This window comes from Euleptes europaea, chromosome 7 (assembly GCF_029931775.1).
Source record: "Euleptes europaea isolate rEulEur1 chromosome 7, rEulEur1.hap1, whole genome shotgun sequence".
Lineage (NCBI taxonomy): Eukaryota > Metazoa > Chordata > Lepidosauria > Squamata > Sphaerodactylidae > Euleptes > Euleptes europaea.
In genome coordinates, this window is record NC_079318.1 from 62155009 (window position 1) to 62299187 (window position 144179).

The 144179-nt window shown below is 43.6% G+C and overlaps 1 protein-coding gene and 1 pseudogene across 1 annotated transcript; one reads left to right on the forward strand and one right to left on the reverse strand.

Moving 5' to 3' along the window:
* Positions 1–9020: 9020 nt before the first annotated feature.
* MRPS5 (mitochondrial ribosomal protein S5) lies at positions 9021–70634 on the reverse strand. Its single transcript, XM_056852803.1, has 11 exons — positions 70571–70634; positions 57047–57184; positions 53711–53836; positions 51935–52168; positions 48318–48352; positions 19966–20056; positions 18499–18545; positions 17099–17156; positions 15509–15571; positions 11641–11777; positions 9021–9245 (listed from the first exon to the last, which is right to left on the reverse strand). The coding sequence occupies exons 1-11, from the start codon at positions 70632–70634 to the stop codon at positions 9021–9023; spliced, it is 1218 nt and encodes a 405-aa protein (XP_056708781.1).
* A 75-nt stretch (positions 70635–70709) lies between these two features.
* Positions 70710–80544, forward strand: LOC130480771 (xylulose kinase-like; annotated as a pseudogene).
* The last annotated feature ends 63635 nt before the right edge of the window (positions 80545–144179 follow it).

Sequence of the window (144179 nt, forward strand, 5' to 3'; positions counted from 1 at the left end):
TTTTTGTATACTTCCACTTTGTCTATATTTGAAAAGTTTTCTCCTACTGGTGAAGTACTATTATGGATCCTGGTTCAGCTGCACCATTTGCAGTTTTGCACCATATGGTCCATGGTAAATCTGGCAATGGAAAATTTCTGTGGTGCCCCCCCTTCCCTTGATGCCCTAAGCATGTGCTTATTTTGCTTAATGGTTAATCCAGTCCTGATGCCAACCCCTCACACAATGCATAGTTAAATTGTGGAACTCCCTGCCCCAGGATGTGGTGACGGCTGCCAACCTGGAAGGCTTTAAGAGGGGAGTGGACATGTTCATGGAGGAGAGGGCTATTCATGGCTTTCATGAGTCGCAGCTCACTTCTTCAGATACAATGCATTTCGGTTCCTTATCTTTTCCTACAGTCCTGTTATCCAGGGGTTGAGTGTGAAAACCCAATCCTACATCTTCCCTGTTTGTCACCTGAGTACACCAGAAAGGCAGTAGAGATGGCTATGTATATGTATGGGGGGGGCGCTTGCCCCCATTTCCCTACTCCCTTCTTGCTGTGTGGGGTAGTACCACCACTCAAGCTCTGTCCTTTCTTTCGCTATCCATGGCTTGTCATGCTGATAGAGACTATGCATGTGAGTGTTTTGCTTCATGCCCTCTCCTCTCCGGCTGGCTAACTGGCTGTTGCCCAGTGAGAAGTTTCTAGTCAATGTCGGACAAGCAGCCAGCCAGGCACAAGCAGCCAGGCACCTTTAAACACAGGAAAAACACCTTTATTTACTAAAATATAATCTTGATTCACTAGAGCACTGGAAACCCTGTATCAAAACACTACAGGGCATTACAGAACTAAGAAAAGAAACAAAAACATGAGGCTAACGAAAAGTCACTGGTGTTACATTTAGGGATTTGCATCAATTTTTTTCAGTACTTTTTTGGTTCAGGTTTATTAGACCCAAATTTTTTCAACCCCCCGCCCCAAAGCCGAATAAATTCAGCTTTTCCCAGATTTTTAGAAAAATTCGGGTTAATAAACCTGAACACGAAAAAAATAGTGCAGAGATGAAGGCTGGGGTCGGAGTGAGCCCAGTCTTCAGTTCTGCATCCTGCCACAGTACAACTCCACGTGGAGTTCAGCTGCGGCAGTGAACTGGAGGGGGCTCGAACTCTGGTGTTGCACCGAAGCAAACTGGGGGTGGGGTTGACTGAGCTCCCAGCCAGCCCCACATCCAGTCCTTCAGCGCGGTAGCAAACTGTGGGTAAGAAAGCACACCGGGGGGGGGGAGGCTAAAAAAAATGGTGGCAGGGTCATAGCAGCCCCAAATAATGCTGAATACATTTGGCATTATTTGGGATCTACTTTTCCTGCCCCCTATTTATTGCCGCCATTTTTTGCCGGTAAAAAAAACACACCCCAAAATACTGAAAAGGTATTTTTTGGGTTTTTTTTAAATTTAGCATAGCGATATGCACACCCCTAGTTACCTTATAGAAGCCTGCTGGAACTTTGAAACAGAGGCTGGTCATAGCAGACTTCACTCGATTCCTCCCTGGTCCCTTGGTTCCTGGCTTGTGCCCTTTCTCTGCAGTGTATCAGACCTTTTAATTCTTCCTCTCCCAACTGGGAGGTTTTCACTTTGACCTATCTTGAAGTTGGATTTCAGTCTCTACATGTGCTGCCTTGCATCCTTCTCCAATTGTCTCCAGCCACACTTCTATGGCCCAGTTCAGGTTATCCAAATAGCCACTTCCAGGCAGGTGGGCAAATGGTAATCTCTATGCTATTTGTCTCCATCTCCTCACAGTCTGAAATTTGAAGTTTATTGCTCTGTTCCAAGAAATGAATATTTTCTCTGAGATTAGGCCTCCCTGAGTTTCATGTATTCCTTACAGAGCCCACTTTACCAATCCCATGCTCAATAACTTCTAATGTGCTATGAACAACTGGATCACATACATTAAACCTGGCCACTGAAGCAAAATATTTGCCAAGAGGACTTTGTTAAACTTCATTCTTAACTTGGATAACCCCATCTAAGTGCAAGCAAAAAGTTGCTAAAGATGCAAAAGATCAACCCCCTCCCCCACCAAATGACCAGTCTTCTGCATATGGATGACTTGAATTTATTTGCAGGACCAAACAAAATGCTGAAAGGACTTGTCAGAAATACTGAGCTGTTTAGTGAAAACATGCACATGACGCCTAGAATCCAAACACTAGCAACTCTATATGTAATCAGGGGTCAGAAGAATGTCATGATGGAACTATATATGGTGGGTTTTTTTGTTTTTTTTACAAAACAACTAGAACTAGAACAAATGTTTATAGCTATTAAAACTGTTAGAACTATCCAAAATGGCACTGAAAATTCTGAATTTGCTATACAAATGACGGATGTGAAATTTCAAATTTTATCTCAGTCTGACCGACCATAGGAAGTTCTCCTAGATTTGGTCTATACAGTTTACCACATTCCAAGCTGACAGAATAATTTTTAAAAAGTTTTCCATTGTGTTGTTTCTCCTCTCTTAGAGCTACGAAAGTTTTTCCCCTCCCTAATTCATTACTAATTTTCCATTGTAGACGTCAGTACTTTGGAGAACCACAGACACGCAGACAGCAAGTCCATCTCCATTCTTTCAGATGGTTTGAAATCAAAACTCTATAGCTGGCAGTTACTATAAGCCTTGTTCCCTTGGTGGCATATAAATGATCACAACGCCTTCCCCAATCCCATGAAATCATCACAGAATTCTTAAGTGGATACCCATCTCAACTAACTCATTAGATCTCTTATAACTTTTCTAAATGAACAAGTGTGTCATGTGAAAACAGAAATCTCCCTGTGGATATCGTATCATCTAGACTAGACCTTCCTCCAGGTTAGATTATTGTTCCATTTAGACCAGGGTCTCAAGCATCAAAATCTTTTAAAATTGATTTAAAATGCTAGCTTTCAGCAGACGCTACCCCAGATCCTTTAAAATGGAGATGCCAGTGTTTGAATGTGACCTTCTGCATGCAAAGTAGGTGTTCAGTCACTGTTCTAGAGAGCGACTAATCCTCGACACCTCCCCTGGCTTTCTGCACCACGTGGCACCATGACAAGCACATTCCTTCTAACCCGGCTCCGATGCCAGATGGAAGAGAAATGAAAGAGAGCCTAGTAGAGCAACAATGCTTTTGAATGGTTGGCATCCCTTGATTGTTTCAGTTTTGGCAGGCATACAAGATGAAACTTCATAAGCTATCACATTATTTGAAGCAAAGTAATATCAAAGTCTAAACACTTGACTATTACATGTCAATTGTCTAGAATATTCAAATATTGAGGGCTATTGCTTACCGGATCAAAGACTTGTCAAATATCAATTGCAAATATCAAATCATGAAATCAGTTCTCAACACAGAAATTAAATATCTGGCAAATGTCCAGCATTCAGAGTACACTGAGAATACTCAGCATCAAAATGTATGTAAATTTTAAAAAGAATGTTGTTGGATTACTTAGTTTCTGAGCCAGGGGAAAAAAAACACACACTCCCCTGTTGTAACTAAACACCATTTAAAAATTTATTCTTGTATGGAAACAGATCAGATATAACATGACAAAAGGTGTGGGATATTGAAGCCTGCTTGCAGGGCATGTGCTCTATGGATCTTCCTAACCTCCCCCATTTTAAATGTCAATGTGCAGACCCATAAACATCTATGGCCACCCCCACCAGGCCTTGTGGGCCCTAAGAGCAACCTGTGCTCTAAGCCAGGGATGTCAATCATACGGCCAGTGGGCTGGATCTGGCCCCTTGTTATCCAGCCTGTGAGGCAGCCACCCCCCCCCACTCTCGATCTGGGCTGGGGAGCCCACTGCAGGCTGACCAGTCTAGGCAGCCACCCCTCCACTCTCAATTATAGAATCATAGAGTTGGAAGGGACCACCAGGGTCACAGAGTTGGGTCACCAGGGTCAGCCACTCAGTGGGCTCATCAGCTGAGGCAGCCACCCCCTGCTCCTGATCTGAGCTGGCAAGGCATGGCCCAGCCCAACCAAGTGACATTTTTGTTATATCTGGCCCTCGTAACAAATGAGTTTGGCATCCCTGATCTAAACTGAAGGTTCACAGAAATGAAGTGATTCTCTTTTTAACTGTACCAATTCACAGTGTGGTTGAGGGTGGAGGCACATCCTTGAATGTTCCCCCGCAGCATTTAATCAGAATCTCAAATCATTGTGCTATACAGAGCCATGGTTACAGCTTAGCTCTTGCTTATGTGACCTGGAAGGAAGATCCTTTTCCATTCATGTCAAGAGAAATTCTGTCTGGGAGGCAAATGAGCAAGGAAAACATTGCCACCTGGTGGTCATTGTGGGCTCTATGGGGGCCATTCTGCTAACTTTGAGTTTTCTTGGGGAGGAGACAAAACGTTCCTTTCTCAATAGTGCTGCTATCCAGACTACTAGTTCAGCTTCTTCTTCTCATATATTACCAGGTCGGTGACTGTAACATATGACATGTAAAAGGAAGAACATGAACTCCTCAATTACCATTAACTTATCCAGGCTGGGCAGCAAACAGATGCTGGTTAGAATAATAATCTACATATTTAAACATGGAAATCATATACATCATGAAAAAGTTTGTTAATTGAAATATTTGGCAACAATTTCATATTGTAAATGAATGAAAAATGGTTGATATTCTCTCTCTTGTGGGAGAGACCAAGATGTGAAATACGCGTCAATTCCATCGAGTTGGAATTTGAACCCAAATCTCCCTGCTCCTACTCTAATGTTCTAACCACTATGCTACAATACATTGAAATGAACGGGGTTACCTTTCAGGGGGCTAGAATTCCTGCTCAGAGCTGCCAAGGGGTGGGGGGGTTGGGACTAGGGAGACAAGATTACAGGAGGACCAATCACTGTGGGGATATACAGAGCCAGAAAATCATGTGATTTGTTTTCAGATCATTTTGGGGATGGGTCTGGGTAGTACGAAGAAGACAGAGAAAATCTTTGTCTGCAGGTCCCTTGGCAGCCCTGCTATTGCCAAGTCCACAAGACTTTGCTAGGTCGGGATGAAAGCATTTTGAAACCATTAATTACAATTTCATGCCAGCCTCCATACGAGTTCAATATTCTTCATGAACACAAGCTGGCCTCCCTTCCCTTCTCCTCCTCTTCTCTTTCCTACCTGTCCCCTTAGATCTATTAGTAGTCATGCCTATTCCTAACCTGATCCCTCCCCTGTTAAGATTGTTTTCTTATCTCTACTTGACTGGCACCCGCCACTGGAATGATTAAGGGCGCCATTAGAATTTTGAAGATGTTGAAGAATTTTAACTGGAATTGTATGTTTTTAAATTGTGTAATATGTTGTGAGCCACCCGAACTTGGGCTATAAATCAATCAATCAATCAATCAATCAATCAATCAATCAAATAAAATGTTTCCTATCTCCTCCTTTCTTTATATGGGTACTACAGGTTGGGTAGTAATTTTCTTGGCTCCTAGGTATTTTCCCCCTCCACTAAAACTGGATTTATGTGTGTGTACACAGTATTTGGAGTCAGAACCTGATTAGTGAGCCATATGTCACAATCTGAATTCAGAGAACTAAGAAAATTCTCTGTCTGAATTCAGAGAACTAAGAAAATTACAATGCACTAGCAAAATGCCCAGCACAACAGCAGTGTGGTGTGGTTATATGTTGGCAAGAACATTCAGCCCTTCTGAGCATAAAGGCACCCTGAACCCACATATATCAGCTGATGTGACCACCATGTTTGCCCCTCCCCAGCCCCCATAGGAGTGGAGAAAAAATTGCTTTTGACTCTCATAGTCTATGAATATTATGGCTGGCTCCTGTCCAACCCTGAGTGAAGCATCTGCACCAAGCACTGCCGTTCCCTCTGCAGCTTTCGTTGTGCTAGATCAGCCATGCTCTGCCAGCCTTCTGCCTCAGCAACCGCTGAGTCCGGCTGCCTTCTTTTATGGGGTGTAAAAAGAAAGGAGGTTCTCAAACACCAAGTGATACTCCTTTATAGAGGGTCAGATCATTGGTCCATCTGCACACCCAGGAGTAACCCCGGAACCTTATGCTAGTAGTCTCTATAGCTCCTGGCCACTATTATTCACTTACACAGGTACAGGCAAGGAATTCACTCAGGGACACCAAAAGCATGGGGTGGTTGTGGCTAAATGCGCCTTCTGCCCGTTGCTTGCAGCTGCTGAGAATCAAAACCTTCCCCTCCATCCGCACAGACTCTCTCCTGGGTTCTTTATCGTGCTGCTGTGATGGATTGTTGAGCACATATAGATTAGGTTATGCAAAGAGATTTTTCAAGTCATGAGCCCTTTCTTTCAGCATGTTAAATGACTGAAATAGTAGACACTGAATTATTACTCATTTATCTGCTGTGCGTGCTCTCAATATTTCTTCTTGAATCAGAAAATGACTTTATTGCAGGTTTTTTTCTTTTTAAAAATTGATACTCCAGTGACCACCCACAGGAAGCCACAATCCTGTTCTACTGAAAAGCTAACCAAGTATTTGAAGTGCCTTCAAGGGAACAATATGAGTCTGTTAAATGCCACGGTTGTCTTCTGCGTCAAAGGACTGAACACAGAGAGACTGTGCAGAAAATCAGATTGAAATTGTTCCGCACAGCTAGGTGCCGTTCATGAATCTCAGCTGGAAGTTAGCTTTACCCCAGAAAAAAGTTCAGGAACTCAAGTTATACACTAAACATAAAGTAGTAACGTAAGCTTGGTGATGGGTAAGCTTGGTGATGGGTATCAGAAACACGATCTATAGACAGGGAGAAATAATTTCTTAAGGAAACCCAAAAGATTAGAATACTGATCAGCACTTCTGAACAGATTTCTTTTTTGCTGTCAAGTCACAGCTGATTTATGGCAACCCCATAGGGTTTTCAAGGCAAGAGACCTTTGGAGGAGGTTTGCCATTGCCTTGCCTCTGCATCACACCCCTGGTATTCCTTGGAGATCTTCCCTCCAAATACTAGCTAGGATCAGGGCTGAGTGTGTGTGACTGGCCCAAGGTCACTCAGCAAGCTTCCATAGCGCGAGTGGGGATTCAAATCAGGGTTTCCCAGGTCCTAGTCCAACATCTTAGCCACAACACCATGCTGGCTCTCATCAGAAGGAGAGAATCAATTACTGAAAGGTATCAACTTTTGTTGGGACACAGATCTGGTGCTCTGAGTAACAACTTTCTTCTAAAAAGGCACGCTAGTTTTCCAACTCCCCTTTAAACTGTCTGTGCCTCTCCCAGATCTGGCCCAACCATCTAAGAATTCCAAGGCAGCATAATGTTTGGGACAATTATTGTTTAATAATCTGTCCTTTTTCCATGGAGATCAAAGCAACATCCTCCCCTCCCAATCCTCAAAATAACCCTGCTTAAGCTGAAATATAGCGAGGGCTGCTGCCATGTAGTTGTTAAGAGCATAGGACTAGCATATGGGAAACCCATTTCAAATTTCCATTCAGCCATGGAGGTTGCTGGGTGACTTTGAGCCACTCATCATCTCTCAGCCTAGCTTACCTTACAGGGCTGTTGTGTGGAGAAAAGGAATCGTGAATGCTGAGCTCCTTGGGGGAAGACCAGGATAAAAACGCTCTAACATAGATCTACAAACTGACTGGACTCACAAGGTCACCGAATGAGCTTCCTGGCAGGATGGGGATCTGATGGGGGTCTGCTCAGCCCTAGTCTGAAACACTAACCACACTAATGTAGTCTGACACTGGCTAGGAAATGTGTGTGTGTGTAAAGTGCCGTCAAGTCGCAGCCGACTTATGGCGACCCCGTTTTTTTTGGGGGGGGGGGTTTCATGGCAAGAGACTAACAGAGGTGGTTTGCCAGTGCCTTCCTCTGCATAGCAACCCTGGTATTCCTTGGTGGTCTCCCATCCAAATACTAACCAGGGCTGACCCTGCTTAGCTTCTGAGATCTGACGAGATCAGGCTAGCCTGGGCCATTCAGGTCAGGGCAGCTAGGAAATAGGGCAAGATAAAAACTTACTAGGATGCGGCCAAGAAGAAGAGTTGTTTTTTATACCCTGCTTTTCTCTACTTTTAAGGAGTCTCAAAGCGGCTTACAATCTCCTCCCCTTCCTCTCCCCACAACAGACACCTCGTGAGGTAGGCAGGGCTGAGAGAGTTCGGAGAGGACTGTGACTACCCCAAGGTCACCCAGCAGGCTTCATGTGGAGGAGTGGGGAAACCACCCAATTCACCAGATTAGAGTCTGGCTGCTCTTAAACACTACACCAAGGGAAGCATACGCAACTGGCACAATTTGAGAGGGATAGCTCAGATCACCTTTGTTGCACCACTTGAATCAAACATTGCTTAGGCAAACACAGAGGTGCAATTCATGATCCCAGGTGGTGTAGCAAAGGGGTGGTGGGACACAGCTTGCAGGTCACATTCTATGTTGTCTTGTGGGAATCTATTCCTCACTCTTCCACTTGTATTTTTCTCCCTCCTGCATTGGCAACAGACTTGCCCCATTGGTTGCAATATTTCACGATTGCTCAGTTGTTACCTGAGCGTAGAGAAGCAAAAAATCCCTTGCTAGGAAATCACAAGCAGCAGTTTAAAACGGTTAATAAGGAAAACTGGGCAGAACAGCATTTGATGACATATTTATTTCTGCCATGTTGTTGGATAGTCTCCTGAAATTATTTGTGAAAAAGACTGCTGATTACAGACTCCCCCACCCCCAGGATGGGAGCAGCAGAGTAGATACATTTCTGACACAAAACACTGTCCCCTGCGCCTCTGGGCATGTCAGCCCCCTGCATTCAACAAAGGTGTCTCAAATGCAGAGAGACGGTTACATCATTCAGAGACTCCATGTTAACAGTGGCTGCAAAGTATCATGAGGACTACGCAGCTGGAAGATTTGGCCAGTGCTCATTTTGCAAAAGGTACATGTTTCCATGTAATGGGGTGACTGTAGATGTCCCCTAAGTTTTGTGCCTCTAAAGAGGGCCCCCATCTACCACACTGTTCTTCTGACATTTGCCCAGGGAGTCTTCTTCATGCCTTGGGCTGCCTTCACGTCGTCCCACTCCAGTTTGATATCAGGAACTTCATCCTCAGGCTCAGGGTCTTCCCTGAGGACCCCTTGGGGAGCAGCAACCATGATGGGCAGGGGGCCACATTCGTCACGAAATTCTACTACGTAGAGGCTTTTTTTATTGGCCAGGGCTTGGTGAGTTTCCTGTATGGATACAAGCAGAAAGTTCTAAACTAAAAGGAATGCCCGTTATCCAATTCCAAAGCTAGCCCACCTACCAATCCTGATATTTGTATACCTAGTTCCAGGTTTTAATACAAGTGACAAAAACAGATATGTTCGCTTTTCCCTAAACAAACAGATGATACTTTTAAGATCTACGGGAACAGCACATGACCCACAAACTACTTTTGTAAAACAGGCACCTGATGAAGGCAAAAGACCTGTTTACAACCCCCTTCTTTTAAAGTTATGCTTAAAAATGGCCTCCTTTCCCTTCCATCTCTTTATCTAAGTAGTTTCCCTGTCAATATGTCGATAAGCCCACTAAAAGGAGGAGATTTGCAAAGACCCACGTAAGTGCCTAAGGCCCTTTTCCATCTTAAGAAACCCTCTTCTAGCCTGCATGCTACAAATGAACAACAAACAGCCCCTTCAATACTAATTAGACTTTCCTGTTTGGGCAGGAAAAGATAACGGCGCTGCTCCAGTCTTTGTAAATCTTCCCTGAGTAACAAGGTCAGACAGAAAACAACCTACTTCTTTGGCAGTGGAGATATAGTAACAATCGAACTCAAACTGCTCGTTCAGAACACCAGTTATGGAGGGAAAGGAGGTAATATAATGTAGCGAAGCTTGACCTACTTTATTATTTTCTTCAGAGGTCCCTGGATTAAAATAATCCCCCCATGTCTCATGAACACATGAAGCTGCCTTATACTGAATCAGACCATTGGTCCATCAAAGTATTGTCTACTCAGACTGGCAGCGGTTCTCCAGGGTCTCAGGCTGAGGTCTTTCACATCACCTACCTGCCTAGTCCCTTTAACTGGAGATGCCGGGGATTGAACCTGGGACCTTCTGCGTGCCAAGCAGAGGATCTACCACTGAGCCACAGCCCCTCCCCTTCAGATTTCTGGCAGCAGGTGTCCCACGCCTGCTGTCTCACTGCCTCTAGAGAGACTCTCCAAGGGAAAGGCATCATCAACACTCTTCCTTTTCCTCCTGAGTATCACATCGCAGCCCACCTCTGCCACAGAGCTTAGAGGAGATGGGAGTGATACACAGCCTTCAGTTCTGGGGGCAGGATTGAGACGCACAGAAGGGAACAGAGTTTTCCCCTGTGGCTCTAGGGGGTAAAGCGCTGTATGTCTGGCACTGACTGCCAAACAGTCTTGCCTGTTTCCCAATAGCGCCTCAGCCACTTGTTCACGGCTGGCTGTGTTGAGTCCCAGACTGGCCTTGGGCTTCTCCTAGTTCCATTAAGCCCAGGCTCTTTCATGAAGTGATGTAATGGTGGGGCTGAGGTTTATAGCCAGAGTATGCACGAGAAAGCAGTTCCTGCGGTGGGCCCTCTTGCACGAAAACAATAAGTGTGAACATGTGTAACTGCAGCAAGCTTCCACACTAGACTCAGAGCTGCAGAAGTGTATTTAATTTAATATGTATATGGCTCAAATCTCTAAAGTTTTCCCAAAATCCCAGCACTCCTCAATTTTTCTCTTCTAAAGGCTGGCACAGATGCCTTGCTTCCAATGTCTTAAGAAGAAGATTTGGTTTTTATATGCCGACTTTCTCTACCTCTTAAGGGAGAATCAAACCGGCTTACAATCACCTTCCCTTCTCCCTCCACAACAGACACTCTGTGAGGTAGGTGGGGCTGAGAGAGCTGTGACTAGCCCAAGGTCACCCAGATGGCTTCATGAGTAGGAGTGGGGAAACAAATCCAGTTCACCAGATTAGCCTCCACTACTTATGTGGAGGAGTGAGGAATCAAACCCAGTTCTCCAGATCAGAGTCCACTGCTCCAAACCACCGCTCTTAATCACTACACCACACTGGCTCTCTCCATTGTTAAGAGATCGAGGATGTCTACAGGCTCTTGTGCTCCCTCCCCACTCATCTTTCCCCTCCCGTCCTGGTTGACATCAGTCATGGTTAACATCAGTCTTAATCATGACTAGGATACATTCCAACCCTGGTTTCAGAACCTTGGAGAGCGTTATTTGTGGCTGTTAGTCACTGCCATTTTAACCCTGGTTAAAGCTGGCAGAATGCCAGTGAGAGAAATCTATCCAGGAGTGAGAAGGGAATGTACGATAACCCCCTCCCATCCCTGCTCCTTTAACTGTGGTTAAGAAGGTGGGAGCACCACACACACATTAGGCAGCCTTCTGGTCCCCCTGTAAGAAAACAGCAACTTTAGAGCCATTTCTGACTTTGATTGTCAAACATTTGAACCCCCCACCCCAGTGTTGGCACAGGGAGTGGTGACAAACCACCAGATCTCTAGACTGTGTCTGACTATGGACCTCTGCCCATAAATCCAACTCTTGCAGTTCAATCAACACAGCCTTCGGCCGGCCACTCTGTAATTTACCTGTCTCGACAATCCCTTGAAGAGAGCTCTGGTGAGGTTCAATAGATTTCTGGATCCATAAAGTTTGGCATACATGTCTTTAATCCCAATCAGTTTGCACATTGTAATGATAGCTCTGTGACAGTGAAGTCCATATCCTGGGGAGGGGGGGAAAAAAGGTAGTTGCCAATTAATTATCATTAGCATTTACCATCAACAAGGAATCAATACTGCAAAGCTTAGGTTTCATAATTCTGAGCTGTTTAGCACAATCTACAGCTATCAGGCCCCAAGACTCTTGCATGTCTTGTTGGCTCCTAGCTACATGTGGCAAGAGTCAATGTGCTGTAGGTGTAGTGGTTAGAGCGCATAAATGTAAATGATGTTTCATTTTCATCATGCCCATTGACACTTGATCCCTGCCACACCAACCTTCTGCCAAACTTAAGATATTAGTCCTTCCGACTAATCTAACAGACACCAACTGGATATGTATGTATGTGAAGGGCTTGGGCAGAACTACCCTCCTTCTAGAAACGGAGATCCTAGTTACTTTCCTTTAGAGCTAATTTTAATTCATGCCTCTTGAATGTATTTCTTGTCCTGCATAAGCCTCTGGCATGGTGCGCCTTGATGTTGTCTTCTCTGTGTTTGTGGAAGATCACCACTAAGGGATTGGGGGATGGGTCTATGCTGGAAACCCCCCTCCTCAAATTCTATGAATTTCCAAGTGGAAAAGCCAACCCCAATATTGCGAAGACTGAATGAATGCAAACAATCTCTCCACAAGACTTACACTGAGTGTAGAATTAGAGATTTTCAATGGTTTTCTGATTGAAAGTACTACTTAAAGCCTTTCTGGTCTTGTATGGGACACACGATCAGTCACAGATGATCTTAAAAAGGTGTTCGCTTTGTAGAAGAAATGAACCCTTTAAGCCAGCCTCCATAGGAACCTGAACACTGAAGAAGAACTCAGAGTCGAGACTTCTGATTGAGAAGGTTCGAGTTTTCAGGGATGTGAAAGGAGTGTTTGCTGTGGGACTACTGCACAAGTGACAGGACTTGAGTATCATTCATTTCTGGTGTTTGATGGCGGGGAGGGGAGGAGTACGTGCTTAGCCTTGAAAAGCGGTGGTTGCTGCTTGGTTGCTAAGCAAACCTTTGCAATTATTTCTTTTCCGTTTCAATCTCCCACTTGCTGAAAGATTTTTTTCTTCTGCAAAAATTGGCCTACATGGCACATATAAAGAGTAGGCTGGATTGATTGATATCAACCCCACATTTTCTGGCCACTCACTTCCATCTTTGCAGGGCAGGAAGATTAAAGCTTCTCAATCACAGAATGATAAAATGGACAGCATTTCATGCATCGGTGTTACTTTTTAATGGTTATGTAGTGCCATGTGTGGTGGGAACCATCATATTGGTAACATGAACATTCGTCTCAGAAGCGAAGATTCAATTATGGGCCAGAGGAATGGAAATTCATAGTCATGCAAAGGGAACAGCCTGGCAACAACTGGTAATGTAGGCTAGTGAAAGCTAAAAAGGCACAGATCTGATCAGTCCTGGATGGGAGACCACTGAGAGCTGCATATGAGATTACTCAAGGAGAGAGGTACAAAATATAAGCGTAATAAAACTCTATACTAACATGGCTACATTTTTCTTGTTCATCAAAATTCTGTTCTTTAAAAAAAAACATTTATGACAGCTTCTTGGACCTCTGAAATCTAGTGAAAATGATTTTATTCTGGGGAGTATTTGGTGTTTTTACTACCTGAAGCTGCAGACTGATCAGATGGATCTGATTATTCCTTTTTACAAAATCTTTTCATTCCTGCTGCTCTTATTATGTCTTCAGGTTTTGCTAGATTTATTATTGCTTTCTTTTGCTGCTGGCTTTAGGGTTTTTTTAAACACTGTCTCGTGTTACAAACTGCCTTGCTCGTCATTCTGATGGCAGAAAGGCATGAGATAAACTCCTTACATGACCAAACACATGATATTCCAGACCAAGTGATGACAGTATATGAGAGGTGCAATCCGAATGAAGCCCCATGTGGCTTCAGGATGGACACACCAAGCAACTCTGGAGCATGGATACCACCATTTGGGAAGACTCTGGCATAAAACAGGAAACCCCAGATTCATGTACAGAGCAGACTCCAACGCACAGAAGCCTCTTGCTTGTAAAGAGCTATGCACAAGCTGCCTCTAACTGTGGAAAACAATCTCCCTCGGTTCGTCTAACCATACTTTTGTTTCTGGACCAATGAGACATTTTACGTCCCAAATGTATCTGGGGCAGCAGCTGATGGTTTCCAATGCAAACGGAGCAATTTCTATCCAGTCTGAAATAACCTACAGAAATTCAGTCTTGAGCTGGGCAGAAAAAGTGACACATGCCCAAAAGAGAATATTCGGGGCAGCTGACAAAGGGATCTCTAGCTAAATAGCTTCTCAAAGATCACTCAGACATAATTATGTGAAAAACCTGATTATGCCTCCAAGCATGAAATCGATACTTTCTCAAAATGGCAGAACAAATGGCTCTAGATGGTTGCGACACGTTTTTCAATTACAAGGGGAAAAGAAAATGGGGGAAATACTAGCGCAGTGAAGCCTGTGGCTTGCTAATAGATTTCTTTTCCTCCATTTGCCTTGCAGACTGAAAGAATCTTGAAGAGCCGTCTTAATGGCTTATTAATAAAATGCATTAGATCACACTTGGGTTTTTAAAATATTTATAGCCCCGAGCCATGTGACGCAAGTCTTTGTTGGACCGCTTAAGAGGATTGTTTCATTTTAAGTAAAAGCCATGGTAAAATATTTTGGTTTAATGATAATGGATTGCAACACTGTGGCAAAATCAATGTAATATTCTGGGAAGAAAGGAGAGTTCAGCTTATTCCCTAGCCACCCGAGCACATTAGTTCTGTTTGCATTTAACTTTCTTTAAATATGGTCAAGGGCTGAAAATTCTGCATGGGTTCTGCACCAAGAAGAAATGAATTCTTCAACTGCATAGACTTTTATTCTGCATAATTTATTCTGGTTTCACTATTCGTGGGGAAGAGCATGAAATTGAAACCCGGTCGCTGGAAATCATATTCAACCATCCCTCTGGCTGTAAAGACAAAGGCGGAAAAGACACGAGTTCAAGGGCATCTTCACAGCCACAAGGGCTAAAAACTGGCCTAAGAATACCCCCCTTCCCCGTGGGGGGAAAAACCACGTTGACCTCCCCATCAGGCCTAGATGTGATCACTATCACAGATCATCATTAGTCTGTAAAAAGCAAACTGCCAGTGCATGCAGTGTGGTGTAGCTGTTAAGACTGTTGGACTAGGATTAGGGACAACCAGATCTGAATCCCCACTTTGCCATGGAAGCTTGCTGGGTGCCCTTGAGCCAGTCCCACACACTCAGCCTGACCTACCCCACAGGGCCGTTGTAAGGGTACAATGGAGGAAAGGAGAACAGTGTGAGTTTCTTGCCCTCTAGGGAGAAAGGCGGGGTATAAATTAAGTAAATAAAAAGTACATAAATGCAGCCCTAATTTGGATCAGGGCCACAGATGGAAGTGAGAGGAGTATTACACTTTAATTTGATTTCACCAATCAAGTCATAACCTCCCCCCCCCCCCCGGTTATTAGCATTTTAAAAGGGGAAAAGTAGCAGGGTTCAGTTTATAGAGCAAAACCTGTGATATTATTAATTATAAGCAATGATACATCCACCTCCCTCTTCCCAAATACTTCCATTTGTCAGCTGAACTACAGTCTAAGCTCAGTTCAGCGCATTCTGTGTGGACATCTGCCTGTTGGACTTAATTTCAAAGACAACTGCTTCCAAATTTCACACCGACAACACTGGTACTCACCCCTGTTTTTCTTTTTCATCCGGATGGTTGTTTTTTTAAATGAAACTGCAATATCATGATAAACTAGAACCAGAAAGGAAAGCGTTATGGAATAATACTTGCTAAACATGATGATTCTCCAGCTAAGATAAATCAGGCTAAGAGAAAAGCAGGCTACAAATGCTTTAAATAAGTAATTATGGAGAATGGTTTTGCATGCTGAAACCTCACTAATTTCAATAAAACCTAAGCATGACCCAGGAATTTTTTTAAAAAAACATATTATATATTTTCTGCAGGGAGGATTCTGAGGTAAGATAGAGCTGGCACACCAACTTCTCAATGGTGAAACATGAGCAGGCGTTATTGCCACACATGTGACCCACCGGGGTTCATGATCATCCTTTCATGGAAGTACTTTTCATGCTGGAAATGTGTCAGGTGCAAAACAGCTTTTAGTTTTTTCTGGTTTGTGGTAACCACTTTCCTTCATGGGCCAATGCAAAAACATTTATAATAAAATACGCACACCCTCACACAAACACGCTTGTTTTCAGGCTGATCCAAACATGCATGGACAGCTCTTGATTTCCCATCCCTTGATTCCATCAAGGCCTGACAGTTGGATGTGTGAAATGACCTAACTACATTGATGGGCATTAGGTTTCATTTGGGATGTTTTATCTATGTGCTCAAGTGCATACTTGCAACAGTCAATTAAGTGGTCAGGAGTTCCAATGTCTCAAGTTGGACAAGACCTTTGGAGCCAACATATTGAAATATACACTCTGAAGTAATAAGAAGTTTTACATACACATCTAGAGAAGCACAGCAGCTAGCAGGCATTTGAAATTTTCAACTGACAAACAACAGAAAGACCCTTACAAGTCTAATACCGTATATACTTGCATATAAGCCGAGTTTTTCAGCCCAAAAAAAGGGCTGAAAAAGCCGAACTCGGCTTATACGCGGGTCAATACGGTAGGGTAGGGGAGGGGGGAGGAGAAAGGAGGGAACTTACCGCCATCACCGCCGCCACGCCTGGGAGCCTTCCTCCGCCACGCCTGGGGGCCGCGCCGCAGGGACCTTCCTTGGCCGGCAGGATGTCCCTGCCGGCCGCGCCGCCGGCTCTCAGGCGCTCGGGCGCCTTCCTCCTGCCGGCAGGGACCTTCCTGGGCTGGCAGGAGGCCCCTGCCGGCCGCGCCGCCGCCACCCACGCGCCCAGACGCCTTCCTCTGGCCGGCAGGAGCCTGGAGGGGCCTCCTGCTGGCCCAGGAAGGCCGCGCCGCCGCCGCCAATTCGCCGTGTCTCCCGGTTAAGTAGGGGGTTCAGGGGCTCTTCCCCCTCCCCCCCTTGGATGGCACTGGGGTCGGGGTGGGTTGGGGTGGGTCAGGAGGGCCGGGAAGGCCGGCGGGAGGGCGACCTGGGGCAGGGGCCCTGCGCTCTAAAATGGCGGCCGCCATTTTAGAGCGCAGCATTGCCGGTAAAGGGAATTTCTTATTGACCCTCGGCTTATACGTGGGTCAATAAGAAATTCCCTTTTCTGGCCTCAAATTTGGGGGGTCGGCTTATACTTGGGTTGGCTTATACCCGAGTATATACGGTACTTACTTGTGTGCTCTTCATATCTTTCAATATAGTGTAAATAGTGAATCGCTCTGTTCTTTGCCTAGAAGAAAAATCCAAGAACAGACATTTTTTATTTTAAAAAGTTAAACAGATTTACTATTTCAATCTCACAGTTAATCAAATTAAAAATAAAGAGGAGGAAGTCTTAAAATAAAGCTATTTCTGCCAATGATTTGCTGTACTGAAAACTAATTAGCTTAATAAATTAAATGGGATTCCAAATGAAGTTATAAAGTGCCACCTGTGTGCTCAATCCAATCTAAAACAATTAATCCACATAAATTACCAGCATACTTTCCCACTCAATTACTTGTGGCTAAAAGAATGAAATTTTTCAAGGCTTTCCTGATTGTTCATCTGGAGGGGACAAGTTTGTGCCAGAATCAACCTACTAGCTCCTGAACTGCCCCAGGTACCTGGTATGCCATAGGGGCGTATAGGAGCAAGGCTAACATGAAAAGCAGGGCACTGCTCCACAAAGGTGAACCACACTTTCAGGGGACCCTGGAATCCATCTTTGTGATAGATTGTCTATTTGCGGCCCTTGGCCAGATAAAACAAGATACATGGACTATGTAAAACCTTGAAGCTGACAGGCAGTAATGGGTTGCTTTACATTTACATGCTCCAGGCAACACTATACTGTGTCCTGTGTGCAAGGCCTAGACAGAAGACAAACATCCAGAGCTGAGACAGTGGCTCTGTCTTGGAGGGTACAGAATGGGCCTGGGCCTGGCAACCGCCCAAACACACTGACTTCTCAGGCTGAGCAGAGTTGGCCCCTTTTCCTGCTGTGCCAGCAACAGCCATGGAAACAGCTGCATCTGTGCCAGGGACCCTTACAGAAAGGGGCAGCCACATGCAGACATGAACAGTCCTTCCCTTGAGAGCCGTGAAAGGGGCATTTCACAAGTGGTTTGTAATATGGCATGGGGAGGGGGGAATTCAGCTGTTCAAAGAAAATAAATAATATATATTTTTTAAAAAATCCGTTGAGGAAACCTTTGCATGAACCTAAACAGCTCCTTGGATATCCACCCACAAGAAGCAGCTGGGGACAGGACTGTGTGCAAATGACGCTGTCAGCAAGGGGACTCATGGGGAGACACACAGAAATGCTTTCCTAAGCCAGGAAGAGGAGCCACAGGGGAGCTTCAGTGGTCACAGCGAGATCCATCGTGGGCATACCCACAGCCAATGGGTCCTGGGACTCCATGAACTGTGGAAGTGGCAGAGTCAGCAGCAGGGAAGAGGGACAGGAGTTTCTGGATGGGAGGAGGCATCGCACGCGGGAACTCTGAACAATATCCAAAGCTAGCAGTGAATAAAATGAGCAAAATTTACTTACCGTGGACTAAAGTTTATATTGTTAAGTGACTTACTTTTCTTAACGCCACCATCCTGTCGGTTGCTTTTCCCACTGCGAAACCTGAGGGACAAGAGTCAGTTGGTTAGTAGGCAGGAGCACTGTGACCGGGAGCTGGAAAAAAATTGCTGATGTCTCCATGCTTCATCCCCATCAGTAAAACCAGCAAACGTGCCCCAAGGTGCTCTTTCATATTTTGCTTTGTTTGCTTGGTTTCTCAAAGGTCGTTTATGCATGGGAGTTTTACCTGAGGTTTGTTGCTTGCTGGATCTACACTTTCCTGCTGGGAATCAAGTCCCGCCCCTTTAAATGCAGCTTTGCAATTGGCTTACTTGTAGTGCTTACTATGAGAGAAAATCCCCCCCCAAACCCAATTGCCACATAAAAAAGCATTTTAAGAACAACAATAACAACAACAAAATGGAGCAATCTGAAAGAGGGGGGGGGAGAAATCAAGCCATAGCTTTAAAAAGCTTTTCTTCTGCTCAAAGGAAGCAGGAAACAGGAAGTATTTAAATCCCTGCCTCTTTAAACGCTAGTTTGTAATTGGCTGTGAGCGAAACCAAGCTTGCTTGTCCTGGACTTTGCCTTATGCACGGGGATTTCACCCGGGCTTTGCTCAGGGAAGATGGAAGAGTCGGGTTAACAGAGGAATGGGAAGACCTGAACATTTTGAGGGCTGGGCACAAGGTCATCTCTAATGGATGGAAAACTCATCCATACGCTCAGTTGTCATTTTCAAAAAGTCTAAACATGTGCCCATGCAAGCTAACAAAACCAAATGACGGATTTAAAAACCCTGCACGCACAATGCATAGCGACAGTTCCAATCCACTCCTCTTCCCCTCGCTTCATAGGTGTGTTGCTCACTGGCAGGAGTTTTCTGCTACTGTCAATATGTGAAGAGCTGCACTCATGGGGCAGCTGCATGCGCCTAAAAGCTCATATCCGCTTGGGAGCTCAGCACAAGCAGGAACGGTGGTAACAGTGTGGCCAGGCCAAATAGTAACACAGTAGTCATGAACTTTTTTAAAACTTTATTATCAAATGTTTAAAATGTTCAATGTACTTAGATATATTGTCCCAATCTTTCTTACAACAGCCTGTTAAGAGGTCAGCAGTATTATTCTCATACTGCAGAAGGGGGCTTTCAACAGGGAATTCCCAGCTCACCTTCTTAGCTGTCATGCTCTTTCTTAGCTCTCTGGCATTTTCAAAGAGTGGCAAATTGTCACAGGGAGAGGCCGTAGCTCAGTGGCAAAGTATCTGTTTTGCATGCAGAATGTCCCAAGTTCAATTCCCAGCATCTCCACTTAAAAGGATCAGCTAGTAGGTGATCATGAAGGCTTTCCCCTGAGATCCTGAAAAGTTGCTGCCAGTCTGAGTAGATAATATGGACCCTGATCAACCATTGGCCTGACAGCATAAGGCAGCTGCATGTGTTCAAAATCTGGCTCCCCCTAGGAATGAAACGTCCACTTACCAGCAGCTCCTTTTCCATTCCCCACGGCCACCAGGGCACTAACAGATTTTTTTCTTCCTTCTTTTGCTGTCATATTAAATACATTCTTCATCTGAAAAAAGAGAATTTTTTTTTTACAAAAAGACTGAGATTTGCTACTTATTTTGTAAAGAACATCTAAAGAAGTGACAATTTCTTTGGTTCTTGTAGGTTATTTGGGCTGTGTAACCGTGGTCTTGGTATTTTGTTTCCTGACGTTTCGCCAGCAGCTGTGGCAGGCATCTTCAGAGGAGTAACACTGAAGGACAGTTTCTCTCAGTGTCAAGTGTGTAGGAAGAGTAATATATAGTCAGAAAGGGGTTGGGTTGAGCTGAATCATTGTCCTGCAAAAAGTATCAAAGGTAATGTGCTAATCATTGTCCTGTAAGTATCAAGATAATGTGCTAATGAGGGTGTGGTATGTTTAAGAATGAATAAGGCTTGGCTTCCTGTCCTGAAAACCTCCAGACTAACAAAGACTACAGTCCACAATAGCCATGCAGATTAGCTTTGGATTTCACACATTAATAGATCACTTCAGGATACAATGGTTCCATACCTACACGCTTGACACTGAGAGACACTGTCCTTCAGTGTTACTCCTCTGAAGATGCCTGCCACAGCTGCTGGCGAATCGTCAGGAAAGAAAATACCAAGACCACGGTTACACAGCCCGGATAACCTACAAGAACCAATGAACTCTGACCGTGAAAGCCTTCGACAATATTTTGACCATTTCTTTCTTCCTAGATTATTGAACTTTTGTGATAAGGGAACTCTTTTGTATTTGGGCTCAACATGGTGCAGAGTTTTACTTTATTTTATTAAATGCAGAGTATACAAAGTCCTGAGCAGATGGGTAGGCTGATAAATGAAGTGGTCTCATGATAACCTTGCCTGTTAAAAGGCTGGAACAAAGAAAAGAATTGCTGTGTTTTTTCCTTTGAAGCTATGCCTGCTGTAATACTTGACGCTTCACACTTCATTGCAGTTACCAGGCTGAAGAAATATCACTGCACATTAAAAAAAATGCAGCGAGACATCAAATCCTTGCTTTATTTCATTGTATATGTTGACATGTTTGTTGAGGTGGCGGGTTAACCTCCTGTGCCATTTGAAGGCGGAGATTGGAAATTTCTTTTCAGCTGGCAGAGCACGGGCAGTATTGAGACAGCTATGGGTATAGATGTACTAAAATACAGGATATAGGGAGAAGGGAACGGCAGCAGATTTGAAGAACTGCAAAGACAACAAGTGTTGCGACAGCAGGAAGGAATCCATCCCTCAAGCAAGGTTCAAATCCCTGGCATTTTCAGTTAGAGGATCTGTCAGGTGTTGTGGAATACCTTTCTCTGCCCAAGACCCTGCAGAGCCAAAGAGAGTCAGAGCAGACAACTCTGCACTCTGAGGTGTGGTAAAATTCTACTGCCGAAAAGAAAGGGCTTGCTTCAAAACCCAAATCTGGAAGGAGGAAGAGGACAGATGCCTCCCAAGTACATAAGAACATAAGAAAGGGCACCAAGGCCCATCCAGTCCAGCAGTCTGTTCACGCAGTGGCCAACCAGGTGCCTCTAGGAAGACCACAAACAAGATGACTGCTGCAGCACCATCCTGCCTGTGTTCCAAAGTATTGAATATAATAGGCACGCTCACCTGATCCTGGAGAGAATAGGTATGCATCATGACTAATATCCATTTTGACTAGTAGCTATGAATAGCTCCCTCCTCCTTGAACATGTCCATTCCCCTCTTAAAGCCTTCCAAGTTGGCAGCCTTCACCACATCCTGAGGCAGGGAGTTCCACAATTTAACTATGTGTTGTGTAAAGAAACTGCCAGGTCCAAAGTTTTGTATCTCAGGTAGCTCAAGAGAGCTAATGACAGGCAGTTACATGGGCTTTTATGCATTGGGCTATTCATATATTTAGAATAGGCACGTGGGATTTAATCGAGGGGAAATATCACTCAAACTGCTGCATGTATGTGTGAGGTTTAAACCTAGAAAACACAACACTTCCCACTGCTGATGTGCTTGCTATGTGGAATGTGGCTATGTGGAATGTGGCAATGTGAACATCATGGGTAAGTGCTGGCTAGTATCTGCGACTTCACATCTTCTGCAGACCATGTCTGAACTATCTGGGTAACTTTATCAGTAGTAGAGCATCTGCTCTGCATGCCAAAGATCTCAGGTTCAATCCCCTGCATCTCCAGATCAGGCGGTAGGTGATGTGAAAGACCTCTTCCTGAGACTCTGAAGAACTGCTGCCAGTTAGAGTAGACAATACTGACTTTGATGGACTCAGTAAAAGGCAGCTTCATGGTTTTCTTTATTCTTTTACATGTCCTCTACACAACCTTGGGGATTAAACCATTCCCCCCCCCAATCTCCTACTGCCATTAGGAAATGGAAACGGAGGACACTCTGTTAAGAAGCAAAAAAATCTTTTTAAAATTCCATTATGCAATTTAATGCATCATTTATTCATTAGCAAAATATGAAGGCAGAAACTGTTGAATTGAGAAAAATATCATCCAGCAGAATTAAAATCTGATTGTAAAGAATGAATGGAATACATTTCGATTCAAGGCCATTTATCCATTTAAAAGTCAGAATTTTCGGCATCAGAATTTAGTAGCAGAAGGGAAAAAAATTAATGAAATCTTAATTTTAGTGTACCTCAGTTTTAGTGGTTCCATTCTAAAGCCATGTGATTTAAAAATTTAAATGGCTGAACCCCACACTTTTCATAAATATCCTACAATGCTTTTTGCCTCTAGTTATGAGGCTGCTCTATGAAGCACTCTCTATAAGAATATAATCCTGATGGTACCTGCATAAAGGTAAACACAGCATTGCATAGTAAGTGGCTCAATGAATGGGATAATGTGGAACAGGCTGCAGGTGGACTTTCTAAAAAGGGAGAGAGGTGTTTTTTAAGAAAAAGAACAGCAACACGAGATATTATTTCAGCAGATATGATCAGCTAACCTTTCCCTGTAAGAGCAGCTGTTGTTTCAACAGGAGCCCAGCTGAGTCAACTAATCCTCTGCTACCGGACAGCTTGCATTCATCTGTCTTGACAAGGTATCTGTACAGCCTAAGCATGCATCCATGGGAAATCTGGGTTTTCATAGTACTAAAATCACACACACTTTTGTCAGAGTTTACCAGTTGCTATATGAAGTTCATCAAATGATTTATATGGGGGTCAAATTCCCCTTTGCTGGCATGCAGTCGTGCACATAGATACCAAGGCCAGTACAAACACGATGCTCTCAACTGCTAACTATGGCAAAGAGGTTGGGAGTTGCCCTGAGCATCACATACTCTCCCCCCACACTTCTCCTCAATCAAGTTCAAGTGTTATATCAACATTAAAGCTAGCTAGTGATCCCTCTTAACCATGACTGGAAGCTGGTTAACAAATACTAAAATCCAGTCAGTGGATTGGATAATATGAAGACAAACTGGACCCTTATGCATAGTGAGGTGGGGGGGTATGCCCCTCCCGCCTAGGGGTCTGGCTCCACCTCTAGATATCCACAAGGGGCCTTACTGTCTGATTTGGGCAGGTGCATGTATAGACTACATGGTTTATTTCCCAATAAAATCTAGGAATGAAAAGCACAATCAGTATGCTTGGGTGCCTGATCTGGATGTTAGGTCCTGGTGAAGATGTCTCTAAGTAGAGCAGGTACATTGAGTGGAAGGGTGTCCTCTCTCCCATATGTAGGGGTCCAATCACCTTTCTACTGATCTAGCCCAGATTTAATCAATGTTAAACCATGGAAATGGGATCTGAAGTTCTTCCACTTTGTTCCAGAAGATGGCAACATCAATACATGGAAATTAGTTAGCTGAGCCACGGGGGTGGGGGAGAATTCCAAATCCCCCTTTCAGCTGTTTCTAAAAGGAAATGTGCCCAGTCACCCCTTCCAATCCAAGCTATCACATCTCTCTTAAAACTCTGTAAAGACCTTTCAGGCTTGACAGTATGCACATGCAGCTGTGAGCTGTTACTACATCAGGTGTCCTGACTCAAACCATGCATATTCTCTTTTCCCCCTACTGAATAATGGCAACATTTTCCTCTCACACACATTCTAGAGAAGCATACAGCTGAAATGTACAATTGTCTTACAAAGTAACCTCAAACTTACAGTTCTTACAGATATGAAAAACATTTCAAGATCATATGCTTAATTTTGCCTTCCCTCATGATTTAGTGCTAGCCATTCAATATCACATCTGAGAATGTGATATTCCTGTCTGAACATTATTCAGAAGCAAGCTGTACAGAGTTCAAAGGAACTTCCTACTAAGTAAATTAGCATAGGTTTATAGTGAGGGATAGGGGAAGAACATCAGAAAATGCAGAGCAAAACAATCCTAAGCCAAAGGGTGCTTAGAACAACCGGCACATTTCTGAACACTGTACACAAACACACATACATTCTAGGTACAGTGCACAAAACTGAAAACATGCAGGCTACATTTGCACAGTGTTCCAGTGTGACGTACTTGAGCTTCTGTGCATGAATTCCATGGCCTTTTATCTGTTTCCTCATTTAATTATTTATTATATTTATTGATGTTTTGAATTTGTTGTATTGTTTTTATTCGGTGAGCTGCTTCAGGCAGGTCTTTGCAGAAGTGGCCCAGATAGGTGCATGCTAATTTTCATGTTGTCAGGATCATAGAATCATAGAGTTGGAAGGGACCACTAGGGTCATCTAGTCCAACCCCCTGCACAGTGCAGGAATTTCACAACTATCTCTCCCACAAACCCCCAGCGACCCCTACTCCACGCCCAAAAGATGGCCAAGATGCCCTCTCTCTCATGAACTGCCTAAAGTCATAGAATCAGCCCATGGCAAAAAATTTTTTAATTCTTCATTAAGTATTTGAGTCCTATGAATCCAGAACCAAGCTTAAACAAATCTTTGTGGAACATGACTGCCTCCTCCATATTCACACATACTATGAGATCCTGATGAAATGTGTGTTGATTTGTCCACCACATAAGACCTCAGAATTACCAGTCAAGGAGGATGAACTCCTAGATGGCACGCCAGCTAAAATTAGCTGCCATCTTCCTACTGAAAACAATGGCACTATCTGCCATTGGGTTCCCCTCTCTCACTGCTCCCATTGGGTTCCCCTCTCTCACTGCTCACCCTTCTGACTTGCTACTTCAGTGGGACAGCAGACAGGCCTTCTCCTTTGGCTTGCCTGGGACCAACTACCTTTTGGCCTCCTTCCTCCTCCGAACTGTTTCTTGCAGTGGCCATTCCTTACTAGTTATTACGGGAAAGGCCTATGAATTGTAAAGAGTTAGTGCCTGAATTTGCTGGTTTTCTTCTTCCCTGGGTATTATATTGTAAGAGTTATTTTTGAATTGCAACTCTCCTTGAATGCAGTGGTAGAAAGGTGAAATGTAAATATATGAAATTGTCATGGCTATTGTGTTCCATTGGTTTTAATGGGGCTTAGTCATTATTAATATTCTTTTCATTTATAGTCTGCCTCTCTCACTGGGATTCAAGGTAGATTACAAGTGTGATTAAAAAAAACCTTTCAGTCAATCTGTACGCGGGTTACAAAATGCGATAACATCAGGCAATCAGTAGGCAGATTACAACATCTGATAATATTTGAGTCTAACAGCAACAATTCCTAATAAGACAAAATAACGCAGTTGGGCTGGGATTGTAGAAAGGGGGGAAAAACAGAACAACACATACAAATATCTGTTAAAGGCAACAAGTAAGCAATTAAGTAATATTTTATTTATATTCTGCCCTCCCCCTTCAAGATGGGCTCAGGGTGCATCACAACATGGATACTTCACTATTTATAAACAACAAAATAAATGTAATATTAAATAAAACATTGACTATTGCTTTAAAATAGCGGCACCCACTCCCCAATACTAGCAATTTATATTAAAAAGGGGAGATAAAAACAACATACTCAACCTGCTAATGGGGGGGGGGGCTGGGAAAACACCTGGAGAGGAAAGGGAGTAGGAGACAAGACAATCAGTGTAGGAAAGACATTATCCCTAACAAAGGTCATCTCCTTAGTGAACCACTATACCGCAGGTTTACTCCTTCTACAAGAATAAGCTCCTGAATAATTCTGTTTTGCGCATTTAGTAATAGAAGCATGGGAGGGGGGCTTCCTAGTAGCCTCAGGTAGACCATTCTATACAAGGTGGGTACCGTGCATGTGCACATGCACATACACACAAACAGGCACAAAATGAATTAAATAAGCACCTACGTTCATGCACATACACATAACCAGGCAGCATGCCTATATACCGCCAGTACAATATAAGGATTTGTAGCTGCCCACAAAATAGTCAGGTTTAACATATCACAGCAGCTGCAGATATATATGTATGTACGTGTAAATTATGTTGGGGGGGGGGTGAAATCATGTACACCAGTCACATCAAAACCAGCCTAGAGTCTGGCAAATGAAGAAACACCCTATTTCCTTCCAGGTGACTTTCATTTAGTGAAAGCTACAAACAGCTGCAAAAACATATTAATACTGATGCTTAATCATTCTGCAGCTGCAAACCTGTCAACCAAGAAGGAAAGAGAGAAATTATTTTATTTTGACACTGACAGGGAAATTGCAGCAGGATGCAGGCTATACACTATTTTGCATTGAAGTTTTCTAGGCTCCGTCTCAGTAGCAGAACTGTCTAAACTAACAGCATATAGTGCTGGTTAGCAGCTATTTTAAAACCAAAACAGGAACAATACTCTGAATTGACCAAAGGTCTCTTTAACCCTCTTTGGGCCCCAGCACAACACCCAGCCCCCACCCTGCTCTGCCACCAGTGGGGGTGGGTGCGGGGGCACCCTTGGCAGTGTGGGCATCCTTTCAGAAGGTACGGGCTTCAGTGAGTGGAGGGCATCCACATCTGCACAGACTGCCCATGACATCTCCCCCTTTCGATGTATGGGTGCCCGCTGCTCCATGTGGGCAGGTGGCTAGCTTGAGGTGCTCCTGGGGGCGGGGAATACTAGAGCCCATGATAACACTGGCAGGTGCCCAGGGACTTCTGGCAGGACTTGTACCCATTAGGGGGGCGTCCCACTGACAGCGAGCCAGCATCCCTGGCTATGCCCTTTTTCCACTCCTGGGCTCTGACAGATGCTTGCCTCGGCTTCTGTGCCGGGCAGCCCCTGGTTGGTTCTGGCTGCCCTGTCCTTGACAGCCCCACCGCCTTGCTGCAACACCTCCAAGGAATGCTGTGGCATGTGTGCTAGGGATGCTGATGCAGTTGCAGCTACTGAAGGCCAGCTGATGCTTATTTCCTGTTGGCCAACGTGTGAAAAACCCCTACAGGGAATTTACTAGTGGCGCCATAGTGACACTATGGCCAGCCACGGTGGTGAAGGCGTGGCTCAGGATTGATCTGTATACCTCCTAACAATTTCACATGAGGTTTTATAAACGTTAACAACTCAATGAATAACTTTGGGGGGGGGGGGCTTTTATCCTGCAGTATCAGGGTCAGATTATTTATAATAGTTTAAAAAGGAAGAGATTAATATAGAAGTAAAGCTGCTACTGACAAGAACATTCTTGACTTCCGGTTCGGAGCCCGGGAGCAATCATGTGGGCTTGTGAAGCTCCGCTGTGAGTTCATGTTTTTAGCTGTTTTATCGCCAGTTGGTTATCGAATTTTAACTTTAATTTTTAACTTAATTGCCACTACAGCACTGGGAGTGCAGGAGGAGCTGCTATTATTTTTAACAAGCGTAATTGTGGCTGACTACAAAAGTGTTATAGCTGACAGCTGACTGATAAGCTGCCGAGGTCGGGTTTGCTTAGAAGAAACTGCTGACTCCTTATCTGGCCGTTAAGTCAAGCCTATTATTCTCCCGAAATCTAGAGAAACAACTGCTGCAGCCTAACTGAGATTTGTTGTTACCGACAGAGTGACATCGGTAAACAGAGCCATAAATAAATTGCAGCAGTCAAACAGTAAGGCGAACTAATCTTATCATGGCTGGAGGGTCTCATAAACGCAGGATACAGTCCGAGGACAACAGTCCTTTTGCATCTAAGCAGAAAAAAATTGATGATTGTTACATCTACAAATTCCTACCTCGAATCAGTTTGCAGCCCTGGCAGACTCTCAGGTGGGCCAGGAGGAGTCAAACTTCACAGAACTTACTAATGAGACCGGTAAGGACCAAGAAGGAGTCGGAGGAATGTGGAGTGGTTTGGAAACACCGAATCATGACACAATCAGAAAAGCAGAAGAGGAGACCAGGATTTTCTTGGATTTACTCCAGCTCACAGCAAAAACAGTAGACTATATCTGCAAAATGCTTGGATTGCTGGACACCAAAATTAATAACTTAACCACCCTGCTCTCAGAACCAGCGGGGAGAGATGTGGGGCTGAGGAGTTGTAGAGTATCTAAGGGACTCTCACCAAGCAAACCTACAGCTGCAGCTTCTGCCTCTCCAGCCTTGAAATTATCAACAAAAGCAGAATCAACCCGGCCTTATGCTAAAGAACAGGAGACCTACCATTTAGTACTTGAACCAAACAAGGTCAGCTTATTAGTGTGCAAATATAAGGGGTCTTATATACCTTAGAACTCTAAACCCTCTGTAAAAAGGCACCTAAGAGCTCTGTTAGGTGTTCAGATGAAATACACTGATTTATATACAGAGGAAATCCTAAATAATAATAATCAGACACAGAGAATAGTGCTGGCTTTTAGCAGCTCTAAAATACCATCGCTTATACTCCAAAAAAAGAGCTTACTGGCATCAAAGGGAATTTTTCCTGTCAGGGTCTTCAGAAATAAAATTTTATCACCCTTAATTCCAAAATTGATACGCTCAAGATTAAATGATCACCTAAAGAGTTCAGAGGAAGATCTTAAAGTGGTTTCAAATGATAACAGCCAAATGGATCTAATTAGCCGGTCAGACTCTCCAAACAATCTTAGAACTATACTGGACTCAGCAATGGATTCGGAAGATATGGAGGACAATCTCAGAGAGGACTTCTTGGCACTGTCAGATCAGGAACAGCAATGGGTCATGGATAGATTGGAGACTATGAGAAATAGTCTTATAGCAAGTACAACAACTGCAATGCCCTCAACAGCGCCTCCACTGTACCTGCCTGAGCAGAGGCCAAAAGTGGGAGATAATACAGTCCCTGAAAAGCAATGGATCACTGACAGACCGGAGTCCATGAGGAATAGTCTCATCAGAAGTGCATCAACTACCCTGTCCTCAACAGCATTAGTGCATCGGCTAGAGAAACAGGTGGAGGACACTGCAACTATCCATATAGCCGATGACAGAGGCCCATCGGATGAAACAACAATCGAGCCAGGTATGCAGACATCCCTAAACCTAGATGAAATAAGCCCCCCAATAAGAGAGAACAAGGAAGGGACTGATGATCTTCCACATAGCAAAGGAAACAAACTGGAATCTGGGGCTGCCTGCTGGAGCGGGAGAAATGGCAAGTGTGTTCCAGGACACTCATAAAAAATCTAGAACAGCTAATTGAGTTGGATTGACGCTCAAAGGGCCATATTGGCCCATCCCTCAAGATCTTATCATGGAACATCGCTGGTTGGAAGAATAAGGCCTCTGACCCCGATTGTATTAGTTATATCAGTTAGTTTGATCTGATATTGTTACAGAAAACGTGGGTACCCCATGATATCTATTTAAAGGGATTTGAGGTGTTTTCTCTCCCGGCCCTTAGGTTAAATCCAAAGTGGCGTTTCCAAGCAGGGTTATCTTTCTTATGCTCATATAAAAATGGGTTTAAAGTGACTTATCTGCAAACATGTAAATCATTTGCCCAGGCTTTATTGCTGGAATTTATGAACTGAGCCCTAATAATTGTCAACATTTATATCCCCCCATGTCCAGATCGACAAAAAGTCCACTCTTATTAAGAACTCCTAACAATGTTCATTGAGGACCTGGAGCTGAAGTTTCCAGCCACGGAATTGTTGGTGGCGGGCGACTTCAACGCCAGGATCAATGTCAATGGGTTGGCTCTGGCAAGTAGGCTAGGGTTTGATCAGGATGACCCTTTGCCCATATGTTGCTCCAGCCCAAGAGCCTCCAAGAATTCCATCATAAATGAGGCAGGCATTTGTTTAGCCCAATTCTGTATCCGTTTTGATATGTTGGTCCTGAATGGGTCTGCCCCTTACGATTTTCCTGGAGAATATACCTTTGTATCTAGGAGGGGTAACAGTGTAATAGACTACTTTTTGATCCCTGCACGCCTAATTGATATTGTTGAAGCATTCGCCGTAAGTGAGCGCTCTGATAGTGATCACCTACCTCTGTCCTTGATTCTTAGACTCCCGATCAGCCCGGGGTCACTAGGGCAGACCTTACACTCGAGACCTACTGCAAACAGTTTGCCCAATGTGCGCTGGTCCTTAAGAGTAAAGGAAAAAATTGACTACTGCTTAAAAGCTGTGTCTCCACTAATACTTAAGAGACTTAATGGAGAATCCGAGGGAGGTAACAGTTCTAGTTAAACAATACGATAACACTACAGCTAATATTTCTGCAGTACTTAGAATACAACCAGGAACACAAAACAACATGAGGATAAACGCTGAGTGTGGCTGGTTTGATAGAGAATGCCAACAAATGAAATCACAATTGCGTGCTATTTACCATCAATATAAGGAGTCTAGGGCTTTGACTCTCCCAGAAGAATATTTTAACTTAAAAACTCAAGTGCAGCAACTATATAAATGTAAACAAAAAGCCTTCCTGGGAAAACAGTGGGAGAGGTTTATCCAGGCCACAAACTCAAGAGATTCTAGAAAGTTTTGGGCTTTAGTGTCAGATGACACTAGGGGGAGATGCCTCCCTAATGTGGTCATTACAGCACAGTCTTGGCAAGAATAATTTTTTTTTTTTTTTTTTATAATTTTTTTATTAAATTTTACAATATAAAAAAAAGAAAAGAAAAAAGAAACAAGAAAAAAAAATACATATATAGATATAAAAGGGTATTCACATAACATATTGAATACATTTCATTTTTTAATACATTCATCAAAAGAAAAGAAAATACCCTTTCCCCCCACCCACCAAAAGTGACCCATCACCATGACTTCCATAGAAGTGTCCGGTAGCTTTATTTATTTATCTAAATTCTAATATTGCTTAAAGAATAATTTTCTATAGCTCACTAAATAACAAAGTAAAATCCATTTTTGCCAACTTATCCCAATATGAGGTAGCCTTAAACCATGTTAACTTAAATTCTTCCAAATCATTTCCATGCAGAATTTCTGTTAATCTAGCCATCCTCATATATAACCACACTTTCTCTCTCCATTCTGTAATTGAGGGTTTACTTGTTTGTTTCCATACTCTCGCTATCACAATCCTTGCAGCAGCAAAACTATATTGACAAATAATCCTATCCCGATCATGAATATCGTTTGTGGGTATTCCCAATAAACAAAATAATGGTTTTCTTTTCACTTTACTATTAATCAAATTATTTGTTTCTTTTATTATTTTTTTCCAAAATTTTTTGATTTTTTTACAAGTCCACCAGACATGCATATAAGTTCCTCTTTCTTTTCCACATTTCCAACAGATTCCTTTATCTTGACTGTTCATTTTAGATATCATGAATGGGGTTATATGCCATCTATAAAACATTTTATAGAGATTTTCTCTAATTTCATTAGTTATTGTAAATTTAAACTCCCTCTTCCATAAATTTTCCCATTTATCCAAGTCTATATTGAATCCTAAATCCTGCATCCATTTGATCATGACTGGTTTAATTCTTTCTTGTTCTAAATTAATAGTCATCAATAATTTATACATCCTACCAATCAATCCTTTATTTCCTTTATCTAATATCTTTTCTAACTCGGATTTATTTTTACTGAATCCAAGTTTACTATCTTTATTAAAAATATCTTGTAGTTTATAATATAAAAACCAGTCTTTTATATTTAATTCTTCCCTGCTTTTTAAAGCCCATTTACTCTCCTTCCATTCAATAATACCCCTATATATCTCTATATCTAAGTTTAATTGTTTTCCCCTCTTCATATAAGCTTCTATTGGATTAATCCACCCCGGGGTCGTATTTTCTAAAGTCTTCTTATATTTTGTCCAAATTTGAAATAACCCAGCTCTAATAATATGAATTTTAAAATCTCTGTTTACCTTTTCCTTTTCATACCACAGATATGCATGCCAGCCATATCGAAGATTATACCCTTCTAACTCTAATAATCGATAATTTTCTAATTTAATCCAGGTTTTTAACCAGAGAAAGCAGGAAGCCTCATAATATTGTTGCAAGTCAGGTAAACCTAATCCTCCTGTTTCTCTTAATTGAATCAAATTTTTATACGCTATTCTATGTTTTCCTTTTCCCCACAAAAATTTTTGAATATCCTTCTTCCAAATTTTAAAAACTTTGAACCCCTTAATAATCGGTAAATTTTGAAATAAAAAAAGCATCCTGGGTAATACCATCATTTTAATCACCGATACTCTACCCCACAATGATAAGGGTATTTTTTCCCAATTTGTCAAATCGGTATTTATTTGTTGCCATGTTTTTTCATAATTATTTTTAAATAGGTTAAAATTGTTAGGAGTTAACCATATTCCCAGATATTTTACTTTATGTTCTATACCAAAACCTGTTACTCTCGCTAATTCCTGCTGCTGCAAGAGTGTAATATTTTTAACCAATATTTTAGTTTTATTTTTGTTTATTTTAAAGCCTGCAAGTTTTCCGTAAACCTCAATCATTTTGCTCCATTCAGCTATCTGAGTAATAGGATCAGTTAAAAAACACACTAAATCATCTGCATATGCCTTAACTTTATAATGATTTCTCCCTATTTTATAACCTACAATCTCTGCATTCATTCTAATTTTTCTCATCAATACCTCTAAAATAATAATAAACAACAGTGGTGAAACAGTAAAATCTGAAGTTGTCTCAATGAAGCAAGATATGGACTATGTAAAGCAAGGTCTTAACCAGAATACTGCAGCTATCTCAACATTTGCTTGAAAAAAAAAAATCTGTTGATTAAAAACCAGTAATCAAACCTGACCTAAGGTTCAATTTTCTGGTGCAGTAAAAATATGAAGGGGCAGAGGGGGATATAATGACATATGTGGACAGCGAACTGTTATTTTAAGGTCATTGCATAACCTATTTTATTAAATTTTCTACAGTGCACAGGGAAAATCTATATTTAATTAGGGGATGCAAGCATGGATGATTATAAAAATGCAGGCTGCAGGTTTTGCTGGCACTAATACATTGGGTTAGGGGGACCTTGAGCACGGCTTCGTGTTACTGCTTTCAAGAAACTTTTTGCATCCACGCAATGTTCAGACTTCCATTTCAAACTACTGGAAAGGCAACATAGGCCTTGTGTTTAAAAAGTTAAGATGAATCTTGTCAGGAATCCATGGCCTGAACTAGGAACGTTTACATCATAAAAATGGAACCCAGTGTAGGCAGCTAACGTGACCAGTGTGCATTCCGGATCAAAGTCCTCTTCAGCTGAGGAAGGAAATAATGTTGTGCCAGGTAGTAAGCAATCACTTGATTGGCCAGGCCAGGCATAAATCCTCCAAACAGCCTTCTGTCCCTGCCTGGTCACCTGATCAGTTCCTTCTGCTTGCTGAACTTCAGACTCCAAAGTCTGGCTCAAGCTCTTCAGCTCTAGCAACTGACCCCAGGGATTTAGGATTGCCAAGGGTGTAGTCTAGGAAAAAAATGGTCAAGGTCAGTGTTTGCCCAAAACCACAGAGCAGGACTGCTCAGCCTCCAGTTCCTTTAGGTCAGCCTATTTAATCCATATAAGCGAAGGGCAGGTGGAACAGGGAAAACAAAAAAGGATCTACAGATCCAGTTGACTGTTGTCGTATGTTAGAAAGCGTTGCAGCTCTACAGGCGAGTAAGCACAGAAGACTCAGCACGTAGTACAAAAGTGCTCTTTTATTCACAGTGACAGAATGCTCCGCTTGGTCATCAACTCTCCACAACCCACAACCCAATACATATATAACACACCTATATACATATCTGGCATAGTCTCTCAGCCAATCACCTGTTGGCTGCCTTGTCTCCAGGACTATCTAGCTCAGTCCAGTACAAGCCAGTTTTTCTGCTCAGTCATTGAGCTGTCATGTGACACCACCAATCACCTGGCTGTCACATAGATCTTTTACATCTGCTTGCCATCTGCTTGCCATGTGCAGTCTCATATTCCAACACTCCTCCTAGACTGACATTGCAAGCCCCAATTTGCTTCTAAATAGTTCAAACTTTTCAGTAGGCAAACACTTGGTAAAAACGTCAGCAATATTTACATTTGAAGCACAATGTTTCAAAACCATTAAACCATTGTTTACCGCTTCCCTGACATTCTGGTATCTTATTGTGATGTGTTTACTTCTTGTTCTTATACCTTGATATCCAGCCAATTGCTGTGCTGCAGTATTATCACAGTAAACACTTACAGGCATTTCACATTCAAGATTTAGGTCTTTAGCCAGTTGACACAGCCATTCCAGCTGAATCTCACTGTCGCTTAATGCAGAATATTCTGCCTCACATGTGCTGGTAGCTACATGAGTCTGTTTTAAAGACTTCCACATAACCAGTGCCCCATGTAGAAATAACACGTACCCAGTGGTAGACTTTCCTTCTTCTCTTTCCCCCCAACTGGAGTCACTATACACTGTGATTGTTTCCTCTGCATCAGCCTTTAAACACAACCTGGCTGAAGCTGAGCCTTTTAAGTATCGCAGCACCCTTTTTGCTGCATTCCAGTCTTTCATGTATGGACATGCACATTTCTGGCAAAGCAAATGTACTGCCATACAGATGTCTGGTCTTGTCCAACATGACAGATATAACAATGAACCCACCAACGATTGGTATTGATTTTTATCATGGAATACCTTATCATCCACCTCTTTCACATACCCTGTTGTCATGGGAGTCTCAGTGCTTTTTGCCTCTGTCATTTTAAATTTTTCTAGGAGCTGTTCAATCTTTTTCTCCTGGCACAATTCAAAATATCCTTCTGGGTTCCTGGTAATTTCTACCCCCAGATAATTTTGAATGTCACCAAGATGCTTCATTTTAAACAGTTTTCCAGTTGCCTCCTTAAACCAGTTTAGTTGTTCTTTTGTATGACACAACAAACAAAGATCATCAACATATAAAAATACAACACAGTCAGAGCCCTTTACACATTTGGTAAACATACAAGGATCAGCAACACCTTGCTTAAACCCAAGATTTGCCAATGCTTCACTAATGCATTGGGACCATGCACGTGCACTCTGCTTTAATCCATACAGAGCCTTATGCAATTTTAATACTCCTTGTTTACCCTTGCATTCAAACCCAGGGATCTGCTCCATATATATTTCTTCACTTATTGTTGCATTCAGATATGCAGTGGTGAAATCAAAATGGTGCACTAACATGTTATCTCTGACAGCTTTACACAATGCAGCTCTTATAGTATCAGCCTTCACAGTGGGAGCAAATAATTCATCAAAGTCTTGCCCTTCAACTTGGGAATAACCCTTAGCCACAAGCCTGGCCTTACGGAGTATCTTCCCTTCTGGACACTGTTTGACTTTGTAAAGCCATCTGCACCCTATGGCTTTTCTCTGAGCTGGCAGTTTTGTTACAGAGAATACCTTATTCTCTTTCAGGGAATCAAACTCAGTTTGCATGGCTTCTAGCCAGGCCTCTTTTTCCCTGCTTTCCAAAGCCATTACCTCCTGAAAGCTCTTTGGTTCTTTGACTTGTACATGATTTACATCAGTGGTCTCAAAACCATACCTCTCTGGGGGAATTCCTTTAGTGCTCCTGCTTGACACCCTAGGAATCTGCCTCCCCTCTTCAGCCCTTGGCGATGAAGCCCTTTGAGGAGACCCCTCCTGCTTCACCCCATCTGCATCCTGTGAGAGATCTGTCAATGGTAGCCCAATTTCTTTTGGCTCCTCCTGTCCATGAATTCTGGCCCAGTTATTACTCTCACAAAAATTCGCAGCTCTGCTGTAGCTGAGAGAATTATGTTCATCAGCAAACCTGTATGATTTCATGCCAGACTGATACCCAAGGAAGGTTAGTTTTTTAGCTCTCGCTCCTCCTTTCCTTCTCTTGGATATTGGCACATCAACCCAGGCTTTTGTACCAAACACTCTGAGGTAACCTAAGCTAGGATCCCTCTGGTACAAAACCCTATAAGGTATGTCTTGTATGGACCTGGTCCAGATCCTGTTGGAAACATAGGAGGCGGCCTTTATTGCTTCTGCCCAGTATGTCATTGGCAACCCTGCATCCTGCAACATGGAATACATTTTTGTTTGTAGCATTCCCCCATGTCGCTCAGCAACACCATTTTCTGCTGGCACCGCCACGTTGGCAACTCTGTGCCTCACACCTTGCACCTGTAACCATTTCTTAAACTCATTTGACATGAATTCTCCCCCAAAATCTGTTTGGAGAGAATCCAAGGTACATTTAAGTTGTTTCTGCACTCTTTTGGCCCAATACTTAAATGTTTCAAACACCTGTGACTTCTTTTTCAAAGGATACACCCAGGAGAATCTGGTGCAATCATCCACCAGAATCAACGCGTAATGGTTACCTGAGTGACTCTCCCTGTAGGGGCCTATGACATCTGCATGCACTACCTTTAATGCAGTGTCTGAGAGTCTCTCACTATGCTTAGCCACTGGGTAAGCCTTAGATTTGGAACTTTTGCATACCTCACAATCCAGGTAGTTCCCACACTCTTTAACTTTTTCCTTCCCCAGTAAGGCTAGCGTTTTCTTTATGGTCTCATAATTTGCATGAGCCAACCTTCTATGTAGCAGATGTATGCAATTGTCATGGGGGCTCTTATTAGTTATCATCTTTGCCTCCACATGCCTATTTTCTACCACATACACATTATTACACATTTTCCCTGTAAGAAGCACTTTCCCACCTTTGGATATCTTACACGCCTTGTCTGTAAATGTTACAGTATATCCAGCCCTGTCAAGGGCACTTACACTTAACAGATTGTTCTCTAGTTCAGGGACACATAGCACCTTTTTAAATGTATAGTTCAAAGCTGGGAACCACACACTCCCCTCACGTGTCACCTCAGAATTCCTTCCATCAGCGAGGCTTACGTGCGGCAAACTTGAGTCCCGTGTGTCTTTTAAAAGTTCCTGATGCCGGCAAATGGTCTGTGACGCACCAGAGTCTAAAATCCAGACACCGGCTGTGTCACTGTGCTCAGTTAGCACCAATGATGCCTTCTGACCGCTCACAAACTCACGTGACGACTGGTCCCTTCGGCTTTTCTTCCTTGCTTCTGGGCAGTCACGCTTTAAGTGATTTGTAGCCTTGCAGATGTAGCAACGTCTGACCCTCAGAGCCACGTGCTGCTGTAAATCACCCGGCTTTCTCTGCTCCGCATTCCTTTCTCCGCCGGCAAACCTCCGCGTCTCCTGGCTTGGCAGGTTTCCCTCCGGCTTGGCAGGCTTCTCAGGATTTCTTGCAAGCTTTTCATGTTCCAAAATTCTTCCAATAACATACTGTAAAGTTAGTTTATCAATTTCAACCGACTCCAGAGCTGTAATTAGCATGTTATACTGCTCAGACAGAGAGCTCAGGAGTATATAAACTTTATCATCCTCCGGTAGAGTCTTCCCCCTCTGCTCCAGCATTTGGAAACATTCAGTCAGTTCATTTATATGGTTTCTCACAGGAACTGACGGCAAAAGAAAAGTTCTGTACAAACGCCTCGTTATGGCTATCAAAGAGCCAGCTGTTTTTTGGACGTAGACCTGAGATAATGAGTTCCAGGCTGCTTTCGCTTTCAAAGCTCCCGTCACATGGACAAGCTGGTCGTCAGCCACGCTCAGCACTATGCTTGCCAGTGCCTTCTCATCTTTCACCACGTCCTGCGGCGTCTCAGGATCCGGTGGGTTGGAGACATAAATCCACAGTGCCTCTCTTTTAAGGTAGTGTTGCATTCGTAACGCCCACACATTGTAGTTGGTAGAAGTGAGCTTCTCCACAAGCAAGGACATTGCAGCTTGAGCCATAATTTCTCCCGCTCCCTGCTGCTCCTGCTCCGTGTCGCTCTCCTCCTCCGCCTCAGACGCACTGCTGCTGACAGACCTGCTGGGCACCTCCTCTGCTCCGTCTGACTCAACCTCAGACATCCACTCGCCTTCTGCTCACTACAGCCCTTGTTCCACAGATAGTACCTCTGCTCAGAACCTCCAGGATGTAGCGCAGTTGAGCTGAACTGGGCCCATAACCCTGTTGTCGTATGTTAGAAAGCGTTGCAGCTCTACAGGCGAGTAAGCACAGAAGACTCAGCACGTAGTACAAAAGTGCTCTTTTATTCACAGTGACAGAATGCTCCGCTTGGTCATCAACTCTCCACAACCCACAACCCAATACATATATAACACACCTATATACATATCTGGCATAGTCTCTCAGCCAATCACCTGTTGGCTGCCTTGTCTCCAGGACTATCTAGCTCAGTCCAGTACAAGCCAGTTTTTCTGCTCAGTCATTGAGCTGTCATGTGACACCACCAATCACCTGGCTGTCACATAGATCTTTTACATCTGCTTGCCATCTGCTTGCCATGTGCAGTCTCATATTCCAACATTGACTTGTGCACGTGAGCGAAGCCATACAGTTCGAAGTAATCCCAGGGCTACTCCCAGTCAGGCCTTGGGGGACTTTCTTTTCTGATGTCAAAGGTGCTGATCAAGTCTTAACTACAAGAAAGCTCACGGTCAGAGCCTCCTGCATTGCTATTAAACTACTGTTCTTTTACCACTGGCTGAACCTGAAGGAGCAAAACGTAATACCAAGTATGCTGTCTCTGGTAACAAAGGTCCCAAGTGCTCCAGCAGAAAAACAGGGTGGTGTGGGTATGGCTACAAACATTTCTTGAAATGGTACACTGTTGCCCAGCACAGGCATTCACAGTGCAACCAGAGCAGATTGCATTTTATTTTCATGAACTGAATGTTGTTTCCTAGGGCAAAATGATATGTTACAATTGACACAAAGCTGCCACTGAAATGGCATCCCTGTGCCAAGCTCCTCCCCTCTCTCACTCAACATAAAGTGTCACTTATCCTGTGCAGTGACAACATAATGTCAGGGATATCCCTGTCCCTGCCAGTTAAAATCAATTATCTTGGGCAGATTCAGGGAAACATACAACACCATGAAGGACAACATGAAATATGCAATGCTATACTTCAGACTCTAAAGAGCCAGTGTGGTGTAGGGGTTAAGGGAGGTGGACTCTAATCTGGAGAACCGGTTTTGCTTCCCTACTCCTCCTTTCCTTTCCTTTCCTTTATCCCTTAAAAGCTCCTTGATCTATTGATCTTGAGCAGCATATATCTAGTGTTTGAGGGATCCCTACTCCTCCACATGAGCAGCGCACTCCAATATGGAGAACTGGGTTTGTTTCCCCACTCCTCCACATGAAGCCTGCTGGGTGACCTTGGGCTAGTCACAGTTATTTCTGAACTCTCTCAGCTCCACCTGCCTCACAAGGTGTCTGTTGTGGGGAGGGGAGGGGAAGGCGATTGTAAGCTGCTTTGAGACCCCTTAAAGGCAGAGAAGAGAGGGGTATAAAAACCAACTCTTCCATACATTAGAGGCAAGAGGAGTGAACCCACCAGTGGGGTTCCATTTCCAGTGACAGGCCCACACAGGCCAATCCCTAAAATGCCATCAACACTGAGGCTTGACAGTGTGGCAGAATAAGCAAAAAAAAAGTACATAAAGAAGCATACAAGATGCTCAAAATCAACACACTTTTTGTCAGAAGGAAGACCTGCAATTGCAAAACAAGGCTTTGAGTGCTGCATTACCATGAGTCATTCCACGGTTTTATGAAATGTCAGAGGCAGCTTTGCTACCAGGAATGTCAACTGCAGGTTTGCCATTGGTAAGAGGGCACTAGTCTTTAGGAAACTCTCCCTTTCATTTGCCTTTGCCCGAAGTCCTGGGGGCTTGTTCCAAGTTCCCATTCCATATTGGTTCACTTAGTGTTCATTAAGTCATTGTTTCTCATTTGGCTTATGTTTATACCGCCAGCTCTGCAATTCTGCCCACTGCCATTAAGCATGGCTTTTATGACACGGGCACTTGGGTCAGAAGAACACCAGCTTTTGACAGCTGTGATTTAGGACTCAAGGACAGGACAACTATTCTTTGCCAGAAGATATATATAGAAAAGTCTGATATGATGGTATGATTAGAGGAAAGTTAGTATGTTTTTATAAAACCCTATACCCAGATATTAATTTCTTATGGCAGCACCAAGACACGTTAATCAGTATTTACAGAAGGTTAGCATTAGGGTTCATTGTTCATAAAACACTTACAATGCTGCTTTGGAATCTTTGTTCTCAAAGGGTTTCTTCTACAGTATAATTAATTGTCAAGGGAATGCTGATTAGTATAGGCCAAAATTCAAGCATCCTTACACCACCATTTTCTCCATTAGCAGAAACGGAAACAAATAAGTGAAAAGAAAAAGCCCAAATAAACATATGCAAAACCATTAAACAGATCATAGATTTAAGCAAGCATATATTTCAGAAGCCTTACTTGTTGCCGTGTAAATCGCCAGGAAACCTAATTATCAGAGGAAGCTTCTAGCTAGCTAAACTTTTGATGCCATCAACTCTTGCTACTAACCAGGACTTTTAAACAAAGATTCCCCCCTTTTTTGTCCTTCAATACTGCAGAAACTTAAAAAACAAACGAACACTGACATGCCTCCCACTGTTCTTAAAAGCACAGTGTTATTTAAATCTAATGAAATTTGCCATATAGCAGCAGGTTGGGGGGTCATGGCGCAGCACAATGTAGATGCTATTTGTTAGTGCTTAACACAATAGCTTTCTCTTTGGTGCCCCAAAATGTAAACCTCTGTGCTGCATATGAAAGCCCTCTCACAGCTGTGTCAGCACTCCACAATTGTCCAAGTAACTGCGAAGCAACTTCCTTGATATGCCTCAAGGTTTTTATACTGACCGTTTATTTGTTCCTCAGTGATGGAGGCCCAGCAGGAAGTGCTTGAGCCTACTGCTCTATCTTATCCTTCACATTTCTGTTTAGGGCATCACTGTAATGCACATTTAAATGACAATGTCAGCCACTTTGGCTCCCCTTTGGGGAGAAAGGTGGGGTATAAATGGAGAAGTAAATAATAAATAAATCAGTGGCAGATCTTTTTAGTGACTCTTAACAAAGAAACCCCAAGTCTGGGGTCCTATTCCTTGCTCCCACACTAGTCTATACCAATGGTTCCCAAAGTGGGCAGTACCACCCCTTGGGGGGTGGGATTACCTAGGGGGGCACTAAAAGGCAAGAGGGCAGCAGGGGGGCACTAGAGGTGGGGCCCTTCAACTGTGTTGTTCACTAATTTACAATAGATCAAGCTATGGCACCATGCTGGCAAATTTGGTGGAAACGATCAGAATTTTTTTCCAGACTTTGAAGAGCTGGTACCACTTGATCAAGTTCATCAGTTTTGTTGAATACATTTCAACTAAAAAGTTTTAATTTGATTTTGAATAGAAGTGCAATTAATTGTTATTGTTTTGCAATTTTATTGTTATTATGTTCTTTAGTGAATCATGCAAACCCCTATTTTGAATAATGCTTTTTATAGGCTAGGGTAGGGAGAGCTGGGGTTGAGTTTGTGGAACCAAGGGGGCAGTGACCGAAAAATTTGGGAACCACTGGTCTATACGGTTCTTTGGAGGAATGCATGGATATGAAACCAGCTTTGTATTCCTTAAAATGCCGGCCGGAGGAAGGCGCCCAGGCGCGTGGCCGGCAGCGGCGCGGCCGGCGGGGGCCTCCTGCCTGCGCAGGAAGGCCCCTCCCGGCCAGAGGAAGGCGGCCAGGCGCGCAGCCAGCGGCGCCGCGGCCGGCGGGGGCCTCCTGCCTGCGCAGGCAGGCCCCTCCCGGCCAGAGGAAGGCAGCCAGGCGCGCGGCCAGCGGCGCCGCGGCCGGCGGGGGCCTTCGCAAGGCCCCTCCCAGCCAGAGGGAGGCGGCCAGGCGCGCGGCTGGCGGCGCCGCGGCCGGCGGGGGCCTTTGCAAGGCCCCTCCCGGCCAGAGGGAGGCGGCCAGGCGTGCGGCCGGCGGCGCCGCGGCCGGCGGGGGCCTCCTGCCTGCGCAGGCAGGCCCCTCCCGGCCAGAGGGAGGCGGCCAGGCGCGCGGCCAGCGGCGACGTGGCCGGCGGGGGCCTTCGCAAGGCCCCTCCCGGCCAGAGGGAGGCGGCCAGGGGCGCGGCCGGTGGCGCCGCGGCCGGAGGGGGCCTTCGCAAGGCCCCTCCCGGCCAGAGGGAGGCGGCCAGGCGCGCGGCCGGTGGCGCCGCGGCCGGCGGGGGCCTCCTGCCTGCGCAGGCAGGCCCCTCCCGGCCAGAGGGAGGCGGCCAGGCGCGCGGCCAGCGGCGACGTGGCCGGCGGGGGCCTCCTGCCTGCGCAGGCAGGCCTCTCCCAGCCAGAGGAAGGCGCCTGGGCCCGGCGGCGGCGGTGATGGAGGTAAGTTCCCCCCTCCCTCCTCCCCCCTCTACCGTATTGACCCGCGTATAAGCCGAGTTCGGCTTTTTCAGCCCTTTTTTTGGGCTGAAAAACTCGGCTTATACGCGAGTATATACGGTAATAAGACAAGAGTCACTAGAAAAGACAATAATGCTAGGAAAAGGCAGCAGGAAAAGAGAAGAACCCAGCATGAGATGGACTGACTCTATAAAGGAAGCCACAGCCCTCAATTTGCAAGACCTGAGCAAGGCTGTTTGGGAGGACATTGATTCATAGGGTCACTGTGAGTTGGAAGTGACTTGACGGCACTTAACACACACACACACAAATTCTACCAAGGATCACTGTCGTTCAGTCTGAAAATCTCTGCCACTGAAAATCTCTACCATTTCAATCCTTGCTGCCCATTAGCCAACTATTGTTAATCGCAAAATCTACATACAGGGATAAACTGGTATCTAGATAAAGAGGCTAATTCTCAAACTGTTGTTTTGTGATTTGTTCTGCAGTATAAGTTTAAGGATTTTAATAAAAATTATGTTCTTTTTAATTGGGGGGGTATACATTTGTTGGGAAAACGTGGGATTAAAATGCAATCTATAAACACAGAAGAACATTTCAAGACACTTGATGTTCAGGGCAGGATAAACTGGACACTGAGATCTGAGCAATCAAGAAACTCACATTCATGTTCCTTCAGTTATTCACACATCACACTCCCAAATAAAGGATAGGTTGATTTTCTTGTTGGAGTTTCATAGTCAGAGGCCCCAGTCAAGAGCAAGTTAATTATGCCTAAATCCTGCTGAAATCAACACACCATTAATTTCACTATGACTGAAGTGCAACCGACTGTCACTGGATGGCAAGCAGAGTCTACAGCTAATGTGCTACAAAAATTACCTCGTCTTATTCAATTAAGATAGAGTCAAGCTGAAACCTTTTAAAAGATGGAAAATAAAAGCCCATTTTAAAAGTTGCAATAAAATTGTAACTCTCTTCAAGCACACACTTAAAAAAAAAGGAAATCTCATTGTCCATCACAGGTAATTAGATCTGAAAGTACTTCAAAGGGAATATGTGAAAACAGATCTGCCATCAAGCATCCTTGGGTATTTCTTCTTGAGTAGCTGGGTCAGCAGCACTGCTGGGAGGTTTTAGCTGCTCTAAAACCTTTGAAAAAAAATTAGCAGCTTGCTTAGTTGCCTGCGGCATTATGGACTTAACACAAAGTTCTCAGCCTTGCCTCTTCTTATCTTTCTGTTGAAGCCCCCTCTCCTAAAGAGCAGCACCTCTAAAGAGCAGCATCTCTGAACCTCTGCTTTCAATGTTTGGCTGGAGGGTTTCCCAAAACTATGAGCTGTAAGGCTGTGTAGGAATAGCTCAGCAGAAACTCTCTTAGAGGCTCTCAGCTTTCATCTCTGAAGTTTTCTAGGCCTCATGGTCGCTGACGGAGTCTTCCACATTCTATAAAAATCTGCCGTTTGATTTCACTACGGCAGGAGGTCCCCAACCTTTTTTGAGCCTGCTGGCAGATTTGGAATTCAGACATGGCATGGTGGGCGCAGCAACAAAATCACTGCCACAAAATGGCTGACGCAGGTGGCAGAGCCAGCCACAACATGGCTGCCACAGCTCAACTTCAGTAACATAGTACAGATCCTTGTGCTGTGGTGGCAGCTGCTGCCAAAGCAAAATTAAAAAAAAATCTGCACAGCCAATCAAATCTCCAATAGTCAATCAGAAGCCTTGCTGGGCAAAAGCCCCACCTGGCCCTGCCTACTTCTTAAAAATACTTGGGTGCCAGGAAAGGTGTCTGTGCGTCTTCTCTAGGTATGGTCCACGTAGCCCATCTTCCAGTTTTCCCCCCAGATGTGCAGAGCGCAACGTTCAGTATGGTTTCAAACTATCTCCAGCACCCAGCAATAAAGCTATGGTGATTCTTGAGTCAACTTTCCCCACAAATAGTTAAAAATGCTTTGGGGAAATACTGATGCTATTTTAAAATTCAAATTTGAGCCTTCACAGAATTTTGATCTGGTGCATTATCAAGCAAATTCAGTGAGCATCTCTACCTTCTCCCAGTAACAATAAAACCAAGCTGACATTAGCAGCGGAAATGCTCTAACATTGGAATCAGCAATTTATTCACTTCAGTACATAGTTCATTATGGTTAGCATACAATTCCAAACAGGCAGACAGATAACATACCAATATGCATTTCAAAGAAGCAACTAAAAAGAAAGCAGAAAGGCTGAAGGTATTTTACGAAATGTGGTCAGAGAGAATTATCACTACCTCAAAAAAAGTCAGCTACAGGTAACAGAGGGCCACAGACTGCATGCTCAGAGTACGCCTGAGATGTTTATGTCTACATCTACAATACAATGTATGAACACAGCAAACAGATTTGCATACAGCATACACTAGACAGACAGCTGCGACCAACATCCCAAGAAAAACCTCGGATTGCTTCTGCATCATGTACAAGCTGGCCCAGCGTGATACACTTTGGCTTGCAGAACAGAGGAGATAAGCAGAGACGATGACTGATCGCTTAAGTTTTTCATTGTCCACCTGACCTAAGGAAGTTCTTAACAGCATCAGCAGAGGGCCCGCCAATTATTTTGCAAGAGGCCAAAGAACAGTCAAGACAACCCTGGGGCTTCCTAAAATACAAAACAGGCAAAGGGAAGCTGGGGGTGGGGAGTTTAGCTCCTGACAGCTGTAGCCCCAAAAGACTCTGGATGAACATAAAAGTCATGCAAGGAGGGAAGGTGTGAGTGTTGGAATATGAGACTGCACATGGCAAGCAGATGGCAAGCAGATGTAAACGATCTATGTGACAGCCAGGTGATTGGTGGTGTCACATGACAGCTCAATGACTGAGCAGAAAAACTGGCTTGTACTGGACTGAGCTAGATAGTCCTGGAGACAAGGCAGCCAACAGGTGATTGGCTGAGAGACTATGCCAGATATGTATATAGGTGTGTTATATATGTATTGGGTTGTGGGTTGTGGAGAGTTGATGACCAAGCGGAGCATTCTGTCACTGTGAATAAAAGAGCACTTTTGTACTACGTGCTGAGTCTTCTGTGCTTACTCGCCTGTAGAGCTGCAACGCTTTCTAACATACGCCAACAGTGAGGGGCAGAGATTTGGAGGCCTGGCTAGAAACTGGAATGCAGTAAACGTTTTGGTACCCGCACACAGTTAACCAGACAGCTTGATTAACCAGCAAGCCTGCTCAACTGTGTGCCGCCTCCTTGGCACAGCTGCCCTCGTGTTGCCAGCTACAAGCTTTGTTAACTGGCATGTTTGATTAACCAGCTACTTCTGTTCCCGGCAAAGCTTGTACTTCAGTTGCCGGAGAGGCAGCAGCTTCCTCCTCTTCCGTTCTTACCCGTGGGCTTATTTTTAATGGACGAATGGTCGATGTCTCTTCTGAAATGTTTTCTCCTTTAAAATGCGTCGACATGCTTTTTAAGACAAGGTTTTACAATATCGTTTAAGAACAAAGGAAGGCAAGAACATAAGAACCTGTTTTCGTTGCTGGGCTCTCCTTCCCAAATGTTCTGAAGTAAGCGTGGAAGACAATATGTAATAGTGTAAGGTAATAACGCAACAAACAAATGTGTGCACACCACAGGGGCCCATGCGTCCCTCAAAGCCTTTTCAACTTTGTTGACAACTATTGTCTTAGTTACAGGGTTTTAAAAAAAGAAAATTCTGTGCTCACAATATGAGTTTCTTCTGTTTCTGAATAACGTAGAGCATATGGAGAGGAGGTTGTTGTTAAGACCAGAAAATAAACACTTCTTTTTGTTTAATACAGTGTTGATGGATTCTATTTTCAACTTGGTTCTCAACAGCCGACAAGAACTGTGACATGCTTAGGGTACTGGAGCATGCTGTCCCAACAATGGCTTGGTTCAGATGTGATGCAAAACCAGTTTATTTTAACTATGGTTAATTTGTGAAACCAGGATTCAAGCTCACAATCACTCAACTCCTGGCTTGCTTTGTTTTCTTCTCTGTGTTGCCTGGAAGGGCACCACCAAAGAACAATCATACTAACTATAATTAAGTTCATTAACCATGGTTTTGCGCGATGTCTGAAATGAGCCACAGAATATATTTGCAACTGCTGTTTGAAGGGGTTTTTATACTTTAAAAAAACGATTAACTATATAAAAAAGTGGGAACCTGCAAGGACTTGTGAGAGGTATCTTATTTCCCCCTCCCCCACTATTTCCTCTTTCTCTTTCCTGAAAGCCCCCATAGCTTCTCTTTTCCTGCTCCTTCTCGGGTTGCCAACCTCCAGGATGGGCCCAGAGATCTCCTGAAATGTTGTCCTGAAATGACAACAGATCTCCCAACTACAGAGATTAGTTTCCCCCTTAGGGATACCAGATCTAGGTTGGGAAATTCCTGGAGATTTTGGAGTGGAGCCTTGTGAGGGCGATGCTTGGGGAGGAAATCAACCTCAGTGAGCATAATGCCATATACTCCACCCTCCAAAGCAGCCATTTTCTTCAGGGGAAGTGATCTTTGTCATTTGGAGAGCAGCTGTAATTCCAGGTGATCTCCAGTCCCCACCTGGAGGTTGGCAATCTTAGTTTCCTTGGAGGAAATGGCTGCTTTAGAGGGTGGAGTCAGTGGCCTTGTAACCCTCTGAGGACCTCCATCTTTGTAAAGTTGCTAGTTTAAAACAGCTGCAGCCTACAAAGTGGAATTTTGTGTTATGAAGAAGGATGACAGGATGACAAGCTCAAAAGCGGCGGCAAGCTCAGGGGACGCAGAAGAAGCGCGCAAAGAGAAACGTGAGAGGGATCAAGGAGAGACCTGGAATGCCAAAATATAAGCTCTTCTGGGCAAACTCAAACTAGAGATTACACAAATGTGTCAAACGGAAGAAGAGACTGTATTCCCATCTTTCAGGCCTCCAGAACAAAAACTGCGATGAGCAGATAAGACAGATGAAGCTATTTTTACCTTCAGACTACTGGTCCATCTAGTTCAGCCTTCCCTCTATTGCCTAGCAGCATCCTCTAGGGTGACCGACTGAAAAAGGGCCTTTCTCATCATCTGTTACCTGGGATCCTTGAACAACTGGAAATGCCAGGGCTTAAGCCTGGAACCTTAAGCATGTGAAGCAAGTGCCATGCCACTGAGACGTGACACCTGCCACAGAGGTGTTGAGATGAAAAATGGTGTAACCACCTGCTGACAGACTTTTGCAGAGCAGGGAGAGGGACAAAACTGTTCAGAAGCAGGGCTTTTTTACTGAGATAGACTTAATTGGCAAACACATTTAAGAAATTACTCTTAATGCTTATTCTTTTCTCTATCCCTTTTGAAAGGGTAAAACCAATAAAATAATTCATGCCTTTGGCTACAGGAACATGCATGTTTTCAAAAGTAAATCTTTAACTTAAAAAAACAAAACACTGGGGATGAATTTTGTTTTTCAACCTCATCCACAGTTCCATCTGAACCAAATACTCCTACACAGCAGGAAAAAGAAGGTATCAACGCCTTTTTCACTTCACAGTCATAATGCAAGCTCTTTCAGATTTCCCTTGGTCCCCTAAAGCTATTACTAAGGAGCGGGAGCTGAGCATTGCCTTTGACACTTGACATCCCGGGAGAATTTTCGCTGCACTCACCTCAATCACTCTCGAGTCGAAGTCTTCATATGTTTCTGTGGGATAAAAAGACAATGCATCAAGGAGACACAACTCAGGTACATACATTCTCTCCTGAAAGGACTCTAGGTGCATCCAACACTTCCCTTTGCCCAGGCTTTTCATTGAGCCTCTCCCTCCTTTTAATGGGCCATTTCAGTATCCTACTATGGACTTTATAGCTTATAATTTAACAGTAACTGCCTGGACCATCTACGACAATTTCAGTCCAGCTTTTATGTACTGAACTTCTGCAGTCAACCCTTTGTACTGTTTTGAAGTTGGTCACTACTTCTCTTCTGTGTTTTTTCATTGCTGACTGGGCCTATTACTGGTTATTGTTTTAGCACATTTTTTTGGTAATATTGCTGTGAGCTGCTTTAAGGAGCTCTCTTTGAGAGTTGGCACCTAGGTCCTCTAAACAAACAAAAACTTTGCCTCACCGAAGCCCAGTAACCAGGAAGTCGGTCTTTGAAACCCAAAGAGAAGTATAGAGGTCAGCTCCAAATGCAGATGCCTGTCTTTTGCTCCTTTCTTTTCCCCCAAAAGGTTTGAAATGCTTTAAAATGGCAAAGGTTAGGTTGCACCAGATTATGTATGTTTTTGGCTAAGTTTTGAGCTGACTTCTTGCACACCCACAGGCTAAAGGAATACTGTGAGCCGGCTGAGCAGTTATGCATAGATCAGAGAATCTTTCAGCACTAACAGGAGCAGCCAGGCTATAAATGGCTCACTTGTCTAGACAATAATAGAGTATATTTTAGAACGGAATCATTTGAATGACAAAATACCTGACTGTTTGGTTCTTTGTTTGATTCACTGCAAACGAGCATGAGACTTATTTAATGCTACATGCTTCTGTGCAGCAACAGGATGTAACAGAACATAAGAATGTTACAAACCGGTCAAAGCATCTCAGCATCACAGCCCTCCCCACTTTGCTTCTCACTTTAATGGGCTGCCAGGAAAGAAAAAAACATCTCGTCAGTCAAAGCCATCTATTGCAGCCCTTCTCAGGGTTTAAGGAAATAATGCATATTGTATGAAACCAAAACGTCACGAACATTCAGTATTTGGCTACTCCATCACTGCAAAGTGGTTGTGAGGCACAGTTGTGGGGGCACTAGGTGCTCCCCAATTCAGGAACTGTGAACTTTAACACCTTCACCCCCAACTAAGGTGGATTTATGAAGCATTTATTGCAGCTGCAAGATTGCTGCTTTTGGCAAATGCTGGGATGCTGAAAGCCATGTTAAAATTTTGTGGCAGGAAGGCAGAGGATCAGGGATCTGCCTTGGAGGAAGACAGAGCAAAGGCCAGCCATGGAGTCTTCCCTTCTGAAAGTACCAAACTCTGAACCTCTTGTCACACTCTCTGACATAATTATGGTATTTTGTGTACATGTGCAGAATTAATTCCATGTAGAGCTTGAACACAACATATAAAACTGAACCACAAACTGTAGAGGTTTGTGTAATGAAAAGCCTGGCAACAGCTTGCAAAATGCAAATGTCCTTAGGACAGGCTGACTGAATTCTCTCCAGGTCTGAATTCTTTCAAGAGCTAACTAACTTGCCCTGGTCTTGTCCTTGAAGGGAGAAGAACAAAGTTATTCTTCACTATCTGCCAGAAAGGTGTATCTAAAATTACCCTTTCTGATTCAGCTGTCAGCTGCTCATATCTCAAGAGCAGAAAAGTCCTGCTATTCTTGAGAAGGTCTACTAAAAAACCTCAAGGCTATAAGTGCAGTAAGATTCTTGCTTTCTATAATCTTGCTGAGGGCTATGTTTCCTACTATGGTTAAATGTTACAATGTAAGCAATAATTGTGTTTTATGATTTATATAGTTATATATTGTATTGTAGATTTCTAAATAGTCTCATTTAATGCGTATTGTACTGACGATGAGAATGGTATGAAAATTGAGTATATGGCGTGATCATGGAGCTCAGAAATGATTGTTTATACATTAAGCAAAATAGACTGAGAGAAAAGGAAGCCCATATTTGGTCATGGGGAGAATATAATAACCTGAACAGCTGCAACTAAGACATTATTGCACTGCTCATGTTATCTGAAAGTGGGGAGAAAGATATCCTGATGGTAAAATCAACACTCTTAATGAGTCTGAAACAGTATAAATACAGCCACAGTAAGCCCAGAGAATCAGAACCTTCCAAAGTCTCTCAAGAAAAGGCTGACTGGTATGTATGGCTTAAATACATTACTCTAGACTTTATGAATTAGATACTTTGAACTGAATCAGAATAATTTGACTGTTATATTTTAGAAGTTGGATTTTGAAACTGAATAGTAAGACTTGCTTGCTTTTACTTCATACATTGTAAATACATACAATGTACTTTGACAAGAGTTTTTATAGAAGTGTTAAAGACTTGATAATCTGCATTTACACATATTTTACTAGAAGTATATCAATAAAAAGACTTGCTTTTAAAAAGTAGGTAAAGTTGTTGAGTCCTGCTTACTCGATGACTGGCTGAATAAGATAACTTCACTTCTCAGTAAGTGATACATTCTAAGAGCCTGTCATTTGAACAGCACGACCCGCTTCACTCTAAGTTAATATAGTAGATACAGTACCCGTGAGACCACTCTGTCCTTTCAGAAAATGCTGTGAGGGTCAACTAGCCTTTCATCTCCCTCCCCTGGAACTGCAGAACAGGCCAGGGCTATGCATGCATAGCAGCCACAAGAACAGCCTTTAGCACAAAGGCAGGCAGCTTCTTCCGGGCAGTCATTTTCACAGGGTTCTGGATGTTGGGAAAGGAGCACTCCTGTTCACATAATTTATACTCCAATGGGGGGAATTGCAAACCCAGCATGGTGTAGTGGTTAAGAGTGCTGGTTTGGAGCGGTGGACTCTGATCTGGAGAACCGGGTTTGATTCCCCACTCCTCCACATGAGGGGCGGACGCTAATCTGGTGACCTGGATTGGTTTCCCCACTCCTCCACATGAAGCCAGCTGGGTGACCTTGGGCCAGTCAAGCTCTCTCAGCCCCACTTACCTCACAGGGTGTCTGTTGTGGGGAGGGGAAGGTGATTGTAAGCTGGTTTGATTCTTCCTTAAGTGGTAGAGAAAGTCGGCATATAAAAACCAACTCTTCTTCTTTTTCTTTTTCTGAAGAGGGTGAAATTTTGCTCCCTCAAGCAGCTGGGATTACAACAGATGGGGCAAGTGCTGCCAAGAAAAGCATTCTGGGGGCAGATGTGATACAATGGCAAACTGTCACAGACAGGTGTAAAACACCTCAGCAGCCTGCCAGGTTACGCACACTGCTCTTAGAACACTGGGAATGCCTTCTGTGCACCAAGAGGATTGTAGCTTAGTGGTAGAGCCCATTTTTGCAGGCAGACAATTCCCAGGGGCCAGTTGCCAACATTTGCAGGTAAAGGATTTCTGATAACCATGCTGAGTAAGACCCCTGCTCCTTGGAGAGTCACGGCCAGCCTGAGAAGATAACACTCAGCTAAATGGATCAACCATCCAACTTATTATACAACATGCTCATATTAACCCTACATTTACAAATCTTTACTACATGAAACCAAGGACTCCTTTTTCTAGTTATCTTACCTCCATTAGGACCTGGGTCAGGAGGCCCTAGGCTGACACCTCCCCAGGAACGTCCAGTCCATCCCCTCTCCCTCTTCACCTTCGTTTTTCTCTTCTTATCCCACTCATCCCGCCGACGGATTATTTCCGACTGCATCTTCTCCCACTCTTCTTTATCTCGCTGTCCAATTGTCTGGACCGCTCCATTTTTTAGCACAGGAGCATTGAGGCCCGGCCAAAGGAAACCGTAACGTCCTGAAGACATGAGAACACAAGAAGACCTGTCAGGTATGATGTACCTCCAATTTAGAGTACAGTTCAAATGGTGAGGCGGCTGAAGCAGTACAAGGAACATTCTGAGGTTAAATCTCAAACTGTGTACCACAAAAAAAATATTAGGTGAATCATAAAGTTGGAAGGGTATTTTTTTCAGGTCTCTCCTACATTGGCACAATTTTTCTTAGTGGTAATAGATATATCGTTATAGCATTGTAACAGTCTAATGCAAGAATGTATTAGTTCTTATTTTTCATTTTAATGGAAGTATTTAGCCCTTTTGGTTGTGGAGTTATAAGGCAAAAAGTACTGGCTATACATTTCTTCTAACCAAAAGGTTAAAGACTCACTTTTTAAAAAATAATAAATAAAGGTGGCAACTAGTATACTGCTGCAACAGATTGTTATAATGCCATAATGATATAACCGTAACAATTTTTCTAAGTCTGGGGAAAAGCCCTCTGGTGGCAAAGGGGAACATCAGTCACAGAGGGCTAAGGCAAGGAAAGCATGATGAAAACTTCCATCTGGGCACTCCACTGCCACTGTGAATGCTCCTGCATTTGCAGCAGCAATGAGAACTATGTGGATAATGGTCCTTGTGTGAAAGCAGCCCTGGGTTATACCTCTGTGTGTGTGTGTTTAAAGTGTCATCAAGTCGCAGCTGTCTTATGGTGATCCCTTATGGGGTTTTCCAGGCAAGAGACTAACAGAGGTGGTTTGCCAGTGCCTTCCTCTGCACGACAATCTTGGCATTCCTTGGTGGTCTCCCATCCAAATACTAACCAGGGCTGACCCTGCTTAGCTTCCAAGATCTGCCGAGATTGGGCTAGCCTGGCCATGCATGTCAGGCTGTGTTACATCTAACCGCAGTTAATACTGATATCTGAATCAGGCACATTAACACACTGAGGACTGTTTCTTGCATACAAACCAGATTTCTAAACTATGATCTAATACCTGCTTAGAGTCATGATTTATAGGCAAGAAACATGACAATTCATTAAAGTGCTCAATAAATTGCAATTCGTTCTAAATCAAGTCATTTTCAATCTCCATGCCATGTGCAAGGTGGGAACGAAGGCAGCACAGGTACCTGAAGACTTCTGAGGCTTGTTCTCATCATGAACGAGAGAAAAATAAGGCCGCACCAGTGGCCAGGAGAAGACAAAGGAGAACAAGGTGCAAGGTTGAGAGTTTATCTAGCTCTTCTAGATCTCTCTGCGTTTCACCATTTGCTTCTTCAGGGGACCTTCTATAGAAATTTGTCAGCTCCCACCTTGAACAAACTCTCAACCTTGCACCTTGTTCACCTTTGCCCTCTAATGAACAAGCCATGGTTTGTTCATAACTTGTAGACAGAAAGTACAAGATAACACTTGTGTTTGTAACAAACTGACTTAGGAATGATGTAATGTTTTCAAAAGACAGTAAGCAAGACTGCTAGCAGTAAGTGAGATCATCACTATGAATTCTATAAAGAAAGCAATTCCTGAACTTTCACTTGTATTGTTCATTTACCTTCACCAATTATCTGGCCTCTGTTAAGATCCTTTTTCAGCTTCTTCTTGGTCCTCTTCCCTCTTCCTTTCCTTCCACTCGCACCAGTCTCTGCCAAAACTCCTTTCCAGAGTTCATCGGCTGTCACTGCAATAAAACAGATTTCATGCATAATTCATGCTAAATGATAATACATATTAACAGCAGTTCAAGAAGGGGGAAAATAACATGTTCAGATGTCATTTAATCTGAGGTTTGTCAACTCAACTGCGTCTCGAGAAGGTGTCAAAGTGTCACCAAGGCAAGTTTGCATTTCATTTGTTTTACAATGGTGATGCTTCCTGGATTAAAGCCAGGTCCATGTGCTTATTTGTACGGCCTGACCTATTCCTAAGGCCCTTGATAGATAGCATAGTGTGTATGTGTGTGTGAGAGAGAATGTGAACATGCAATCTCATTCATCTCTGCAATAACTCCAAGTAGTGATCATCATCTTCACTAGCAGAATGTCTGGTAACTATTCTCAAAATGTGCAAGGCAACATGTTCAGAAAAATGGGCTGCTGCAGAGTTGGTGACTGACTGCCAAGCACCAATACCCCTTCCCGGCAGCTGTAATCCACCTTTCTCTCCTTTATTCTTCACTCCCCTCTTCATCCCCTGGGATCCTCACTTTGACTGCTGGACTGAAGCCCCTGTATTTCCAGGGAGTAGTTGCACAGGTTCTTCTGGATCACCTTTCTTGCCCCTTTCCCGCTGGGCCTGCTTAAGCATGCCGGTCTTGGCCCCTTTCCCTACCGAGAAGGTACCAGGCATCCCTTTCTGTGGCCTTTTCCACAGACAGAAGGTATTTCTGAACTGAAACGACAGGTATGTTTTGCAGTACTGCCAACATCAAGGCCACATTAAAAACAAAAAGACTGCTCCAAAGGCACTTGTGTACTTCTGGCTCCCACAAGGCCTTCTCCAAGCGATCGTGGCAAAAAAATGAATGTTGTGAATTGGCCCACAGATCTCCTCTAGCTGCTCAAACCGTCATTTCTCAGCTTCTTCTTCACCAACAGGCATAGATTTCTTGTTCCCTTCTCCATCATCATTCATTTCCCCCAGGAGCTCAAAGTTTCCTCTCATCTCCCCTGGCATCCCGTATTCAGCTTCCTTCCTTTGTTTCTCATCAACTACAGAAATCATGTCTAAAAAAGCAGCAGTTCCTCTCTTTCTCCTCCTTCTATAGTGAAGATGGAACATGAATCAATTCACCGTCTGCAGTGACAATACTGCTAAGTGCTACTTCCAGTCTCCTGTAGCACTTCATACAGAAGCAGTACAAGCCAGTACCAAAGAGCATCGATCGCTCCATTTGTTTCCCCCAAATCTGAGCCCTTAACTAGCTACAGACACAGCAGAGAGCTCTCGGGTTTTTTATAGCAGTGAAACCAACACATCCATGATGCGTTGTGACTCCTGACAGTTCATACAAGCTTTGTACACTTTTACTTATTTTGTAACAAAGACGGAAGGCTTGGCTCCAACCTATTTTAACTTAGAAGCAAGTCCCACTGATTCCCATTGGGCTTACATTTCAAACAGGAGTGCAACAAAGTGCGCTCACTTATTTCATGCATCAGGGATTTTTAAATGGGTGGTGAGATTCCCTCCATTCCCACACAGCTCCCAGGCCTCAAAGCATATGATGCCACCCTCATCACTTGCCAGTGGAGTCCTATAATCAAATCAGGGCAAAAAGAGCAGCACCCACAGTTTTGTACAATTATTTTATTTATTGAGCGCATGAAGATGCCTTATACTTAACCAGACCATTGGTCTATCAAGGTTGGCACTATGGCCATGGCTCTCCAGGGTCTCAGACAGGGATCTTTCCTATCACCTACCATCTGAACCTTCCAACTGGAGTTGCTAGGGACTGGACCTGAGACCTTCTGCATGCAAAGCAGGTGCTCTATGACTGTGTCACAGCCGCTGCCTGATAATATTTACATGTACGTCTCACCATCTTTCCATTACAGAAGAAGAAGAGTTGGTTTTCATATGCCAACTTTTTCTGCCACGGAGAATCAAATCTGCTTACAATCGCCTTCCCTTCCCCTCCGCACAAAAGACACCCTGTGAGGTAGGTGAGGCTGAGATAGTGTGACTAGCTCAAGGTCACCCAGCTGGCTTCATGTGTAGGAGTGGGGAAACAAATCCAGTTCACCAGATTAGCCTCCGCTGCTCATGTGGAGGAGTGGGGAATCAAACCCAGTTCTCCAGATTAGAGTCCACTGCTCCAAACCACCGCTCTTGACCACTACACCATGCTGGCTCTCTCCATTGTTAAGAGATCGAGGATATCTGAAGCTGTAGGATGTCTGCAGGCTCTTGTGCTCCCTCCCCACTCATTTCCCCCCTCCCTTCCTGGTTGACATCAGTCATGGTTAACCAGCTTACAATCACCTTCCCCTCCCCACAACAGACACCCTGTGAAGCAGTTGGGGCTGAGAGAGCTCTTAAGAGAACTGTGACTAGTCCAAGGTCACCCAGCTGGCTTCATGTGTAGGAGTTGGGAAGCCAACCTAGTTCACCAGATTAGCATCCGCCGTTCATGTGGAAAAGTGGGGAATCGAACCTGGTTCTCCAGATCAGAGTCCACCGCTCCAATCCACCGCTCTTAACCACTACACCATGCTGGCTCTCATAGAACTCTAAGTGGCATACCCAGGAGGTCTCTGATTCAGGCAATGGCCAGACCGGCTTAGCTTTGACAAGTTGGCTGCACTGATGCATCGTTAGACTATTCCCATAAGCCTTGAAACTTAATTAAAATACTGATATTCTATACTCTCAATAAAATATTTTCAAAATGGCTTACATCATCCATTAAAAACAATCTTAACAAATAAAATTAGCAGCACCAACAGTGCAATCCTGAGCTGAGTTATGTCCTTCTAAGCCACCTAACTGCAATGGTCTTAAAAGGGTGTAATTCAGCCTAGGATAGCACTGAAAAAAACAGCAGCATAAAAGCAATTAATAAGAGCAGCAACCAAAATCCTTGAAATCATCAGGGTACACAAATCCACAAGCAGTATAAAATCCAGCATTACAACAGCAACATCCAGTATAAACCCTCAATAAAAAAAATCAGCCAGCAGATATAAATCAAAACAGCTGTAAAACATACAAAACATCCATAGAAACGGTTATGCATGTTAAACACTGCTAAATGTTAAATGGGTTGCAAGCAATCTAAGATGGAAAAGGCTCACAAATGTTGCTTCTCATTTTCTCTTAATAATTTCTCTTTACAAAAAATGTTGCGTTATGCAATAAGTTGGTGTTTATTGTAAGCAAGACTCACACTTGTTGAAAAAACTGCCCTGCCGGCGCTGTTCCACTCTCACATCATGAGGGCCAGAAATATAGCAATGTGTCTGCAAAGCATACGCCAATGTAGAATACTGGCCATGAATTCCGGGCCCTGGAACCAAGGTATAGCCTGTGGGCAAGAACACAGCGTTGTCATCACACAGCTGTCACCAGAGGAAAGAAATCTTAGTTGGTTAAATCATACCGGCTTCAGTAACTGATTAAATCTGCACAAGTCTGTCTACCAATAAAACAAAACATCTGAAAATGTTCCTTGTACTGCAGGGGATGCCCACACAAATCATGCCATGTTAGAAAAAGCAACCCTCACGTGCGTGAAAACGTCTCCACAGTCTCTGTAGGGGATTCCTGTATTAAAAATAATTAACTATTTCTTTTAAATCTGCTGTGCTCCCTGATCAGGGACACTTGATCAACCAAAAGATGCAATCATTTAATTGAATGAATTACTCAGCTACATACTGAAAACCTAACATTAAATTATCCCTGTGTTGTGTAAGACATTCACAGCCAGGAAAGCACAGTGTGTGTGTGTGTGTTAAGCCTTGGTTAATGTATGGGGTATTAAAAGGCGAGCATCTGGGTCTACAGTGATCAGCCTATTTTTCTGGTCTCCAAAGAGCACGCTTCTGCAATCCCCTTAATGCTGTGCTCACTGCCTTCCTTCTCCTGGGGAAATAGAGGCTTACCTTAAGAAAGCAAGACTACAGCTACAGGAGTTACCAACCTGCTTCTTATTGCTGCTAATGAGTCCCGTCCCCCCCAACTCAAGTGAAAAAGCAGTTTGGGGAGGGCAATTTGAGCAGAAAAAAAATGACAACTGGGGTTAAGGACTCCCTTCCTCCAATTCCTCTGCTTCAATGGTATAATTTTACTTTGGCCCTGAGAAAGTATGAAAACTAGGAGTATATACTCTCCCGTTCCCTCCTCACTTTAACTCCTCTCTTTGTGAGAACAACAGCAGGAGCTAAATGGGAATAGGGTTGCCAGTCTCCAAGTGGGGTCTGGGTATCTCCCAGAATTACAAATCATCTCCAGTTTACCAAGATTAGTTCCCCTGGAGAAAATGGCTTCTTTGGATGGTGGACTCTATGGTGTTATACCCCACCAAGGTCCCTCCCAAAATTCTTCCTTCCCCAGGCTCTGTCCCCAAATCTCCAGAAATTTCCCAACTCAGAGTTGGTTATTTCCAAAATGGAAATAACCATTCATACAAATATGACTATCGCATTTACAACTGCGGGCCACTGCCCAGCCTACTTCTGACTCCCAGTGACTACCTCCCTTTCTAGTCCAATATTTGGAACCCCTGGTCCATGATAGGAAAGAGACTTTGGGCTTTTCCAAGTTTCACAATCAGTGCCTCCCCTCCACCCTCCAAAACACCACTTTTAATTTAAGGCCACTCATCACTGCTAGTCATACCCTGAGCAAAACACACACACATTCAAATTCCACTGCCATTATCTTTTCTGTAGTTCTTTTTAGCACATGAGGTGTTCTTCTATACCTCTATCAGTTAGCTGCTGCTTGTAAGAACCTGTGATGTAGTTGCCTAGCAATTCTAGGCAAGCCTGACAATAATGAAGGTAAAATGTTAAGTGGGTTCCAAACACCTTGATGCTGAACCAATTATAGGAATCTGAAATACCTATAACTTTTTAAAATAACAGTTTGGAGAAATATAATAAGGACCCTGCTGGATCAAAACAATGGTCCATCTAGTCCAGCATCCTGTTTCACACAACGGCCAATCAGGTGCCCTGGAAAGCCAACAAACAGGGCCCAGAGGCCAGGGCCTTCTCCTAGCACTGGTATCCAAGGGGTTTCTGGCTCAGAAAATGGGGACTCCCTTTAGTCCCCATGGCTAGTAGCCACTGACTGACTTGTTCTCTGTGAATCTGTTTATAACAGAAGGCTTTAACACACATAGACACAGAATGTCCTGAAGGAAGGATCTTTTGTGTATGGTGCTTTAATAAAACTAAAGATCATGTGTTCTTATAGGGTTTTTACTGCCATTACACAAAGGCTCAAAAGTTCTGTAAGTATTCCTACAAGTATTTATTGGTAAACTAGTGGGTTTCATTAAGGCCAAAGAAGTGTGTTATTTCCTCGCAGATCTACAGGTGGTTTTGTAATCTACAAGACATTACTATTTATTGAACCAGATGACAAAATTACTGGTTGCTGAAAGACCTTGCCTTTCTGCAAACTAGTGGTGAACTAATGTAATTATTTTAATGAACTTTCATGTACTGTTCTTAAACTGCTTTTCTTTTCCTTTAAACGTTTTTGCATTGACCTACAGCTGATGCAAACAAAAGAAACTGATGTTTTTGCCAACTTGGGGACTCTCCTGGAAGACAAGCTAGGTCACACCCCAAATCTGCTGAAGGACCTGCCTTCAGACATGGTTTATACAATATGAGGTTTTTTTTTGGGGGGGGGGGGAAACAGTTACTTGAGTGACATCTGAATGAAGATGATCCAACCCAACAGTGCTTGTTAGTTGGCATCTATCCAGGATTTCAAATTAGGGTTTGTACGTGCTTTGTTAACCTGAGTTTGCACCAGCTGTGGTTGTTGTGAATTCATAAAGTACACTCTGTTGAGTAGCACCAGCCCATGTGTGGATGCCAGGACAGAGACAGTAGCATTGGGAAACTGTCCTCTCTATTCAAGAGGTGGAAGCAAGGCAAGAAGGCAAACCAAGTTTTACAGGAAAAAACAGGATTTGCTACTTATATCTGATAGGCTAACCAGATCTCATTGGCCAAACCTGCTTTAACCAACCATGTTGATTGTGACATTTGAATGTAGTCTCAAGCTATATCCTCCAGCTCAGCATGACTAGATGGGGTGGACACTTACGGCCTTTATTATCAGGGTACACTTGTAATACATAAGGAAGCACTGAATCTCAAACCACTGTTTTACTTCTCTTTACTTAAAAAAAACCTATTTAGTTTAGCTCAATGCACAAGCTACATTTTCCCAAGCAGCTGTGACTCAGGAAATCAGAAATTGCAAGATTAGGGAGATAAATTATTATTTGGGGAAAAAATTATGTTGAGAGTTATCATTCACTATAGAGAAGAAGAAGCTGGTTCCAGTGAAAGTTTAATAGCAAAATAGCAAACAGGAGACAGAGACAATGGCACAACCAGCTGTTCAATACAGAGACTGATTTCAATTGGATGAGAATGGACAAATGCATAGGAAGAGAATTAGAGGCAGAAACAGCTGCCAGATGGTAAACACAAGACTTACAAGTATTAGTGGTTGTAAACTAATTTCAGGACTGCTCACACAACCAAGCATACAATACCATTTTTAGTCCTCACTTTGGTTGTCAACCAGAGATAGAATTTAGTTAATCAATCACATGCCTTATTATCAGTCAATCTGATTTAAGTACATTTTCATATGAACATCACCTACATATAGATGCCCTTCTGAGATCTCTGAAAGCAGCAGTACACTGTTTAATCAAAGAAAGCCACAAAGAAAGGCCATTTTTTTAAAGTATCATCCTCTTTTACAGCAACATTATCAGAACAAAAATTGCCTTAAAATCCTTTAACTCACAGTCTCAGATTTAAACTGGCCCTCACAATGTAATCATCTAAAGTTACAGTTGATTAAAGTTTGTGAATTAAGACTTGACACTTGAGATATGTGTGACATTCTCTTTGTGACAAATGGGTGTGTGTTACATACAATAAAGTAGTGAGGGATTATAGGACACATGAAAAGTGGTTTTCTACCATCTTGGTTTATTCTTGCACCGGAGAACACCTTTGACCCATGCCTCAGAACGCTATTAAGTGTCAGAGGAGTCGGCAAACTTGAATGAATGACAATATTATGGCCTTCACTTGTGGAGAGTCTGAAGTCTCATGCTGGGAAATGGGAGACAGAATCTGAGATCTTTGGTGGCTGAGATCTACACCAGACCTTGCCCAGCCCATCAAATTGTGCCGGGGGATCTCCAAGTTAAACTGTACACCTTGGACATTCCCCCTCTTACTCCTCCAATTGCCTTGAACCACGAAGAAAGGCGGGGTGTAAATGTTTTAACAAATATTTATTTAAATAAATAAACAAACCCAAATCTTATTTCTGAGCTTTTACATGCCACGCATGGACTTAGTACCCCAACAACTTAGCTGCTTCAGAAAGGGGGCTTGCATACCATGAGTGACAGTTGCTTCCTCGGGCCAGAATTTAAGGCCTGGGAATCTCTGTCTCAACCAAACAGCTGTGGAGAAACGAGATGGAGATCTGCAGCAGAGGAGGTGGTGTTTAGGTTTGACCCTTCCTTTGCCAGGGATCCAGATGCATGTTTGCAAAATTATGGTAAATTCCTGTCATCTTTCTTTAACTCTCCCTTCAAGGGACCTTGAATTTACAATCCTTCTCTCCACACCAACTCTCCCCACAACAATGAAAAATATTATTACTAGTTTCTTACAATATTGCTTTTGTCTACTTAGATCTCCTACCCACCAAACTGCAAACAATAAGGAAGAGTTAGATTGCACTATATTTTTATTTCATTTCATCCTTATCTGTGTGATGTGTTAGTAGTTTGATCTAAGAAGTATGCATTTTGTCTGAAAGGCGGCACTGCCTCTTGGGCAAAATTCTGGCATTTATAGTATACACTGGATATTTTGAAATTTTATGGATTGTCAGCCATTCTGAGTTTCTTTCTTAAAGGCAGGGTAAAAAATGTTAATTAAAAAGAAACAAAATGATATATAAGCTCCCACAATTTTTTCATCATAGTCTTAAACTATTTCACTGCTCACTCATTTGTATCAGTATGGAATGTTCAGCCTTAATTTTTGCAATCAGATAGAGTTTCATAACATTCCTAGCTACAATCATTTTGTCTCGTTCAATACAGAAAGCCATTAACTCTGTTTAAAGAAAACACTTTATGAGGTCTCTTTAAGAGCCACAAACCATACTAGCAAAACTTTGGAAGCCACTGATATGTTTATGGCTTACTTTAAATTAAATTCCTGTTCAAGTTAGCAAACTGTAACATGAGGACAGGAGCTCCATTTTGGATTTCAGAGGGAGGTGGATATATTCATAGCGAACTTCTAAAAGCCATTCTTAGATATATTCAAGGTTGCATAGCAAAAGAGAATGTGCTTTAGAACACTTATTATAGTTGTTTGTATGCCTTATGGAAATAAGCAGGGTCTGCCACATGGGCCTGTCCCACACATCCCTTTTTTAACAGAAAAGGATGTTGTGCCTTGGTCATACATAGCTACTTCCCCAACCCATTTCATTGTTTAAATTGGTGGCTTTCAGTTTTTGTACTGTCTGGGAACCCTTTCCACAGTAACACATCTGCTGAGCATCCCCCGTACATCAGAAGCATTGCACAGAATTCTGGAGCATGTTTCAAGGCATACAGTTGAGTTGCAAGGTGCTCCGGCCAGACCTTGTGTGGCTCATCACAACCCTCCATGAACTGCGAGCAGGTCCTAGAACACGGTCCAAGCCCCCCTGTGGCTTCACATAGCAGCAGGCAGACTTTCATGGAGGAAAGCTTGCCTGCAATTACTAACCTTTGTACTGTGGACCCCCCGAATAAGCTTTCAAGGAACACCAAGGCTCCCTACAGCAGGGCTTCTTAAGTTTTTTCCACTCGCAATCCCTCTTTGCCCGAGAAATTTTTACGCAACCCCAGGTATATAGGTATATAAAATAAGTATACAAACCAAACATTTACTGATAATAAATCATAAAGAAACCTTTTACTGTTGCCAAATTTTTCACGAACCCCACATTCAGTTACGTGACCCCATAAGCAGTCGCAACCCACAGTTTAAGAAGCTTTGCCCTAGAGCACTGGTGAAAAGTTCCAGTTTACAGCAGTAGCCACTTAGTGTGCTAGCTAGCTGGCTGCAACTATAGTTATAGTTGCACTTGATTAATAATCTCACGGCATCTGAACTGTGATGGGAGAGCAAATCCCCTCGCCTCTGCATTCCGAACTGCCACTCTCTCACCATAATTTTGAATGGAAAACCCTGGGCTGAAATAGCTGCAATGTTCTCAGAAAGTTAATATATGCAGAAACCTGATTAAGTCACAAGATTGCAGTTCTAAAAACATCCACTCCTATTAACTTTATCTTCTAGCAGAACAAACTCCTTCACCTTATGTCTTCTGTATCTATTATCTGAGCAGAAACCAAGAGGCCAAATGTAAATTGTATTCTGAACAAAATGAATACATTAAATAAGAACCCTGAAGCTAACGTACGGTCTGGTTAATCACAATTCAACATATAAAGTTTTACCTCATCTCAGGACACAAACATTCAGAAGTCCCTGGCTTCAAAATAATGACAGCATCTTACAACATAATGAGCATCCTTTTTTGTACAGAATCTTAGCCCAGGGGTATGTCTGACTCTGTTATAGCTGGTCTCCTATAGTGAAGATAACCAACAGACAACCTTTTCCTTAGAGGTAAAGAGCAGAGGGATGTGGGATGATATGGTATAGCCCAATCTCATCAGGGTCAGTACTTGGATGAGGGTCCCTCAAGGCAGATTCTGTAGAGGAAGGCAATGGAAAACCACCTCTGCTGCTCACCTGCTTTGAAAGCCTCTTGCTGGGGTCACTGTAAGTCAGTTGTGACTTGATGGCAAGTACATAAGAAGCAGGCCTCAGGAACTTACTATGAGCTTTAATATTCTTAGGCTAGGGTTGCTAGCCAAAGCAAAGCAGCTGAACTATTTTACTTATTATGTGCTCTTTTCCAACAGCCCTGACCTGGATAGCCCAGGATAGCCCTATCTCATCCGATTTCATAATCTAAGCAGAGTCGGCCCTGGTCAATTTTTGGATGGGAGACCAACAATGAACACCAGGGTCACTACGCAGTCACAGGCAACAGCAAACCACTTCTGAATGTCCCTTGCCTCGAAAACCCTACGTAGTCGCCATGAGTCAGCTGAGACTTGACAGCAAAAGAAAAGATTCTAACACCAATTTCACAAATGTCATAATATCTTCTGCTGTTGATTTTTGCTGCATGTGTGAATGCAGAAACACAGTTTTAAATATGCAGATTAATGCCCATGCAGGAAGGAGAATTTTTTATTGTCAACCTTTCTCAGTTTGCAGCATCACCTGTCAACAGAGGATGACACTTTTAACCCTCCACTCATCATTCTTCCTATAGAGCTATCCTTACTTGGAGTACCCCCCAATAGGGCTGTTGATTCGGTTCGGCCCGAACTGAAAAACAGCCGAATTTCCCCTGATTCGGTGGTTTTTAGTTCGGGACGAACCGAACTCAAAAATGGCGGGCAACCGGGGAGCAGAATTAAGCGAGTTTGGGAGTTCACGAATAAATCCGGCCAATTCGGGGCAGCAGTAAGCAGCATAACCGTCAGTAAGCAGCATTCTCCTCCCCCGGCCAATCGGTGGCCAAGCTGGGTCTTCTTCTGGCCAATCAGTCAGGATTGAGTACTGGAGGAATCGGGGAGGGAGGGAGAGGGAGAGGGAGAGGGAGAGAGAGAGAGAGAGAGGGAGAGAGAGAGGGAGAGAGAGGGAGCGAGAGAGAGAGAGAGAGAGAGAGAGAGAGGGGGAGAGAGAGGGAGAGAGAGAGAGAGAGAGAGAGAGGGGGGGGAAATCCTCGTGTGTGGGGGTGGGGGTGCTTGTGCACATTCACTCCTTTCTGTGGCTGCAGGGGGCGTATTTTTTGGGGTACAGACCCCAAACTTTCAGCAGAGATTCAGACAAGCCTTCTTAAGAGACCACCCAAGTTTTGTAAACATTGGGTCAGGGGGTCCCGAGATATGGGCTCCCCCCTTTTTCTTTCCATGGCTGCAGGGGGCGCATTTTTGGGAGTACAGACCCCAAACTTTCAGTGGAGCTTCAGATGAGCCTTCTTAAGATACCCCCCAGGTTTTGTAAACATTGGGTCAGGGGGTCTCAAGATATGGGCTCCACCCCTTTTCCCTCCCCCCTTTTCCATTTCCGTGGCTGCAGGGGGCGCTTTTTTGGGGATACAGCCCCCAAACTTTCAGCATAGCTTCAGACAATCATTCTTAAGATACCACCCAAATTTTGTAAAGATGGGTTCGGTGGGGGCAGAAATATCGGCTCCCCCCTTTTCTCTTTCCGTGGCTGCAGGGGGCGCATTTTTGGGGGTGCAGATCCCAAACTTTGAGCGGAGCTTCAGACAAGCCTTCTTAAGAGACCACCCAAGTTTTGTAAACATTGGGTCAGGGGGTCCCGAGATATGGGCTTTCCCCTTTCCCCTATTGGGATGAATGGGATCCTGTATGCATCTCTAGAGCAAAACGTCCCGTGCCTAAATGGAATCGTCTTGGATTACCTAGTCCTCCCCAGCCCCTCCTGATGGAACAGAAGACAGCCAAAGTAAGACTCCTTTGGGGGCTTTAATCTATAATTTTTTCTCCTGTGTGTGTGTGTGTGGGGGGGGGGAAGCAGAGTCTGTGTGTGTGTGGGGAGGGAGCAGTTTCTGTGGGTGGGTGGGGGGAAGCCAAAGGGGGCTTTTGCCGGTTCTGCCTGGGGTGTGTGTTCCCCGTCGAGTCTCTCTCTCTGTGGTTTGAGGGGGGGTTTCAGTTGTGTGTCTTCAGGTTTTCCCTCATTCATAAGAGCGGTTAGGTCTATTTGGATGCTTGCTCAAAACTGGTTTTCAAATGGTGACTTAAAGAATGCATTTGGAGTCCCATGCAAAAGGGGAAATTCCACCCCTCCTGCTCATTATGCATAGCTAGCTGCCTCTGTCCCTTTCCATGGTTTGTAAACTCCCAGGTGTCAGGTGTTGCTTTGCACAGTTGCAAAGGTGTTGCTTACAAGGTTGTGTTGCTTTGAAGTCGTGTTGCAATGCTTTGCAAACTTCTCAGCTGTTTGTCGGGGCTGGTAGCTTTGTGCGTGGGTGGCAAGCTCTGCTCAGAGATGCACATTAAGGGTGGGGGGGACCCCTTTCGGGGCCCATATCTCAGCCCCCCCTGACCCAATCTTTACAAAACTTGGGGGCCTTTGAAGCTCTGCTGAAAGTTTGGGACCTCTACCCCCAAAAATGCCCCCCCAGAGCTGCGGAAAGTAGCAGTTGTGTTTTTAATGGCTTTATTAGGCCTAATTTTTTCCCCGAACTTTGAATTTCCGCTGAATTGCACGGACCCGAAGTGGGGGAGTTGGGACTTCGGCATATCCCGAATCTAAACGGGCCGAATTCAGCCGAATCCGAACTATACCGAATTTTTTTTTAATTCATCAGCCCTACCCCCCAACACATATTTTAACTTCTCCTCCCTGTAAAGAAGGGCAATTCTGGCTCAGACTTCCTTCACTGTCCCTTGGATACTCTCTGGTAAAACAAACTGTCACAAAAAAGCCTTGTTAATTGCACTAATGGCGTGTAGCCCCGTGGCCCTCTCCCAAAGACGGGTCCACCGCGCCCTACAGCCCAGCGGGCGTCAGCTTCCCAGGCTTCAGACTTGGAGTTCTGAAGTGAGAACGCTCTTCCCACCGCCTTCTCCCGGCAAAAGGGTGTTTTGGCTGCTGCCTAGCACGCCCAACATGCCTCCACTTCCTCCTCAGCCTCCGCTGCAGCCGCCGCTTTTATGGGCGTCCCTCCCCTGAAAATCCTACCTCGAGTCCCGCCCTCTGCTGGCCGCTGGCTCACTCCCCCTTGCCTCCCATGGTCGCGCTGGTGCGCACGGCCGGCCCAACATTCCCAGGGCCGATCATTCCCGTCCCCACCCCCCTTTTCCTCCCCGCTTCCCTCTGCCGTCCCCTTTGTGCCGTCCCCAATCACGCCTGGCTCCCGTCCTCCTGCCGGAACACGGGATTGGGCCTTGGCGGCTGCCGGCGCTCTCGGCCTCGGGGCCCCCGGTTCCTGGGGAGGAGTCGTCCCCGCTTCTTCCCCAGGGCCCGCGTCGGCCGCCACTGGCTGGCCCGCTTCCCCCCGCGCTGGGAGGTCGGGTCCCGACCTCTTCCCGTCTCTCCTGTCTGCCCCGCCTTTTGCTGAGCCGCCGTCGCGCTCGGTTGCTCTCGCCTCCTCCTCCCTCTGACCCAGTAAGTGGGATTGTTCCCCCGGGGGTCGGGGGTCTCCTGGCGCGTCGGGGGAGGCTGTGGGGCCGCTGCGCAGTCCCGAGGGCGCGTCCCAGAATATCATAACTTTTTGAATACTGGTAATACACATTAACTGAAATGGAGAAGATTCCAGGATGATTAAAGCGCTATAAAATGCAGGTGTTGTTTCAGCCCTTCATATTCTGCACACTTCTTTAATTGAATTATGCAGGTACATAAAAGCACCATGCAGCTATCCATCCATGTGTTCACTCACCATTCGGGGCCCCCAAGTGCACTGACACCCCCCCTCCCCATAATCACCAAGTAATCTGCATGAGGCAAACACACTGAGGACATGCCTGCACATACGTTCCTCCCTGGGATCAGCAATGCTGGTTTTGGAACATTGCTGATCGTGGGGAGAGAGTGCACGCGGGCACTTCCTCTGCATGCTGGCCCCTGCAGACTACTCAGTGATCACGTGGAGCTGGGAGAGGGGGGCAGGAACAGGGTGATCAAGCCCGCTCTCTCTCCAAGCGGTCAGCAAACACGTGGGCAGGACGTTTGCATAGGAGAAGGGTTAATCCTCTACTGCTGTTCATAACTGGGAAGGGAGAGAGACTGAAGAACACTTTGCCTTATGTTGGCTAACATGGGATTTAATTGCTGGGCAAAAGCCAATATTGCCTGCTTTTTATCTTTTGTTCAAATGAAAATGTGGCTCCTGTTAAATGTCAGATGGCTCCTGTTAAATGTCAGATTCAAGTCCAGTAGCAAAGTAGAGACCAACAAGATTTTTGGGGTAGAAGCTTTCGAGAGTCAAAGCTCCCTTTGTCAGATACCTGCCTCTCAAAAGCTTATGCTCTGAGAATCTTGTTGGTCTCTACAGTGCTACTGGACTGGAATCTAGTTGTTCTACTGCAGACCAACATGGCTACCCTCTGAAACTGTTAAAAAGGTGCCAGAGGACTACTGACTCATTTCCAACATCGAACATGTGTGCACAGCGGTCTGTAAGTTGCTGCAAAGAAGTGAGCAAGCTGTCTCCAAAGAGAACTGCTCTCACTTTGGTATCATTTTATTCCTTGTACTGTTATTTACTAGCTTAAAAAATAATGCTCCTGTTTGAAGTATGAATTTTCACTACAGGAAAATCAGAACACTTCACTGAAATCCCAGGCAGAGTCTAACCAATCACATTCATTGTCATTCATTTAACTTTTCAATGTTTTTTAACCTACCCTTTTTCTAATGGTACATGTTACTCCCTCTTTCATTTTACCCTTCTAGCAACCTTCTGAGGTAATAGAAAAGAGCAAGAGTCCAGTAGCACCTTAAAGACTAACAAAAATATTTTCTGATGATCTGAAGAAGTGAGCTGTGGCTCACGAAAGCTCATACCCTGCCAGAAAATATTTTTGTTAGTCTTTAAGGTGCTACTGGACTCTTGCTCTTTTCTACTACTGCAGACAGACTAACACGGCTACCCACTGTGAATTATCTTCTGAGGTAAATCAGGCTAAGAGAGAGTAACTAGCCCAAGATTAAACAACCATTTTCTTTTCATGGCAAGCTTCATGGCAGAGTGGTGATTTGAACCCAATTCTCCCTATTTCTAGTCCAACCCACTAACCATGACAATACATAACATATTTTTTAAAATGCATATTTTAATAATAAAGTAGTGAATACCCTTAATTGCGACAGGCTTGATGTATGGAGGGGAAGTGTATATGTTGCAGGAACTTGGGGGGGATGCAATGTGCTTCTGATTCATTATAACTACTGCTTATTTGCAGGCTGGACCAGGCCACCCAATTGCACTAATGGTCAGATATTTCCACAACTGCAATCCCACCCGAGTGTAGTACCCCTTCTCCTACCCATGGTTGAAGAACCAACATTTACTTATATGGTAGGAAATATACCTTATGACTCAATTAGATTGAGGGCTAAAGTGCTCCCTGCCTCTTCTGGCTGCCAGTGTTTAAAAGGAAGGTCAAATTTTGCTCCTACTAAAATGTAACTCAGATTTCAGCTATTCTGCTGTTCTCTACAGAATTCAATGGCAGACAACCCATATTTGCATACTGGCCCGTCACCAAAATTATCTTCTGAGATTATGTTTAGCGGAAGGCCAATGGATCAGCAGGCCAGCACGTACTTTTGTGTAGAAGGTCCTAGATTCAGTTCCTGGCATTTCTAGTTGAAGGAACTCAAGTAGCAATGGCTGGGAGAGACACTGCTCTGCCTCAGACTCTGGGAGCCATCATGAATCAAAGTAGACAATAATGAGCCAGAAGGACCAGAGGTCCGATCCGGCCTAATGCAACTTCATATGATCTTGCTTATGAGCAACAGAACTGAAGAATTGGCTTTTTATTATATCTATGATACTGTGGACAAGGTCAGACTGTGGTGGATATCCTGGGCTAATGTAATTTATACTCAAGGCAAGAATAAATAGCCATTCATTGTTTGCAAGTACTTGCCAGAGCCAATGATCAAGTCTGTGAGAGACATGTGACATATAGGTGACCTGAGTGGAAGAGTCTGCTGACCGTATTTATGTGCAGAACTCCTCTTCCTGATGTAACCATTTTATATGCAATAATAATAATATTTTGCAATATTTAGCATTTGTATGACACTTATCTGAAAAGACCTACAAAGCTCCATGGGATGTACTTCCAAATAAGCACGCAAGAGATTAGACTATCAGTATTCCATTATTTAATCAGAATATTGGTTGCCTCCTCCCCCCCCCCACACTCCAGAATAAGGGCTCAGGCCAAGAGATTTCATGCCTGAGGCCAAGATTTAAGCTATTAACTTCTACTTCAAATGAGACATTGCAATTCTAAACTTAGTTAACTGAAAGTAATTCCCATTAACCGTCATAGGATTTAATGTAAACACAAGGAGTGCTTTGCTGGCCACGTTACTATACCAAGATCCAGTTTATACAAGCAGAAGAACCAAGTGACGGTTTCTCCTGAGCTGTATCCACTTCATACTCCAGGATGACACGCTTGAAAGCAACAAACAAACCTTCTTGCAAGGGGGGAAAAAAGGACAATTTCAAGGAGATTCAAAACAAAAATTCTACTCTGGGTTCTGAAAGAGTACGATATCATCAACTGATGTCTTGCACGTAAAAATTTTATGCCCAAATTGAGGCTCCGGGGGAGAGGAGAAAGGAGACGTTGAGCACAGAAATCGAAACCCCCACCAAGGGAGAAGCTACGAGGCCAAAGCCATAGAGCTGAAAGGCAGGAGGGGTGGGGGGCAGCCAGTTTAACTTTGCTGATGGCAAGGGAATTTCCTCTGCTGCAATGCAAAGCCGATCCCTTCCCTCGCCTCCCCCGCGGAGATCAAGACGAAAAACAGCGAAGGGCCTTTACCTCTCCATGCCGCCCCGAAGACTCCAGAACTACAGATTCTCCGGACTGCCACGGCCGCCGCCATGTTTGCGGCTTTCCTTCCCGGACACCGTAACCGCCGCAGGTGTCTATTTTTTCTCCAGTCGGGATTGACCAAAGCATGACGATGAAAATCTCCGGTGACAGTTTCGCAGCGATCAGCGCAGAGTCAGACGCGGGTAAAAAGTTCGCCAGTTGCCTTGGTAGTCAATCCGCGAGGCAGGCAATATGGTAGACAGCCCGATCTTCCGCTGCCCGCTAGGACCCAAATTCTGCTCTACGGAAACAGAAGCGATCCGAAGGCTGGGGCAGAAGAGTGGGGAGTCACGTGACAGATTCGAGTCCGGTAGCACTTTAGAGACTAACAAGGAGAATTTCAGGGGAGAAGCTTTCGAGAGTCAAAGCTCCCTTCGTCAGACAATGCAATGTAGATGCATTGCAATGTAGATGCAATGCAACCTTCAGTACTGGTTTCATGTAGAAGTTCTGGGAATTCTCCGTTGGAGTAATAGTAGTACCCGAGAAGCTAATGCACGTGATGCTTGCACACTCAAGAAATCAGAATAAAATAGCTCATTTTTATTGTTGCATTTTGACAGAGTCATGCTCTGCTCCACTCAAACAGACAACCTAGGGGGAAGAAAAAACAGAACCTTATTCCACAGACTAGGTTCTTTCGTGCTGGGGAAAAAAATTGCTGTGCTTCCAAAGATTATATGATATGCTTTTATTATTAGATATACACAAAGGTTGCTCCCTCCGTCAGACTGATAGAGCAACCCTAAGCCGGTGTACTCAGAAGTCTATTTTAGTCAATGGAGCTTACTCCCAGAAAAGTGTTTTCAGTATTTCAACCTTTACCATCCTAAACAAGAGTTGCCTTTCTAAACCCATGGACTTCAGTCGATTTTAAGAGTGTGACTGTTCAGGATTGCGCTCCTAACTGCAAATCCCCAGAACACTTTTTTGGGAATAAGTAACATTGAATAGACCTGAGTAGGATTCTGAGTAGGCCACCTGATTATTGCTCTGTGTTCAAATAAGGAATCGTGACCTGAACAGTTCTATTATGGTAGCTATCGGCAGCATATAATCCTAATATCATAGTTGGATAGTGGTTTTTTAAAAATTGCTCTGTAAATGCTTTCTGGACTAAGAGGACACAAATGTATTTTTAAACGTTTTACCCCAGTGTCAAAGGAAGTTCCTACAACATATCCACTTCCCCTGTATACGTTGAGATGCATATGCAGAGGTGCTGGTGGAGATGATCTGCAGTTCGGAGGCATGACTGACTGGCAAATTCCCTTCACCCCTACATTTTGCTGTACATATTGGTTACACATGACAGGGAGATGGTGATATAAGAATGTATGGTTATGCGGTTCCCTCCCCCCAACACCCATTAGTTCATTCTTTCCCCCTGAACCCAAAGTTTGGAAGCATGTGTGAGCACTACAATTTTTATGTGTGCAACAAAGGAGGCACCAGGTGAGCCTCAAGAGGGAAGGCATTTGAAAGGTTAGATGCCACCACAGAAAAGGCACTGTGCTAGTCACCACTTGCCTCATCTTTGAAGGTGGGGGCACAGAGAGCAGGGCTTGAGAGGCAGATCTGAACTGGTGGGCTGGATGATATAGGAGATGTTTCTTCAGGTATTTATTTTATTTATTAAAAAATTACCGGTATGCCTCCTTTCCGCCCGATCAAGGTCCTCAAGGCAGTGCAGATAAAACATTAGAACAATTAAAAACAACATTAAATAATAAAATAATTTGATGAAAACAACACCAGAACCAGGGAGGAGGCTCAACAACTGTTATTGGGGGTATCCCAAATGAAACAAAAAGTCTTCACATGCTGGTGGAAGACAACAATAGAGGGAGACAGATGAGTCTCTGGGGAGGGAGTTCCAAAGTGTTGGTGCCCTGGCCCCAAGCCATTTAGGGCCTCAAAGGTAAGAACCAGAACTTTCAATTGTGCCCCGGAACAGATGGGTAACCAGTGCAGATCTTACAGCATTGCAACCAACCCCTGATAATAAGCTGGCCACCGCTTTTTGGACCAATTGAAGTTTCTGAACCATTTTCAAAGGCAGCCCCATGTAGAGTGCATTACAGTAATCTAACTTGGATGTGATCAGAGCATGGCTCACTGTGGCTAGAATCATACGTTTTGAGGAACGACTGTACCAGGCAAACCAGCCAGAGATGATAAAAGGCATTACATGCCATGGAGGAAACCTGAACTTCCAACTAAAGATCAGGATCTAGCAGCACACCCAAGCTATAAACTTGCTCCTTCAGGGGAGTGCAATGCTCTCCAGGACAGGCCGGCTCCGCAATGCCTGAACAGTTTCTCCTTCGACCAACAGCACCTCAGTCTTTTCTGGACTGAGCTTCAGGTTTTTTGCCCTCCTCCATCCCATTATCTTCTCCAGGCACCTATTCAGGACTTCTACAGACCCACCTGGCTTAGCCGGTAAGGAGAAATAGAACTAGGTGTCATCTGCATACTGGTGAAATCACACTCTAAATGCCTGGATGACCTCTCCCAGCAGTTTCATGTAGATGTTAAATAGCATGGGAGATCAAATGGAATCTCCATAAATGCCATGAGGCCAAGCTGTAGTCCCCCAGCACCACCTTCTGGAATAAGTTGGTCAAGTAAGAGTGGAACCACTGAAGCATGGTGCCCCCTTCTCCCAACCTAGCCAGCCTCTCCAGAAGGAAACCATGGCTGATGGTATTGAAAGTCTCTGAGAGGTCCAGGAGAATCAACAGGGATGCACTCCCCCACTCACTCTTCCAGCAAGAATTATCAGTCGCAATGAATCACAATGCATCACAATGCTGATGCAAGATGTCTACAATAGTTTGAAGCCAGTAATACTGACGCGAGAGCTGGCAGATTGTGCCAACGTCCAGGAATGACCACCAGAACCACTAGAGCTTATAGAAATGCAGTTGTTTATTTACAGTGCTAAATACACACTCTATCCACCATATCTCCCGACACAGACTCATGGAGTCTAACACTTATATACATAATGCCACCACCAGGCATCAATTAGTAGTTCAGGCTGAGTCACCCTACAGGTGCAACACATCACCTCAGCCTCTGGCCTCAACTGGTTCTGGCCAGTGTAATCAGGCCTCCTAGGGCAGTGATGGCGAACCTTTTAGAGACCGAGTGCCCAAACTGCAACCAAAAACCCACTTATTTATTGCTGAGTGCCAATGCGGCAATTTAACCTGAATACCACCCCCAGAGGGGGCCCAGAGGGAGAGGCTAGGGTTGCCAAGTTCCTCTTCGCCATGAGTGGGAGGTTTTTGGGGTGGCGCCTGAGGAGGGCAGGGTTTGGGGAAGGACTTCAGTGCCATAGAGTCCAATTGCCAAAGTGGCAATTTTTTCCAGGGGAACTGATCTCTATTGGTTGGAGATCACCTGTAATAGCAGATCTCCAGCTAGTACCTGGAGATTGGCAACTAGTTCCTTAGTGTTTTCTCTCTACATATCAAGACAAATGGAAAGGTGTTTGGAGGATAGCTTGTGGGCACTTCAAAGGTGGAATAGGACTGCACGCCCCTCCGCCCGCACAGACCCAGAGGGTGCTGGAGAAGCCGCTGGAGGGAAAGAAGGAAGGAAGGAAAGAAGGGAAGGGAGGGGGAAAGGGAAGGAAGGGAGGGAGAGAAAGAAAGAAAGAAAAAGAGAGAGAAAGGGAGAAAGAAATGGAGCAAGGGAGAGAAAGAAAAGGACAGAGGGAGACAGAAAAAGAAAGAGGCCATTTATGCATGGGAGGTTTTGCCTTGGATTTGCCACTCGGTGGGGCGCGGCGGCAGGCTTGTGAGAGGCGAGCAGGGTGGGGCAGAGGGCGCCTCCTTCGCACCCACCGACCAGCCATGCCCCTCCGCCCGCACAGGCCCAGAGTGCGCCGGAGAAGCCGCCAGCCATGCCGAGTGTGGGCGCTCGGCTTCTGTTCCCTGCTCTCCCACCCGCCTGGCTGGCCGCGCACGCTCCAGCGGCAGCAATGGCGGCAGCTTCTGTGGGAGAGTCCGGGGGCCACCGCCAATGATGTCGGAGGTTCCCCACCCCTGGCCTACAGCCTCCCCCATCCGGGGTGGGGCAGAGCCGGAAAGGCCAGCGGCTTGGAGGAACCGTGAGTGCCGGCAGAAAGGGCTACGCGTGCCGGAAGTGGCACCCGTGCCATAGGTTCGCCAACACGGTCCTAGGGGCTTTCCAGGCCATGACATCAGCCCAGGTTGACAGTTAGATCCCCTACCTCTAACTCTGCCTGCCACAGCTAATATGACAGCCTTGCATATTCCAACAAAACTGGTATATAGTATACTGTCATAAACTATACATCCAAAAAATACAGTAGTTCCCTGGGCCCTCAAGTGGGGATAAGGATGCCAGCCTCCAGGTGGGAACTGGGGATCCCCCAGAATTACAGATCATCTCCAGACTACAGAGATCAGTTCTCCTGGAGAAAATGGATGCTTTGGTGGCTAGACTCTATGGCATTATTCCCCACTGAGGTCCCTGTCCTCCCCAGACACTACCCGCAAATCTCCAGGAGTTTCTCAACCTGGAGCTGGCAACCCTACGCCCCACCCCCTCCAGTGGCCAGGGGCCACCTGGCAACCCTAGCACCATGGGGACTTTCCGGTAGTTCTCTTACCTGAGGTCCTTTTTATTAGAGAATAGCTAGATTCGAGTCCAGTAGCACCTTAGAGACCAACAACACGACTCTCGAAAGCTTATAACCCAAAAATCTCGTTGGTCTCTAAGGTTCTACTGGACTTGAATCTAGCTGTTTTACTCCAGACCAACAGGGCTACCCTCTGAAACTTTTAACTGGAGATGTCCCATCTTGGACTGAATGCTTGCCAAGTATGTAAACTCCCACTGAGCTATGTTCCTTGCCTATTATGCAATTATACACAGGTACCACATTACTGCTACATATTAAATATTTTCAAAGTAATAATAGCCTGATGTGCTTGTGTGTAATGATAAACGGAAAGAAGTAGAAATTATTTGTCAGCTCTAGTTCCCCTGTCTGTGAAACGAGAATGATAAAGATGTCTCTCTCAATCTCAGTTTAGCTGCCTCTTGTGTTGTTTCCTGTAAAATGCATTTTTGGTTCAGGAATCTGAGTTTTTGCCTGAAAAGGATTAAGGAAATCAGCTACTGCTTGCTGGTGGAGTTTTACATAATAACATGAAGTATAAGAATCAAGAGGCAGTAATGAGGCGCTAGCAAAAGTAATAATTTGCCTGATTTGTGTGCTGTAGTAAATTACATAGAGATTATAGATGAGGGAAGAAAAAAGAACTTCAGCACAAAGTGTGGTGCTTGCAAGTTTGTGAGAGATCTGCAAAAAAAAAAAAAAAAAGCAGGAAAATTCATGCCCGCCAGGGAACCGTAATGGGTGGTGGAGCAGTTTAATGGAACCCCTGGCTTTATTACCTCAGTTAGATCCGTAATGAGAGGACTCAGACCGTCCAGTCCTATTATGGAGCAGCCAGCCATGAGGGGACAGAATGCAACTCAGTACATCTCAGGGTTGTTTTTTTTTTTTTTTTAATGGTTGGAGAGAATTTCAGTAGCGGCACAGTATGGCTTGTTAAGTGTCCCTTTCCCAGAAACACTTAGGCAAAGATGATAAAGAAAGATGGCGGAGCAGAAGATGCCCTCCATCTAATCCCTGCAGGTAGGAATTTCCAAAACCTTGAAAAATCTTGACAAAACCCCCTGAAATGTCTGCTCGCCCTTCCGAAATGTGTCTCTATTTCTATCTGTGAGATGTTGGTGGGTGTGGAGCACCCATCCAGTAGCTTTGAAAGGATCAACAGCTTTTGCCACTGGCCTTTAACAGTTATTCACAAAATACAACGATATTACCATTTTAAAAAAAGAAATATGCTGTGAACGCTGAACACTTTTGCTGTGCTTGGTGATTGAAAGCCCCCTCAAGTGAGTATTACCTCTATTCAGACAGAAGAGACTCTACACTGCTAGCACAAAGAAATACACAGTTCTTGAAATGCTTTGAAAAATTGCAGACTGAGGAATAAAAATGGGGAAAGTATGATAGCAACAGTTACCAATGTGTGTTGTTATTAAGAGCTTTAAAAGAGCTTGGCTACAGAAATCCTGCCTAGAGAATTACAGTCAGAGTGATAATTTAAAGACAGCATTTGCACTCCCATCCCTTTAATGTATACTTTGCTCTTACTCCTTTTTTTAAAAAAGAGTATCATTTGACATAAACCCACTTTAGGTCTATGTGTTCTTACATGAGCATTGTGTGTATGTAAAGCATGTTTCTCTTCATTGTGCCACTACCTCAAGTTAAAATACAGCCTCCCACAATACCAGTGACTTGGGGGAGTCTGGTAAAGGCTGCTTCTGAGCAAGTACAAAGGGTAGAGCTTTCCGATTACTTCAGCTCATCCCGTGTCCAAGTGTGTCAGTGTGTCTAATCATGAGCGAGTGATCTAAGGCAACATAAAGAAGAGTTTGAATTACAGTCTGCATTCTTAAACAGAAAAAGACTATTGCTACAGATTAAGCTAGAGCACAGACAGCAAAAATAGCTATCAGCGCTTACTCGTTACAGGTCTAATGAAAAGAACATAAAACATAAGTCTAAGCTAATTTAACAATACAGAACAGTTACCTTTGACAACCCCTCCTGGCTGTTGGTGGAACAAATGCACCTCCAGACTTACTTCTACCTCCTGCAGAGGAACCTGGCTTCCAGTGTTTGGACAAAACATTTGGACAAGGACTAATGGATATGACCAAGCTTTTTAATCCTCCTTGCCCTGTGTTGGCAGGAAGTTTCTCTCAATCCAGATCTAGGGGACTTGCCCATGGGGAAAGGTACACCCCAATCTCCCTCCAATTCTCCTGGCGCACATCTCACATATCTCCAACCCAGATCATGTTTTACTACAGCTATCCATCGTGACTCCCTGGCAGGTAGGCAAATGGTTATCTCCCTGAAGGAACCCATCTCCTGCTCTCCTTAACCTCTTTGTGCATTTTATGGTTCTCTTCACTAGAAAAACAAATGGCTGTCAGGATCCCAGGAACTCCCCAATGCCCTTCAAAACCCCTTACACCTCCAAAACATGACATCATTTACATGTGCTTGACTGCTGTACAGAGCAGGCAATGGATGGAGACATTCAGCAAGCAATTTGTAGACAACTCTTGCACTTCAGTCAAAATGGTTGTATGAATCAATCCACAGCCAGATGAGTAGTGGACCAGGTTTCTAAAAGAGCTTTTTTATTACAACATAACAAAACAGCCCCATTTCCTGAGCATGGCAATTAGAATACAAGTTCTACTTCTTAGCAAGCCTAGCCTGCATTTGCCAACACTATAGATTAATAGACTTAAACAGTATAATAGTCTGTGGTCCCAAAGAATGCTGGGAAACTTAGGGAGATGAGGAACCTCTAATAAAGAATTCTCAGTAAGTCATGAAATGGAATGCCCAGAACCCTTTGGAGGAAGTTAAATTGCTCTATGTTATACTATTAATAATATACTATTAGTTTTGTAGGGTGGATAGGACCATTCTATGAAATTGTTGCAAAAGGAGGACACTATCATATGTCATTGAATGAAGTGCACAGTAAATTTAAAACTAACGTTTGTTAATAAGACTAGATATTTATTGGATTCATATATAGAAATACTACTTTGGCTGCTGCCCTAAAAATGTAATGCCTTTCCTTCCTGCCCATCACTATTTTTACGTAATTGAAACTACATATTTTAGTAGTTATGATAAATGGCTGCAATTCAAAGATGGCAGCCTAGTTGTTCAAATTTCTATATTTATTTATTAAAACATTTATATCCTGCCTTTCTTCTTGGCTCAATATCCCCTCCCCTTTCCCACTTGACTGAATACAAATGTTCACTGTGTGCATTTGGCATGTTTAAATACCTTTTAGTGGTTCGATTCCTGAAACAATAATAGAACTAACTGCTGGTTTGATGCTAATGAAACAAAATCTCTTCTTCAAGTTTCAGCTATTAAGAACTCATTATCCCCACTACAGGACATGCTGAGTGCATTGGTGCAGAGCAGAAATCCTGTTGGGTTTGGTAGTGGGTAGCAAATTTGTAGGCAGGCACAGCTGCAGGTTTAATTTTAACCAGTATTGGAGCTGGATGCCTGGATCTTAGCACTCTAGCCTATTCTCAGGGACTTCAACGTCAGTACTATAACATATGAAATACCAGTTTTTAAAAGGTGTTGGTAAAGCCTGACCCAAGCTAGTATCTAACCTGTGTAGGGATTCTAGTGGACACCTCTCTGGCTGCAACTCCCTGAAGCTTTTAGAGGTGCGACCTGAGGAGGGGGAAGTGTTACAAATGCTGTGATCTCATTTCTGGGGTATCACAGTAAAGACTATGGAGACTGGGAAAATTCCTAGAGCATCACAGATGCAGTGACATCACATCCAGGTGATAACCCAGAAACGACATCACAGCATTTGAAACATCATCCCATCCCCATGTTTCTCCCCCTGCTTGATAGATTGGATAATGGGAAGGGCAAGAGTAGAAGGTTGTCTGGTATGGGTGTGTGTGTAGGCCTCAGAGCCCTCTTCAGGCATAGACATAGGGATGCCAGGCCACTGCCTGGCAACCCTGGAAACCTTCAGGGAGGTGCAAGGCAGACGTGATGCCACACAACATGTTGATATCACTTGTGGGTGAAAACCTGGACATGAAGTCAGTGTGACAACCTATGCTCTGGAAACTCTATACTATTAACCCAAATGGATGTGAGCATATCATGTGATGTCATTTCCAACCCCCACTATTTCTCCTTCTTACCCGGATGTAAGGGCCAGTGGAAGGGCTGGGCCACCAGGAGATAGCCCACATGAAACAAGCAAATAAAATGCCTGCACAGAGAAGAGAGCTACACATTAAATCTAATTATTTTTCCTGATGATTTTCCCCCCTGAAAAATTAGAAAGCTTTTATGGGTTTGAGTTTGGGCAGGAGTCCCAACCTTGTTGAACCCATGAGCAAGACAACAGGCAGTGGATGCCAGAACAAATTGGTGTCATGGAGGCAAGATGGGAACAGTCATAAAATGACCACCATGGGGTTAGCCGAGGTATAATCAGAAAATATTGGGATGCAGCCTTTACTGGCAACAACCCAGCGTCTCTGGCAGGAAGGAGGCTTGCAAACGGGGACATCACAATTAGCCTTGGCACGAGTGATACATTGCTCCTCTGGATCAGAGACCCAAAGCCCATTTTAGACAGCCACATCCTCTGCAGTCCAGTGGAGACGAATGCCTACATGGCCCTGCTGTGTTTTAAGAATGGTTCTTTGATGAGAAAGAAGATTTGAGATGAACTTGCCTCTGGTTCCGTTCCTGGGAAGAATTCTCCAAAGCATTAGTATCAACACCTACTGGAAATAATGGAAATATTGGTTTTTATTTTGATGTGATGGAGATCATATCTGAAGCTGTGGGGATTTACCGATTCTACTCACAAAACAACAGCTTCCCATTATTTTCTAAGGAAGTGGAGATACGGGCCTTGACAGAAGGACAGTTCATGGTCAAATGGCTTCACAAAAAAAAGATGGGATATAAAATCTTGCCAACAACCAGAATCCTGGCTAGTGGTGGGGCATCCTACAATAAAGAAATCTTACAAGTCCTGTCTGATGCGTTCAGTGCTCCGGTTTACACTATTGACACTGCTAATTCAGCCTGTTCAGGTTTTGCTTACTGAGCAATTCATGGACTGGTGGCAGAGACAAACATGTCCTTGACTGATGTTGTGAAATTAGCCCCAGAACCCAGATTAGTTGCTATTCCAGCAACCGGCGTAGCTCAAGTCTACCAGCCTTCAGTTCTGCTTGCATCGCCGCTGCCTCTGAACTCCATTTAAACTTTGGAGCTGGTGGTGGACCCAGCCAGCAGGTAAGTGAGGGAGGGATATTGAAAAATGGTGGTGGAGACAAAGTGGCCACGGATAATGCCAAATAAATTTGGCATTATTCGGGATCTGCTTTTTGGCTCCCTTTTATTGCTGCCATTTTTTTTTATATAAACCCCTCCGAAAAATACCGAAAAGGTATTTTTTGGGGTTTTTCCCCAGTTTGACTTTATCCAATGCACACCCCTAGTTTCAAGTCAAACATCCTCACACAATGGAGGCAGGTGTTACCAAATGGGTGCTCACTGTAGGCATAAAGGTGATGTGCCTCATGGACTCTTCTGGACCACATCCTATTCCAATGAAATGGAGGAAAGTCAAGATGTGCTGTTTGTTTTTGGGTTGACTAGGTTAGGGTTCTTTAAAAGGCAAGCATTACCAGGGGAGGGGGTATTTAACTCTTTCTTTTTGCACGATTTCCCCCACTGAAATCACCACCCCAAGATGTTTTAACCCAGCTGGACAAAATGTATGGATAACTGTACCTCCATGTGGGTAAAAAGCTGGTTGCAGATGGCAATTTTCAGGAGAAACCTGACACAAGGGAGGAGTTAGCTAGCCCTTCTTGCTCTGCACTGTTGTGCAGTCCCCATGGGTGGATTCTAGATTTTTTAGATGTCAGGGAAAATAATCACAGAACTACAAATAATGTGTCATTTCACCTACAGAAGGAAATAGGAGAGCGTAACATGGCCCCCTGCAATTGGCAGGTAGTATAAAGCTTCTGGATTGGCTAAGTCTTGCACATCTAATAGAAGCCTGGCCCTCTGCCGTTGCATAAGGAATTTGGTGAATGAGAATGTGCGTGTCAGTGTCACTTTGAAATGCAGTGCAGGATTATACAATGAGCTTTTACTTGGAACACTGAAGACGTTGGCATACAAAATGAAGAATGATTCTAGAAGACCGTCTGTGTCTTTACTGTTGAGAACTGTCTTGGAGCTGATCACCATTTTGCCTAATCAACAACACAGAATACTCTCTTCGGTGTTTGCTGGCCCATTAGATCTATATTTGGGCTTGGCTAGTCCTGATATTGCCATACCAAGTGTGATTATGTGCAGTGCAGGTGCCTTACTGTGTAGTCACAACAATGTAAATAGTTGGATTAAGGAGAAAGAGGCCTTCTTTCAAGAACTGCAAGGTGGTCTTGACCCATACCTCTTCTCATTTTGGAAGCGAAGCATTGTCTGGGAAAGGTGAGGGCTGGTTAGGGGCTAGGTGAATGGTAAATAGTAGCAGAGGGATCAAGTGTGGTCTAATTTAAACATGAGTCTGGTGAAGCAAAAAAAAAACTTTTATATAGGCTCAGAGTTTCATTTAAAGTGTACTGTACCATGTACAAAGAGCCTACTTAGTGTAATGCCAGCACACGGAGAGTCATGCTGATCCACTGACTTTTGGGGAAAAGTAAGGGAAAATACGAACAGAGCCTGATCTAGCCCCGGGATGGAGTCACAAAGTTTCAAAATGTGGAAAAAAACGGTAGTTACATGGCAATATAACAAGTGAAAACATGACAAGTGAAAGAGCCCAATATCCACAAGGGTATCTGTTTATATTGTACTCTCTGTTAAAGGAGCTGTGATTTAGGAGCCCCTCTTTTCATGAACTCAGTAGATGACATCCATCTTCAAGCAACACAACGTGTGGAACTCACTACCACAAGGTTTTGTGAAGGCTGTTGTAATTACAGGATTTTGAAACAGAAAAAATAAAGAGTCCATAAGTGGCTAAGAATGGAACCTCACATGAAGACATGAACCTGCTGTATACTGAATCAGACCATTAGAGTCAGCATGGTGTAGTGGTTAAGAGCAGTGGACTCTACTCTGGAGAACCAGGTTCATTTCCCCACTCTTCCACATGAGGCCTGCTGGGTGACCTTGGGCTAGTCACAGTTCTCTCAGAACTCTCTCAGCTTCACTTACCTCACAAGATGCCTGTGGGGGGGGGGAAGGGAAGGTTTATGTATGTCGCTTTGAGACCGCTTTCAGTAGAGAAAAGCGGGGTATAAAAGCCAACTCTTCTTTGTCTTCGTCGTCTTATCATCTGTTGGAAGCGAAGGACAGCATAACTTCTCTTTGCACTGAGTGTATCTGGCCTGTCCTATTGCAGTATGGATTTTTTTTTTACAATAAAGAATATCCTTTCTTTTCTTAAAGCCACAAGCCTCATGTGGACTATATTCTTAGCAGCCTCCCCCTTTTGCACAGCCAGCTTGTGCTAACACTCCCAAAGCCAGTAAGGCCTCCTCTGAGAGGCAGCGACTCTCCAGAATCTGAGACAGAGGCCTTTCACCTCACCTATGACCAAGCCCTTTCGAATGAAGACTGTGGGGGTTGAACCTGGGGCATGAGGCATGAGAAAGCAGATGCTCCACCAGTAAGTCACAGCACCTGCATGTTCAGGAGTACTACGCCTCTGTATACGAAATGTGGGGAAAAGCAGGAAGGTTACTGTCTACATGCCCATTTTTGTGACCTTCTGGAAGCATCTGTCTGATTGATGTGGGAATCAGAATGCTGGACTAGAGGGAGTGTTGGTTCAGTTCCTTTTTTTAAAAAAATAATTTTTTTAATTGTTTTTTCATACATTCAATACAATCAATTAACATTACCTTTCAATCTTTTCTAATTCTCAATTAAGACTAACATATATATAACAATTATCTTCCCCTACTTTGACTTCCCCTCTTCCTTCTTCTATCTCTAGCTTATCTTTGTAATCCTCTTAGCAATTATTTTCTAAATCTTTATAAAAAAAAATTTTTAATAAAACTTTCTAGTTATTAAAAAAGAAAGAAAAATAGAAACAAGAAAATTAACCTAGTCTAAGTTATAACCTTTAACATTTTGCACATTAAGTTCATTTTTGCAATAAACAATCCACGCCTTCCACTCCTTAACAAATTCATCATTATCTTTTTGATTTATTAACCCAGTCAGTTTTGCCATTTCTGCTAGTTCAAACATTTTATGAATCCAATCAGTTCTGTCCGGTATTTCAGACATTTTCCATTTAGCTGCATATACCATTCTCGCAGCTGTGGTGGCATAGAGTAAAAAAGTCCGTTGTGTTATAATGTGGTCCGGTATAATGCTTAACAACATCATCTCAGGAGTTTTAGGGGTGTTTTGTTGTAAAATTAACCTTAGCTCATTGTATATCATATCCCAAAAGTTTTTAGCTTTATCACAAAGCCACCAAACATGATGAAATGAACCAACTTTATCCTGACATTTCCAGCAGTTTGGTGACATTGTATTGTACATTGCAGACAATTTTTTCAGTGTCAAGTACCATCTGTAAATCATTTTGTAGATATGTTTCCCTTATCGATTGGGAAAGAGTCTTTTTCATGTCTCTTGACCAAAGTCTTTCCCAACTTTTCAAGGAAATAGAGTGACCAATTGTTTGTGCCCAGGTAATCATTGTTGGCTTGATTCTTTCTTGTTCTGTATACAGCAACAATAGAAACTTATACATCCTAGAAATTAAATGATCAGTATTATCCAAAAGTGTCTGTTGTAGAATTGATTTTTCTTTAAGAAATCCCTTTTTCATATCTTGGATGTATACAGATTGTACTTGATAATATTGAAGCCATGTTAGGTGGTCTTTAACCTCATCAAAATCCTTCAGGGCACATTTATTCTCTTCCCATTTTAAAAGATCTTGGTATATTATAAATTGTGATGGTCTTAACGGTCGCAAAGTTAACATTTCTTGAGAAGATATCCATAGTGGTGTCTTTGTCTCCAACAGATGTTTATATCTCAACCAGGTTTTTATCAATGATGATCTGATAATATGGTGTTGGAAAGCCACATGTATTTTAGTTTTGTCATACCACAAATACCCATGCCACCCAAATCTATTGTCAAAGCCTTCTAAGTCCAGTAAACGTGCATTTTTCAGTGTTATCCAATCTTTTAACCATACCATAGCTGAAGCTTCCGCATAAAGTTTAAAATTAGGAAGAGCAAAGCCACCTCTCTCTTTTGCATCTACCAAATATTTATATGCAATTCTTGTTTTTTTCCCTTGCCAAATAAAGTTCAACAGGTCTTTCCTCCATACATCAAAATATTTTGTTTGCGTAAGTATTGGTAAGTTCTGAAACAGAAACAACATCCTTGGCAAAATGTTCATTTGTGTTACAGCAATACGACCCAATAAAGAGATATTTTTATTTGACCACAATATCATATCTTTTTTAACTACTTCCCAAAGTTTAGAATAGTTATTAACCAATAAATCCTTGGGTTTATTTGTAATCCAAACTCCCAAGTACAGTACCTTACTCATTTTCGTCCAGTTAGAAATCTCCAAAAAATCCTTCTGTTGTTCCTTAGAAAGATTCTTAAATAATATCTGAGTCTTATCTTGGTTTATCTTAAATCCAGAAACTTCACCATATTGTTTCAACAAAAGCAACAAATCTTTTATGGAACGATTTGGGTCATCCGCAAAGGCTCTTAGTTTATACTCATGTTTGTTTACTTTCAAACCACGAATAGCCTCCATATCACGTATTTTACTGCAGAGAGTTTCCAAAGTCAAAATAAACAATAAAGGCGACAAGGGACAACCATGTCTTGTTCCTTTTTGTATCTCACAGTTGGCTGACATCGATTCATTTAGTTGGTTCAGTTCCTAAGAGCTAAACAATGTATTGTTTTGTTGTGGTTTTATATCAGAAATATTAAGATAAAACCTTTTAAAAATTGGTATTTTTCTGTACTGGGAAGGAAGGTGGCATAGCATAGCTCGATCTTGTGGAAGCTAAGCAGGGTCAGTACTTGGATGGGAGACCATCAAGGAAGATTCTGCAGAAGAAGGCGTTGTCAAACCACCTCTACTTCTTATTTGCCTTGAAAGCCCTTGTTGAGGTTGCCATAAGTGCAGTGCAACTTGATGGCACTTCACACAGAAAAGCTGCTGTACTGGAAGAAAAAGCAGAATGTGTGACCATATTATGGATGGATATCCATGTGGATTGGAATTGATGTTGATGAAATGCTGCGGATGTTCTGGTACACACACAGAGAGGTAGCACCTTCATCACTTTTCTTTTTACTGAACACTAGAGAAATACTACCCATGCAATGGCTATACGTCTGGAGCTGCTCCTGTCATTTAAATGACTGCGATAGCTTGGAATCAGTGCATGCACATCAATATTCCTGCACGTGGAAGGAATGGTTGCAGCCAGGTGGCTGAGCGCACAACTTCCTCATGCCCAAGATTGTTGAAAAGCCATTAGGGAACGGAAGCCTTAAGGGCTAATGCTAAGTATTGATCATGCTTAAATTGAAGTTAGTTTTAATTAAATTAGACTGGTATTCCTATACAATCCTCACATTAAAATATATTCCTAAACAAACTGCTCTATTCAACTCAAGGTAATGTCATAAACGTGTATCAATAATTTAAGAGGCAGAAATGTTACCAGTACAGCAGGACTGTATTTTTGAAAGGATGAATGCCAGACAATCCATGGTGTATTTAGCACTTTGGAAAATCTGCAGCAATAAACTTAAAGAGACGATGTCTGGCACTGGAATGCTACCAAGCACAGCTCCCTAGACATCACTGTCACAACAGCATTACCATACCGCCCCCAACTCTCTTAAAAGGTAACTTTGTCCATGCTGATAAAGTTAAATACAAAATAATGCCCTAGCTGGATACTTGCTTCCGAATGGCAAGAAACTATTTCCCTTCCTTTTTGCTTGTACTAAATATTCAGCCTGTTGAAAAGTTCTGAAGACCTCATAGGCTTTGTGACGTTTGCGTTGGGCATGATGTACAGCTGTTGTTTTTCAAAAGCAACCACTCTGGCGGATCTACAGGACTCTTCTAGACTGTGTGCCAGTCCTCCTCTATTCAGGTGACCCTACACGGTTCCACCACTGACCATGTGTCCCTGTGTGAACTGGAGCAGTTCAAATTTGGAACTCTGAGGAAATTTTAATAATGTTACACACTCAATTGCTTTAGTCTTTGCCAATAATTGACAATTATGCTCCTTAACACTATGTTTGAAATCCTTCATTAGGGAGCAATGGAAATTCATGGCAATTATCCTGCTCACTCAGCGCCTCAACTAGAGCAAATTTGTATGAGTTAATTGACTTCATTGATTTTGCTGATTTTCATAGAGTTAATTATGGAGATGAGAAATATGTCTGACTGACCAGCCTGACTCCATCTTGGTTGTAAGCCGGGATATTCTGTTTGGCTTTTCACTTTCTTCATTTGTTTGTTTAAGAAAGTACTTTTGAGTTTTGCCATAGGGATTCAGGAGCTCTAGTCTAAACATTTATTAACCGTCACTGTTTGGTTCCTACGTTATCTTTACATATAAATACTGTTTTCTCACTTTTTCTTTTATTTTATTTAGTCCAACACCCTAACCACGATATCACACTGGTTCCTAGTGAGAGTAGCATCCAAACATTTAATTTTCAGATGTTGCTTGCCATTAATATTTTGGAGGTTAGTGCTAATTATCTTCATCAATTTAATTTGTTTTGCTCTAGTATGATCAAGAAACTGAATTTAAGATGGGACTATTCAAATAAAAACATCCCTGTTTCTCAATGACTGGAGTTATTAGGAATAAGGAGTAGTCCTTTTGGTGTTTTTGAGTACACCTTCACTCCAATGGCGATAAGTCGAGAACTGCACTTTGAAATAATGTTGTGATGAGGAAAAAAACTGCATTTCACCACGGGCACTGGATCGCCTGTCACTCACTGACACTCTTGTGGATGGGTTGATAAGGGGGTATGAAGTGTTCCTCCACATTCCACACCCATCATCATGATAGACATTTTGTTAGTAAACAAAATATTTGCTGGGGTCAACAGTGAATATAGAGGACCCACACATTAAAGTAGATGAGGAATTTTTTTATTATTTATTTAGTTAGAAAAATAAATTATACCCCCTCTTCAGGAACCTGCCTGAGGGGCTCACAAAATAAAAATAATAAAAACAAAACTTTGAAAGATATTAATTAAATCCAGCATTAAAAGCCCAGTCCAGCATAAAAACAGATCATGCAAATAGCTCACTGACAGCTTAAAATAACAGTTTCCAGACTAAAATAGTGATAGACGCTCGACCCCTTACTTAAAAGCCTGATTGAACAGAAAGGTTTTGGACTGGTGCCTAAAAGAAAGTAACATACTCAAGGGGAAGGGCATTCCACAAGCAAGGTGCCACTACTGAAAAAGCCCTGCCTATGGTTGCTAGCCACCTTACCAGCGTGGTGTAGTGGTTAAGAACGGTGGTTTGGACCGGTGGAGTCTGATCTGGAGACCCGGGTTTGATTCCCCACTCCTCCTCGTGAGCGGTGGAGGCTAATCTTGTGAACTGGATTTGTTTCCCCTCTCCTACACATGAAGCCAGCTGGGTGACCTTGGGCTAGTCACACTCTCTCAGCCTCACCTACCTCACAGGGTGTCTGTTGTGATGAGGGGAAGGGAAGGTGATTGTAAGCCGGTTTGATTCTGCCTTAAGTGGCAGAGAAAGTCGGCCTATAAAAACCAACTCTTCTTCTTCTTCTTCTTCTTCTTCTTCTTCTTCTTCTTCTTCTTCTACTACTACTACTACTACTACTACTACTACCTCTGCAGGTAAGGGCACAGAGAACAGGACTTTGGAGCCAGACATTAATGGATGAGCTGGATGATAAGGGAGAAGATGGTCCTTCAAGTACCCTGGCCCTTTAGGGCCTCATCGTATCAGTTTCAGAATATATTTCTTTTATTTCTTTTATTCAATTTATACCCTGCCCCTTCCCAACCGAAGTTGGGCTCGGGGTGGCTTCCATCAGCATATGTATACAATAATTCAAACATAGGTTAAGATGCAGGATTAAAACACATACAATTAAGAAGGCCATCTAAGTTCACTTACTGCAATAAAAAGGCAAGAAAAAAGGTGAGGAGAGCCCATCAGAGTCATAAACAGAGGGCCCGTGATCTAATCTGATGACAGTCTTCAAGGAAGTAGAGACGGGGTAAAGGTTTAAGGGAGGCCAAGCTGTTCCATTAACCATTGCTGCCTCAACCATCTGCCTGGTGGAACATCTCCATCTTGCAGGCCCTGCAGAATAGTCCCTTGAACTCCTGTTCATAGTCCAGTAATTTCACTGACCTGGAATTAAATACATGGTAAAATGATGGCAACAAACCCTGAGCCTTGCCACCAGTGGGAAAGCTGGTTTGGCTTAGAATTGCTGCTAGATAACTTAAACCTTCCTCCTTCTTTTCTGGGTTTCTCAACTTCTGAGGGCCAAACTAGACCTGACAGCATTCTCGTGTCTGACATGGGGATGCCACCACCATTTTAATGGCATTGTAAAATGCAGTGGATGGGGCCCACAGTGCAGCTGGCTGAGGCTGTCTTGTTTCCCCTCCAGTACGTTTTGATGTGCCGACATGACTGCACCCATGAATGTTTCAGCACTTGAAAAGGCGCACGTGTCATGGCACACACAGATCATTCAAGTTTCCACTTAGGAGGTGGCCTAATTCAAGCCACTGTCTTTCAGTCTCCCATCTGCAATTCTGGATCATCATACTGAGCTCCCTTACAAAGTTGTTGTTAAGACTGCTAAGATATTGTCTGGAAAGCACTTCACACGCTCACCAAGTGCTAGGGAAATACTAAATATTTTTAAAAATCAGAAAAGAAGTTGTCCAGTCTACTCCTAATACTATCGATTTCTCCAGAAGTCTTCTAATTTATATCATTTAGTAGTTTATTATTTATCAGTCAATAACAATTTATGGCCCCAATGGTGTAGCAATTGAGTTCAGACTTACTTGGCAGGGTGCATTGCATTGTACAGGCATTTTTTTTTTTTTTAAAGAGAGTCTTCTGTGACCTTAAACCTAATTCACTAGGTTGGTTTTTTTCTTATTTTTAATGCATTTATGTGGCTTATTATTCTCTGCAGTGTTATCCTTTGAGACCTCCTCTATCTCTAAGGCAGCTGGCCTGGTTTTATTTACATTCACTGTAAGAAGAACAAATGACATTCAAGGTTATCTTCTGCAGCTTCCTTCTATATTTACATAGTATGGGCATTTTCTTTATGGAGAGAAGTTTGCTTGTTAGATTGTTTCCATGGAAATAAAGGCAATGGTAATGATAGGAAATGGGGAGCACAACTCAAGCTCAGTGTTGCAGCCAGGAGAATAAGTTGATGAATGTTAAAAAAGAAAACCTTTGCCAAACAGAACATCATTCAATACAAGCTGGGCTGGTACAGAAAATGGCACCGCGTGTTGAATTATCCTCCTCCACCGTGGGCATCAAGCACTTTATGTTGGGTTGTCACAGGGGTAGCTCCATCATATCGCAAGAGGAGGTCTGCTCCCAGTGTTTACGTGGACCTGGGAGGCAAGAGTTTTACTCACCCCTCAACCATGAGCTCAGTAAGTGAACAAGAACACATGAAGCTGCCCCCTACTGAATCAGACCATCGGCCCATCAAGTTCAGTATTGTCTACTCAGACTGGCAGCAGCTCCCCAGGGTGTCCAGCAGAGAGAGGTCTTTCACATCACCTACTGCCTGATCCTTTTAACTGGAGATGCCAGGGATTGAACCTGGGACCTTCTGCATGCCAAGCAGAGGCTCTACCACTGAGTCACAGCCCCTCCCAGGAAAAGCAGCCCTTCCGGCCCTGTGCCCCCCTCCCCCCAAGTCCCAGCAGCTCGGCTCAGGAAACCCGGACAGGCAGCTCCCCGTTTTGCAGCGGTGCAAAAGCAAATTAGGATCAGCCTCAGTTGCCTGTCTGTAACATAGAAATAATAGTAAGCTTCTTCTCAAGGTTGTTGACAGGGTAAATAAACCAGATTTTGTAACCCACAGATAATAACCAGTACTCAGAAATGTAGCAAAGGCCATGGAATATTTGCCCCCATCAGAATTCATATTCTAGTTCTCCTTCATGGACTCTCATAATGTTAATGAATACTGGTATAAAGAGCAGGCCCCAACTGAGAAGCTAACAGTGCCATCCTAAGCAGAGTCACATCCTTCAGAGTTGATGGACTTAGAAGGGTATAACTCTGTTTATGACTGCAATATGATAGCAGCTATGGATCAAGAACAGGGACTGCAGTGGATTAGGCATTCCTTGTCCCATTCTAGTTCTGGGGCTGAGATCCCACATTCTTTGTACTGGCACACATAAAACTCTCTCTCTCTCTGTAACCTGAATGATAACTGGGTTTATAGGTCTCCATAGTTACACACTACAAGGAGAAAAAGCTGCACTGAAACAAATGGTGTTTTATTAATATTCATATAATAAAACATGCACACTCACAATCAAATATAATGAAATATAATCAACTGCTTTAGCAAGCTTCAGCCTTCATGATAATTCCTATTTGAATATTTGATTTGGACTCTGAGATTAGTAAACAATAAGATTTCAGTGGCAATGTGGAGCAGTCCTGGAAAGTTAATGACACCCTTACTTTAAGGATTAGCGCTCTCTAGAGCATTAAATGCCTACAAAATCATGATGTCTCTTCAGAGACTGCATGCAAAGTGCCATTCAACCAACAGAACAGCAATGTAGCTAAGGACTAGCAAACCAGTGATGTTAAAGAGCCGTAAAATGACAACAGTAAAAGATGTGAATCTTGCTTTGTTATAAGAAACTTTGCAGAATGCCTCATCAAGGCACACATCCACACAGAGAAAATCATAGCAGTCAGGAAATTGCTGAAATTATTACCAGTGGTGGAATACTACAAATTGTTGTTCCTTTACTTTCCTGAAACCTAAGAATAGCATTTTCTGGATTACATGGTATTTCATGTATCATTTGGATTAAGGGGTTGACAGTCTACCTGCTCCATAAGTGAAAATATAAGCATACCTGTGACTTTGCTCCTACAGGGGAAAAAAACTATGAGAAGAAGAAGAAGAAGAAGAAGACACAAACTGGCTTACAATCACCTTCCCTTTCCCTCCCCACAACAGACACTGTGTGAGGTAGGTGGGGCTGAGAGAGCGCTGAGAGAGCTGTGACTAGCCCAAGGTCACCCAGCTGGCTTCATGTGTAGGAGTGGGGGAACAAATCCAGTTCACCAGATTAGCCTCTGCCTCTCATGTGGAGGAGTGGGGAATCAAACACAGTTCTCCAGATCAGACTCCACCACCCCAGACGCTACCTTGAGTTAACAAACAAACACTCCTCTGGAAAAACATTCACGCAACTGAGCATTTTAACCCAGAGAGCAGTAGTGAATGTGACATTTCTGTCAACGAACCAGAAGCACCACTATCTCACACTTCCTGTTCCTCTGCATTTACATCTCACATCCTGCCTTAGTTGGTTAACATCTGTGAGATATTGCAGAACCATTGCAGAACTAAGCAAGTGCAGTCCCACAGAGGAAAACTGGATGGAGGTCGTGGAGGGCCATGGTTCACTAGTAGAGCATCTGCTAAAGCATAGCTCACTAAAGCATCTGCTTTGCATGCGGAAGGTTCAGTCCCTGGCATCTCGAGTTAAAAGAATCAGGAAGCAGGTGATGTGAACAACCTTTACTTGAGACCCAGGAGAGCTGTTGCCATTTGGACCAAGCGATGCTGACCTTGATAGTCCAAGGGTCAGACTCAGTGGAAGGCAGCTTCCTGTGTTCAAGGGTGGAGACTAAGACAAAGGCCCAGGCTACAACAAAGGGAGAAGATTCAACAGCCATGGCAAAGCCAGGTACAAGTTACAAAAACCTGCAGCACTGGACAGCTCCCAGGCTGACAGCTTTTTCTGACAGTCACCAGAGCTGAAACTGAGCCCTGTATAGTTGAGCGAGTCCTCAAATGCGAAGTCCCACTTCCTCAGTACGGTGTGGGTTACTTTAAAAGAGTGTACTTTGGCCTAGAGTTTACCAACCAAATGGCCTTCAGAATGGTCTCAGAGCCAACTGATGGCTCAGATGATAATTGTGCCATTGCTCATGTAATCTGGACTCCTTGTTCCTGGGTCCATATAGATGGGTGTGTGTGTGTTCATCTTATACTGAAGTCTGCTGTCTGTTCAACCTGAATGCATGTTTAGAAACCCCAGGGGCCCTCCAAACATTTTGATCCCACATCTTCCAGGTCCGTGACTAGTTTGCTGTTGGCGAAGAGAAATGAAAACCCTGTCCTTAGAGTCAATATCTGAGTCACTGGTTGGGCTCATCACTTTTGCATCTTCCCCAGTAGAGAGACATACAAGCTTAGGCAGAACAAGGATTGCAAGTATTTTGCATTCCCTTCATGCAACTGTAATATCGAAATCTGCTCTGAGCTGCTTTATTCTTATCTGTGATAATAAACAACACGAATGGCCTGTCACACAGTCACTTCAAGAACTATTGTCAAAGGCTTTCACGGTCAGAGTTCATTGGTTCTTGTAGGTTATCCGGGCTGTGTAACCGTGGTCTTGGAATTTTCTTTCCTGACGTTTCGCCAGCAACTGTGGCAGGCATCTTCAGAGGATTAACACTGAAGGACAGTGTCTCTCAGTGTCAAGGGTGTAGGAAGAGTAATATATAGTCAGAAAGGGGTTGGGTTTGAGCTGAGTATTGTCCTGCAAAAGTAATGTGCTAATCATTGTTCTGTAAGTATCAAGATAATGTGCTAATGATGGTATGGTATGTTAATATGGAACCATTGTATCCTGAAGTGATCTGTTAATGTGTGTAATCCAAAACTAATCTGCATGGCTATTGTTGAATGTTGTCTTTGTTAGTCTGGAGGTTTTTTAGAACAGGAAGCCAAGCCTTATTCATTCTTAAACTCTCCTCTTTTCTGTTAAAGTTGTGCTGATGTTTATGAATTTCAATGGCTTCTCTGTGCAATCTGACAAAATAGTTGGTAGAATTGTCCAGTCTTTCAGTGTCTTGGAATAAGACCCTGTGTCCTGTTTGTGTCAGTCCATGTTCAGCCACTGCTGATTTCTCAGGTTGGCCAAGTCTGCAGTATCTTTCATGTTCTTTTATCCTTGTTTGTATGCTGCGTTTTGTGGTCCCGATGTAAACTTCTCCACAGCTGCAAGGTATACGATATACTCCTGCAGAGGTGAGGGGGTTTAAGAATGAATAAGGCTTGGCTTCCTGTTCTAAAAAACCTCCAGACTAACAAAGACAACATTCAACAATGGCCATGCAGATTAGTTTTGGATTACACACATTAACAGATCACTTCAGGATACAATGGTTCCATATTAACATACCATACCATCATTAGCACATTATCTTGATACTTACAGGACAATGATTAGCACATTACTTTTGCAGGACAATACTCAGCTCAAACCCAACCCCTTTCTGACTATATATTACTCTTCCTACACCCTTGACACTGAGAGACACTGTCCTTCAGTGTTAATCCTCTGAAGATGCCTGCCACAGTTGCTGGCGAAACGTCAGGAAAGAAAATTCCAAGACCACGGTTACACAGCCCGGATAACCTACAAGAACCAACTTCAAGAACTGGTCAGCAATGCTGCCTTCTTCAGGGCCATAATACATTTACCAAGATGGGAGTGAAGCATTTCCTTCTTTTATAAAAATAGAAACTTTTGGTTCACCCATTACCATGGTGACAGATGCACAGCCTTCTAGGAAGCAGAATTTGTTAAATGTCACTTATTCCTTTCCAACATGCATGTAACAAGTGAGTGGGATACAGTAATGACAGACACAGTTAAAATGTCACCTCAGGGTTTTGGGCAGCATAATAGATGCAAGCCTGGATCTGATGAAGACTTATGAAAGCACATGGCAAAGGAATGATTTTAGTCATTCAGGTGCACTGGTTATTACTTTTGCATTCAGCTTGTGCTTGTTCCACCGCTTGTGGTATTTGAGCTTGGGTGTTACTTATGATATTGCTGGTGAGGCATCTGAAGTAGGTTTGGCTCATTTGGACATGCTACTATAGAGCAACTGCCCTATGAGGAGCAGTTAAAACACTTAGTGCTGTTTAGCTTGGAAAGAAGGCGGTTAAGGGGTGACATGATAGTAAAAGGTAAGGTAAAGGTCCCCTGTGCAAGCACCGGGTCATTCCTGACCCATGGGGTGACATCACATCCCAACGTTTCCTAGGCAGACTTTGTTTATGGGGTGGTTTGCCAGTGCCTTCCCCAGTCATCTTCCCTTGACCCCCAGCAAGCTGGGTACTCATTTTACCAACCTTGGAAGGATGGAAGGCTGAGTCAACCTTGAGCCAGCTACCTGAAACCAACTTCCATTGGGATCAAACTCAGGTCGTGAGCAGAGCTTGGACTGCAGTACTGCAGCCTACCACTCTGCACCACGGGGCTCTATAAAATTATGCATGGTATGGAGAGAGTGGACAGGGAGAAGCTTTCCTCCCTCTCTCATAATACCAGAACGCGGGGTCATCTGCTGAAGCTGGGGGGGTGAGAGATTAAAAACAGATAAAAGGAAGTATTTCTTCTTCCTACACAATACATAGTTAAATTGTGGAACTCCCTGCTCCAGGATGTGGTGATGGCAGCCAACTTGGAAGGCTTTAAGAGGGAAGTGGACATGTTCATGGAGGATAGGGCTATCCACGGCTACTAGTAAAAATGGATACTAGTCATCACCAGAGGGTAGGGAAATGAGGCCTTTGCTAGGGTCCCAAGATTCTAAAAACCTACACCCATGACATATCTGTGTACAGAGCAATATGCATATGGCAGGAATGGGACCGAGTGCGTTGACCCCACCCCTAGTCTAGGATTGCGCATGCTGGCCCCTGACATACCTGAGTATGTTTGCCCCAACATGGGCACAGCCTATAAACAAATTATACATGCAGACTTCATCCCTGTGATCCAGAACATTTAAACTACAGTATTTCTAATCACAGGCATTGTACTGTTTGCATGTGGCCAAGCATTGTGAGTACACTGAGGTGAGCATTAGTTGGTGGGGAGGGGAAGGGAGGGGTGGTAATAGCACATGGGGTCCTGATCCCGACACACATGTTGCCTGTGTTCAGATATGTTGCACCAAGAGGGCTTAACGAGGCTGTGCATTCTGGGACCCACTGAACTGCTTGTGCACCTCATCATTAAGCTTGTTTTTAAGCTTGAGAGATTTTCAAAGGTAGATTTGGGGGGGGGGGATCAACTTCCGAAACATAAATTCTAGAGAGATTTTTTTAAAAAAATCTGGGTTCCCACAATCTGGATCCTGGCCAATGTATTCAGTTCTACTATTTGCTTGTTCAGAACCTCTATTTTCTATAACTGCTGGACGCAATTTGTCACTTTTCTGAAGCGGAAAACAATCCACCTGCCAATCACAAAGGCAATACACTTCCTCAATAAACGTCCACCGGGGTATCCATAAGGGGATTCCATAAATAAAGGGAGCTGTCCAGCATCTGGCAGATTGTTTTACATAAGGGGATGATTCTCTGGGTAGCTTTCATTGCTGCTGGGGACTTCGGAGGAGCAATGGAGCCTGCACACAGAGGTTTCCCCTTCACTTTCCTTGCCTTAGCCCTCTGTGGCTGTCATTTCCTCCCTGCCACTGGAGGGCTTTTTCCAGGAGGTTAAAAAAAAACACCAGTAATGGGTGTGTGTGTGTGTGTGTGTGCAGCAAGCAGAAGATACAATTTTGAAGGAAACCGCATGGGACTCTCCATAGAGTTCCATGGGGCTATGCCTGCCTTTCTGCAGACATAACTTGGTGCCAGCAAAAAGGGGCATTCCCAAGCCAAAAGGGCTTAGGGAGCTGACTAACATCCGCTCCTCCCCTAGAAACACTCCCTTTGTTGCCGGCATGAACCCTTGCATTGGGGAAAATGCTGCTGGTGAGGCTTTGCTGGTGCCTGAGGCTCATGCTGCTGTGTGGCTCCCTGGAGTTGGGGTAAGTGGCCCCCGCGCCAGTATTGGTGCCACTTCAGCCAGCGCAAGTGGCACTAACACTGGCATGTAAGTCACGCCAACTCTTATCCCCCTTTCCCACCCCCATTAGGATTACACACTTAATGTGAATACTTACGCGAATACTTAACACTATGCTTCAGTTCTTTCTGGTGGTTCCAGACCTCTAACAATTTGATGCATTGGTTACTGAATGGCCCATTTTGTCAATTGTACTGACTCACTATGCGTAATCCGCCTTGAGTCCCTGTGAGAAAGATGGACGATAAATAATTTAGATAGACAGATAGATAAAATTAGCCACAATGAATAAAAGGAACCTCCATAATTGGAGACATTGGATTTGAGAAATTGAATACCAAGGCTGGGGGGCAGCAAGGGGTGACTTTGACCTCTATGACCTTGTTGCAGACTTTAATTGGTTTCATCACTGTATGAAACAGACAATGGATTAGATGGATCTTTGATCTGATCCAGGGGAGCTGCTCTTATGATTTTCCATTCTTTCAGAGCAAGAAAGAGGAATTCAACACAGGACTTCCATTTTGAGCAGCAGCCTTGAGTCTCTTGTAATGCTCACTTTCCCTCCAAAGGTGGGGTTGTTGTCAAAGAAGTATATTGTTTGATATATTCCCATTTGCCATGAGACCATCAGAGGCATATTTAAGAGGAGACATACATCCAGATGAATAATATTACAGCAAAAAGCCTTATCACAAATTTGCTTAATTGCTGAGCGAATTGCTTTAATACCATACAAAATATGCAGCTGTGCTTAATGAGCTGCTAAAATAATATTTGGGTATTCCTCCCCCCTTTTCTAGATGGAAAGTGGCTGCCAGCAGCGGAGGGGAGGGGTGTTCTTTCCTAAAATATCCTGAATGACAACTTGATGCCTATTATCTTTAAAACCTGCTACACTTAGTGTAATTAATATGAAATATTTTAGTATTTATGCTTATCAATGGTTTGCAGCACCACAACAAACCTCCTTTTAGCGGGCTGTTGAGGGAAACTGTTCACCTGTATTAAGAGTAGCTGTAATTTCTGGACTCCCTTTGGCATCATGCAGTTTGTCATGAGATAAAGGGTAAGCAGAACAGTGTGGTTTTGAATAGGCTTTAGAGTCAGCATAGTCTAGTGGTTAGAGCCCCAGACTAGGGTCTGGGAGACTTGAGCTCAAATCCCCACTCTTCCATGGAAACCTGTGGGTGTCCTTGGCCCAATCACACACACTCTTCGCCTAACCTACCCCACAGGGTTGTTGTGAGGATAAATGGAGGAGAGGAGAATGATGGAAGGTGCTTCGAATCCCTATTGGGGATAAAGGCGGGATATAAATGAAGTCAGGAGGGAAGGCAGCATGGTATACCTTGATCTCATCAGATCTCGGAAAGCTAGGCAGGATCAATACTTGTATGGGAAGACTGCAGAGGAAGGCGATGGCAAGCCACTTCTGCTTCTCACTTGCCTTGAAAGCCCCTTGCTGGGGTCACCGTAGGTCAGCTGAGACTTGGCACACAAAAGAAGTCAGTCCATCAGTGGTGAGCCCAGATTCCCAACCTCCCCAGTAAACTGTGTCCAAAGCTCCAGAATGGATTTCATTCTGGGTTCTTAAGTGGAGCATGGGATGGGCAGTGTCTTGTTCACACTATTCAGAAGCAGATTCATAGGCAGAATCATCTGTGGGATTTCAGAGGAATTTACTGGAAATCTTCATAGACTCTGCTAAGCTCCTTTTTGGTTTTAGGCCTTACCAGAGATATTAAAGTGCTGCAGCAGAATAGCAGGTCTTCAAGATGCACCTTCAAGTCTGGTGCAGACTTGCAGAAGGCTGAAAGCTACAAACTATTCCCTCCTTGTGCCCCTGAAGAAACCATGGCCGAGGGCTGTTGCCTTCATACCATTCTTGTGAACTGAAGGGAGGAATACATGCTTATGCCATGATTCATGCATAAGTCTTGTCAGACTGTGCATTGCACTGTATTTTATGTCTATCCTTGCCTCTTGAAAAGTAGTAAAGGAAGCGTGTTTGGGTTTAGCTCTGAAATGCAAAATACTATCCTAATCTTGCCCACAAAAGTCTACTGCAATAACCCAGCCTTAAAGAGAGATATGACACAGTACTGTGCTTTTTTTCTTCCTCGAGAGAAGGATGGGTGTTAAACCGGGACATGGAATGTTGTTCTGACCACACATATTTATTTTCATTCCTGTGTCTCATTGATGAAAACAGATATCCACATTACATTCTAGTATGCATTATTCACCACCACCCCTGAAAGCAAATATGGGACTCAAGCTGGTATTCTAGCCTGGAATATAGAACTATGAACCAAATTTAGGCGCCAAATTTCAGTCCAGTATTTCAGACCTCATCAGACTTAGAGTACTACAAGCAGATATGGTACTTCCATTCTAACAGGTTGAATCAAAGGGCTCATTTAACTTGGCTGATGTTCAGTTTGCCATTTTCACTGCCCCGAACACAGAGATCTCTTTTCCAGGTGACCACAGGCAATCCAGATCTTCTCAGTGTATGTGAAAAGTTTGGTTGTTTTGCTGTACAGAACTACAGCGGATTTCATTTAACATTTTGCTGCCAACTCATTCAGTTTGGAAACATATGAACATATAAGGCTGCCTTAAACTGAATCATACCATTGGTCCGTCAGTATTGTTTACTCAGACTGGCAGCAGCTCTCTAAGGTCTTGGGCAGAGTTCTTTCACATCTCCTGATCCTTTTTACTAGAGATGCCAGGGATTGAATCTGGGACTTTCTGCATGCCAAGCTGATGCTCTACCACTGAGCCACAGCCCCTCTCCTTGATCAGTTCTTCATGGCATGCTTTGGATTTTACCATTGCACAAGGTTTGCTGTGAGTCTTCAAATTTAGCCACCTCATGATTCACTTCTGACTCTAGACTATGTATATGTAAGTGCCATCAAGTTGCTTCTGACCTATGGCAACCCTGTGAATTAATGACCTCCAAAATGTCTTATCATTAACAGCCTTGCTCAGTCTTGCAGACAGAGGGCCGTGGCTTCCTTTATTGAGTCAAGCCGTCTCATGTTGGGTCTTCCTCTTTTCCTGATCCCTTCAACTTTTCTTAGCATTATTGTCTTTTCCAGTGACTCTTGTCTTCTCATAATGTGACAAAGTACGATAGCTTCCCTTTTGTCAGCTTCTAGGGAGAGTTCAGGCTTGATTTGATCTAGAACCTACTGATTTGTCTTTTTGGCAGTCCACAGTATCTGTAAAACTCTCCTCCAACACCACATTTTAAAGGAATCAACTTTCTTCCTGTCAGCTTTCTTCCTTGTCTAATGCTACCTATGAGTTAATTGTCTGGTGGAGGCAAAGATTGGGGAGAATTTGGGACACCTGGAAAAGGTGGAGTGCCACACCTGACACAGTGGGCAAAAAGGATGTCTAGTCCAGTAGTTTTGAAGCTTCCATCCCTTGGGGTACTCTCCACACTGATTTGCCATCTGAGGCATCTCTGAAGTAAACAAAGAAAAGTACAGGCAGCAGGGGTGGGAATAAATGGACACATTTCTCGATGGAAGGTAGTAAGCAGTGGAGTCCCCCAAGAATTTATAATCCCTACTTCCCCAGCCACACCTGGACATTCCTGGGGAGTGGTAATTGCTCTCTCCTCCTCCCTTCCCTCTGCAAGGCTGCCAAAATTTCCCTCCTCATCCAGCCACCTCTCCCATTGGCTGTGCCCTGGGGCTGGCTGGGATAGGCCAATAGGTCCTCTGGGCCTGTCCCTGCTTTCCCCAGAGCCTGGGCTGCTGTTGGGCTCTACTGAGTCTGGATGACTCTTCCTAGTTCGCTCTGTGGCTGCTGGTGCTGAGGCCTCATTGGGGCTGCTCTGAGTCCGGGCTAGGGTTGCCAGGTCCCTCTTCACCACCAGCAGGAGGTTTTTGGGGCAGAGCTTGAGGAGGGTGAGGTTTGGGGAGGGGAGGGACTTCAATGCCATAGAGTCCAATTGCCAAAGCAGCCATTTTCTTCAGGTGAACTGATCTCTATCGGCTGGAGATCAGTTTTAATAGTGGGAGATCTCCAGCTACTACCTGAAGGTTGGCAACCCTAGTCTGGGCCCCACCCGGTGATGGCTGCAGAGGCAGCCTTGCTGGTGAGGGCAGCTCAGAGCCACCTCTGGACATTACGAAATTTGTAATGATTATATTGCTGCTTCTACTTTCTTTCATGTAACAGAAACAGAAGCAGGCTGGCTTTTCTACTCTAAAACAAAATGACTGGACATGCTGGACGTTCCATTCCCATTCCTCTTTACCTGGATGCTGCAAGTAGGAAGTCAGAGGACTGGTGGGATGTGATGTCCTCTTAGAAATAATAAAACAGTGTTTATGCAAATATTACAAGGAGCTAGGATTAGCAAGTTTCATTCAATATGTCAGATGAGTGATTAGGTTTCTAAACAGTCCATCTTTCAACATTTCCATGCAACTTCTGAGGATTTTTCAGCTGGAGAAACAGCTGTGCATATCTATCTTGCACGTCTCTCTCTCTCTCTCTTTCCCCCTCTTCTTTATTCTTCAGCAAAGTAAATATACTGTATTTTTTCAGTGAGGATTGCTACTCCCTATCGTTACAGATGTCCCTTCTTGCTCCAACTAAAGCAGTGATTTATACATTTTTCCCTGTGTTAGAGGAAAGAAAGACCTTCTGCCAGGAAAATGCAGCAGGAATATGACAGATGGCATATCCCGACGCTTTGAAAAGTAGCACATGTTACTGAGCAAGCGATGTTGTTCTTGAGATATGAATTAATCCAACTTTTGTAGAAATGTAAGGAGGCAGCTTGAGTTTTTTTTTTTAAAGACCCTTCCTCAATAATGATGGTGGACAACAGGAACAGGAGATGTAGTGGGGGTGGGTACACTCTTAGCCAACATCCTATTCTGTCCTTAAAAAGCAATACAAAACTAGAAATAGAACAGGGGTAACTTCTCCCATTACAGTATTGCAAGTAAGTGGAAAAGCGGCCGCTGATATTTATTTATTTAGATATTTATACTCCCCCTCCCCCTAAAAGGGGACCCAAAGTGGCTAACATCACTCTCTCCTCCTCCATTTCTCCTCCCAACAGCCTGTGAAGTTGGTTAGGCTGAGAGTTACTGACTCAAGGCCACTCAGCAAGATTCCATGGCCATTCATTGGCCAAAAAAAGCTTTATATACAGTTGGCAGACAATTGCCCAGTTTTTGGTTGGGAATCTATGCAATTAAAACTAGTAGCAGAAACAAAAAAAAGATGCTGGTCTTTGAATAGGGAGGTGGATAGGAGGCTGCATTGTCGTGTAGTGGTTAAGAGCAGTGGTTTGGAGCAGTGGACTCTGATTTGGAGAACTGGGTTTGATTCCTCACTCATCCACATGAGGGGTGGAGGCTAATCTGGTGAACTGGATTTGTTTCCCCATTCCTACACACAAAGCCAGCTGGGTGACCTTGTGCAAGTCACGCTCTCTCAGTCCCACCTACCTCACGGGGTGTCTGTTGTGGGGAGGGGAAGGGAAGGTGGTTGTAAGCTGGTTTGATTCTTCCTTAAGTGGTAGAGAAAGTCAGCATATAAAAACCATCTCTTCTTCTTCTTGAATCTTCTGTGATTTCAGGACAGCCATATATTCTGCCCTGTTTGATTCTCAACCTCACTGCTGTGCATTTTTAAAAGTTGCAAGACAGGCAGAAATCAAAAGGCTAAAGTTTTCTCTACAGCTGCATTTCCATGCTGAGAACAGTTTCCCCTCTTAACTTCAATTTGTCACACAGCTGCTAAAGGTACTGAGCTCCTGCCAAGGTGGGGGAAAGGTGGTAATAGGAATAAACCATCCTGACAGGGAGTGAGGAATATTTTTCCATTTCTTTGCTTAGTCCTCCTGGGACTTTATTGCTTCAGAAGACTATTGGAGGGGAGGGTTTGAATGCTTGAAACTCCCTGCACAGAGAAATCTAGCACTTTATGCAGGGGTGGGGAACCTTTTTTCCGCCAAGGGCCATGTGGATATTTGTAACATCATTCATGGGCCATACAAAATTAGCAATTTAAAAATTAGTTTCTTGCGCGGTCCTAGCAGCCCCATAGCTAACAACTCTTCTGCAAGGGGAAAAAAGTTCATTTTCTCTGCAAAACAAACTCACATCCGCCTTGAATAGAGGCTATTCCTGTCCGCGGGATCTTAGATCCTTTGGAGCTAGAGATCTGGCAGGACCCACGAAAGGCCAGACCAAATGACTTTGCGGGCCTTAAATGGCCCCCGGGCCTGACGTTCCCCACCCCTGACTTTATGGGACAGACCAGGCTAGAATCCTTCTCCTTCACATGTTAGTTTTCCACAGAAAAAGAGTCTGTCATATAGGGGGATGTAGCAGAAGTTATGATATCACTAACCTTTTCTTGCTGAGTTTGCAAGCTAGCCGAGAGTTCAAGTACGTTTCAACTGTCAACGGACACTACTTGCTTAAACTTACTTTCGTCTTGGACAGTTAATTGAAACAATTACAGAAAAGCTAGATTAATTGCTTTTTAGTAAAGGTTGGCCTTCTTATCTTGCTATATCAGATGTAACATGCACATGCTGATTGCCTTACCTGCACTTATGCTGATTGTCTCATATTTAATTATGAACCAATCAGTTATCTAGATAATAATCACATGATTATAATAGAACAGGTTTAGAAAAAGATATGACTGGTATTTTCTATAAATAGGTACTACTTTGACAAGAAAATCAGATTTCTCTGGATTGAAGTCTCAGAAGAAGACTGTGAGATTTTTTGGTGGGTAACTTGGTTTTTTTTTTATAATCCCTAAAAGCAGTGAGACAAAAGGGTGAAACCTGATTTGCTTATTTAACTATTACTTGCTATAAGATGATTAAGCAATGATAGGAACTTTGATAATTTTAGCATTTATCTTTACCGTAACTGTAGGGTTAATTTTTTTCAAGCCTGTATTTTTTTCAGTCTGGCTCAATGAAGAGAATAATTTCTTATCTCAATAAAATATACAAGTTTCTACAGGTTCTCAGTCTGGTGTGCTGGTTACATTTCAAAGAACTGAACTCACCCCTTTACTCTTTTGTATTATCAGAACTGAAGGTTGATAATCACCCTTTAACAGATAAATCCTGGAGAACTCTGCCTCTAAGCAGTTTACAGATGCAAAGCCTTTGGAAAATATTTAGTTCAGATCCTCTAATTGGATGCAGGAGGGAATCTCTTGTTACAGGAGATTTGATACTGTGATCCTGCCAACATGTTGATAGATGTCCCAGGCTGGCTGTGTAGATCAGCTCTTAATTTTACTCCCCAATAGCACTCCTAAAAATGCTGATGATCCAACAGTGTAGGACTCCTTGGGGTAGGAGAAAGGTAGAGGAGGACAAGAAGTTTGGCTGCCTAGAGGGGAGGGCTGGGGGTACAAAATTCCCTCAGTCTAGGTTGTTGTGGGCCTGAATAGTTCCTAAACTCATGGCTGGTTTATTGATACTGAGAACATGAAGCCCAATTCAGTCATAACACAGTTCCTTTCCTCCCCATGATCGCCATAGTTCTATTCAAAGTTGGTAAATTCTCATGTATACTTCAGTCATTCAAGGGGGATGGTTGAGGACTTATGTAAGTAAAAGATTAAGGTCCCCTGTGCAAGCACCGGGTCATTCCTGACCCATGGGGTGACGTCACATCCCGACGTTTCCAAGGCAGACTTTTGTTTTTGCGGGGTGGTTTGTCAGTGCCTTCCCCAGTCATCTTCCCTTTACCCCCGGCAAGCTGGGTACTCATTTCACTGACCTCGGAAGGATGGAAGGCTGAGTCGACCTTGAGCCAGCTACCTGAAACAGACTTCTGTTGGGATCGAACTCAGGTTGTGAGCAGAGCTTTTGACTGCAGTACTGCAGCTTAACACTGTGCCACGGGGCTCCATGTAGATAACATGGAGGAAAAATAGTTCTCCACATGCATGCTCCATCTCTTTGCTTCACAGTTTTAAACAGACAAGTAAGATAAACAACCATAACAGATTATGAAAACGGCAAAGTCCTATCATACTGAGTAAGGGCTATGCATTGATGCTCAATGTCTTTGCTTATTTCCCATTAACAAATAAACCCATCTCGGGCTTCGTTTTTCAAAATGCCTGGATCTCTGAGAGGTAGATAACCTCTTAGGTTGCCATGGAAGCCCCCAGCAATGCTGACTTCTGGATTCCATCAGTTTCTGAAAACACTATGTCTGAACATTTGCAGCAGGAAGAAAACAAGATCAGGCCCCAATGTGGTGCAGCCTCACATTGTAACCCCGCCCCCCAATATCTGGACAAACTCCCTAGATCATGACATAACATTGCTTGATGTTGTGTCAATGCTACACAGTGGTGCATAATTTTAATTTGCTGGCAGAAATACGTGGAGTTGCCTAACCCAATATCAAAAGCCCATCAAATACAGTTGCAAATACAGGGGAAGGGAAGCCCATGGGTTTTTTTTTAATGGATTGATATGGGCCCTCTAACTTTTTGGCAGGGGCTCTAAGGGATGGTGGTGGACGTTGACTTCCAGACTGCTATAATAGTGACAAGCCAGTTTTGTGCCATGTCCAAATTGGAGGGGGAGATTACAAGTTGCTAATAAGCTTCATTGGATATATGATGTCAAAGCCAAATCAAGCTATTCCCTGTTCACTTTTTACAGCATGTATGTAAAAACCTAAACTTTCTCCTCCCTCTAGTCTTGAGTTGATAGTGCTAAGGAATTTGATAGGAAATAATTATGGTGATTAATTGCAGGTGCACGTTGCTTCTTTTTCTAGATCAACATTTAGCATTTATGTTTCCTTTTCATTTTTTGATGTTCATTCCTTTGATTCTTTCTCTCCAACTTCAGATTTCCATTCAAACCTGTTCTGCATGCATGATTTATCCTTAAACATTCGAGCTGTTTAAGTTTTATTTCTCTGGTAAAGCACCTTGGGATGTGTTTAATGAAAGTCACTGCCAACATCCAGTGTGCTGGGGTGACAGATTAATTGAGTGATTAATTATATACACTTGCTGCTTTGTGGAACAATGATGGTAATGCCGCAGCTTACCCCTTTCTCAGTCTGTTTAATTAGATCTCTGCAAGTACTGATGAGAATTCCCATTGAAAAGAAGGTTAGGAGTTGACCAATCTCAGTTTGTTCTCCTGCCTAATAAAGAAAATGTTATTTTGTTATTCGTCTCATGTTCTGTTTGCCTCATCCTTTTGTGTCCTCCATCCTCACCATAATTATCTCTCCCAGTTTCTCTGGCATGTGTGTGACAGAACCGCATTCCATGCTAGTGCCTCAGGGAAGAAGTAGTATTGGCATGGGGAGAAACCATGTCATGTGCTACTCAAACAGGCAGGGCCAGTCGATAAATCCCCATATGGTAACCCCACTGCTGTGGTCAAACATGAAGCAACTCAAAGCTTTGACCTGTGAGAACCAGCATGGTGTAGTGGTTAACAGCGGTGGTTAGGAGTGGTGTAGAACCGGGTTTGATTCCTCACTCCTCCACATGAGCGGCGGACACTACTCTGGTGAACTGGGTTGGTTTCCCCACTCCTACACATGAAATCAGCTGGGTGACCTTGGGCTAGTCACAGCTCTCTTAGAGCTCTCAGCCCCACCTACCTCACATGGTGTCTGATGTGGGAAGGGGAAGGTGATTGTAAGCCAGTTTGATTCTTCCTTAAGTGGTAGAGAAAGTCAGCATATAAAAACAACTCTTCTTCTTCACCTCATGTTGGAAGCAGACGCTCCTCTTTTTATACGCACACACACACATGACTGCCAGAGTTTTATGAAACATGCATGCACAAGACTTTTGAACGTGGTGCCACTTATCCCTTATAAGCGCTTGGTGCCTTATTTCAAGAAAGTGACAAGAGTTACAAATGTTTCCTGATTTGTGCTTGGAGAATGCTGGTGCAGAGACTCCCAACAGGAAAGTGTGGATCCAACCTCAGGTAAAACTCCCATGCATAAATGACCTAAGAAAACTTAGGATGAAGTCAGATGTAACGTTTTGAGAATGATGGAAGTAGTCTGACCATTGTTGCCCCCCAAACACACACTACTTTTTTTGTACACGTAGTGAGCTCTGAAAAAACTGTTCAGATTCTAGATGTAATTCAGGCTGAATCTGTGAAAAGACAGCCAATTGGCCAGTGTTTGTGAATTTTTTTTGATAAGGTAAAGTATATGAAGACATTTATATGGTAACATATTGCATGTCTCTTTTTAAAATTCCATAAAGACTGGCAACCTGCCTGACACATGAACTGAAGACTGGCATGGAAAACTTCTCACTAATCCAGTATATCACTTCATGGTCTGTAGCACACATTACAAAACAAGGTTCATATTTGGGATAAAAAATCTGCAGTGATTTCTCTTAAAATCTGTCTCTACTGACTATTATTAACAATAATTGCATGCCGTCAAGTTGCAACTGACTCATAGCATCCCCAGGGCAATGAGGATTTTCCAGGCAAGAGATGAGCAGAGGTAGCTTGCCATTGCCTTCCTTTGCGTAGCAACCCCAGTCTTCCTTGGTGGCCTCCCATCCGAATATCAATCCTAGTACTTAGTTTCTGAACTCTGATAAGATCAGGCTACTCTGGGATATTAGAGCTTCTTATTTTTTCTTACTAATTATTTTCTATTATGCGCACATAATGAGGTCATTTCTGGTTTTACTTCCGGAAGCACCACATTGCCACAGTCGATTTAACACTCAAACCCCCAAATTTAGGAGACTTCTAGAATTGCTAACTTCCAAGTGGCACCTGGAGATCTCCTGTTATTACAATTGATTTCCAGGCAACCAAGATCAGTCCCCCTGGAGAAAATGGCTGTTTTGGAAGGTAGACTCTACGGCATTATATCCTGCTGAGGTCCTTCCCCTCCCCAAACTCTGCCTTACTCAGGCTCCATCCCCCAAATCTCCAGGTATTTCCTAACTCAGAGCTGGCAACTCTATTAATTTCCCAGAGAGAAGTCTTTAGTAACTTGACTAGGCCCAGAAGCCTGAACCAAAGTTTGAAAGGCCAAGAAGCAGCTAGACAAGGCCAGTTTCTTGACCCCAGGGCCCTGTCAGGAATTTAAAAATCTATTTATTTGTTAGATGTTTGAAAAATCCTCCCTTACTGCAAGGAGATCAGGACACTGTACATGGCAACCACTCTTCATTTTATCCTCACAACAGTCCTGGGAGGTTGGTTGAGCTGGAAAAGTGTGATTGCCTAAAGTCATCCAGTGAGCTTCATAGTAGAGTGGGGATTTGAATTCACATCTCCCTGGCTACAGTCCAATACTCTAACCACTACTCCATGTTTAGGGTTGCCAACCTCCAAGTACTTGACGGAGATCTCCTGCTATTACAACTGATCTCCAGCTGATAGAGATCAGTTCACCTGGAGAAAATGGCCACTACGGCAAGTGGACTCTGTGGCATTGAAGTCCCTCCCCTCTCCAAACCTTGCCCACCTCAGGCTCCACCCCCAAAATCTCCAGGTATTTCCCAACCCGGGAACCCTACATGTTCCAAGGTGGAAATGCTAAATTATAGTGTCAGGTCTAGCTCATCCTGTTACATTATGTCTAGGTTTATAGTTCATTAAACATGGAATCAGTGAAAATTCTGCTCTACATGTGGAGATAAATTATGTTTTTTTCTCCAGAAGGCTGAAGAAAATGTCAAAAAAGAATCATGCTTTGTTGTTTATATATTGATTCCACGTTCATCTTTTGTCAAGCAGATTTTGTGGATTTCAATAGCAGTTTCAGGCAATAGTGGAGCACAAGAAATGTGAATATACATCTTGGACAGTGAAGCTCATCTCTAACCGCTTTCAACAATTACAAAAACTGTTGTCAGTGTTCATCCTTAGACTCCCTATTTCTCATCTCAGCCCTCTGTGAGTGTGTTAAGTGCATCAAGTTGCTTCCGACTCATGGCAACACTATGAATTAATGTCCTCCAAAGTGTCCTATCATTAACAGCCTTGATCAGCACTAGGCATGGTTAGGGTTGCGAGGGCCCTCTTCGCCACTGGTGGGAGGTTTTTTGGGGCAAAGCCTGAGGAGGGCAGGGTTTGGGGAGGGGCTTCATTGAATAGAGTCCAATTGCCAAAGCGGCCATTTTCTTCAGATGAACTGAACTCTGTCAGCTGGAAATCTGTTGTAATAGCAGGAGATCTCCAGCTATTACCTGTAGGATGGTAACCCTAGGCATGGTGCATCTATGAACTTATGGAGAGTCAACATCGAAGGGGCTCCTGGCTCAGGGCCCAGGAGGAAAGCACCTTTGCCCCATTCTTCATGGTTATTCTGGTCTACATGTATGATCCCACCAACAGCAATAGTCAGGCGGCCTGCTGCCAGTGGCTGATTTGGGGGTACTGTTAACTAACAGTAAATGGTCAGTTATTATTGTTATATTGTTATACCATGCAGGACATCATTTGGACTGTCTGCTTGCCTGCCTTTTGCTTGTTCTACTGCTCCTCCTTTGGGTCTCCCATCAGCTGCAACAACAACTAAAGCCAAGTAGGTCCCCACCTGTTTGCAGAGCAGTCTGCAAATCAGTAGTGTTTTTTTTTTAACACTCCAACTACCTGTAATCTCCTCTCTCCTAGCCATCTGGAAAAATCAAAGAAATCTCAATTATGACTGTATTGATTCTTAGGGAATGCAGTTTGCAGACGTTGATGAAGGGGCAAGTTCTCGGCTTTGAAGCAACATTGGAGTTTTATGTGGAAGCTCATTTAATCAGCTCGCCCAGATGATCCTGTCTTCTAGATTGATAAAATTCTTTATCCAAATGATCCATCTTTTTCAACAGCTTCTTGCAGTTCTGGCCATTAAGACCTGGGGCTACATTACAGACATTACAGTAAATGACTTTAACATCCATCTTCAAAACCAATAAGCAATCATTTGATTTTTTTTTCTTCATCTGGTAGGAAATCTCTCCCCCTCACTGTTTTTCTGTCTCTTTCATGATGCAGATCTGTTCAATGTCAACACATCTCAAAGTTCTTGTATCAATCAATTCTTCATTTTGATGTTTCTATTATAATAAAGCATAGTTACACTTTAAAAAGTATATGACCAACTTGAAAAGCAGCCTAAATAACTTCTCCAGGTCTGTGATGCATGTCTAAAACCTTAAACTATAAACGGAGAAACTTTTTCCTTGAACCTTGTACCCCACCACACACACAGATACACACGCACACACACACACACACACCTGGGGATGTAATACAGCATTCCTGAATAGTTGCAAATCTGTTAAAATCGATGGAATTTTGAAATATGTCACTATGTGCCAGATTGAGTATCAGAATATTCATTGTGACCATAGGTAGTACTACAAGGAGTCCAGGTACAGACAAATCGGCCATTTATGCTTGGTAATTACCAGCGTGTTCCAGGCTGAAGTGCCCCGCATATTTATTTTTTAGTTTTTCACGCTGAACTGTCATTCAGGAAGTGACTGTGAAGCCTGCGCATACCTGCTTCGCATTTCTTAAGAGCCCCATTAACACGACCTTTTGTATTTGCTCTGCCTCCACAATGAAGCATTTACTGAAGAAACCCTGCAAAATCACAAATGTGGCTTAGCTATGCAAACGATCATTGCCAATGGCTATGCAAATGAAGGCACAAAGGAGCAGGTGAGTGAGTGTGTGTGTGGAGTTTCTCCTTTTTGCATCAGGACTGTGAATAGTCATTTTAAAGGTCGGATTTAAAAAAGGAGCTTTGAGCGAGCATCAAAAATGACCCTGCGTAAATGGCCATAGAAACCACTTGTCCTTACAGCATCATTCTTCCCTCTTTTTTCTCTTCACAACAATCCTGCGAGGAATGGAAGACTGTCTGGGTCAGAGTCTGGGTCAGAGTGTCTGGCCAAAGGTCATCGAGTGAGCTCACATGGCAGTGGGGATTTGAACCTGGGTCTCACAGCTCCTAGGCAAGCTCCCTAGACAGTATACCACACTGGCTCTCATGGTCCTGCGTACCCCCTCAGGTCTGCTCAGATTCTCCTATTAGAATTCCCTTTTGTCTGTCCACAAGCTGGGCTCAGTCCTTTACAGTAGTGGCTCCAGCTTTCAGGAATGGGTCCTTTTCCAGAAGGACCCTTACTTAGGCCTAACACTGCCAGTGTTTTTCAGACTGGGCTTTGAAGTCCGAGAATGAGTCTGGCTGCTGATGTCTTACATTTTGTGGAGCTTTTTTATTTTAATGTTTTGTTTCTAGCTTTGATTGGCTTTGTAAACCTCCTTGAGTTGCCGTTTCTGCAAGAAAGAGAGGATAAAAATGCTTTAATACTTTAAAAAATTACCTAGGGGAGCACAAATATGCTGTTCATCTGGTTGGTTTACAATCCTAAACAATGGGTTTAAAACTGTGTAACTCTGCTTAGGATGGCACTGTCAGCATGCCATTTGGCCCCAGGAATCCAGCAAGCTCCAGTCATTCTTTAAACACCTCCAAAATGAAAAGAACATGTATTCTTTAAATTTTCATATACTACTCTATCAAATCCCCATCTGCTTCAGGATTATCATGATCTGTGTGCTGTTAATGTCTTGTCATTATGTTTCTAGTAATTAAATAATGTGTATTTAAAATGTCATTGTACTCCTCATTCCACCAATGAGATGAAAAACTGAAGTGTTTGGCCATATGAGTACATGTTCTCAGGCATGTTGCCAAAAGATATACCAGATGTGTTACTGGAACTACCTACTCATATTGTCTTCCCTCTAGGGTTGCCGACTCCAAGTTGAAAAATTCCTGAAGACTTGGGGCTAGAACATGGAGAGGAGAGAGACCTCAGTAACCTCAGGGATATAGATGCCATAGCGTCCTGCCTCCGAAGCAGCCATTTTCTCCCGGAGAACTGGTCTGTCATCTGCAGATTGGTTGTAATTCCTGGAGACCTCCAGGCACTATTTTGAGGTTGGCAACCCTACTTTCCTCTCATTGGCTGAAGAAGAAGAAGGAGAAGAGTTGGTTTTTATATGCCGACTTTCTCTACCACTTAAGGAAGAATCACACCAGCTTACAATCACCTTCCTCTCCCCACAACAGACACCCTGTGAGGTAGGTGGGGCTGAGCGAGCTCTAAGAGCTGTGACTAGCCCAAAGTCACCCAGTTGGCTTCATTTGTAGGAGTGGGGAAACAAATCCAGTTCACCATATTAGTGTCCACCGCTCATGTCGAGGAGTGGGGAATCAAACCAGGTTCTCCAGATTAGAGTCCACCACTCCAAACCACCGCTGTTAACCACTACACCACGCTGGCTGTCTTTAGCGTAAAAATGGCAAACTTAACCTTTTCAATACATAAGTGTTAGGGTCCCTCCTAAGTTAATATCTTATTTGGGGATTTTTTAAAAGAGTCTTCAGGCAGCTTAAAGATGAACACATTTATTGTGCCATAAGCTCAGGCACGAAGCTGGGGGAAGGAGCGCCTGGGTGGGGGGGAGGGAGTGTGCCCATATGCGCATACTGATGCCAGACACTGGTAGGCCCAGGAGTGTTGTCACAATGTCACCATGTGCTCGCCCATCCCCTGGCCTTGCAAGCAGCTGCTATAGGTGCACCGTGGTTGACAAGGAAGGGCGGGCAGCTACATGCTGGTTGGTGGCACACACACAAACCAGGCTGTGGGTGAGCCATGCTGTGGTGGCATTCCTCTTCTCCATGCTCGCGCTGACACCTCCTTCCTTGCACCCAGGGTGCTTGCCCCCCAACACCCCCCCAAGATCAAGCCCTGCATCAGCTGTCTCTGATGAAAGCCCCACAAAATGTATGCCATAATAAATTAGTTAGTTTTAGGTCTCATGAGGTTCTTTGTCATTTGGGTTGCAACAGGCTAATAGGGCTGACCCAGAGACAACCTGGGAACCATTTCTGCAACTGCAGAGCAAAGCAAATTCATCGATATGCACAGTACATATACTAAAACTACTTGGGATTAAGCCCTATTGAATAGACCCGAGTAGGACTCTGAGTAAACCTGTTTAGGATTGCTCTTGTAGGCTCTTAAGTGCTGATTGCCTCCTGCCCTTGTTTCCAAAGCAACCAAATGTTGGATCAACAACACCAACCTTTTGAAGTGCTCATAGCTCTCACATATTGGTCTGTCTCTGGCTTATTTCCTGTTTCTGTGACAACTAGACTGGTTGGCCAGAAGGTGAAAATGGACCTGATCCATGCATGTAAGTAGAGCAGGCCCAACAGGGTTACTCGCAGAGGTCAGTACCACTTGATGCAAGGGGACAACTTCAGAATAACCAAAATCTGCTAAATGATGACAAGATGGCAAACATTCAGTAAGATTTTTTTCAAAGCTAGTGTATGTATCCATTAGAGATGTAAAATGTCGAGAAATTTGAAGCTACAGGGGAAACAGAAATTTATATGCTGAGAAATTTAGCATATAAAATTTTACTATTTGGCATATTTATGGAACTAAGTAGTATAAATGTCTTCATTTTCTATAAGAAAAATTGTAAGTATACTCAGTACTTGAGAAAGAGGGGAGCACCCTATGCTCCCATAGCCCATTGCTACCTGAGAGGTAGGAGAAATAAAAGCTGAAGGTAGAAAACAAATTCTGGATTAAACACAAGAAAGTCTATTAATTGGACAGACATTTCCCCCTAGAATTACAGTAGGTAGGACTGCAAGCATGTTGGGATATTAAGCTAACTTTAGAACATTGAAAATACTAAACTCTTTGATAATGTACTATCATTAAAAAAAAGAAAGCCCTGTGATTCCGAGTGGTAAACTGCAGTACTGCAGTCCAAGCTCTGCTCATGACTTGAGTCTGATTCCGGCGGATGTCAGTTTTATGTAGTCTGCTCAAGTTTTGCTTAGCCTTCCATCCTTTCAAGTCTGGTAAAATGAGTACCCAGCTTGCTGGGGGTAAAGTGTAGATGACTGGGGAAGGCAATGGCAAACCACCCTGTGAAAACAATCTGCCCAGTTAACATCGTGATGTGACATCACCGCATGGGTCAGTAATGACCCGGTGCTTGTACAGGGGACTATCTTTACCTTTATCATTTAAAGGTTACAGTATAAGAAGCGGTATTTTTTTTAGCGCTCTCCAAAATTTCCCTATTTTTTTAATAGAAAAATTGGGGGGGGGGTCCTTAGGAGAGGAAAAGGCGGAAAAATAGTTTTTCCCCCATGAAATTTTCTGGTTTTCCCCCCAGGTCGGAACAGGAGAGAAAAAAGGCCACACCAGTGGGTAGGAGAAGATAAAGAAGAGCAAGGTGTAAGGTCGAGAGTGTATTTAGCTGTTCTAGTTCCCTACACATTTCACAATTCACATTTCACAAGGAATCTAATACAAAATATAAAATACAATCATAAATTCAATTAAAATGTATAACAGATTAATAATCACACTATTCCTTTAAAAATAACATTATAAAATACATAAATGAACAATTTTAGCATATTATAAGGTAGCCTTACACAGTCTCTAGTATGATATCCTAGTATGAAACAAATACATCTTATATATTGAAAAAGAACTCAAAAGATTTTTTTTTTTTTTGCATGGTCCGTAACAGATTGGTAGAGAAACAGACATTGTGGCATACCTTCTATAGAAATTTCTCAGTTCCCCTGCAGGGAGTTATTTGCACAACTTTGGAGCTCCACATAGAGTAATCCAAGCCTGCGCAACTCCAAAGTTACGCAAGTAGTTTCCCTGCAGAGGCTGTTTCAACTCAGGAAAATGGTGTAGAGGGGAAGGCAGGATTCTCTCCCATGTCACAGTTCTTAGGAGAATTGGACTCCTGGGGACTTTAAAAATATTTCCCCTGCAGCTGCTGCGTAACAGCAGGAAAAGTGAAACAGATCCAGGGAAGTCCAACCCAACTCACCAAAAAATGTAATGTGTAGTTTAGGTCCCATTGCCCTTTCCAGGCATTAATTTCTGGTGCTCTTTCATGTGTAGCAGGAGAATATGTTATGTGTGACCATGTTTTTTGTGTGAAAAGGGCAATGCACTTATTTCGAACCTTCCGTGCACATGAATCCGTACCCCTGAAGATCCAGTTTTCAGATAGTGCATACTGCAGCTGCAAAATATGCATGTTGCTGTTTTCAGACAAAAGGGCCACTGTGCATATTGTGATGATTGTGCATACAGTACATGTGATAGAAGTGCCAGAAACGTAATGCCTGAAAACGGTTCCTACTGGCAATGTGATGTAACTGCAGATATCTCTGACCAGGAACTGAACTTAGGAAGACCAAACCACTTGTAAAGAGTCATCATAACGGTATGGGTAGAGTTGCCAGGTCCCTCTTCGCCACCAGCGAGAGGTTTTCGGGGTAGAGTCTGAGGAGGGCAGGGGTTGGGGAGGGGAGGGACTTCAGGGCCATAGAGTCCAATTGCCAAAGCGGCCATTTTCTCCAGGTGAACTGATCTCTATTGGCTGGAGATCAGTTGTAATACCAGGCGATCTCCAGCTAGTACCTGGAGGTTGGCAATCCTAGGTGTGGGTCTAAGTTTTCCACTAGCATTTTGAATTGTGCTTCTGGTATTTAACATGTCCTGATTTAGAAGTGATCGTTTTTGCATTCTAAAGACTGGAAGGAGAAAAAACAGCAACAGAAGGTTGCCTTTAAAACCTGGATGTTGCCTACATTCTGTTGGTGTGTCCTGCCAGTGAGCCAGAGGTGGAAAACAAATGAACACCAGGCAAAACGATTAGTGAGAGCTCAATGACAGTTTGATGTTCTAATTCATTGCTGCCAAAGAGCTCTTGTACATCTGTTCTGTTTATTTTCTTCCCCCCCACTTCTTGCATTAGTAGTTTTAATTGGCCCACATGCCTCTGTCGCAAAGGAAAAAAACACATTTTAGAATGCCTGAAATCCTGGCATGAAATAAGGGCCTAAGCACTGTGAGCTTGCGGCCATATGCCACAATTACTCCTCTCTTTTGAAAAAGAAATAACCTGCAATGTTACAAATCCTACAAAAATAAGCGCAGTGCAAGGAAGGCTGGCTGGTGGAATACAATAATTTCTCAACGACTGGAAAAAGAGGCTGTGGCACATGGTCATTTTTCTGTCCCATTGTAGCTCCTGGGCAAACTGGTTTTTGGGTTTTTGTAGCACTTTCAATAGTGTTTTATACAATATGTAGGGTTGCCAGGTGGCCGCTGATGGCGGGCAAACCCCTGGTAAAGTGCCCCTCTGCCTGCCGACCAGCTGAGGGTTAACAGGCAATCATGCATGTGCAGGCCCGCGCGCGCCAGCGGGAACCCTCCCCTCCTTGGGGCAAGCGGGCTGCCTGTTGTAGCCGTGCGCACCAGCGGGAACCCTCCCCTTGCGCTCCCTGAGGCGAGTGTGCCGCCAGCTGCAGCCGCGTACGGCAGGCGGCACTTCCGGTTTACAACCGGAAGTTTACAACCGGAAGTGGCGCATGCACCCCCCCCCCCACAACAAAAGCCTCCCGCCAAAGGTAAGTGGGGACCTGGCAACCCTAACAATATGGCTCACCTTTTGTCTCTGGAGATAAAAAACAAGGCCAAGGCCGATGGTGCAAAATAAAGTGAAAATATATTTTATTAATCAGTTAAAATTTGCAGCATCCCCTACATGTTTCACCAAAAGGCTTCTTTAGGGGAATCTGTTTGTCTTGTCATTATACTTCAAAAAGAATACAATATTTTGCACCACTGGCTTTACTTTTAATCTCCTGTGACTGGTGCGGCCCTTTATTTCTCCTTATTTCTCCTTGTCACGTTTTGTCTGAAACAGTCTGTAAGGAGGCCAGGGCTGGCTGGACGAGGGTGCCAGATGTTTGAGGGAACCTCACAAGGTGAGAGCAGCCTCTTCTACTGGCCTAAAAGGAAGCTTGGAATTAACTGGCTTCTAAAATCTCTATATTGGTTGACTCTTGTCTTCTGCAGCTGCCATGAAGGATAGGGTTGCCAGCTCCAGGTTAGGAAACGCCTGGAGACTTTGGGGTGGAACCTGAGGAGGGCAAGGTTTGGTGAGTGGAGGGATTTCAGTGGGGTATAATACCATAGGGTCCACCCTTCAAAGCAGACATTTTCTCCTGGTGAACTGATCTCTGTCGCCTGGAGATAAGTTGTAATAGTGGGAGATCTCCAGCCACCACCTGGAGCTTGGCACCCCTAATGATGGCATGTGAAGGGCTTTTGAAGACTTTGTCTACTTTTATTTTTACATGGTTCTTTGTTAATGCCAAGTTAGGAAAACGTTCATTCTAGACCTCTCACTTTTCTATTTAATGGGTGTGCCAAAGTCATAGGCCACCTAGGGTGCCAAAAGACCTTCGGCCAGTCCTGAAGGAGGCTAAAAAATAACAAAAGCAATTAAAATTCACAGTAATAAAACAGCATACATTGTCAAAATCAATATAAATACCTTGCTAGATAAACAAAAGCGAGAGAACATGCAGAAAAATTATCCCCATTAAAACTAGCTAAGGACCCCCAAGCTCTCATAAAATGGCAGCATTTTGGACAAGTGGTGGCTGCTTCTAGACAGGTCAGCCTACAAAGAGTGCACTATAGTAGCTGCCCTGACTTTGGATAGCCCCAGGCTAACTTTATCTCATTAGATCTCAGAAGCTAAGTAGGGTCGGCCCTGGCTAGTACTTGGATGGGAGACCACCTAGGAATACCAGGGTTGTGATGCAGAGGCAGGCAATGTCAAACCACCTCTGAACGGCTCTTTTTTTAAAAAAATAATTTTTATTATTTTTCTGAAACAGGTTAACATATAAAAATAAAGAAAAAGAAAAGAAAAAATGTAACAGGACTTCCCCTACATCTTCCTCCAACCATTAATAAATCTATATACTCTTTGGTATCTACAATTCTAATCCTAATATTTCTCATTACACTCATTGAACTAAATCTCATACAGTTTTAAAAATATAATATTGAATGTAATCATTAAAAGGTGGTTAGTATTATCTCAGAAAAAAGGAAGGTTAATAAATCTCACTAATAATAAATGGATTAGATCAATACGTAAAGATTATCATCTTCTTCATAAAACAATACCTCCGTAAACCCTCCACCTATGTCTCCCTACACCTATTCATTGTAAATTGTCTTTATAATGTATTAATATAGTAAATTCTACCATTATTGCCAAAATCAAGCCTTTTAACCTGTCCCTTGTCTATTTCCAGAAAACAAAACTAGACTTTTTTAGCCATCCCTTTGTCCGGAATTTCCAGCGTCTTCCACTTTTCTTCATTGACTCCAAACACCGGAGAGCATCCTTGGATGTGTTTGATAAAATTCCCTCTGCAAGCATAGAGTTCTCATAGTACATCTGCAATGTAATTTCTTTAATTCCAAGTTCATAAAAAGAAATCCCGGTAACTCCAGCCTTACCACCCTTCAAGTCCTCCAAGCTAATATCAAAGAATTCTTCAGGCAATTTATAAAGATAAAAGTCAAGGTCTCTCACGTTCATATCCTTCGTAACCAGCTGGTCTGTTGCAGTTTCCTGTTGAAGGGATGCGCCGTCTTGTTGTTTATCCTGGCTCTCCTTTTCCTTTGTGGGAATTTCCTGATCTTGAGCCATCTTCTCACTTGGAGAATCCACTGCTATCACATCTGACTTCGTTGTATTAGCTTGGTCCTTTATGTCTTTAAGTACATCCAAAATAGAATCCAGTTTTTGGTTGATAGATTGGTATATGGTGTTTGTCATGGCAATTAGTTGATCCATCTGTTTAATCGCACGTTCCATGCTTGCTATTTTTAAAATTTTTGTTAGTTGGTAAAGTCCGGGCAAATAAACCCAAAAATAGAAAAAAATTGTAGGTGATTCAACAGGATCCCTGTATTGTGGGTAGTATTTCAATGTTAAATACCATCAAGTTAAACACACTCTAGTATAGACTGCGGCAAAGAACAGGATATACCCATAAAAATGGAGAACCGTGGACCTTTCGTGACCTCCTCTTCCAGGAACTTGGGAGTGATTTCCTGGTTACACAAGGGAGACACACTTCCAGTCTCACGATCTCACAGTCTGTCACACTCTTGCGATGGCATTACACAATGAAGGCGGAAAGACGACACCTAAGGAGGGGGGGATTCTTCCTCCCTCCCCTTTCAGCATCGAAGTATCTGATTGGTAGTTGTAACGTCTTTCAAAAGCTCCTGTTTGTTATGTCTACCCACTGATCAAATTGATAGGATTCCTGCCGGATTATCTGATTTTTTTTGTTTTATAAGAGTCATTTATACATCAGGTGGGGAGGCACGGATTTGATAGATGTATTTGCCAATTCTTCAGATCCTCCAAATCCAGGTAAAACAAAAGAGTTTTTATAACTTACTCAGATTTTAGAAGAGTAGGTATTCTTGCTTCCGTATAGTTGCTTAGGTGGTAATAGGTAGAGGAGGACTGAGCCTAAATCCAAAGAGATGTTAGCGGCATTGTATTTTCCCCTCAATGCCCGCGGGACCTCGCCCAGTTCCCCGAGAGTCGTCCTCTCTCAGAAAAATGGGGGGTCAAACTGCTCTTTAAGGCTGCAGGAGAGTTCCTGGTCCCTGGTCTACTATTTAGGATCCGGGAAGGGGTGCAGGATGCATCCCAGATTTGAACGTTTCTTGGATTCCTCGGGAGCCCCTGAAGAACGTGGCGCTCAGTCCAGCATCTCTAGCTGAAGTCCACCTCTGAACGTCTCTTGCCTTGAAAACCCTACGGGATTGCCATGAGTCAGCTGTGACTTGACAGCAATAAATAAATAAATAACAATAGTAGTCTAGTCTGGGGGTCACTAACAGTGCCACTGAGCACTTTCCCAGGAGTAAGCTCCGTTGAGTAGACTTCAATAGGCTTCTAAGTAGACCTGCTTATGTTTTCACTGTTAGGCATATATGACAATACCAGTATCCTTACTTTCTAGTAGTGGGTACAGCTAGTGAAGCAACTGAAGATGGTAATATGTACTCCAGACTGTGGCCTCCCATGATGTTCTAGAAGCAAGGCTGGATAAAGGAGAGCCCACAAGCTGTGAACCTGATCCTTTGTGAAGACTGTCTGTCTGTCTGTCTGTCTGTCTGTCTATCTATCTATCTGTCACACATATGTCCTCTGATGACAAGGCCATGGAATCATCTTCTACCCTTCTTTCTGTTTAATCTGGGTTGAGTTTCAATTTATTTATCCCTTCCTAGTCCATTACCGTCTAGTTTGTTTAGGACTTCAACCACTTCTCTAATTCAGCTGAAAAGAAGGAGCAGAGCTGAAGTTATAGCTGTACTCTGAATTCCCTGATGACTTCCTCTAGCATTTTCATGTAGATGTTAAACAGCACAGGAGACAAAATGGAACCGTGAGCAACCCCACTGGCAAATCTCTTGAAAAGTTACAATAGGCTCCCAGAATTTCCTTCTGGGATTAATCTCTAAAAAGGACCAAAATCACAGCAAAGTAGAACTTCCCAGTCCCCATCTTGTAGGGAGTCCAAAAGGGATGCCATGATTAGTTATATTGAGGAAAATCAACAAGAGTCACAGTTCCCATTTTTCTTTTCTGGTGAACATAATCAGAGTGACCAGAGCAATCTCTTTTCTATGGAACACCCCAAATTCTCTTTTCTGTTCAGCACCTCTAATTTAATCCTATTTATTTAGAAGTAAATCCCATTCACCTCAATGGTACTTACCTCTAAGTAAGTATGTTTGGAAGAGCAGCCTGCAATGTCCTGTTTGAGACATCATGCCCTGCATTTTGTATTTGTTATTCATTATGGGAATTTCTTTTTTATTATTTTGGCTGTTGTAACAACTACAGTAGACTGCCGGTAGCAATAATAATCTTTGAGCACAATTGTAATTCAATAGTTAATAACATTAATGATGGTATTGTTTTTAAAAAAAACATTCAAGCCTTATTAATGTCATGAACAACTGCAGCCAAATTTCTGTGTCAGGAATTTTTGCTTTTTCTTCTGTGTAAATTTAAATCAATTTGACTACGTTTTTGAAAAATGTTAAATGTGTGTGCAGTGAATTGACATTTATCAATAACAATCTGTTCCTTCCAACCACCCTTATGCCAAATACCTCATCTCTTCCATTTTTCCTTGTTGTGAGAGATTTCACAATCTGTCTAATCCTTCCACAATATCATGTGACACACAGCAGGATGGATTGCTTGGCAAAGAAAATCTTTAAATCAGCCCTTAATTTGAAACAAGATATATTGTTCTGCTTTTCTTTGTCACAACTGTGGTTAAATAAATCTCACCTTCTGATCCAAATATAAGGGTGTTTTGCTCAGGTCTCTCCAATGTGTTCGCATATAAATCAGAAAACAGAACACTTCTAGATGATGGTAATGGGGCCATGGCAGACACCATCTGATGAATGCCTTCTCTTTGTTTAAAAAATATTTCTCTATACGATTTTGTTAAAGTTTATAGTAAGCCTGCCTGTCAAGATCAGGAGCCATTCCATCCATCAGTACTGACAGACCAAGATTACATGTTTTTTATTTCTGAAAGATGAAAGGTGGAACACTTTTGATTGCTATTAGACTGCAAGTTGGTTTGTGGCATTTCATCAGTTCTCATGCAATAGCCATCCAGCCCACCCATTCAACCCTAAAAACTATTTAGCAGGAGGAGCGAAGTACGCTCTGGCATTTAACTATTGCAGCGTTATAGATAAACAGCTGAGATAATGGCATCACAATAATGCATTCTCCAGTCCCTTACATCATGTAAGGTCACTTAACCTTATTTATGATACCATCCTGCCCTAGTTTCCATCCCTGCCTATGGCAATTAATGGAGAATTCGACTCAGGAATGCCATTTTTGCTGGTAGCCATGTGTTGAGCATAAGTTTTAGTTCTATTAGGGACAGAAGAAGACATTGGTGAAAGAGATACAGGATTGCAAAACCCACGCTTTCTGTGTAAAATTGTTATACAAGATGGGGTTTACTTGTAATGGGGTATGGGAGGGGGTACTCCCTGCCAGCTGGGAGGGGGAATTAAGGGCATAGGGAGGTCTAAACATTCCTTTCTCCTAGTCTGATCATCCTTACCAAATGTTCAGTTCCCTTATGTTCCTATTATCTCAGTAAACATGATGTTGGGACTGTATGTGGTGATGGCTGCCAACTTGGAAGGCTTTAAGAGGGGAGTGGGCATATTCATGGAGGATAGGGCTATCCATGGCTATTAAAAAAGGTAAAGGTCCCCTGTGCAAGCACCGGGTCATTCCTGACCCATGGGGTGACGTCACATCCTGACGTTTTCTAGGCAGACTTTGTTTATGGGGTGGTTTGCCAGTGCCTTCCCCAGTCATCTTCCCTTTACCTCCAGCAAGCTGGGTACTCATTTTACCGACCTCGGAAGGATGGAAGGCTGAGTCAACCTTGAGCCGGCTACCTGAAACCGACTTCCATCAGGATCGAACTCAGGTTGTGAGCAGAGCTTTTGACTGCAGTACTGCAGCTTAACACTCTGTATGTGGTGATGGCTGCCAACTTGGAAGGCTTTAAGAGGGGAGTGGGCATGTTCAAGGAGGATAGGGCTATCCATGGCTATTAGTCAAAATGAATATGAGTCATGATGCATGCCTATTCTCTCCAGTATCAGAGTAGCATGCCTATTATATTAGGTGCTGTGGAACACAGGCAGGATAATTCTGCTGCAGTCATCTTGTTTGTGGGCTTCCTAGAGGCATCTGGTTGGCCACTGTGTGAACAGACTGCTGGACTTGATGGACCTTGGTCTGATCCAGTATGGCTTTTCTTATGTAAGTTTGCCAAGATAACATGTATTTCCACTCTTGGGTACGGGATTTGAAATGGGGAATACCTTCAGAGGGTTGTTGTGGATATAAAAAAAATGGAGAAAGCCTCATGTATGTCACCCTGGGCTTTTTGGAGAAGGGTGGGAGGCAAATGGAGGGAGTGCAGTGGGTATGGGAAGCTATTATGGCTCACTCCCTTACCCATCCCTGCTACCTTGGGATGAGGGCATGGCTCATACTGCTTTGTCTTCTATAGATCTGGCCTCCCAGCACTGTCCATGTATTTATTTACACTGGGATTGGAATACAGCAAATCTGCACTGACTAGGAGCTCCCAAATGGTGGGAGTAAAGGGAGCAACTTATTTGTTTTTTTGGTGGTCCGCAGTTTCCGTAAAACTCTTCTCCAACACCACATGTCAAATGAATCATCTTTCTTCCTGTCAGCTTTCTTCATTGCCCAACCTTTGCATCCATACATAGTAATGGGGAGTACTATACTATGAACTATCTTGATCTTGGTTGCCAGCGACACATCCTTACACTTGAGAATCTTTTCTAGCTCCTTCATGGCTGCCCTTCTCAGTCTCAATTTCCTTCTCATTTCTTGGTTGCAGTCTCCCTTTTGGTTGATGATGGAGCCAAGGAATAGAAAATCTTGTAACAGCTTCAATTTCTTCATCATCAACCTTAAAGTTATGTAATTCTTCAGTAGTCATTAATTTTGTCTTCATGATGTTCAAATGAGTAGTAATGTGTAGCAAATTTTAAAAAACAACAATATTGAGTAAAATTGTTAAAATCTGTCCTTGGCATAAATATCATTTCTTCTATAGACATTCTTATACAACAATCCTATGTGCACTTATTGCAGAGTAAGTTCTATTGATCTAAGAGAACTTTAATTCTGAGTAAACAATATCTTCCTAAGCACACTGACATGAATTTAATGGAATTTCCTTTTGAGTAAAGAAGCTTAAGATTGTGCAGCACCCAAGAAAGCTGATGTCCTGCTTTTTTTAAACTTTCCACTGTTAAAGAAAAAAATGGAGAAATCAGGAGACTGAAGCCCCTGAGATAAGGATCCAGGAAGGGGAGATTTGGGGAAGGGGATTTCCAAGTTTCTCCCCTCCATGATTCCTCACATGCCCCCCAGCTTGTTGGTATTAATATGCATTAATGAGGGAGAAGAATCTTGTAGGTTGTTTCTCCTGATTGCTTTGACTCTTCACAAGAGTTCCTCTTTCAACTAGTTTCAGAGGGTAGCCATATTGGTTTGCAGTAGAATGGCTAGATCAGGGGTGTTGAGCTCGATTGTTATGAGGACTGGATATGCCATAAAAGTCACTTGGCTGGGCCATGCCTCACCAGCTTATATTGGGCGGGGGGGGGGGCTGCCTCAGCTGGTTTGCGGACCAGATAAGAGCTCTTAAGGGGCTGGATCCGGCCTGCGGGCCTTATGTTTGACACCCCTGGGTTAGATTCAAGTCCAATAACAGTTTAGAGTCCAACAAGAGTTTCAGGGTATAAGCTTTTGAAAGGCAATGCTCCCTTCATCAGACTCTTTCAACTAGGCATTCTGCATACTTTGAGAGAAACGTGATTGCCTGAGAAACATACTTTCAAACTCCCTCGCTTACATGTGAGGCACACTCCTTCTTGGACCACCTCCATGTTTGTGTGTGATGTTCATCATGAGCAACATGCTAACGCTGATCAGTGTGGCTCCTGCACAGTAGCTGCATGGCTGTTGTAGCTCAGAGCTGCTTTTGCCCTGCTGAAGAGCTAACAGTGCAATCCTAAAGAGAGGTACTCCAGTCTGATCCCATTCATTTCAATGGGCTTAGAAAGAAGTAACACTGCATAGGCTGGCACTGTAAATCGCATGTGCACCAGAGAAGATGCATTTTCCCCTGGGGGCCGTGGCCATTCAAGTCATTATGTTGACCTACTTGTGTCAAGCTTGGAATTGCTTGCAGTTGGCCCCCTCAATTCCACCGTGTTGGCGAACCTATGGCACGTGTGCCACTTCCGGCACGTGTAGCCCTCTCTGCCGGCATGCGCGGGTGGGCTCCAAAAGGCCTCCTGGGTCATCTGTGCCCCTCCCTCTCTCAGCTGAGCTCCCCCCCACCGTGCGTGCATGGGCACGTCAGCTTCCTGCCTCACACGCACGCGGCTGGCTTCTTCCTCTTCCCCCCCTCTTGCCCCGCAACAGCTGATAGGTGGCGGAGAGGCCAGCAGCAACGAGGCCGGGCCTCCTCCTCCAGGCTCCAGCAGCAGCTCCTCCTCGCCGCCTTCCTCCTCCTCGTCCCCCTCAGGCGGCTCCCAAAGGTCCAGCTCCAGGCTGCCACCGCCATCGACTTCCTCCTCAGGTGCCTCTCCCCCTGCCGTTTTCGCCCTCCGCCTCCTCCTTCTCAGGGTGATCGCGGAGGGCCAGGCGGCCCCTCAACAGCCGCGCGTCCGCCAGAGAAAGACCTGCCGTCTCCCGCCATCCTCCCCCTCTCCCGCTCGTCCCTGACTCCTGTGGTAAGCTTGTGGGGTAGCCGGAGCCACCCTTGAGTCCTCCGGCTCGGGCGTGGCTGCATGGCCTCTACCTTCTCCCTCCCCGCCCTTTAAGGTCGCCCGCAGGCTGGTGGGGTCGCAAGTGTTGGCGCGCTTGCCCTCGCTCTCGCCGCCCCCTCCTCCCCTGCCCCCGACAGCCAGCTGGGAGGCGCCCGGTGCCGCCGTGCCGGGGCCCAACGTCTCCACCGTCCCGCGCCGTCGCCTCGCCGCCTCCCCAGAGCTGCCGGTAAGGGGGGGGGGAGAACTTAGGGTGTGCGCCCTGGAGCAAGTCCTGGGTGGGGCTTGAGGCCTGACCCAGGACACTTTCTTTCTTCCTTCCATCCTTCCTTCCTTCTATCCTTCCTCCCTTCCATCCTTTCTTCCCCAGTTCCTTCCTTCTCTTTCCTTTCCCCCTTCCTTCCTTCCTTCCTTCCTTCCTTCCTTCCTTCCTTCCTTTTCCTTCCTTCCTTCCTTCCTTCCTTCCTTCCTTCCTTCCTTCCTTCCTTCCTTCCTTCCTTCCTTCCTTTCTTTTCTTTTCTTTTCTTTTCTTTTCTTTCTCCATCCCTCCCCCCTTTCTTTCTTCCTTCCTTCCCCAGTTCCTTCAATCTCTTTCCTTTCTCGGTTCCTTCCTTTCTCCATCCCTCCTTCTTCCCTTCCTCTACTAGGGCTGCCAACCTCCAGGTGGTGGCTGGAGACCTGGCAACCCTAGCAATAATGTCTGGTGGTTGAGCAGAGGATGAGTCCTGGAGAGATGCATGCCAAATACAAACAACTTTTTATTGAAAGGTAAAAGTTTGCATCATTGAAAGCTCTGTTATTGTGTTTTTCTTTTAACGCAAAATATGTGAATGTATGAGTTGTTTTTTCTAAACTAAAACCTCAGAATTCAGGTTAAATTGCCGTATTGGCACTTGGGGATAAATAAGTGGGTTTTGGATTGCAGTTTGGGCACTCAGTCTCTAAAAGGTTCGCCATCGCTGCCATAAAACAACTATGACTGGATGGCAAAAAATGTTAATAACACAAAATAAAATAAAAATTGTAAATAGCAGTAGGCAGGTGGCGGGGCCTGCGAAAGTGGTGAGAAAGTTCAATTGTATACAGAAACTGTGATACTTATGCAAACAGACACAATGAAACGCATTGGGACATAGCTGAACAGCTCACCAAACAATTGGTTCCCTGCTCGTTTCTGGCAAGCAGGATGTGAGCCAACCCAGTGGGTGTTTGAACATAACTGCTTTCAACCACTGTAATTAGTCTGTAAAATATCTCTGTAGCAATCCATTTTGTTTTGGCCAACAAGTTTCATGCTGCTGTGTAAATTGCCACAGGGATGCTGTTAGATAGTGCTTTTACAATTAGGCCTTTTGCTGTTCATGTTTCACTCTAAATTTCAATGCCACAGTGCTTGTTTCTAAGTATTTCTTAAGTGGGGGGGGGGGAAGCAAATGAAGAAAATTGGAGAACTGGCAATGGTGAGTTTTCATGCACATCATGAAGTCTTTGAAAACGGAAACCTGCATTTGTGAACAAAATAGCAATTCCCACTCTCACAGTCTCTTGTATTTATATTGCAGCACATAATTGATAGGAATTAATTGGAAGAAATTATTGGAAGCATTACTCTTTTCCTTTTCTGTTCCTTTCCACATTGAGCATTAATTGACTCAGATGCCTTTCATTCGCCTGCAGTTCACCAAGAGCTGAAGCAGGGTAAGCCAATCTGTTTCGGAAAGGTTTTATTTGTCACTCTGGATCGCTAGTTCTATCTGCTCACTTCAGTCCTCTGTTTGGCCTCAGTCAGATAACTCAGTGACATGTTTGTTGATTTGGACCAATGCAACAGAAGGGGAAACATTAATCACTCATACATTGCTTTGGTTCAGAAGCTGTTCTAGGAGGCCAGGAAACTGCCTGGAAGAGGAGAGAGAGATTCCACGGGCGAAATCCTCTCTCTACTAGGTGAAAGATAGCACTGTTCCAAAATAGATTAGCTCCTCATATCCTTAAGCTTGCAAGCCTACATACATTCAGTGCAATCCAGTGCTAATGCTTAGACTCTGCCATTTCAGGTGGTATTCCATATCTTAATCCCTCTCCACATATTGTGAATGTCAGGATATCGTAATTCTGTGAATCCAATCAGATTAGGTTACACGCTTACACCACAGGGCAAAAACCATGTTGATTTACAGTGAGGACAATGGTTTGTAGATGTCACATGGGTGATCCAGCTCATCAGGGATCACATGGTGAAATGTGATGACATCAGTGGTAGCAAGTTAAGCCTATTCAAGTTATCTCTCTGCACTGCATCAATCCCTAAAAGGGACAAGCCTTTTATGCAGAATAAAATGTTTGTGAGAATACCTGTTTTAGCTTAAACTTAATACATTCTGCAGCATCGTTGCTAAAAGATGGTCAAAAACAGTATACAGGCAGTTACTGGTTCATGCTGGGCAGTATTTGGCAGTTGGCATTCTCCTGTACCTTGTGGGCCTAACCTGCCTGCTTCTTGCTCCAGTGTGGTGTAATGGTTAAGGGCAGCGGACTTGAATCTGGAGAACTGGGTTTGATTCCCCACTCCTCCTCATGAAGCCTGCTGGGTGACCTTGGGCTAGTCACAGTTCTCTCTGAACTTTCTCAGCCCCACTACCTCACAAGGTTCTGTTGTGGGGAGGGGAAGGGAAGGCAATTGTAAGACACTTTGAGACTCCTTAAAAATAGAGAAAAGCAGGGTATAAAAACCAACTCTTCTTTTTCTTCTTCTCAAGGATGTCCCACTGCTAAGCACTCTGGTCCTCTTTTTCTTCCATTCTTAGTTACTCCTCAGTGGCAGCAGCCAAACATATCAGACATACACACACATACAGGGCTATTGTGATGGTGGTTATGGTAAGGAAAGCAGAAACACATTTCATTATTGTCTACTCTCAGATTACTCAGAAAGCAACAACTGCTAAAGGAAAGGAAGAGACTGAAATCTTGGGCTGCAATGCAAAATTCTTGCAGGTAAGGTTTGGCGGTGTCCCTAAGAAAATCCTTATTTGCACAGCAATAGAGAACAAAATATGTTGTTGCGGTGGTGTGTTTGCTGCATAAGCCTGCCTGATTTTTCAGCTGTCTGTCTCGAGTTGCTCCTAGGGAAGGGCAGAGAGACAGAAGAAATTGAAAAGGCCAGTTCACTGCAGATTGATTTGAATTAACCAAGTCAATGATCTGAAAGATCTAGTTCTGCCTTTTCCATTTGTTTTACTTTTGGAAATGCTCTTCTGCCCCCTCCCCCATGGAAGCAGTGGTCACACAATTATGTATTTACTCAAAAAAAATCTAACTTAGACTTACATGGGTGGTCCAGTATTTTAAAAATAATGTTCCTCATATTAATACAGAAATTACCATGTATGTTTGCAGAATAATGCAGTCCTAAGTAGGGATGCTCAGTTCTACAGCCAATTAATCAGGGGCTGTTTGGCTGTTCACAACCTGTTCATGAGTCTTCACAGGAACATGCTACTTGCAGCCATCAGAAGCTGTCTCATCAGCTGGCATTCAGCTTCTGGTCTCCTGCTGGCCATTTTTTGTTCTGTACACTATTGGGGGTGGGCTGGGGGGGAATAAGGAGCCAACTCATAACTAATCATCTTGAAGTTGGGCTCTTCTGATCTCCCATCCTGGAAACTTTACTGCCTCCCAGAATTGCTGAGATGCAGCAATTTTGGGGGAGGGGGGATTGTTATCAGAAGCCCAGCTGGTTTCCGTTCTGTAACTTGGACTTACTGAGAAAAGGAGAGAAACAAGCTCTTTTCCCTCTCCCCTTTCCAATGGGAAGCTCAGAAGCATTGCTTCTGCCGCCGTTCAGCTTGGAAGGGAGGTAAGTAAAAGAAGCTCTTTCTCTCCCTTTTGCAATGCAGAAATCAAGAGCATTGTTTGAACATATACTATACTGAATCAGACCATTGGTCCATCAAGGCCAGTATTGTTTACTCTGACTGGCAGTGGCTGTCCAGGGTCTCAGGCAGAAAAGGTCTTAATCAAATTAATGCAGTTTATGTTCCTGCCCAGCTTGTGGTGGGTGGTTCCTTCTACCCTCCCATTTACAATGTATGTGTGTATTTGTGTGTGTGTAAAGTGCTGTCAAGTTGCAGCTAGTTTATGGCGATCCCAGCAAGGGCCATTCAAGGCAAGTGAGAAGCAGAGGTGGTTTGCCATTGCATTCCTGTGCAGAGTCTGCCTTAGTGGTCTTCCTTTCAAGTAGGGCTGTGCATATTGACATACCCGAACTGAAAATAAACCTGAAATTAGTCATTTTCAGCAATATTAAGATTTTGGGTTGACCGAAGCCAAATAGGCGATTCCTGAAAAAGCTGAATAGATAGTTGGCTTTTTTTGGGTTTCGGCTATTTGCCTTTGATCAGATGCATAGCTCTGTGCTTTCTCCCATTTTTCTATCTTTGACTGGTTTTGTTAGGGCCCAATAGTTGAGGCCCTTTTGAGGTAGGGGTCATGTAATCGGAACCAGCTTGGTCAGACCAAACTAGTCTGGAGGGGTCATTTAAAAGATGGGGCTCAGCCAGTCCCATCTGGAGAGATATACCCTCCAACTAAAAAAATGGCAGCTTCTACAGCTACTTATTAGGCTTTTGAAGAAGACTCCTCACCTGCACGGATGAGCAATCTCCTTCATAAGAGCTGCCTTGGCCATGACTTCGGCAGGCTTCGATATTAACCCCCCCCCACACACACACAAAAAGCTGCTCTCAAACTGAAGGCTGCCCTAAGTAGAGGCTTCATTTCCCCGCACCGTGACCATCTCTTGAAATCAGATTTTTGATGACTATAATAAAGGACTGTTCACAAGATGTCATTTGCCACCAAAAGAAATGTTTTCTGTGCCTTATTTTTCTTGCATTTAAGCAATTTCCCTCAGTTTGGAAGCTAATTTGCATGGACATCATGCTATGCACCCCAGATACAAAGGGAGCCCCCAGACTTTGAGGTGGCAGCCTGCCAATCAGCTCTTTCCACCAGTCCTCGGCAATGCTGAACTTCTGAACCTGAAAACTGATGGATGGCTCGGCTCGCAAATGCCTGGAGGATGGGGGTCCCATAAAATTGGACCCTTGTCCCAAAGTTCACCAAACTTCAGTGTCTGTCTAAGAAGAGTTCCTTGTAGCTATGCTGCAAATGTGGTAACTCTGCCTCCAAAAATGCCCTCATAGGAGCTTTGGGGAAAAAATCTCCATAGACTATAATGGACCCAGTTTTTTGGGGTAAACCCAGAAATAAAGTTGTAATACCCCTTTGCCAGCATGGGTATTTGGCTTATTCCAGGTTTACCAAAAAAATTGGGCCCAATAAACCTGAATCTGAAATTTACTGATTGTTTTTTGCTCGACCCTACTTTCAAATACTGACCCTGCTTTGCTTCTGAGATCAGATCAGGCTATATCGTGCTGCCTTCCCTCCCCCCTTTGCAATGAAGACATTAAATGATTACTTCTGTCTTTGTCCAGCTTGGAAGGAAGGGAAGTGAAAGGAGCTTTCTCTTCTTTTTTGCAATGCAAAAATCAAAAGATTGTTTGGCTGCTGTTTGAACTGCTTGATGCAATCTGAACATGTCCCTAATCAGCTCACAGTCTAACCGTGCGTGTCAAGCAATGTACGTTTGTTGAAGAGGGTGGCTGAGAAATTCATGGCATACCGAATCCTAAACAAAATTACACCCTTCTAAGCCTAGTTACTTCAACGGCTTTACATGGGTATAGCTTTGCTTCGGATTATACTGCTAATCACACAGTCACAACAAAAAAAGTATAAAATGATGCACAATATTTAAACGTGGCAAACAGTCAACAAACATTAAAAAAGGTGTAATGGAACAGCTTTTACTGCCCCATAAATGAGAGGGCACTTTCCCTCCAGACTTCCCCTCTTGCCAGCTCGCAACCCTGTTGGGAAGTCGGGACAGAAAACACCTTCCTGCCCCCCCCCCCCCCGTTGTCTCTGGTAGTGAGCCACCACCTCAGGCTTCCACCCCTCTCACTTAGCATTGCCTGAAGATCAATATTAAAGGGAAACCTTATGTTGGCGTTGCCAAGTGGCAAGACCATGGGCAAGAAAGGGTGCAGACCCTTTGGTTAAACAGCTTTATTACTGCAAGGCACAACTCATGGTGACTACAAGACAGTTCTAGTTACAGCTAAGCAAAACAAAAGAAATGTGACAGAAAGGTTACTAACTAGTTAACTTATAGTCATTGAACATCTGGTCCTGCCAGTTACATGGTTCCCCCCCCCCACAGGGTCGCACCTACAAGCACCCTCCAACATCATTCTCCTAAAGCTTCTCTCATCACAGCTATCCCACACAAGCAAGACAGCCCCAGTTTCTCCCATTCTTCCCCTAGCTCTCCAATCTCTCAAACAAAGGAACACCTGTCCTTTTTAGACCCCCTTCCCATGTGAGCTCCTAGCATCTCAGCCAATCTGGGTGCCACATCCTGGGGCTCAAACCTGCCAGAACTTGGATCCTTCAATCAAGAAGGAACCATGTTAATGCATCAAAAAGCTAGCATGTTACCACTTCAGATTGTTAATGCCCCCCTCTATCCACAGAAGTGTATCTTTCCCATACTCTGCCCATCTCAGAGATGCCAACCCAACCTTTCATCTCCATAACTGTCACAGTATAGCTTGCCCATCTGCCTTTCATCCACAACAACAGGTTTTGTGAAAGACTGAGCACAAGGAAAGCACACAAATGATTAAAATGAAGTCCAAAATCCTATTGAAATGAAACCCCACTGTTTCTGTTCTGACTGCAAGCTCTGGACACTTAAAAGTGATCAAATGTTCAACAAATTGGATGCTAGTCCTACTGCCCATTTATTCATGAACATGTAGAGTATTGCAGGAGATTCATTAACCATTATATCTAATACTAAAATGGGCCTTAGACCATAGATAAAAAAATCCCCACATCAGAGCCAGGGATAGACAAGGGGAATTTTTCTACAAACCTGAGTGCAGCCTAATGTTTGCAAAAAAACTTAAATTTTTAAAAAATACAAGGGGGGGTAAATACCCCAAACAATAGAAGTGATGTCTGTAGCTTTAAGAAATTAAATGCTCATTGAGTTCTCACAAGACTGTTATGAGATCTCACTGTCTCTTAATTGTTTTATTGCTTGCATGGGATGCTTGAGCTGAGAATAGACCCCCCTGAGGAAGTCTGTGTGAAACACTTAGGGGTAACTTTATTTAATACATTTTATTCCTTTGCACCAATCATTGCTTTTAGTCTCTGTTTTGTTTTGGTGCAACCCCCTCTTTTTGCATTCTGCTATTAGGCCATAAGGTGGTCTTGGTTATAGCTGTTGTTGCTTTTACTGCTTTTTTATATGTGCTGCCAAATTTTTTATATGTACTGCCAAATGTAGTGGTTAAGAGCAGTGGTTTGGAGCAGTGGAGTCTGATCTGGAGAACCGGGTTTGATTCCCCACTCCTCTACATGAGCGGTAGAGGCTAATCTTGCGAACTGGATTTGTTTCCCCACTCCTCCACATTAAGCTAATTGGGTGACCTTGGGCAAGTCACAGCTCTATTAGAGCTCTCTCAGCCTCACCCACCTCACAGGGTGTCTGTTGTGGGGAGGGGAAGGGAAGGTGATTGTAAGCTGGTTTGAGTCTCCCTTAAGTGGTAGAGAAAGTCGGCATATAAAAACTAACTATTCTTCTTCTTAGTTTTACTGTTGATTAATTTTATTCCTGTTGGTCAAGAATGTCTGTAAGCAAATTTCATCAGAACTTGAGGGAAAGTGGGATATTAACATTTTATATTTTTAAAAATCTATACAATTGCTTAAAAATGCAACAAAGTATACTGAGCAGAAGAGGTGAAAATGATACAACAGATCCATAATGTCCTGTGGGGCAGAGTACAATAATGTCTTTTCTCCATCCATGACCAAACAGGACTCTCTAGCACTGTGAAAACCTGAACATCTTTTTGTTCAGAGAAATGCAAACCAACATACATGAGTTCATATATCAGAGGTAATTAGGGTGTATAATAAAAAAAGATTAGATTCAGAAGGGTTTAAATGTCATTTAAAAAACTTAACTTGGATCCTTTAATACTGAATTTAAAGCTAATCATGTTAGGAAATTAATCCAATAGTCATTTCCATCTTTACTTGCCCAATTAGTATATAGTTCTAAGTGGCTGTATCTTTTTCCCAAAGAAGCTGTCTCCCAACTTTTAGGCAAAGAAGAAAAACCATTCCCATTTTATAGACAATGAAAATTCTCACTGTGGGCACAAGGAGGCTTGAATTGGCATGTACATTTTTGTCCTCTCTTCTTGGCTTTTTGAAGATGGTGAGTTGGTAGGGAATCTGGTTGAAACAAAAATGGTGCGTGTTGGCAAGGGAAGCCCTAAACCAAAGTGACTGTTCTTGATTCATCAAGAACGTTCTCTTCTTCATTCCATGCTTCAGTCTCACTGCCCACACTAACAGCTGCTGCCCAAGTTACAGTGGGCTTAAAAGGGCGGAATTCTGCTTAGGATTGCACTGACCAAGTTAGATGATGCTGAGAGATGCCATTAATGGATCTTCCCAGAATTTTAGCAACGTGGGACTTACTAGCTCCCCCCCCCCCACCAGTTTTGCCACTCAGAAACACCATACTTCAACCTGGATCTCAATCAAGGCTCCGTGCAGCTGTTATGTTCATTTTTGAAAAAGCAGCGCAGATCCATTCATGGAACTCCCTCTGTGATGCCTAGTTTGACCTTGAGTAACTGGGAATGTTCACATATTGCCGTGTCTCTTACTTTGATGCTCATGTGTGAACAAGAATTCTAATACTAGCCAATTCAAAAAGGGGAATGAGGGACTCATCATATTTTTAAGGATATCAAAGCCACATGTTGGCAAATAGTTTTTTCCACCATCACAGCAGAATTCAGCTAAGAAGAAATTGGACTTGGGAGAATCTTTCAGTGGGATGCCAAGTCAAAGCTTCACATAGGGAGTCAGAGAAGTTGTTGAGTACAAAATATTGTGGCTCAACCTTTTTCAGCAGAAACATCTGGATTGGTCCAAAACCAATTTTGAGCTGTAAAGTGTGACAAAAGAACAAGTCTTTGCTTAGTATTCTTTTCCCCATAATGATTTTTTAACCTGTTGCTCTAAACATGAGTAATTCATTATTATTTCCCTTTTTAATCCTTGCATGCTCTGTTCCCAGGCAGTTAGCTATCAGTAAGGCAGGTTAATTAAGATGCTCTCTGAAAGTGCCTGAAAGTAATTTTTATCTGCAGCTTTGGCTCTTCAGCCAGTTACTCTACTGCACTCCCAACACTTTTGAGTACATGAATTCCTCTGACTGCCCAGGCAGAAGGCCAACCTCCCAATGCTCGTGTGATTTTAAGTCAAGAGCACAACAATCAAGAGATAGCTCAGCTGTCCAGATTGGACAAGGATCTATCCCAGCAAATTACTAGTTTACTTCTGTACATCTGGTTTAAACCAAGTCTTCTGGTCTGCTTGTTCTGGCCTCGTGTCTAAGGCATGGCCTCATCAGCATGTGCTGATTGGCTGTTTCAATCTGTCTGTCACAGGGGAATTGTTGGCATGCTGCTCCATGGTTGGTGGGTTATGGCAGGGCTGCTGTGGACTCTGATACAATGGCTATGCTCTTCATGTCTTGGTGAGGATTTTGTCTTTTTATAGATATATTCCATCTTTTAAACATCCACAAAGTTCACAGCCTCCCCCTTGATAGTAATTGTACTATTAGTATAATCTGATTGAGATTTTTTGTTGTTGTAAAGTCACACCTGACCTATGGTAACCCTGTGGGGTTTTCAAGGCAAGAAATGTTATGGGAAGGTTTGTCATTGCCTACCTCTACATCATGACCTGGATATTCCTTGGTTGTCTCCCATCCAAATACTAGCCAGGGCTCACCCTGCTTAGCTACCAAGATTTGATGATCAGGCTAGCCTGATCTCATCAGATCTCAAAAGCTAAGCTGGCTAGTATTTGGATGGGAGACCTCTGAGGAATACCAGGGTCATGATGCGGAGGCAGGCAACGGCAAACCACTTTCAAACATCTCTTGCCTTGAAAACCCCATTGAGGGTTGCCATAAGTAAGCTGTGACTTGATGGAAAAAAAGAAAAAGAAGTCAATTGACTGAAATATCAAGGCAATCATTGCAGACTCTGTGTCAAAAGTTTTTACCAAATGCCAGGACTTGCAGGCGTGTGTACAGTTGCTTTAAAAAAAAAAGCAGAATGCTGCTTTTTTGTTGAAAATAAAAATGCACACACACACACACACACACACACACACACACAAATATAGTCTTGTGTACGTAATATCTGCTGGAGATGTTTGAATGTGCTGAAAGGGAAACTTTATGCTTTGAGTTGCAAGGAGTTCAGAGGCAGTAGGTGTGGGGAGCAGACTGATTTTAACATCTTTTTCCAGATTCTGTATAGTTTTCTTTATACAGTTTTAATCTATTGAATTTCTTTTGCTTATCAAAGGCATCTAGCAACCCCCAACTCAGGCAGGAAGGTAGCAGGCACAGCTTCTGTGCTCATTTATTCTTTTCATAAGTCCCCATAAGCAGCATGTGTGTCTGACAAATCACTTTTTCATTACAGCTTTGGATTCGATGGCACGCATGGCTGAGTCCCAAAGGCAACTGATGCCGAGATAAGAAGAACCATCCATCCCCAGCTTCTTCCTGTGATTCTCATGCCTTGTCTTAGGCACACATGGATCCTGTAGTCATCCACTGGCTGTCAGAAAAATTATGGTAAAAGTTTATGATGAGAAGACTGGCGTGTTAGTATCCAAAATGAAAGCTACACACCAGGCAAGGATCACGAATGCAGAAAACCAATGAAAAATATCCCATTGGGAAGCTGGTCCCCACACATTTCATGTTCACGTTTTCCACTTACCCTAATGAATTTTGCAGCATTTCCCAGCAGTCAAATGTCAAAGAAGGCTGCAGACCTAGTTATACAACTGTCCTCAGATATACACAAGGATCAAGCAGGGCTGGAACAAGACAGTTGGGTGCCTGAGGCAGAAAAAAAGCCAAATGGCATGTTTCCTGCCTTACCATTTAATGCAAGAGACACTCTGGCAGCAAATTTGAAATGGGAATGTGGTTTGGCAGAGAGCAATGGTTTTGCATACCGAAGGCCCCCAGTTCATTCCTGTATCTCCGCTTGAAGGATCTCAGATAGCAGGTGTTGGAGGAGGGGACTTTTCCCACTTGAGACCCTGATGAACCATTGCTGGTTAGAGCAGAAACTAATTATTCATCTGACTTGTTCCAAGATGTTCTCCTGTATAAGCCCCATTGAAATGAACGAGAGTTACTTAAAAGTACTAGGCTCATGTGTAGCTCATTCATTTCAGTGGGGGCTTCTACAGGAGAAATTTCAGATAAGGATGCTGCAAATTTTGAGGTGAACATTTTTGACGGTTTAACTTCCATTTTCAACTGCGGCAATTAGACATAAGAAATCACCAGGTCTATTTGGTTTGGCGCCAAATGACTTCAACACCTATCAAACTAGTTTGTGTCAGGTTTTTGCAAAACTACACATGCCCAAAAAATGCTTTTGATCCAAACAGATCCACAGTCATTAATGTCACTGTGCTAGTTAGACAAATACCAAATGGTATGACTTTTTTAAGAAAAGAAAAGAAAAGAAAAGACAGCATTTACTCATGGCTGATTTATGACTTCAGACAGATTTACCTACCTGTTTAAACAACTGACTGCCAAGTGGAGTGGAATTCCATTGAGCTGTATAAGGATGGTCATATATGAAAAGTTAATTGTACTGTACTGTTAGGAAAGAATACACTGAAACAATCTGCAGGATAGCCATGAACAGGTTGTCAAATAATCAGTCCACTGAAAAATCTACTGCCTGATTGAGACTCGTGAACAGGATTTGACCTGAATTGGCAACTGTTGGAGCATCCCTAATTCCAAGAGGGCAATGCCCTTTTTTGAGGGGAGGGCAATGAAAAAGCAGCCATGTCACATTACTTCAGGATAGGACCACCACTATACGTATGAAACTGCCTTATACCAAGTCAGACTATTGGCTCATCTAGCTCATTATGGTCTCTTCTGATTGGCAATAGTTCTCCAGGATCTCTCAGGCTGAGAAGGGTCCTTCTCAGCACCTACCATCTACTCAGACCATTTCACATGGAGATACAAGGCACTGAATCTGGGATCTTGTGTTTGGAAAGCTACAGCTGAGCTGTACCTGTAATGTGACATCCATGCTATCTAAATAACAAACATTGTGAATTTGTTTCTGCGATCTGCCACACGGTTTAGTTTCCCTGGATGTTTGAAGGCCTACACAGCATGCTGATGGTTGAACAGGGCATTCATAAATTATTATTAACTGCAATGATTCATGAAATAATTTATCTAATCGGTCCTGGACCCACTTTAGTCTGGCTTCCAGCCTGGCCATGGGTGGAGACTGTGCTGGTCGCCATCATGGACAACCTCCAGACAGAGCTGGATTGAGGAGGGTCAGCGCTGTTGTTGTTGTTAGATCTCACTTGGTTCAGTTCTGCAGGTCATGTAAGATGGAGATGTTCTGCCAGGCCTATGGTTGAGGACAGTGGTAGGAAACCTTTTCAGTGGTAGGAAACCTTTTGCCCTCCTTTCCTATTAGTTATTTCTCAGGGCCATTATGATGTCAGTTTCTGTGAAGGCAGATATAAAATTGATCCATATGGCAGCTATTAGCCTGTGCTGAGCTGTTCTAGTGTTCAGTAACCATGCAGATGGTTACTCCAAGCCATATCAGATAGTCCTGATTTACTGTGGTCAGATATGGTGAATGCACCAACACTTACTCTTTTTCAGTGTTAGAGCTAGCTTTATGTTATGCAGAACAATGTGATCGAATTCACCAGTAGCAGTATTGTTACTGAAATGATAGTCATACCACCAGACAATTGCAATACAACCATAGAAAGGCCAGCAGTTTTCTTCTGCTCCCCCCCCTGCATGCAGCCCTGCAGATCGATAACACTAGACTTTTAAATTAAACTGTTCATTAGCATTGTTATTTATTGGCTAATTATAGGAGAAATTAAGGAGGCATATTAGAAGTGACTCTGCTTTATGGCGGCTTGCAAAGCTTCCTGAAGTGCCAAGGAAATAGCTTGCATGAACAGAAACATTTTTCAGTCTCAGCGTTTTCTGCAAAGGCTGTCTTCACAGTGCCTGCCCCAGAGTGTGTGAGAGAGAATAAGAAGTGTTTTCTTCAGCAAGGACTTCTTGAATTGCCACTGAGACTTCACATCCATCCAAATAAGAAATGTAAAACTGCTGAAACAGTGGCAAATTAGCAACTGCTTGATCTGCAGGCTTCCCTCTAGATGTTCTGGGACGTCTCTGCCATGAATATGTGGATTTAATTTGCAATCAGATTTGGGGAACTAATGCATAAGAACTGCCTATGGATCAGACCAAGGGTTCCTGTAGTTCCACCTCTCTGTTCCCAGCTGCCCCTGGGAAGCTCCCAAGCAGAACAAGATTGAAGTACCCATCCCCTGAAGATTTACCTTGCTGCCTAACAGTATGCGTAGCACTACCTTTGAATATGAAGGCAGCCTTTAGCTAAATTGGCTAACAGACACTTGTAAATCTAATTTTTGTGCCCTGATCTAATCTTCAGTTAATTAGCTATTTGATAATAGTATGCACAAAGTGAACTATCTCAACACTTTTCACATTCCTGTGCTCTTTCTGAGCAATAATTGGTTTTGCAGAAGACTGGTTTCCCAGAATACTCAGTCCCACAGCAATCCAATCAACAAAATGCACATAGGGCTAGATGAGAACAAAGAAGTTCATATTCCAGTGTCTATTATGAACATTAAACTATTCATTCCCATCTAGCCATATAGCATGTATCAGTGTGTTGCTTTGGGATTCTTGGCACCATGAATTCTGGAATATTTTATAATAAATTATTAACTGCTTACAAGGAGGCTTCCAGGAGACAATAGGGTTTTTAGGACACCCCCCTTTTCTTTTAGGGTGTCAGATTTTTCTGCAAACCTCGGATCTCTCCCAATTTTGGAGAAAAATCTTCCTTCTGTCTGTATCCTGATGCATGGATTTAAGTATTTGCAAATTGGGCGATAGTTGACTGTTAGAATGTAAGACTGATTGACAAAACCAGTCTAGAAAATCAAGGGCAAAGCTTGTTTTGGGACTTAGTTTCTCCCGAGTCCTTGAGATGGCTGAAACTGCTACTGCCTGAAATTTGTATTTATATTGCTGTCTCACAGTATTGTAAAGCTGCTTGTAATCCAGAGTTCTGGCGTCATTGATTGTTTTACTTGATTTATAACCTGTCTTCCTCCCCAATGGAGACCCAAAGTGGCTCATACTATCCTCATCTCCTCCATTTTATCCTCACAACCACCCTAGGAAGTAGGTTAGGCTGAGAATGTATGGGTGGCCCGAGGTCACTCAGAAAGCATGCATGGCAGAGGGTGGATTTGAACATGGGTCTAGTCTGAAACTCTAACCACTACACTTATCAAAAAATGCTGTTATGGCACAACAAATTGATCAAAGTTCTGATGCTTCCCCACATTTTCTAATGAAGTCCTATGTGCTGTCAGTTTTGTGATTCGGGATGCCCTGGAAGTTTATTGTCCAACGAAACTTGGAGTCTCTTGAGGTTGGACAGCTCACTGCATTATCCCATGAAGCTGTATATATATACCAGTTTTGTCGATTTGTGTTCTACAGAGTACTGCTTTTGCACTAACCAGTTTACTGATTAGCCAGGCACCAGAACACAAATTCCCTGGAAGGCTGGTGGCCCGTCAGATTATTCTCACCTATTCCTATTGTGGCATGCCAGTTTTGTGAACTCAGAAGTAGGCATTTTGGGTTGTGCGTCTGCTAAACTGTTTACTGCCTGGAACAGATGGCACAATATGGATTGTTTGGTGACTATTTTTAAAAAAATTTGTACCCCACCCTTTCCTGGCCCACTTTGTCCCATCAGGGCAGTTTATCACATATGACTTTTTATTGGGTTGTCTCAAAATTGGTTTTCCAGCTGTTTTTCCTCAACAATTTCCTCCCCCAAATGGTCATTGAAATGTGGATTCCTGGGAGTTTTAACGGCTCACCACAAGATGAACATCTAGTTCTATATGGTGTGAGAATTGTATTTACTGGGTTACTTCTGAATCAGGCATCCCAGATTATCGTTTCAACTAAACTATCCGCTTCTTAGGATGGGCATTAGATCATAGATTCTTTGGTGGCTTTATGGCTCACAACATTATTCCCAGCTAATACTACATGATGAGGATTTCATTAATTTGGATATATTGGGAATAACCATCCCAGGCATTTTGCTTGCCTGGAATGGACACTGGATCTTAGAATCTTTGGAAGTTTGTACCCTCAGTATTGTCTGGTCCTATACGGCTATGAATTTGTTTGGCTTGGATGTCATTGAAGTTGGCCTTGTGGACTGTGTTTCTGCAGAACCGTGTCTTAGGTACAGCATGGATTGTTTGGTGCCTTTGAGCCTCTCAGCGTCATTCCCACTGTCAGCTAGCCATTTACGGCCTAAGAATATTGTTGATTTGGAGTTCCTTTAGAACCCTAAATTCTGAACTGTGGTTTTTTTTTAAAAAACTACAAGGAACAGACACAAAAAACATAGATTTTTGGAAGGTTTGTTGGTGCACTGCATCATTTCCATCTTTTGTGTGACACAGAAATTTGATTGGATAAAATATTTTGAAAGTGGACATTGTAATCTGTTTTCCCACAAAATCATAAATCCCCTGAAATGAGCAGTAGCATATATACTGATTGGAAGTTTGGTGACTCACTCCGTAATTTCCATCTAGTCCTATGCCCCGTGCAAATCTGGTTGATTCAGTCAATCACAGCACATACTTCAAAAGCCTCAGGGCAGTTAATGATTACAAATGATCAAATCAATACAATGGCTAAAAATCACAACAGAAGAAATAACAATTATGAACCTATAATAGCAACATGCTCTAATAAAATATCACACGTCTGGAATAAAATTAATCGTCCCACAGAACTTGGCCTTATGGCTTGCTTTTGTTGTTAAAAGTGAGTTTGGGCTGGGAAGCTGTGAGTAAAATTTTAATATTTAAAGGTCTCGTTTCTAAAATATTGTTCTTGTGCGTCTCTAACACATCCCACGGTGTATGTGTGTGTTTTGCTGTGATTTAGTTTATAAATGGCAATTGTTTTATTTATAAATGGCAAATCCTTCCCTTTCCGTTCTGGCTGTTACACTCTCAAAGCTCCTTTGAATTTTATTAGTGACAGTAAATATTCTCAAGGCAAAACGATACATTATAGTTTTTAATGCATTGGGTCTGAGTTCCCCGGACCCAACTTGTGGTTCTCCCAGCTACACAGCAGCTGCGAGGAATAGCTTCTTAAAAAAGGATAGCCCAACTGAGCTCTAAATAGCGCTGTGGGGACAGGACAGGTTCCTGCCTCCCCACAAGCCATTTCCCCACATACAAACTGGGGCGGAGGGGTAATTATTTTAGTGATTTTGTTGCTCCACATGCTCAGAATACTCCATGTGGGACAGCAAAACAACTCTCCCCCAGCGTGGTTTTTGTGCAGCAAAATGGCTTGGGGGCACTTTCGCTGTGGGACTATTAGGAGCTCATCTGGGCTTTCCTTTTTAAAAAAAAAAACCCATTCCCTGCAGCTGCTGTTTGGCTGCAGAGAACATGAGCTGGATCTGGGGATCCCTAACCCTGCGTGTTACAGACTGTGATGTATAAGGGTGGGTGAGCGCTGCTGCTTTTCTTGGATCTGTCAGCAGCATTTGATACTGTTGACCATTCCATTCTGGTCAGCTGCCTGGCCTCCCTGGGGCACTGCCCTTACATGGTTTGCCACTTTCCTCCGGTCACAAGGTAGCCATCAGTGATGTGCACTTAACCAGGCAACTCCTGGGTTGTGGGGTCCTCAGGGGTCAATCCTATCCCCAGTGTTATTTGCCTTACAGGGTGTCTGTTGTGGGGAGGGGAAGGGAAGGTGATTGTAAGATGGTTTGATTCTGCCTTAAGTGGTAGAGAAAGTCGGCATATAAAAACCAACTCTTCTTCTTCACGTGGTCTACTGGTGGTGCCTGGACCACAGATCCTCAACGAGGGCAAGAGCTTCTTGTTAGTGCCCCCCTGCCTGGTAGAACTCTGCCAGAGGACACCCGGGCCCTGCGAGATCTTTCTAGACCCCTTGGGCCTGAAAGACAGAATTGTTCCACCACTGAGGACAGTTGAGGCCAATTTCCCACTGTATCTGCAGTGTTGCCTCGTTTTGACAGCATTCACACAAATGATCCAGCCTTCAGCCTTGTGCAAATCCTTCTCTCCTCCCCTTGTGCCCAAGTGCAGAAATTGAAGACTCCCTGGTTTGTAACGAACTGCAATTTGTCATACCAGCTGAACTAGGTGAAAGGAAAACTGTTCTTTGTTTCTTGCCTTCAATTCAGGATTCTAAGCCATTATTCAACTCCAGAGGGGTAGCCAGGTTAGCCCATTGCAGCAAAATGAAACAGGAGTCCTAGTGGCACCTTACAGACTCACCAAAGGCTCCTGAGTAAATTCAGCAACAAATGACACAGGATGCTGGAGATCAGAGACAGGATCCCCTGATGGGCCAGTGAGCTGGGGAAAGCAGCTGTGGATGAGGGGCCCAATATAGATTGGGACTACAGTGCTAGGAAAGCAGGGGGGGTTAACTCTTTGCCTCCATGCCATTTCTCCAATCAACCCCCTCCCCCCCTCTGCTATCAAGGGGGAAAGACAGGTATAATATGGGTGTCTGTCTTTTTTCCTCTACTGGAACTTCAAACAGCTTGGGTGTGTGGCACTTTTTAGCAGTGTTGTTGGTGGTTAGAGTGTTGGATTAGGATCTAGGAGACCCGGGCTCAAATCCCCATTCTGACATAACGATCAGGGGTTGACCGTGAGCCAGTGACACCCTCTAAGCCTAACCTACCTCACAGGCTTGTCTTGAAGATAAAATGGAAGAGGAGAGATCCATGTATGCTACCCCAATTTTCTTGGAGGAAAGATGGGATAAGAATCCACTAGACAGATGGAGATGGATGGCCCAGGGAGACAGCACAGGGACAAAGCATTGACCGCACCCCTCCCTAGAATTAGGGCCTTGCTCCATATCCCCCATGTGGTTGCTTTTTGCAACTAACTTACATGTCAAAGGGCCAATTACAGATCCCCAACCTCACAAGTATTTTGGCTCTTAGCAAGATAAAAGGACAGTCCTCTTGCAAAGAACTGGTAAGAGATTAAAGCACAGGAAGTCAAAGGAGTAAATTGATGGTTTTTAGAATGGATGAAAGTAAGCACTGGAGCCCTTCAAGGAGTCAGGGGTGAGCAGAGGTAGACACGTTTGTTGATGATAACAAATTATTTAGGATGGTGAAAATGCCACCAGACTGTGAAAAACTCTACAGTGATCTCCGTAAGCTATGAGATTCAGCATAAAATGCACCCTGAAGCAAAAACAATTACTGTATTTACATATGCATTGATGGCATATGAGAATATGCAGGAAAGAGATTTTGATGTTGTCATGGACAGCAATTTTTTTTTTTTTTAAAAGTGAACTCAGTGTGCCAAGGAGTAAAAATAATTAATTGCTTGCTAGGGATTATTAGGAAAGGGGTTCAAAATAAAACTGCTAGTGCCATAATGCCTTTATGAAGCTATGGTGCAGCCACATTTGGAACCCAGTATGAATTTCATGCCACCATTCATTAAAGTTGCCAACACTGGGTTGGGAAATTCCTGGAGATTGGGGGGTGGAGCCTTGGGAGTGTGGGTCTTAGGGATGGGAGGGGAAGATCTCAGTTAGGTGCAATGCCATAGACTCCACCCAAAGCAACTGTTTTCTCCAGGGGAACTGATCTTTCCAGTCTGGAGATAGGTTGTAATTCTGGGAGATCTCCAGGCCCCACCTGAAGGTTGGCAACCCTGCCACAGAACGGATACCATGGACCTAGATGACTGAAGTAGAGCAAAGTCTGGAGCACCTTCCCTGTAAAATAACAGATTTATAAAATTGTGAATTTTTGTGGATAAAGTGGATTATTGGAGGGAAGA

Excerpts from the sequence above, each read along its gene's own strand:
- MRPS5 (XM_056852803.1), bottom strand. The coding sequence starts at position 70,634 with ATGGCGGCGGCCGTGGCAGTCCGGAGAATCTGTAGTTCTGGAGTCTTC. Across the intron at positions 18,546-19,965 it reads GAATGGAAAAGGAGCTGCTG|GTTTCGCAGTGGGAAAAGCA; the intron begins GTAAGTGGACGT and ends CTTGTCCCTCAG. Across the intron at positions 17,157-18,498 it reads GGATGGTGGCGTTAAGAAAA|GCAAAGAACAGAGCGATTCA; the intron begins GTAAGTCACTTA and ends TTTTTCTTCTAG.